This window comes from Miniopterus schreibersii (assembly GCF_964146895.1).
Source record: "Miniopterus schreibersii genome assembly, chromosome: 7".
Classification (NCBI taxonomy): Eukaryota; Metazoa; Chordata; class Mammalia; order Chiroptera; family Miniopteridae; genus Miniopterus; species Miniopterus schreibersii.
Genome location: NC_138108.1, coordinates 82,629,354 through 82,755,913, shown reverse-complemented (window position 1 = coordinate 82,755,913; position 126,560 = coordinate 82,629,354). Strand labels below are relative to the sequence as shown.

Here is a 126,560-nt window from a genome sequence, read left to right as displayed (position 1 = left end):
CTCCGGCCGCCGGTGCGGCGCTGCCCGGGGAGGCCTGGGCCGGCCGCGGGCCGGGCGGGAGGTGCGGCCGCGGCGCGGGCAGCTGCGCCCCGCAGGGACTTTGCCACGGGGCGGGGCGGCCCCTCTGCGCGGGACCGCGAGGAAGGCGCCGCGGAGGCGAGCACGGGCCTGCTTCCCGGGGCCTCCTGCTGCTGGGCCCGGGTCTCGGGCCGGTCTCCTCGAACCTGCACGTTTCTTTATTCCACGTCAATTACCTGGTTACTCAGTTTAGCTGCAGAACACGTCGAGAGGGTGGCTCCCCTGGGTGGGCCTCTTGTCTGCACACTTGCTCGGCTCATGCCGAAGGCTGTGTGCGCAGCAGCTGCTATCGCAGGACTCTGCTTAGGGCCAGTCAGCTTGGGCAGCATGTGTGTCAGCCTATTAATTCTCAAAATGACACTGTATTATTTTTTTTATCTGCCTCATTAGACTTAATTTACAGGCAATAAAATTCACAATTTTGGGTATATAATTTGATGAATTTTGACAAAAGTATATAGTCTTACAATCACAGTGTTCATGGCATGGAACATTCCCTTCAGGGAAGTTCCTGTCTGCCCCTCTGTGGATAACTCTCTGCCTTTGGCCGCTGGCAAGCACTGACCACCCTAGGCCTATCTTTTCTAGACTTTCATGCATATAGAATCATATAACAAGTAGACTTTTATCTGGCTTTTCAAATTCACTCCTGTTACCATTAGTTTGTTACTTTCTTTGCTAACCAGTTGATATTTCGGTTGTTTCCAGTTTGGGGCTCTTACGAAAAAAAGCAGCTATGACCATGTGTGTATAAGTCTTTGTGTGGGTATGTTTTCATTTCTCTCGAGGCAATACCTAGGAGTGGAACTGCCAGCTCATGAAATAGGTGTTATCATCTCCATTTTATAGATGAGGGATTGAAACTCGGGGAGGTTAAGCAGCTTGCCTGAGTTCACACAGCTTGGCAGAAATTCAAAGCCAAGTCTGACCTTTTTGCCAGGCGGTCGCCCATAGGAGATGGGTATTTTGGGAGGTAAGCCCTTCCTTGGTCGGTGATTACTGTGGTGCTGTGTACATGGGCTGTGTTCAGTGGTATTCAGGTTGTGGCCTACATTAGCAGGCCGACGCCGAGCACAGGCTGCTGAGCACAGCATGTCGCAGGACATGGGCACCCTCTGAGGGCAGTTCAGCAGGTGACTTCTGGAAGCCTAAGCAGCAGGGCTGTAAGGTTTTTGTTTCATTTTGTAAAGGTGGTGTTTGCCAGGTTTCTCCACTCATGATTAGTTCTTTTTCCCTTCATGATTAGTTCTTTGAGAGCATAGCGTTTGAAATTAAGTATCCGGTTCCCAGTCAAGCTCTCACCCACTGGCCTTCCTGTTCAATGTAAATTTCCCAGCTCCACCATTTTACATGTGTCAATTGGCGTTCTTCCTTTAGGGAGAGCTTCCTCTTTATCAGTGTGCCCCGTGGGCTATCTTATTACATGGGATATCCATATTATTACATGGGATAGCCATCACAGCTTTAATATTCAGTGAGTTCCAGATTTGGCCAGAAGCAGTCTCCCTAGGCTGACATCTGTATCCCTTTAACACACTTCCGTGATTTTCAGAGCACTTCCTTACTCTAAGGTGTAAGATGCTCCAGGCTCTTGTACTTCAGCAGCTCTGGTCCCTTTTACTGGAGAATGGAATTCAGAAACCAAGATTGGGCCCCTAGACGTACTCCTTGTTCCTGGGATATGTCCTGGCTTCTAAGGCTCCTTCAAGATATAGGAGTTTAAAGCAGAAGGTTAAGTGAAAGGTGGGGCCATGAGATAGGACTTGTGAGCGAATCTCAGCAAAATCAGTTTGAAGATTGTAGAGAACTTATAGTGCCAGGTTGACTGGGTAGGGGCACCTAGGCCAGGCCAACCACGCAGTGCAGTTTCTTTGCTCAGAAATATCTTTACAAATTTCACAAATTCATAAACCTCCTGGGGATCATCAATGTAAGAATGTCCAAACCTGTAGATAATTTTTGAGTTTGTTTGAACCAAACTGGGGACAGATGCCAGAAAGCAAGGCCTCAAATGCTCCAGAGAGTAACAGTTTTCTATCTTTTTTTATGCATTTGAAATTAGAGAGACCTACCTGGAGGTGGAAGAAGGCAAGGCAACGATTGGGTTACAGGATAGTTAAGATTATGGGCTCTCATGGGGGTAGTTTTCCTTATTTCAAAGGTGTGCTAACCTAGATGCACAAGAACAATGGACAGGACTGGCTTAAAACCTTTCACTAAAGGAGTTATATGCTTGGGGCATGACTACTCACCATGACCTGCCCAGTTAGGAATTTATAATCACAGCACCCTGTGAAGTTACTTTCCATAAACCCCCCCTTTTTTTTTCATCCACAGGGGTAACATCTTTCAGCCCTTCTTGCTTTGGTAGCAATTACTTCCAGGGCAGAGGATGGGAGACTGGTTCTCAAGGATAGTGGTGGAGGGCCAGGGAGAGTAGGGGCAGATGTGGGAGGGGAAGGGTGGTCTCAGGGGCTCCAGAAGGTAGAGTGTGTCTCCCATAGCAACAGAAAATTGCATGGATTTTTCCCAGAACAGATCCTGTACTGTGTTTAAGGCTGACTGGCTGGCTGGTTAATGGGAGCCTGAACATCGGAGGGAATGCCAGGAATTAAAGGTAGTGACTCATAATGAGGGGCCACAAGTTCAGAGTTGGTTTCCCTGAAAATAACTGTGCCTTCTAGTCATGTGTGGGCTCCCTCCCTTCTGAAGGGCCTCCTGGCTTTGTATTCTACTGGAGCGGGGGCAGTGCTGGGCCTCCTGTGGCAGCAGGTGGGGACAAGTGCTGTGTGTTTCTAATGGTTTCACATGCCTCACCCACTGGTGTCCACCACAGTCCTAGGGCAGCATTCCTTTTTCTGTCTTCCAGACAAAGATACTGAGGAGAGTGAGGTGGAGGAGGGCAGGCACCAGTCTCTGCCACTCTCGCATTGTTGGTGCAGCCTGGCTAGAGCGCTGGGCAGGCCACAGCAGGGCCTGGGCTGCTTGAAGGGAGAGGGAGTCCCATTCTCTGAGACTGGCCTGAGCAGCTTGAGCAGTCTGTAGGGGCTGAGGGGTCAGTGGCATTGCTCCCTCACAGGATACTGAACCCTGCTCTGCTCAGCTTCAGCCAGGCTGACCTATGATGAAGAAAGGACACCAATCCGTGTGACTTGACTTACAGGAACCACAGTGAAAGGTGCCATCTCACATCCAGTTGAGAGGTAAGATGAGTCATAAGTATGAAAGTGACTTAACTGCTCACCCTTCTCTGCTGGTGTTGACCCTTGATGGCGTACTGAGGGGGTTTAGGCACATGCAACTAGCTCTAGAGGGGGATGGGAGGGCTTGGAGTGAATAAAACCAGTGGTTTCAAGAAAGGCAAGGCTGAACCTGGACGGGAGAGCCCCAAGTACTCAGAGGGCAGCTGGAGGGGCCAGACAGGAAGTGGTGCCCTGGGGCCTTAGGTGGTCAGGAAGGAGCTGTGGGACCTGGCATCAGGGAGAGAACTCTGAGACTTCAGGCACTTGGAGGGCCAGACAGGTGGACTTCCTTCAGGGCTGCTCCACTAGGTGTCCCAGGGGCCTGGTGACAGCCACCCAACCTTTCTCTGCCACTTTTTCCTCATATGCAAATGAAAATAATTCTGCTGACCTACATTTCAGGATGTTTGTGAAAACTAACTAATAAAACATGGTAAATTAAAGAGAGTGGAGAATAGGCAGAGAGAGAAGGAAAAGGAGGAACAGGAAGAGAATAAACAGACAATATAACAGGAGAAAAACAAGACGCAGAAGTCAGAAGTGAGAGGTTCACCAGCAGGGTGATGTGCAGTAGGGAGACCACCAGGAGGAACCAAGCTAACAGCCAACTTCTAAAAAAACCGGTTGTTAAAAAATATATTGTTAACAATTTGATGTTCTAAAAGCACATCTCTTAGTATAAAGTCTTAGAATGCACTACCTTATATAACCCCTATGCTTTAAGTGCCTTCAAGCCCTTTTTCACAATAGGAAGTTCTCCCCCAACGATAATCCATAATATTCCTTCTGCACTGTATCATGACAGCGAGAAAAAGTAGCTAACACTGAGACAACCATTAAGGAAGGTGAAAGGGACCATCATTGTCTGTATGAGTTTCACTTCTCAGATTTAAGTTAGCATCAGTGTCTCAGGTGGTCATTCTTATTTTGCCTTAAACACTAAGGGAAAAAGAAAATCTCTCCATTGCATTCCCCAGCAGCCAGAAGCTGTCATTAACTCTATATCTGTTTTATGAACATCTTTAATAAACAAAATTAGAATAAAGTTAAAGTTCTAAGAATATATATCAAATATTCAAATTTGTTTGTATGTATAAGAGAAAATAAAGTGAAACTACTTATGCTGTGTAAGTGAAAAACTGGGATACAGAATTGCAGTTACAGGATGATCACAGCTACCTAAAAATACCTAAAAAATGTATCTAAAAATAAAACATCAGCACAATAAAGATCTATGCATAGAGAAAAGTTTGGGTAGAAACAGAGCTACAGCAGGAATGAGAAGTTTTTTCCTTATGTTTTCCACACATTCTATTATTAATATGTATAACATAATGTAAAATATGTAACAAACATAATTTTAAAATACATGGACTGGCAACTGAGAAAAGAATTAGAGATGATCGAGATCATAGAAAATTCAAGAATAATAATTCTCTGTTAGAAATCTTGTCATAGGCCTCTTCCCACATTCAGAATGCTTCCTGGGCAATTTCAAACAGCAGAAACCCCTGATATGACTTTTCTTTGGTTGTAGAAGCACTTTTTATCAGGGGATTTACCTTACTAATGGTTTGGTTTTTGAAACAGTAAAGTGACTTTCCACTCAACTTTTCTGGGGATTAAAATAATAATCACAGACTTGCCACAGATCATTTATACAGCACTCTGTCCACCTAAGGGGTCTCGTTCTGGTTCCCCACTTCCTGCCTCTCTATGTGCTTCCCAGGGCAGTCACCATCCATCACTCATCTCCCTTGTAACCTAGCCTCGGTTTCTATCTAGTCATGCCTGGTAGTGTGCCGCCCCAGGGGCAAACTTCCTGTAGGCTGAACCACCATGGGAATGCTGACTCCTTTTCAGGCACAGGCATGGGCTCCAGCTCCAGCCAAGAAAATGCTAGTAGGTTCAGCTACCACTGACAGAGATCTACTTCTCTCTCATGTGAAAGTATGGAGGGGCAGCTTTCTCATAGAAGTGCTGGCAGAGACCATTGTTCCTTTTCTGAGCCCTCCATCCACAGGGCCGGCAGGCAGGTGCCATATCTGAGTCTCCATCAACCTACCTGGCTAACACTGTTTGCCCCATCTTGGTAATTCCCTGAGGCCCTGCCTACCCAACTTTCAGGCCCATACAAGCCATTTTCAGTGTCTTTTCCATACAAATGGCCAGTTTAGCTCATGCTTTGAACTTTCCTAAAATATTTCAAACAAGCAGCATCTGGCATCTGCATACCCCCTATCTCTTGCTAAGTGGCCATGGAACAGCACTAGTAGCAGCTGGCCTTGGTTTTAAGCTTGGCCTTCCCAGGCACATCCAAGCCCAACACAAGTAGCAGCCATCTGCAGATTACTTTGTAGCTCATGCAGCGTGGCCCTGGGCAGAGCACTGGCAGTAGCTGACCTTGGCCTGACCTCCCAGGAGGCCCCAGAGCCAGTGTACCCTTTGGACAGCTACAGACCACACTGAAACACCCCCCAACTACCTCCACAGGTGACACACTCAAGGTGTAGACTTGTCAGGTACATGAGCCATGCTGAAGTGAGTTCTCCATGGGGTAAGCCCCTGACAGCAGATTCTCCACTGTGGTTATTTCAGGCCTCACAGCTGATTGGCCTGGGGGTAAATTCTTTCCATTGACATGCCAACAGCAATTAAGGCTCAACTTGAACAGGAGGGTGCACACAGCCCACATAAGGAGTGCACATAGAGTTCCCAGCTCAGGTGACCAGGAGGCTGTACCACTGGACTCTACAGGACACCTACTACATCAGGCCACTCTCCTACATCAGGGAGATGTAGCAGCTCTATGTAATACATAGAAACAAACACAGGGAGGCAGTCAAAATGAGAAGACAAAGAAACAAGTCCCAGATGAGAGAACAGAACAAAACTCCAGAAAAAGAACTAAGCAAAATGGAGACAAGCAATCTACCATATGCAGAGTTCAAAACACTGGTTATAAGGATGCTTAATGAACTTAGGGGAAGAGTATAGAAACAGTGAGAATTTCAACAAAGAGATTGAAAACATAAAAATGGAGATAAAAAACAAAAAAGAACCAGTCAGAAATGAAGAATACACTATCTGAAATGAAGCATACATTACATAGAATAAACAGTACAGTAGATAAATCAGAGGACCAAATGAGCATTTTGGAAGATAAGGAAGCAGAATACACCGAATCAGAACAGAAAAAAGAAAAAAAGTCCCCCCCGAAATGAGGACAGAGTAAGGAGCCTCTGGGACAACTTCAAGAGTGCCAACATTTGCATCTTGGGGGTGCCTGAAGGAGAAGAGAGAGAGCAAAAAGTGGAAATCTATGTGAAAAATAATGACCAAAAATTTCCCTAACGTGGTAAGTAGACATGCAAGTCCAGGAAGAACAGAGTCCCAAACAAGAACAATCCAAAAAGGTCCACACCCAGACATATCATAATTAAAATGCCAAAGGTTAAAGACAAAGAGAGAATCTTAAAAGCAGCAAGAGAAAAGCAGTTATTTACCTATGATGAGCTCCCATAAGACTGTCAGTTGATTTCTCACAGAAACTTTGCAGGCCAGAAGGGATTGGCACAAAATATTGAAACTAATGAAAAGCAAGGACCTACAACTGAGATTATTCTCCCCAGCACAGCTATCATTTAGAATCAAAGGACAGATAAAGAGCTTTCCAGACAAGAAAAAGGTAAAGAAGTTCATTACCACCAAACCAGTATTACAAGAAATGTTAAAGGATCTTCTTTTAGAAGAAGTAGAAAAAGATTAAAACTATGAAAAATAAAATGGCAATAAATACGTATCTATCAACAACTTTTTAAAGTGCAAATGGATTAAATGGTCCAATCAATGGATGTATGGTGGCTGAAGGGATAACAAACCAAGACCCTTACATATACTGTCTACAAGAGACCCACTTCAGATAGAAAGACACACACAGACTGAAAGTAAAGGGATGGAAAAAGATATTTCATGAAAATGGAAGAAGGGGAAAAAAAGCTGAGGTAGCAATACCTCTACCAGACAAAACAGAGTTTAAAAGAAAGGCTATAACAACAGACAAAGAAGGACCCAGCAATTCCACATCTGGGTAATTTTCCAAAGAAACCTAAAACACTAAATTGAAAAAACATCCATCCATATGTTTATTGCAGCATTATTTACAGTTGCCAAGAATGAAAGCAACCTAAGTGCCCATCAATAGATGATGGATGAAGAGGTGGGGCACGCATGCAATGGACTATGCCGCAGCCATAAAGAAGGATGAAGTGTTGCCTCTGCAGTGACACGGATGGACCCAGCGGGTGTTGTGCTGAGTGAAAGAAGTCAGACAAAGACGGAGATGATTTCCCTTACATGTGGAATCTTTTTAAAAAAACAAAATAAATGAACAAGCAGAACAGAAACAACTCACAGAAACGGACTCAAATGTTCAGAGATACAGAGAACATTTTGACAGTTGCCAGAAGGGGTGTTGGGGGAGGATGGGTGAAAAAGTTGAAGGGATTAGTAAGTACAAATTGGTAGTTACGGAATAGTCATGGGGATATGAAGTACAGCATATGGAACATATAGTCAGTAATATTGTAATAACTCTGTATGGTGTCAGATGGGTACTAGATTTATCAGGGTGATAACTTTGTAAGTTATATAAATGTCTAATCATGGGGTTGTACACCTGAAATTAATATAATATTGTACGTTGACTATAATTAAAAATAAAAATATTCTGAAAAAGAACTATTAAGGTCATCAAAAACAAGGCAGGCCCTGGCTGGTGTGGCCAAGTGGTTAGAGTATCAGCCTGTGCACTAGAGGGTCGTGGGTTGAATTCCAGTCAAGGGCAGGCGCCTCGGTTGCAGGCTCGATCCCTGGCCCCTTGTCAGGGCTCATGCAGGAGGCAACCGATCAATGTGTCTCTCTCACATTGATGTTTTTCTCTCTCTCTTCCTTCCACTCTCTCTAAAAGGGAATGGAAAAAAATACCCTCTCAATTGAGGATTTAAACAAAACAAAACAAAAACACAGAGAAAAACACAAGGAAGTCTACCCTGGATGGGTAGCTCGGTTGGATAGAGCATGATCCCAATACGCCAAGGCTGCAGGTTTAATCTCTGGTCAGGGCACATACAAGAAGCAACCAATGAATTCATAAGTAAGTGGAACAACAAATCTATGTTTTTCTCTTTCTCTCTCTAAAAATCAATAAATAAAAAAATTAAAAACAACAACAAAAACCAAGGGAATTCATAGCCAAGAGAAGCCTAAGGAGACATGATGACTAAATGTAATGTGATCTCATGGATGGGATTCTGAAACAGAAAAAGGACATTCGGTTAAAACTAAGAAAATTTAAATAAAGAATGGACTTTAGTTAATGATAATGTATCAATATTGGTTCCCTAATTGTGACAAATGTACCATGCTAATGTAAGATGTTAATAATAGGGAAACTAGGTATGAGGTATATGGGAACTCTCTGTACTATCTTCTCAATTTTTTTATAAATCTAGAACTGTTCTAAAATTAAAAGTTTGGGAGAGGGAGAGGGAGAGAAGGAGAATGAGTGAATCCTTACCCTCTTTCCTGTGTAGGAGGCCATAGTGCTTGGAGCTGAGGTTGTCATCTTCTGACTGCAGAGATGACAATCCACAACCCTAATAGGCTTTAAAGCCATGTATTGGATTTTTGTTATTTGAGAAAATAAAGTTCACTGTTTAAGCTGTTTGGGGCCAGGTATCTTATTCCTTGCAGCTGAATGCATCACAACCAACACTCCTTACATCACTTTCCAGGCCAGTATGGTTGTGTGGACCTTCATCTCTTAACCAAGCTCTTTAGCCTGCTCCAACACCCCCTTCTTCCTAGTCTGGTTGCTGTCTTCCTTCTCTGGCTTCACCTCCTGCCTGCATCTCTCCCAATACCTGGAGGCTGGCAACGCTTGTCATTTCCAGGACAGGGCATGTTCTCTCCCACTTCCAAGCTTGTGCACACTTGATTCCCTCTTCCTGCAATGTCCACTCCTCCATCCTTATTTCTCCCAGCAAATATCTACTCTGATTCAAGTTTCAGCTTACCATGTATGGGAGGCAGAATTCTCATGTCTCAGGAGATCCTTGCCCACTGCTGAACATAGCCTGCATAACTGTGGTACTGTAAATATAATAAATTGTACTAAACAATTACATTATGTTGTGCAACAGAGTTGTACAGGTTATCTGGGTGGGCCTGATTTAATCATACAAACTCTTTAAAAGCAAAGAGTAGTCCTGCCTGGTGTTGTCCAGTGGTAGAGTGTTGGCCCATGCTCCAAAGGGTCTAGGGTTCAGTTCATTAAGGGCATGTACCTGGGTTGTAGGTTCGATCTCCAGCTCTGGTCAGGGTGAGTGCCAGAGGTAACCAACCAATGTGTCTCTCTCACATTGATGTTTCTCTCTCTCTCCCCCCACCTCCCTTTCACTGTCTCTAAAAATCAATGGAAAAAATATCCTCAGGGAAGGATTAACAACAACAAAATAAAAATAAAAGCAGAGTATTCTCTGGCTGGTAGCAAAAAAGAAAGTCAGAGATTCAGTGTGAGGGGGATTTAAAGTACAAGAAATTGTCTGTTGCTGGCTTTGAAGATGGTGGGCTCTAAAAGTCAACTGCTGACTGACCACAAGAAAATGGGGACCTCAACCCTCCAACCACAAGGAAATGAATTCTGCCAACCAGAAGAATTAGGCTGGAAGCAGATCTTTCCCAGGGCCTCCAGATGAGAACTGAGACCAGCTGACATCTTGATTTCAGCCTTATGATACCAAATGGAGACCTCAACCATGATGCCATGCAAAGTTCTAACCTACAGAACTATGAGCTAACAAATAGGTGTTGTTTTAAGCCACGAAGTCTGTGGCAGTCTGTTATACAGCAATAGAGAACAAATTCAGCTGCTTCTCTGAAGTCTTCCCTCTTTTCCCAGGCAACCCTGTGACATCTTCCTTCCTACTTCTATGGCACCTCATACATATCCCTGCTGCAAGGCAAGTCGCTAGGCCTTATAATGATCCATTTATCAGTCTACTCTCCTCACAAATTCTGAGCTCCTGGGAGGTAATAGAGACTATCACTATATCACTGCAATCCCAGGCACAGAGCAGGAATGTAAAAAATATTTGTTGATTGAAAGTTTCATTAAGAAACAAACATCTCAAGATCATTAATTTGTAATCATATATACTAAAACAACCAAGAATGCTGGAGATTTACTGTCTAACGAGAGGAAAAGTCACCCATGTAAAAAGGGAATAAAAAAAGAGAATATTTTAAATGTACATATGGGGTGTTTCTAAGGAACCAGGAGTGAATGAAGTCCCTAGGTGTGGTAGGTAAGGGAAGGAGTGAGCAGAGGTATGAGAAAAAAATCCATTTCTAGATTACTTAATAAACAAGTAATTATCGAATGCCTGCTATGTGGGTCAGGCCAGGAACTGTGCAAAACAAGGTAGAAGTTTAATTTAAACCCTACTGAGGATGTTGAGATCCTCCTTTCTGTGGCATTCCAGGCTTAGAGTTTCAGAACCCAAGGGAATCTTAAAGACCTTCATTTTATGTGTACATAACTTTAAAATTTCTCCACTTTAAAAAAAAAAAATTTATTGGTTTCAGAGAGAGGAATGGAGAGGGTGAAACATCAATGATGAGTCATTGACAGGCTGCCTGCCCTGAGCCGGAACACCAGGCATACGCCCGGACCAGGAATCAAACCTCCATCTCCTGGGTCACATAGGTCGGTGCTCGACTGCTGAGCCACGCCCACTGGGCAAATCCTTCCTTTTTAAACAAGTGGGCTCAATCTGATTTTCTATTTAGCTATTTTTGAGGTCCTCCAGCATCAGTATCTGCCCTTCTTTGTGTTGCTTGCCTAATTCATTGGCTCGGTCTGACAGTCATCTAGGCCGCTTTCAGGCTTTCACCGGGACAAACACCCCTCAATGAACGTCTCTGTTCCCTTCCTTTGACACCTCTGCTAATGCGTCTGTAGTAAAAGTTCCAGGAAGGAGCCCCGGCCAGGTAGCTCCCTCGGCTAGGGCTTTGCTCAGCTCCCGGGGGCCAGGGCACAGACCAGAAGCATCCAGTGAACGCATAAATAAGTGGAACAACAAATCTTTCTTTCTCTCTCCCTTCCTCTTTCTCTAAAGTCAATCAAAATATTTTTTTAAATTCCCGGAAGGAGACGCAGATGTCCTGACGTTCCTCGACGGGGCTCGGGGTGCTGGCGCCGCTCCCGGCCGGGCCCCCCTCACCTCCGCCGCTGGCCTGCAGCCGTGGGCAACAGGCAGGACGGGGTGGGACGCCCCTGGAAGGCCAGGGGTATTTTCGGAAGGGAGACCGTGGAGGGAGAGGTGCTTTTTGGATCGGAGAAGATGAGGTCAGGCCGTGGGCGCCGGCCGAGGGCCGAGGAAGGACGCCGTGAGATTCCGCTCGAGCGCCGCCGCCAGCTCTGGGGCGGCGGCCACGCCGCGCTCGGGACCAGGTCCCCTCGGTCCCCTGCGCAGAGGGGACGGACGGAGCCGCGCGGATCAGGCCCGGCTCCAGGGGCGTGGCTTACGGTTAAGCGACAGGCCGACGAGTTTCTAAGTCCTTCAGGAAAAAACTCTGATACGAGATCCAAAAATTAAGAGGCGGGGGTTCTTCGCGGGCAAACGGCCTGCCAGCCCTCGCGACGCCGCCCGCGGCCCCCAACGCCGCCGGCCGCCCACGCGGGACGCTTTTCGGGACCCGCTTCGAAGCCTGAGCGCTCTGCAACCCGCAGGCGCGGGCGGCCGGCGGCGCGTGCGCGTGCGCGCTCGGGCGGAAAAGGCTGCTGGGAGCGGCCTCGGAGCGCCGGGCCGGGCCTCCCGCCCCCGCGGCGCGCGCGGAGGCAGCGGGCGTGCGCACTCGGGCGGGAGGCGGGCTGCGCGCGCCCGAGCAAGCCGGTCGTGACGTGGGCCGCGCTACGCCCGACGTCACGGGCCCGTGTGTAGTGGCGGCGGGGCTGCCCTCCGCGGCGGCGCAGGCTAGGGCGGTGTGGCCGCTGAGTGCGGCGTCGGAGTCGCCCGGCTCGCGCGGCGACGACGAGGACGACGACCCGGAGGCGCCGCAGCCCCGGCCGAGCAGTCGGCACTGCCCCCTCCTCCGGCGTCTGGCGGCGCCCGGCCCGCGGCTTCCTTCTTTCCTGCCCAGCTCCCCGCGGGCCCGAGGGGCGAAGAGCGGCCCCGATCCCCCGCGCCCGCCGCCCGGCTTGGCCGGACTCCATGTGAAGGAGGGACGCGTCCGGCCCCCCGGCCCGCGCCCGACTCCGCGCGCCCCTCGGGCCCCCGGGCCGGCGGCCTCCCCCGACCGGGGGGCGGGGTGACAGGCCGCGCGGGGCGGAGGGGCGGGTGAAGAGGCCGGCGGAGGCCACTCTTCGGGCCTGCGGGTCCCCACGTCCCGCGGCGCGGCCGGTACGTGCCTGGGGGTGGGGGTGGGGCGCGCGCACGCGAGGGGCGGCTGGGTTTGGGGTGTTGGGCACGTCCTCTGCGGGGTCCCTGGGCGGCGGCGATCTCACCTGGGGGAGCGGGGGGTGCGGGTCTGGCGCCGCCCGGCGCGGGCCCTGCCCGGCTGCCCGCACGGCCGCTGCGCGCCGGGGCTGTCGCGGGTCTGTCTCCCGGTCGCCTCAGCCCAGCGAGGGTCGTGTTTCCCATTTCACGGATGACAGGTTGAGGCACAGGCCCAGGAAGTTGACCGAGGTCATGCAGCTGGTGATCTGGGAAGCCTTGGTTCGAATATGATGACTTTTCTGTTGAACTGTATTTCTGCGTCTTGCAAAAATAAATATTTAAGGAAAATAAGACTAGCTGGAGAGTTTAGTTTCTTCCCGGGAGTAAATTCGTAATATGTAGGTAGACGTAGTTTATTTGCCCCCGTCGTAGACTGGAGTGTTTTGCCGCAGCCTCGCCCAGTCATTTCTTGGCCTGAGTCAAAGCGACCGAGCCCTGGCGGCGCGGCGCGGGGTCCCCGGGCGCCGAGGGTCGCGGGGTCCCCGGGCGCCGAGGGTCGCGGGCTCGTTTCCGGCCGGGCTCGGCGGGGCGCGGGGTGCTTCTCCCCGTCGGGCGCGGGTGGGAGGCAACCAGTGGATGTTTCATGTTTCTCTTTCACGTCGATGTCTGTCTCCCTGTCTTCCTCCCTCTCCCTCCCTCTCTCTCTAAAATCAATAAAAAACATATCCTCGGATGAGTATTAAAAAAGATTATTATTTTTAAAGGTTGGTACCAGCACCTTTATCTTTTTTGCAATAGGACTGAAGAGAAAAAAGTTCCCCTCTTACCAAAAGGAAGAAATATAGTTGGTAAAACTGCATATTTCTTGAAAAGTTACAATTTTAGTTGTGCATTTTATTCTTGATGCATACAGGGAACTTGTAGTTGGGTTATGTGCTTGATATTTCCTTATTGCAAAATTTGTTGCTGGATTATGTGGCAATGGCAACACTCTTGGTAATTTTTGTAGTCTTATGCAATATTTCTGAGTGTCAAAAATGTATAGAATATTGCAGAAAGTTACATTTTAATGGTGTGATTTCCCCCCCTCATTTGTGTAGCCACTAATCAGTGTTTATAAGCTACCTACCAATTCTCATTTTAGCATTGGCCTGTATTATTTCTTTGGTTATGGTTAGTGAAAAAGTAAAGAGCCTTTATGTTTCTTTTTACAGAAGAAAGTGTTGATAAATTTCTTTGAGTAGTTGCTTTATGCATAGTTGCAAATGTTAAAGAACTCTATTAATGCACAGTTACAGTACTGTATAATTTCCTCTAGTCTATTACCAGGTTTAAGAAAATTTGTAGTTGAATGGAATATCCAGTTACAGAGTTAACATGTGGATGGTTCACAGACTGACTTGTCGTTTGGTTAAAATAGAAGCCTGTTGAGCCTTGTTGAATTATGTTGAATACGATACCATTAAAGAATGGTTTTCTGGTCAAGTTCTCCATGTGTCTCTTTTGAGAACTAGCAGTTAAAGGCTTATCTCAAATAATTGGATTACATTGCAGACTCAATCTTTTAAGCAGTGTTTTAGGTGGAGCTTTCATTCCTAGTTAACCTTTGCTACCAAAGGGGTAAACTGTATTTAACAGATGCTAAAAATGAAGTCATATTTGGTTCTTGACAGTTCCCACAGCTTTGGTTTTAGGTTTTTTTCTTCTTCCCTTTGTAAAAGGGGTGCTCTCTAGCCCCCGCCCCCCCCTTTATTATGAAACTATTTGAGTCATACAGAAAATTGGTAATAGTGAACATCCATATGATGACCTTCTAGATTCAATATTTGTTGCCATCTTTTTGTGTTTGCTTTATCTATAAATAAATGTATATTATTTTTGGCTGAACTGTTTGAAACTAAGCTATAGACATCATGATACTTTATGCCTCAATATGTCAGCATGCATCTTCAAAAATAAGGACATTTTCTTATATATACAAAATACCCTTATTTTTATTTTTTTATTATTTTTATCATTTATTTATTTATTTATTTTTTAATACCCTTATTTTTAATTTTCTTAGTTAATATTATTGATAATTAGTTAATAGTTTCTTATTGCTAATTCCTTAATGTAATCTAATATTCATCCATATTTAAGTACCTCCATTTGTACTGAAAGGTCTACTATGACTTTTTACACCCAATCCCATCAAACCAGGATTCCAATAAAGGTTTATTCACTGCATTTGGTTGTTAAATCTCTGATCACTTCTAATCTAGAACAGCCTCACACTTTTAAAATATGAGTTTTTAAAGTGATCAAGCGTGTTGAATGAAATGAGTCACACTCTTGATTTGTCTGACACCCCTCCCCCCTTCCTGGTATCATTTAGAGTGTTCCTCTATTCCCCCTTTTATTAGCTGACTGTAATCTAGGTTTAAAGGGTTGATTAGTTTCAAATTAAATATTTTTGGCAAAAATAATTACTAAGTGATGCTGTGTCCTTCATATTGCTTCCCATCAGGAGACATATACTACCAAGTCCTGTTATTTGTAATGCTGAGTTTGATCACTTGGCTATGGGGGTAAAGTAGTTTTTCTCCACTGTGGTTAGCACATAATCTGTGGCATGATAAATTAGCACTGTAGTGCTAGCCTCTTCTCCAATAATCTTTCACCTAAGAGTTGTAGCATCTATTGCTCATCCTTGTAAAGCTAACTTTTATTTATTTATTTATTTATTTATTTATTTATTTATTTATTTATTTACTTATTTTTTAAAAATATATCTTTATTGATTTCAGAGAGAGGAAGGGAGAGGGAGAGAGAGATAGAAACATCAGTGATGAGAGAGAGTCATTGATCGGCTGCCTCCTGCATGCCTCCCACCGGGATTGAGCTGGAAACTTGGGCATGTGCCCTGACCAGGAATCAAACCCAGATCTCCTGGATCATAAGTGGATGCTCAACTGCTTAGCCACCACAACCAGGCAAGCTAACTTTTGAAATTTCAGTGTTAACAATCGTTTGTTGGTCTGTAGATAGAAACAAAATGATTTTGTAAAATATCCAGTGCTGCTATATGTATTAAGCAGATTCTGATTTTGTGGATTTTTAATTATGAATTTAAGTTGTCTCCTATTATGCATAAATAAATAAAAAGGCTTACTTGAGGAAAATGGGAAAAATTCAATGCTGTTTTTTTCCCTGCATTCTCCTCACTTGGAGTGTGTTTCTTTTAAGTTTTCCTTAGCCAGTATTTGTTGCACAGAAATTAGCAGAAATATAATAAAGGAAGAGTGGATTTACTAAAAACCACTTTGAGAAAACTGTCCATTTTCTGGTGTAATGGAAGGAGCACTGGATTAAGAGTTAGAAGATCTTAATTGTCCTAATTCTACCACTGTGTGAAGTTCAAGAATTGTAAGTTTTTTTAATTTTTATTTATTTTTTTATTTTTTAAAAAAATATATCTTTATTGATTTCAGAGAGAGGAAAGGAGAGGGAGAAAGAGAGATAGAAACATCAATGATGAGAGAGTCATTGATCAAGCCCGCAACCGGGCATGTGCCCTGACTGGGAATCGAACCCTGATCGCCTGGATCCTAGGTCGATGCTCAACTGCTGAGCCACGTCCGGCCGGGCTATAAGTTTTTTTTAATGTCACTCTGTTCTCATTTTATAATGTTAGTAAACATTATCAGAATTATCATTATCATTATTTCTGATAATGAAGCGTGTTGATTACATTTAGAGGTGAACCTCATTTTAATTAAGCCAGATAGACACAAATCAAATACATTTAATATAAAGTTGAATTTATTTCCCAACTCATCAACTGACATTTGGTAGGTGATTGTTTTAAAAGAAGAGTTCATAATAGGATTTACTTAACTAGCACATTGTCTCATTAATAACATTTAATTAATGAAACACATCTTTTGTAAATCAGGATGGACTGTATATGTGGAAACAGAAAACCTTTTTCTTATCCTCAAGTGTTGTGTGAGGTATATCTCTATATCTATATACACACATAGTTGTAAGAAATGTGTCTGTATAACTTGTCTTTTGTCTGGGATATCCCTGAGATTTGTTGACTTCATTTCTCATGGTGGTTAAAATGACCTGATTTCTTTGTAACATCTCAAATTGTTGCCTTTATTGTTACTTCACTCTTAGATTGTTTCTTAATTTTTTGGTTATATTTTGTCTCCCCAGTTGACAGGAGGATAGGAATAGAATCTTTGGAGTCCCTCCTGTAACTAGCAGGTTGCCTTTCCCAAATGTGCTCAAGAGTGTTTTGTTTGGGATTCATAGTACCATAAATTTAAAAAGCACAGTGTGGTTTGTAAACTTTGGAAGTTATTTCTAATGGTATTTTTTCTCCCATTTGTGCAAGTAGTCATTTAGTGTGGACTTTAATAATTAATAATGACAAACCAGAAGAATAGTTTAAGGTGTGATTTTTATCTGTCTTTTTTTTTTTATAATATATCTTTATTGATTTCAGAGAGAGGAAATGAGAGGGAGAGAGAGAGATAGAAACATCAATGATGAGTCATTGATTGGCTGCCTCCTGCACACCCCCAACTGGGGATCGAGCCCGCAACCTGGGCATGTGCCCTGACCCGGAATCGAACCCTGATCGCCTGGATCCTAGGTGGACGCTCAACCACTGAGCCACACCCGGCCGGGCTATCTATCTTTTTTTGATAATTCCCGTATTACCCTGATGGCCACTGCCTCAGCCACATGCTCCTAGAGCCCTGCGCTGGTACTAACCAAATTGTACTACCATCATCTTTGTGTCTCCACTAGGAAGTTAGCTCTTCAAGGACAGAGGCCGTGTGTTCTTGATTAGGTTCCCTAACACCTAGAACAGTGCTTGGAGCCAAATGTTTATCAAATAGAGAATTGATAAACAGAAGAGACCATCCTTTACAGTGTTTCAAGATGCTTTTTTAAAACCCTCACTAGAGGATATTTTTTCCATTGCTTTTCAGAGTGGAAGGGGGAGAGAGAGAGGAACATTGATGTGAGACACATCAATTGGTTGCCTCCTGACCAGGGCCAGGGATCGTGCCTGCAACTGAGGTACTTGCCCTTGGCAGGTAGTAGTGAATTGAGCACCGTTCAGTCTGTGGGCCGACGCTCTAACCACAAGCAAGCTGGCTGGGGCTGTTCCAAGATTCTTAAAAGGTGATGCTGATTTGTAAATCACTGACGATTTACAAAAGTATTTGTTTGTTTCTTTAATTTATTGGTTTTCTTTGTTCTCTCCCAGTATTATTCATTTTATTTAGCAAACTTAAAACAATTTCTGCATTCTAGGCACTGCTTTAAGCACTACTTTAAAGATATTTATTTAATCCTTATTAGCAACCCAATGAATTATTACTTAATTCATTGTTACTATTATTATACCCATATTACAGATGAGGGAACTGAAACACAGAGACAGTAAGTATCTTGCCCATGTTCACACTTGTGTGTGATGGAGCTGCGACTTGAATGCAGGCAGCCTGGCTCCAGAATCTGCTCTGAACAGCTGTACCATGCTGTCTCTGCTTCATCAGGGCAACCAGAAGCTTAGAGTTGCTTTACCAAAGTACAATTACCCTTCATGGAGTACCTACAGTGTGCTCCTGCGGGGAGAGCACTTTCAGAAGGCCTTGAAGACAAGCAACAGTTGAACTAAGGTAACTAAATTACCAAACACATTAACTGATTGTGATTGTTCTGTTGAAAACACACATTAAGTGCAGAAACGGTAAGGAAGAAAATAAAAGTAGTAAACACTTAAAAGTGTGAACTTGGGAGTTAGATCTGAATGTGAGCCCAGCTCTGCTGTTTAACCTCTCTCAGCCTCACTTTCCCATCTGTAAAACAGAGATAATAGTACCTAATGCATAGGTTTCTATGAGGTTTAAATGAGATAATATGGTTAGTATGTGCCTAACATGATAAGAGTTCAAAAAACATTATCAGTTATTGTGGAAATCTCCTGTAGTCTCCACAGGTGTAAACCAAAATTAATTCTAGACTGTAATGAAAATAAGCATTTATTTGAACAAAAGGAGCTGGAGCCTAGGATACAGATTCAGGTAGCAGCCTGAATGGTGTTCCACTGAGACAAGGGGAGGCCGCCTTTTATAGTGAAAGTTCCCTCCCAGGTTCTCAATTAGGTCTGTTTTATGTAAATGAGGTACCAGATTGTGCAGTTCTGATCGGATGGGACAGGTCTCAGTCCACTGGTAGAAAGATGTAAACAGTGAGCATCTTGTGGGAAGCCGATGGCTCATCTGAGGTTCTTTCCATTACAGTAAGTGAGAAGCCCCTGTCAGCAAATGGCCACTAGGCTCTTATTATTCATAAAATGTGGCTCCTCTGTGGACCACCGAGAGCTCATCCCAGCAGATAAATTCCTTCTCAGGGTTCACATCAAGTGAATCTTCTTGGGGTCCATATTTCCCCCTTTCTGTAGAAACTTGTTGGTAAATAGTGTTGATAATCGATCATGTTTTTCTTAGGTGTGTGTTGTTCCATGTTGGCACTGGAGTGGTTTGGCTACCGCTATTGGTTTATCTAGTCCCTCGGTGGTATTCCTGAGGTTGGGCTAACGCCAATTGAGCAACTAGGGCCACTTACCTTTAAGAGGTTCATCAGGTACCTGTTAAACCTGGAAGGTTTATGAGACAGATTTTGCCATGAGGCATTGAATTAGTGAGGCATTAGCAACGTTGTCCTGTAAATCTCTGGAATAAACAGTATAAAAGGAGTTGAAAAATAGATTCAGGCATTAATTCTGCAAACATTGGGTAAATCAAGAGCAGTTGGCAAAAGACAGTTATACTTACCAGTCTAGTTAGCCTGTATCTTTTTCCCCCCCTCCCAAGAGGAAGGGAAAGAGAGAGAGGTGAGAGAGATACATTGCCTCTTGACTGAATCTGCAACCTAGCCATGTGCCCTTACTCTGAATGGAACCCACAACCTTTTTGGTGCAGGGGACGACACTCCAACCAACTGAGCCCCTGGCCGGGGCTAGCCTGTGTCTTCTCGACCCAGATACATATTCAAGCAGTTTATTGACAGCAGAGGAAGAGTTCAGGTCATTCTAAATTCAAGGAGGTAGCGACTTGGTGTATCACTTCTGTTCTTGGTGCAGCCACCAACCTGAGTCTTTATAGGGAGTTTTAGACCTCTGGTTATGCAGAACAACAGCTTGACAATGAGCTACATTAAACACACTAAAACCATGGGAGTAGGACACTTTGCAATCTAGGCTTTAAAAAAGCCCTGAGCCCAGTTGGGAGCCAACGGAAAAATAAGCCCTAACCTAACTCGTCGCAAAAGTGGAATGTCCCTTAAGAGATTTTATGAGTGTAAGAAGGTTGGTTGTTTTTAATTCTACCTGGAAAGAGATATTTGACCAGGTACGGCATTGGGCTTTGAGCAAATAATCTAAGGCAACTCTGTGTGGAGGACTAGGGCCAGGAGGTGTGAAGGTCTTTGAGCTCTGAGGGCTCCAGCAGCTGAGCGGGCTGTTCTGTTACTGTTCTGCTCAGGTTTTACATCACTGTATCTAATTGAGCTGTGCCAAGGCCAGTTCATGAGCCCACAGTTCTAAGGAAGTGACTGCTCCCATGTTAATCTCAAAATCAACCTGCCATCTTGGAATGATCGAGATTCAGCTACATCTGAGAAGAGTTAAAAGGAATGGGACTGATGGAAATTGGAGCTAAAAAAACCTAGTCTTTTTTTTTAAACCTTGTCTTACGTGCTTTGAATTGATGGTATTTAAAATTATACAACTGGATTTTTTTTTTTTTTTTATATACAACTGGATTTATTAACTAGTGTCGGAATTAAGAAGTACTAACATCCACAGAAGCACAAGAATCATACTCAAATTTACAGAGAGACATAATAATCAGTTTACCACACAGCTGGCTGTTTGTGAAAGAGTAATGGTTAATAAAATAAAATACTTACGAACATAGTACTAATGTATGTCAGATTATATCAGTTACATAAACAGCTCAAATTTATAAGGGTAAAGACCCATACTTTCAGAGACAGGAAGGGAGCAATTCAATTTCTCTATCATTTTTATCCATTCTCATAAATCTGGTATTAGTTTCATTGCAATGTTTAGGCTAAGGTAGGCCAAAGGATCCAGTGAATCGAATTTTCTAGGTTCCAGAATAATTCTGTTACCTGAAGCTATGTCTCTGGTTGAAACATTTCTGGATCAGAAATTAAGAAGTTAAGACCAACGGCCAGTGAAGACAGACTCTTTCCTAATTGTCAGATAACAGTTTGGTCTTTTCTATCAAGTTAAAATTTCTTAGTAAATAGCACCAGGCCTCATTTCTTTCCTTTATTTAAAAAGGAAATTTTTCTCTCTTTATGCCTCAAAAAAACACCGATTAATCATATGCACACTTTAACTTCAATAATACAATTTATGGACTCATAAATTTTAAAAATTACATTAAATGTTATCCATACTGACAGGTTTTTAAAAACATGTTAGGCTTATTCTATCTGACATTATTAAGATGCATTTTAGTTTGAAATATTGGCATGAGGTGTAGAAGACAAGGAACTCACAAGGGAAGTAATCTTCAAATACTGAAACTGTTCAATACAGTCCTGAGAGTGAAGTAAGAAAAGTTATTTTCTTGCCCGCCCGGGCATGGCTCAGTGGTTGAGCATTGACCTAGGATCCAGGAGATCAAGGTTCGATTCCCTGTCAGGGCACATGCCGGGGTTGTGGGCTGGATCCCCAGTAGGGGGTGTGCAGGAGGCAGCCGATCAATGACTGTCTCATCATTGATGTTTCTCTCTCCCCTCCCTTTCTCTCTCTGAAATCAATAAAGATTTTTTTTTTTTTAAAAAAGAAAAAGGTATTTTCTAAGATGGCAGACTGACTACTATTGAGATTACTACTTCTATCTGAAAGAAATTTTCTTATATTTGAAACTACTTTTTAGTTTAAAGTATTGGGAAAAAAGACAGTACACGTTCTAAAATTTTCATGGAGATTCTATGTAACAGTTTATTTTAGTTGTCGATTTTATCTTACCATGTTGCTCTAAATCACCTCAGTTGAAATACAGGTATTTTCTACTTGAATAACTGATCAAGTATCAGTACATGAGTTAAGTTTTTTTCCAACAAGATAAAAGGAATGATTCACATTAAAAATGATGTGCCTTTCATAGACTAGCAGCACTTTGTCCTTCCAGGACATACAAATTTGGTTTCATTGACTCGTCAGAAACAAAGGAAAATGCATATGATTCCAAAACAGCACCTTGTACAAGGGAAATGCAAAGATAAGCTATTTAAAATAAGTCACAGGGTGTCAATTAAGGCAGGTTCATACATTCCCCAATCTAGTCTTACATGCTTTCTGAGAATGATTTTAAAAGGGACAGTTGGTGTTTACCGAAGGAAATAGATCTCAGGTTAAGCAATACCAGGGGAAGGGCTTTAGGCCAAGGCAGATTCAAGGATTTAACAAGTTTTGCCAGTTGAGCTTTGACTATCTCTTGGGTTGTTCTACAAAGCCAGAGGATGGGATAGTAAGCACAACCGAATGCCGCAGTGTGGGCCAACTTTTGCATACTGGTGTAGCATTGGTCTTATAAAGTGGCCTCCAAACTCCTGTGGGGCTCTGGAGGGGTTTTTCAAGCAGGGAATATGCTTTTTTGAGGTATTTTAGTAACTGCTGCAGCTGTGGCCCTTCAACACATGGATGTTTCTACCCAATGAGAATACAAGCAAATCATCACCAGTACCTTGGCCTTGAGACGGGCAACTGGATTAAAATCCACTTTCCAAACCTCAAGCAAGCCATTCGTTTCATTTGCCCTTTTTGTAAAGAGATTCCCTTACTTCAGCTACCCATTTAATTGTTAACAAAGACTTTACAAACAATTACAGAAATTTAAATGGTTAGAAGCAAAATTTAGCTCTTTTAAAATTAAGGTTTGCCTAATAAAAGACTTGATGACTCAGAGCAAAGGACATAATTTTAGTAAGATATAAAACCTCTTTTTAATAGTTTTTTATTAAGAGCATACTAATAGTACAGGAAAACATTGTCATTTTAACACAGAGAAAGAATCAAACTCTAAGTTTGCATCAGTTTTTGTTATTTAAATTTACTTACATTCATTTTAATCATATTTTGCTTCACCACACTTAAACTTTCTTTCTCAAGGTTTCCTTTCCTGCCTCGCCAGGCAGCTCAGTCGGTTAGGGGGTCGTCCTCATGCACCAAGGTAACAGGTTTGATCCCGTCAGGCACATAAAAAAATCAACCAATGATGCCTCAGTAAGTGGAACAACAAACCTCTCTCTCTTCCCTCCCTTTCCTCCCTTTCTAAAAAAAAAAAAAAAATCAATAAAGAAAAGATTTTTTCCCCCCACACACCTTACAGCTCTTGTCCCCTTTAGTTTGTCTCTTCTTACTCATTTACAAATAACCAATGTAATTAGGGTAAACTGTTTTCTTTTAATTCTTCAAAAATGCATTTCCATGCCTTATACCTTCTTTTACTGAAAACATATGTATATTTTAATATGTTTTTATTAATTTCAGAGAGAAAGAGAGGGAGAGAGAGAGAAAAACATCAATGATGAGAGAGAGCCATCAATTGGTTGCCTCTTGCAAGCCGCCTACTAGGGATCGAGCCCGCGACCCGGGCATGTACCCTGACTGGGAATCAAACTCTGACCTCCTTGGTTCATAGGTCAATGCTGAACCAAGAGAGTAAAGGGGAACCAGAAGGCAAGAGAGGAACTCTTTGTTTGGGGGTTTTACCTTTCCAAGATTTTGTGTGCTTGCAGTGGCTCCACTCTCTTAGCCAATCCATTGTTCCCAGGCTAGAGTGACAGGCAAGCACCTTCCCTATGTCACCGCAACTTCAGTGCCCATGTGCCCATCTCCCCCTTTGTTTGATTCCTTCTCCCAGTGATCTGTAGGGAATGGACCAGTGGTTCCCTGAGGAGCATGAAGTTGTAGCTTCCTGGTAAGCTGCCCAGATGACTGTTTATAATGTCTGGGTGGACTCCCCTCTGCTCTCTTCATACTATTAATATTAATAAACTAGCTAATTATGACAATAACCAATCCAAATTATGTTTCTCACAGATGGACTAAGTTAATGTTTTGCTTAGATGATCGAAGCTTGGCATGCTATAAGAATTTCTTTAAAGCTGTTTTAAAAATCAGTTTGTAATCAATCATAGAATACATTCTATTGTCTGTGAGAGGTTTGAGATCCTTTCTTTTAAGGGTGGTCCTTAAGGTGGACCTACTGACAAACACAAACAAAAAGAAATAGAGAGAAACAAGATGGCAGCGTAGGTAACAGCTGCATTCGCTGCCTCCCGCCACCACATCAAAATTACAACTAAAATACAGAACCACCATCACTCAGAGCCTCCTGAAATCCGGCTGAACAGAAGCCCCACAACCAGGGAGCTGAAGGAGCACCAAGAGTGGTAGGAGGGGAGACGCTGCCGCGGGCCCACACATGGTGCTGTGGGTAAACCGGGAGGGAATCTCGGCGGTGGGGGTTTCCCGGAGGAGGGAGGGGTCCCAGCCCCACAGCAGGCCCCCAGCCCAGGGCTCCAGGGCCAGGAAGAGAAGTCCCCACAACTCTGGGCTGTGAAACCAGCGGGGACTGTCTGTGAGGGTTGGAGAGGCTGCAGGAGCCCCAGCAGCTCCTCTTAAAGGGCCCGTGCATGGACTCACTCAGACGCGCTCCCTCTGAGCCCCAGTGCCCGGCAGCAGCCTGAAAGGACCTGGGACACTTCGGGGGGAGGAACCAACCTGCCTGAAATTGGGGCAAGAGGTGGAGGGGTGGCTTTCTCCCAGGCAAAAGAGCTGGCAGAGGCCATTGCTCCTTGATGAGTCCTCCCCACACACAGCTGGCAGGCAGGCACCATATTTGAATCGCCAACACCTGGCTCACACCTTTCGCCTCGCCCCATGATTCCCGGAGGCCCCGCCCCTCCCTACTTGGAAGCTCATCCAAGCCATTTCCAGGGGCTTTTCTCTGCAAGTGGCCTCTTGAGCCTTATGCTTAGGACTTCCCTAAAATCTCTCAAGCAGCAGTGGGCCCCATATGGCTCGATAAGTGGCCCCAGGCCTGGCACTAGCTGAAGCCTGCATTGGCTCATAGCTTGGCCTCTCCTGGACACCTCCAAGCCCAGCAGAAGTAGCAGCCATCTACAGTTTGCTGTGTAGCTCATCCTGGGTTGCCCTGGGCAAGGCACAGGCAGAGGCTGACTTTGGAGTTCCCAGAGACAGTGCACCTGGTGGTCAGACTCGACCACGCTGGATTACAACCCTACCACATCCACAAGTGACACACTCAAGGGATGCAGTTGGTGACCACCAAAACTCCACTAAAGTAAATCCTGCTCCATAGGAGTGTCTCCAGCACAGCAACTCTCTGGCTATAGTTGCAGCTGGTCCTCACAGCTGATTGGCCTGGGGGTCAGATCCTCCCAGTGACACCAGCAGCAACCAAGGCTCAACTACAACAGGACAGTGCGCACAGCCCACATGGGAGCACCTAGAAGGCCCAGCTCAGGTGACTGGGGAGGCTTAGCCACTGGACCCTACAGGACACCTACTACACAAAGCCACTCTACAAATTCCAGGAGACATAGCAGCTCTACCTAATACATAGAAACAAACACCTGGAAGCAACCAAAGTGCAGAGGCAAAGAAACATGTCACAAAGGAAAGAACAGAAGAAATCTCTAGAAGAGGAACTAAATGAAATAGATCCAAGCAAGCTCACAGTTACAGAGTTCAGAATAGTGGTTATAAGGATGCTCAAGGATATTAGTAAGAGTATGATGAAAATAATTGAGAAAATCGATGACATAATAAAGAACCAATTTGAAATGAAGGCTACACGAACTGAAATGAATAATTTACAGGAGATCAACAGAGTAGATCTGTTGCTGAGAATCAAATCAGCAATTTGGAATATGAAGAAACAAACACCCAACCAGAAGAGCAAAAAGAAAAAAGAATCCAGAAATATGAAGATAGCATAAGGAGCCTCTGGACAACTTCAGGAGGCCCAACATTCATATTACTGGGGTGCCAGAAGGAGAGGAAAGAGAGCAAGAAATTAAAAACCTATTTGAAAAAATAATGACAGAAAACTTCCCCTACCTGGGGAAAGAAATAGACTTACAAGTCCAGGAAGCATCCCAAACAAGAGGAACCCAAAGAGGCCCACAGCAAGACACATCATAATTAAAATGCCAAAGGTTAAAGACAAAGAGAGAATCTTAAAAGCAGCAAGAGAAAAGCAGTTAATTACCTACAAGGGAGCACCCATATGACTGTCAGCTGATTTCTCAACAGAAACTTTGCAGGCCAGAAGGGAGTGGCAAGAAATATTCAAAGTGATGAAAAACATGGAACTACAACCAAGATTACTCTACCCAGCAAAGCTGTCATTTAGAATTGAAGGTCAGATAAAGAACTTCTCAGACAAGGAAAAGCTAAAGGAGTTCATCACCACCAGACAAGCACTACAGGAAATGTTGAAGGGTCTTCTTTAATAAGAAGCTAATGAACAAAAGAATTTCATGAACTAAGTAGATCCAGAGACATTGACACATGTGACAGATGATCATATTTCAGAGGGAAGAGGGAAGGGGGATGGAGAGTGGGAAGAGATTAACCAAAGAAGTTATATGCACATGTGCATAACCCATGGACACAGACAATAATGGGGTGAAGGCCTGTGGAGGGCGTGGGAGCGAGGTGGAGGGGGTCAGTTGGGGGGAAAATAGGACACCTGTAATACTTGCAACAATAAAGATAAATTTATAAAAAAAATAGAAAGCTAATTTGCACATTAAAGTTAGAAAGTTCAGGCTGGAAGGAGACTGGTTTTTAAAGGAGCAGATTTTCCTGGAGCCGTGCTGTGCCTGAGCACAAGGTGTCTACTGCCACATGTCCTGAGACAAAGAAGGTAGTGCGGTGGGGGGAGGAGAGGAAGCCTCAGGTGCCATTTTTGCTTCTTTTGATTGTTCATGTGCCTTAGAGTCCTGAATACAATTGGAAGCCTCTAGGTGTACCGTTAAGATAGCTATACCATTCAGTTTTATTTTATAGCTGCAGTTTTCTAACTTAGCTTTGAGAAAAACAAGCTTGGGGAGGTCTAAAGTTTCCCATAATGGCCAGTTTCACTGTAAATCCCAGTAATTCTTGTCCAAAGACCTAGCCAGTTACAATTTAACATGGGTTACCCATTTGCACTCCCTAATGCAGGCGTCCCCTCGAGTGCACTGTAAGCAGCGTGCATGTCCTCATAAACTTTATGCATCGGGCTGAGTCTGAGCCTTATGGATGAGATCTCCCACTGTGGACCAAGCCCAAAATTGGATGAAGGCTCCCTTCCTTGGTCAGAATATCCTTATGGACTAAGCCCTTACCTGAATGAAGGGTCCCTCCCCTGTAGACAAGTGGAGATGGAAAAACCAAAACCCAAATCTCTGACTTGAAGACAAGAGAACTGGAAATCTTGAATCCGAATCTCCCACTCAGATGAATGGAATCTGGCAAACAGAAAAAGAAATAAGAAAATGTTCAAATAAAGGCCAAAATCTTGAGCAAGAGGGTTGTTTGGATCCAGGAGGACTTGCTACCAATCGCTAGGACTGCTGGAGGAGCCCTTAGAGAACAGTGGTCTCTTGCCAGTACCTTGCATAAGTCCATGATGGCACTAGGACTGGAGCACAGTCAGTCTGGATCCCACCACGGCCACTATTACTGTAAACCAAAATTAATCTTCTATTGTAATGAAGGATAAAAACACTTGAGCAAAAGGAGCTGCAGCCAGGGGACGCAGATTCAGGTAGCAACCTAAATTGTGTTCCATTGAGACAAAGGGGAGGCCACTTTTTTCCCCTGGGGTTCCCTGCAGATAAGGGATGGGGGCCTCCTCTAGTATTAATAGTCTTTATCAAGCATCCACACAGAAACATGTAGATTTGTGTTGGGAACTTAGGAATTTGAGCTATCAGGCCAATAATTTCTCCTCTAGAATACACATACCTGGGTTGTGGGTTTAAGCCCAGATTGGAGTGCATACGGGAGGCAACTGATGGATGTTTTTCTCTCACTTTGATGTTTCTCTTCCTTCCTCCCTCTCTCTCTAAAAATAACGAAAACATATCCTCAGGTAAGGATTTTAAAATAAATAAGCTTATGTCGTGGTGAACGTTAAGCAGTTTATCAGAAGACTGTATAGAGAGAATGGAGAAAGTTGGTTAATTTGCCAAATTGGTTTAAGGAGGTTGGATAAGGGAAAATACTGTTTTCTTGCCTTCTGTTTTTGAGTATGTGGGTGTGTGTATTAAACAGGTATTTAAATGCAGGAGTCAGCTACCTGTTCATAATATCTCAGTTTTATTTCAGCTCCTTCAGTTTCTTGTGTGTGTACCTTTGTTTTTTCTTTGTGTTCTGGTTCCTTGGCAATGTGTGTCGTTTTTAGATTAGATCTCCATTCTCCATCCTTCTTGTGTGTCATTGTCTCTTAATATTTTCATCTCTTTGCTGTGTTACTTTGCATTCTAGGAGAGCTTCTTGGGTTTGACCTCCATAGTCACATGGACAGTTGTGTTCTTTATGCCTCTAGTATGCATTAGGAATATTTTCATCTTGTGAGTATTTTAATTCTGCAGTTGAGTATTGTCTTGGCAGTCCTTGATCTCGCCCATCTCTTTTTCCTCTCAACCTTGTTTTGCATCTTGGATTGGTGTCTCTTTCAGCTTTCCATTTTTGTTTCATAAAGGCATGTCTTCTGCATTGAAGATATCACACAACTTTCTGTAAACCTCAAACTATCTTGGAAGGAAGACGTAATATCTGTCTATTATGTGCCAGAAACGTCACACATTAGCTTCACAGCAACTATGGTAGATCATATATATTATCTTAATTTTACAGGTGAGGAAACTGAAGCTCAGAGATGTTAAGGCTCTTGTTCAGGCCCTGGCTGGTGTGGCTTAGTTGGTTGAGTGTTGTCCCATGCACCAAAAGGTCACTGGTTTGATTCCAGGTCAGGGCACATGCCCGGGTTGGGAGTGTGCAGGAGGCGGCCGATGGATGTTGCTATCTCACATAGATGCTTCTCTCTCCCTCTCCCTTCCTCTCTCTCTAAAATCAATAAAAACTTTTTTTTAAAGACTCTTGCTCAAAGTCACATAGTAGAGTTTGGGATTTTGTCTGGCTCTTCTAGTTAGAGCAGGTGTTCTGTACATGCTCTTATTCCATGCAGCCTTCTCCATGGGCATGCGTGCACTGGAATCTGATTTAAAAACACACTCAAAGTCAGATATTTTCACTGCTCATCCATTATAATGACTAAGTCAAAGGGTTCTGATAAATACTCGGGTAAACCTGAATGATTTCTTTTTTTGTATTATGTACACTTCTCAGTGGGGTTAGAATAAGCTGAGAATACATTTAAAATGAATGGTATGGAAAGTGTCTTTTTTCCTGATATCGAGGGAAAGTAGTACGGGAGAGTTTAATGTACTTCAGAGAATTGACTTTTTTTTTTTTTAATGAACAGAATGAGCATTAGGAATTTTCAGTGTGATTTTAACTTAAGTTTCAGACTATATCATTTCTGAACAGGCTTTGAACAATACTCCCCAAATCTCAATGGCTTAAAACCACAAAGGTTGATTTCTTTTGTTCATTCTGTGTTCATTGAAGATCAATTTGGTGGTTTCCACTCAGTATTGTCATATTTACTTTAGGTCCCACTTTGGATCCTCACTTTGGGACCTCACTTGGGACCTCACTTGGGAGCAGCCATTATCTGGAACAACTGATTGCCAGGTGTAAAGAAAAAAAATTTTTTTATATTGCACTGAATGCTTCTCACACTTTGGGTCACCAAATACGTGTGTGTGTGGCTTTCCACACACAAATTCTTCAATACCAGATGGGTGTGGCACAGTTTAAATTCTTACACTGTCTACCTGGAGATAGTGTCAGATCACACAAGTTAAGTCTTACGAGACTTCTAAGGCCAGGTAATTGGAAACTCCCATCACCCCTTCTCCGGTTTGATTAATTTACTAGAATGGCTCACAGATTTCAGGAAACACTTAATAGATTTCCAGTCTGTCATAAAAGGGTGTAACTGAGGAACTGCCAGGTGGAAGAGATGCATAGGGCAGGACATGGGGAAAGTGGGGAGTGGAGCTTCCATGTTCTGTCTAAGTGAGCTCCTCTTTCAGCACCTCCAGTTGTCTGCCAGCCCAGAAGGTCTCTAAACCTATCCTGTTGGGTTAAAAACCCTCATTGAGCCCTGCTGGTGTGGCTCAGTTGGTTGGAGTGTCCTCCCAAACACCAAAAGGTTGTGGGTTTGATCCCTGGTCGGGGCAAGTATGGGAGGCAATCAATCCGTGTTTCTCACATTGATGTTCTCTCTCTCTCTCCCTCCCTCTCTTTCTCCCTCCTTTCTCTCCTTTCCCTTCCTCTCTCTCTAAAAAAATAAAAATAAAACAACCCCTGAAATGGAGGCTTTATTACCGAGGCATGACTGATTCCATCATCACCCGTTAGCACCCAAACTTAATTTCCAGTCTCTCTCCTTCCCAGAGGCCAGGGAATGGGGTTCTAGCCATCTAATTACCTGGTTGGTTCCCCTGGCTACCAGCCTCCATCTCTAGGTGCTTGTCAGTAGTCATCTCATTAATATAAACTCAAGTGTGGTCTGAAGGGATTTGTTTTGAATATCAAGACACCTATGTGTTGTTACTGCTTAGGAAACTTTAAGGATTTTAGAAGCTCTGTGCCAGACACGGGGACAAAGACCAAATGTCTCTCACAAGGCACAGGGAGGGGAAGAGTAGAATGTCACAGCGCTTCATGGCTTTGATTTTACCTGGAAGAAACATTCACTACACTCGCCACCACGTGTATTGGCCAAAGGAAGTCTGTTGTCTGTATCTGAGTTAAATGGGTGGGGAGGTTCAACATATCCTTGTGCTCAGAAGGAGAAAACACGGGTGTCAGGGATGCTAACCCATCCAGTTGAAAATCCATGTGTAACTTGACCCTCAAAACTTAGTTGTCCCTCAGAATCTGCAGGGGATTGGTTGCAGTACCCCCCTTGGATACCAAAACGGAGATGCTTAAGTGCCCCCATATAAAATGGCTTAGAACAGTGCACACAGCTGGCCTTCTGCATCTGCAGACTGAAAACAGTACAGGGGTTTATTGAGAAGATACCTGTAAGTGGACCTGCACTTTTCAGACTCGTGTCATTCAAGGGCCAGCTGTATATGTGAACAGCCCTACCACAGTGGCAATGCTGTGGAAAAGATTTTCAGAATTATTTTTGAAAACTAATAGGAGACAGCGACAAAAGTGCGAGTTGATACTGATTATTATTTTTTTTAATGCTCACCTGATGATATTTTTTCCATTGCGTTTCAGAGAGTGGAAGGGAGAGAGAGGCAGAAACATCGATGTGAGAGAGACACATCGATTGCCTCCCACATGTGCCCCGACTGGGACCAGGGATTGAGCCTGCAACCCAGGTTTGTGCCCTTGGCCAGAATTGAACCCGAGACCCTTCATTCCGCAGGTTGATGGTCTAACCGCTGAGCCAAACTGGCTAGGGCAATACTGATTATTTTTTATAAGCCTTTGGGAACAGATATGCAGTCCAAGATAAAGTCAGTTTTTTTGTGTTTGTTTTAATATATCTTTATTGATTTCAGAGAGAGGAAGGGAGAGGCAGAGAGGAAGAGAAAAATCAGTGAGAGAGAGTCATTGATCTGCTGCCTCCTGCGTGCCCTCTGCTGGGGATCGAGCCCACAACCTGGACTTGTGCCTTGACTGGGAATCTAACCTCGATCTCCTGGATCCTAAGCTGATGTTCAACTGCTGAGCCACGCCACCAGCTGGACTAAAGTCAGTTTTTAATTGTTTCTGTGCTATTATTAAATGTTACCAAGTTGTATTTTATTTTAGATTTGTGACTTAAAGATACTTCATTATCATTGTTTGATAAGTTTGTGATTACTCTAACTTTGGCCAACTTGGCTACTTTTTAATGGTATTTGTGGAGTTTTAATCCAAAATATTTTGTTGGTTTTAATATAAGGAAATCAGACCAGTGCCCTCTGATTCAGTTTAAGGAGAGATTTATATGGTGGCTTTAATGTATTTTTAAATCAGTTTAGGTGTTTTTAAGTAGCCTGTTGACTCCTTTTTAAAATTAATAATTGCATTGCGTACTATGACTTACAATGTTTAAGAACAGTGTGTCATACAATATTTACAAAACATCTATCTAGCTCAGACACTGTAAGGAAACAAACAAAGGAGAAGGTACCCGTAGTGTTGATAAAAATTTGCTTTGAGAGAGTGCAGTGCTAACCAGCCAGTCTGTGAGCAGTGCGTGGTTGCATTCTAATGACTTCACTCACAGACCACCAGGTCCCTGCCTATATAAATCCTGCCCATGACTTGAGAAAGGGTAGATTAGTTATGTGCTCTGAGGTCATGTAATGTTTATTAATCAGCATCAGAAAGTTATGTCCCATAGTCATGGACTGTTAGAGCCTTAGGGTTGGAAGGTTTTTCTCAGGGATGTCCCGAGGGTTTTCTTACCTAGAGTTTTCCTGAAGTGAGTACCACAAACTGTATTCCATTCTGTTTGTTGAACACTGATGGTAGGTAGGAAGCCTGAGTTCAGTCTTAAATCTGCCATTAATTAGAAATAGACTGTGACAGAGTGACTTTAACATTTCTAAATTTGAAAAGTTGCCGTAGGTGATTTCTTTTTTATTTTTTATTTTATATCTTTATTGATTTCAGAGAGAGGAAAGGAGAGGGAGAGAGAGAGACAGAAACATCAATGATGAGAGAGTCACTGATTGAGCCCACAACCTGGGCATGTGCCCTGACCGGGAATCGAACCCTGATCGCCTGAATCCTAGGTCGACTCTCAACCGCTGAGCCACGCCCGGCCGGGCGGTGATTTCTTAAAGACCTGTCTAGCCTGTGATTCCATGAGACCCACCACTTAATAGAAAATAATAGAGTCAAAAGAGATTTAATTTTTCTTGCTTGGGAAGTTGTTAAAATGACAGTAGTCCAGGGAGGATTTGTGATAGAGCAGCATTAGGAAGATAAATAGCTTGGTTTAAATGCAATTAAATTGTCAGGATGAGACCTCTTACTTAATTAAAGGTATTTTATAACCAGATACCTTGCACTGAATTGTGTTTGACATATAGTAGGCTGTCAGTAAGTACTTGTTCAAAGAGTGAATAACTTTAGTACTGATGTGAGAGAAATCAGAATCACCTGTGGGATAGTTCAGGGATAAAATCCAGGATAGTAAGTATTGAGCTTTGGAAAATACAGAGAAGAACTGAGTTATTCTCAGGATATGAAAGGGGACCCAAGCTCACCGGCATGGCTCAGTGGTTGAGCGTCAACCTATGAACCAGGAGGTCACGGTTTGATTCCTGGTCAGGGCATATGCCCAAGTTGTGATCCCCAGTTGGGGCAGCTGATCAATGACTCATCATTGATGTTTCTATCTCTTTCCCTCTCTCCCTTCCTCTCTCTGAAATCAATAAAGACATATAAAAAAAAAAAAAGAAAGAAAAGAGACCCAAGGTTAATGAAATATGGTTTTTGAAATACTTTAGCCAAAAAGAGAGGGAATATCTTTCTGGAAAAGAAAAGAAATTACTGGAAAAATTGTACCCGCAGTCTTTAATGCCCACTAGAAATTTTAAAATGATCTAGGAATATACTTGGATAGGCCACAATGGTTGCATTAAAAAGAAGCCTCCCTGCTTCCCAATGAAAAACACATTTGGGATAAAACACATATTAACACATATTTTTTTCCTCGGAATCTTCCGGTTCCTTGTTTTCTTTTTCTCCACCTTCACACCTCTCACAAGTGCGTAGAAGTAGGCTGTGTTCCTAGCTTACTTCATTCTAGTTAGTAAGTTGGTATTGCCATTGGCTCATCTGATCCCCACCCTAGTGTTTTTTTGTTTTAATTTAAATCTTGCTTTTTTGCAAATGGGAAGGCCAAGTAGGGAGACACGGCTTCTTTAGAACGCGGGATACTTCAGCCTGTTTGGAAGCAAGATGGGTAGTGCAGAACTGGTCAAGTAAGGCTTAACTGGAGGCTGAAAGGGCCTAGTTCTTAGATTTGGTTATATGGAAAGATCTCAGAAGGGAAAGCTGCAGAGATTTCTTGGTCAGCAGATTTGGAGAAGGCTTGAGTGGTTGCATTAGTTAGGGTTCATTCAGGGAAGCTGAACTGCTATGATATGAAGTAAGGGATTTATGAAAGGGGTCAAGCCTTACACACTTATGGAAGAAATTTGGAAATTGGAGTCTGTAAAGGGGCGGTGTCAGGTCAGTCCCTCATCATCCTTCCCAAAGCAGGGGTGCATGGGTTAAGTCCGAGTTTGCAGGTGAATCTGAGAAGCCAGGTGTGCCCAGCTGTTGGATTTGGGACCATGCAGAAGAGCTGGTGGAAAGCTCATGGAAAGCTATTGCCTCTGCATAGTTCCTCTTCTATGGTCTCCTGCCAGGGTTTGGTGGTGGGCCTGAGGGTGCTATTTGGCCAGCAGGGTTGGCCAAAGAGCTGCATGTAGAGCAGGGGAGAGCAGAGACTGTGAACTCTGACAGCTCTGCCTCTGTCTAGCCATGACCTTTAGGTAGTAATTTCTTTTTTTGCCAAGTGTGACCTCAAATCATATGGGAAGAGGATTCTGGGAAATGTAGTTTGAACTTACCCAAGTTGAGTACTGTGTAAACTGCCACAGCATATAAAGATTGGATGGGGGATCGCTGTGGGGGATGTGGTAGTTGTGGAGTCAACAGTGATATTTTATAGAGCTAGGGTCATCCTACTGTGAGAAAGCAAGCTCTTTAAATTCTCCAAGCTTTTTCCCTCCTGTGTGAAGTGGGGAGATAATATCTACCTTATGGGATTGTTATGAGGATTAAACAAAATGTTTGTAAAGCATTTAGCAGAGTGCCAACACTGTGAAAACTATCATAAATATTAGCTTTTATTATAGTAGTAATTGTAGTAGTAATGAGAAGGGATTGAGAAATAGGGTGTACTTTGAAAGGGAAGGGGACCAGTGGAGGGAAGAGAGATGGATAGAGATAAGATAAAGTAGAAGATACAGTTTCTATATTTGAGAACTTGTAGTCTAGCTGCAGAGAACACATGTAAACATATAGAATAGTTAGTGAAGCTATTATATGAGTAATATCCTTTAAGAAAGATGACGCCATGAAGAATGGAGAGAGCAGGAGCTGTCACTCCAGTGTGGTTGAGGTTAGGTGGTAATAATATATGAAGCACCCAGCACATGGACAGTCCACAGAGGATATTATTTTCCACTTCTTTCATTTTAGAGGAAAAGCTGACCATGTAGGGGGATAGGGAAGGCATAAGCTGGGTCCATAAAAGGGTTTGGACACGTAGAAAAAGGGAGGAAGCATTTCAGACAGAGCAGAGATAGAAGGTGGTATCAGCAAGGCATGCAGCTCTCCACTGGCACAGCTCAATACCGGTTGACACCTACTCTTTGCTTTTGGTAATCTATTTGTAATTTTTAGAGATTGTCTGTTTGCTCCTGCTTGGACCCACCTCTGGACCCTCAGTCAGTTGTGGCCTAGGGTGTGGGACCATACTTGGCTAACCCGGTGACACTTGGTAATCAGATGGGGGGTTGGAGGAGGTGGTGGTGGTGGAGGGACACGGACGGGCTTCCAGAAGAAGGCGAGTATGGGAGAATAGCTCAATCACTCATGTTGTCACAGTTGTTCTGTGCTACAATCTTACCTTGTTCCTTCCACTTCCCCAGTTAAGCATTTTATTCTTGTTTTAAACAGTTAGTACTTGTTGAGGTTACCATGTTCACCATCTGCTTGCTGGCTTTTGTTTTCTTGGAATCACTTCCCTTCTTTTTGAAGTATATTTTTTTGGAAGTTCCTCAGCTAAGTATCTGTTGGAGATAACTTAAGATTTCTGTTGGAAATCTCTTGTTCTTGACTATTTTAGTTATGTATGAAATCTAGATTGGTGGTTATTTTTCCCTCAGAATTTTGAAGATAATATTTTACTCTGTTTTCTGCCATATAATCAGACATAAAAGGCTATATGGATGTTTTATTAGTAATGATTTTTTTATTGTGGTTAGAGACTATATAATTGGTTTTTGAATGGAAGTATTTATATTGGTTTTCTTTTTTCTTACTATTTTAATTTTAAAATTTCACTTTCAATAACTAATCAGTTATTGAAAATCTTAGCCAAAGGGAATCAGTAAAATAAGCCTTTAAGAAATTTATAATCTAGTTGTAGTTGTTCATGTGCAAATTGGGACATATGGTTTGCCCTCCATATGTGCAAAAAAATTATGTAGCTTGATTGAGATAATTGACATAAAATGCACATTTAAAGTTTGTAATTTGGTAAATTTTGACATGTATATACCAGTGAAATAATCCCTTTATCAAGATAGTAAACATTCACTACCTCAAATAGTTCTTTATGCTCTTTGTAATCCCATCACTATATTGCCTTTATCTCTTGTCCCTAGGCAACAATGATAAAGCTGCTATGCACATTTGTGTACAAGTATTTGTGTAGACACATGCACTTATTTTTCTTGTGTAAATACCTAGGAGTGTAATGGGTGGGTCATAAGAAATTGCCAAACTATTTTCTAAAGTGGTTTTACCATTTGACATTCTTACCAGCAGTGTGAATATTTTAGCTGCATAATATCCTTGCCAACACTTCAGATGGCCATTCTTTTGGAATCTCATTGTGTGCTTTTCTTTCGCTGCTGCTTTCCCACAGTGAAAAGCAGAGAATTTTACTTTATTTTTTTGAACAGTTTCAGTTTTACAGAAGAATCGGGTATAACGTACAGAGTTCCCACATACCCTCGTACCCCATCATACTTTCTTTTATTATTAACATCTTGCAGTTGATGAGCCTATATTGATACATTATTATTAACTATAACTAAAGTCTGCAGTTTACATTAGGGTTCACTCTTTGGGTTGAACAGCTTATGGGTCTTGACAAATGTATAATGACATGTTTCTCCCATTAATGTAGCATCATACAGAAGAGTTTCCTTGCCCCAAAAATCTCCTGTGCCCACCTATTCATCCCTCCCTCCCTTGGTCCCCTGGCACCCACTGATCTTTTTACTGTCTTTATAGTTTTACCTTTTATAGAATATACTTGGAATCATATAATATATAGCTTTTGTAGATTGGCTTCTTTAACTTAGAAATATGCATGTAAGGTTCTTTCATGTCTTTTTGTGGCTTGATAGCTCAGTGTTGTTGTTTTTATCACTGAGTAATATTGCATTGTCTGAATGGTTTGTTTACCCATTCCCCTATTGAAGGACATCTTGCTTGCTTCCAAGTTTTGGCAATTACGGATACAGCTGCTAAACATCTGTGTGCAGGTTTTTGTGTGAGCATGAGTTTTCAAATCATGATACCATAACATTTGGGTGAATAACCAAGGAACATGATAGTTGGATTGTATGGTAAGAGTATGCTTATTTTTTTTAAAGAAACTGCTGGATGTTTTTCAAAGTAATTGTAACATTTGACATTCTCAACAGCAGTGTATGAGCATTTTAGTTGCATAGCATCCTTAGTGACCTTCGGATGGCCAATCTTTTGGAATCTCATTGTGATTTTGATGTGCATTTCCATAGTGAGCAATGATGATGAGCTTCTTCATGTGTTTATTTGCCATCACATCTTTTTCTTTTTGGTGAAATGTATGCCTGAATCTTCTGCCCTTTTCTTTATTAGGTTGTTTGTATTTTTTAATTGGGTTGTAAGAGTATTTTACATATTCTAGATACAAATTCTTTGTTAAATATATGTTTTGTACGTATTTTCTCCTAGTCTGTGGCTGGTATTTTTATTTTCCTCATAGTGTGTTTTGAAGACTAAGTCACTAATTTTGATGAAGTTGAATGCATTTTTTTTAAAAAAAATTTAGTCCGGCCGGGCGTGGCTCAGCAGTTGAGCATCGACCTAGGATCCAGGTGATCAGGGTTCAATTCCTCGTCAGGGCACATGCCCGAGTTGCGGGCTAGGCAGCCGATCAATGACTCTCTCATCATTGATGTTTCTGTCTCTCTCTCTCCCCCTCCTTTCCTTTCTCTGAAATCAATAAAAAGATATGTTTTTAAAAAAAAATTTATACCATTGCTCTTCAGAAGACACTAAGAAAATGAAATCTTTGCCAAGCTCAGAGACACCAAGTTTTTTTTCTAGTAGTTTTATAGTTTTAGTTTTTATATTCAGATCTATGATGTAGTCTGAGTTAACTTTTGTATGTTATGAAGTAAGGACTGAGGTATCCAGTTGTTCTGCAACCATTTATAGAAAATATTTTTCTTTCCCCATAACTCTAGCACCTTGTCATTGAGCTATATACCATATGACCCACCAATTGCAGTGTATAATTCAGTGTTTTTTAGTAATATTTACAGAGTTATGCAACCATCACTGCAGTCATGAACATTTTAGAACATTTTCATTATACCAAAAAGATGCTTTGACCCCTTTGGCCATCAGTCCTCAATCTTCCCATCTCTTTCCCTCCTCCCCCACCTCCTATCCATCTATCTTCCCAGCCTTGGGACACCCCTAGTTTACTTTCAGTGACTTTGCGTATTTGCCTATGCTGGACATTTTACATAAATAAAATTATATAATATGTGGTCTTTTATGACTGGTTCCTTTCACTTTGTATTTTTTGTTGTCCGTTCCTTTTTATGGCAAAATAATATTCCATTTTGTGGATAAACCACGTTTGTTTATCCATTCATCAGTTGGTGGACATTTGGGTTGTTTCCACTTTTTGGCCATTATGAAAAATGCTGCTATGGACATTTGTGTACAGGTTTTTATGTGGACATATGTATTCAATTCTCTTGGGTGGTAGAATTACTGGGCCATATAGTAACTCCATTTAACCTTTTACAGAACTGCCAGACTGTTTTCCAAAGGGGCTCTATCCATTTTACATTTCTGCCAGAAGTGTGTAAAGGTTCTGATTTCTTTATACCCTTGTTAACACATGTGGATTTTTTGTCGTTTTTTGTTTGTTTTTGTAATAACCATACCAGTGTATATGAAGTGGTATCTCATTGTGTTTTTGATTTGAATTTCCCTGCTAACTAGTGATGTTGAGCATATTTTCATGCATTTCATGTATTTTAAGAAATACCTATTCATATCCTTGGCACATAAAAAATGAGTTATCTTTTTATTATTGAGTTGTAAGAATTATTTATATATTTTATATATAAGTTCCTTATTATATGTGTGCTTTGCAAAATTTTTCTCTTATTCTGTGGATTTTCTTTTTTTTAAAAAAATCGTTTATGCCTGGCCAGAGTAGTTCAGTTGGTTGAGTGTTGCACCGAAAGGTTGCTGGTTTGATTCCTGGTCAGGGCACATACGTGGGTTGCAGGTTTGATCCCCCGTTGCGGCATGTATGGAGGGCTGCCAATTGATATTTCTCTCACATTGATCTTTTCTCTCTCTCTCTTCCTCTCTCTCAGTAAGTAAGCCTGTCCTTGGGTGAGGATTAATATTTTTTTAAAACTTAAAAAATAAAATAAGAATTATAAAATAATTGTTTATTTTTAGGTGTTCCAGAGGAGAATTATGAGTTTCCAAATTGTCTACATTTTCAGTAAGAGAAGTTTATATAGAATTTTATGCCAATTTTAATCAAATACTTAACTCTACTTTATAAGTTTAAATCTTATCAGTAGGTTAGAAAAGGATTTTCTTTTTTTTTTAAATCCTTCCCCAAGGATATGTTTTTATTGATTTTAAAGCGGGGGGGGGGGGGGGGAGAAACATCATTCAGTTACCATGCCTCCCTTATGTGGCCCAGTCAGAGATTGAACCCAAAACCTTTTGGTGTATGGGACAATGCTCCAACCAACTGAACCACTTGGCCAGGTATACTATATTCTATTTTGTCTATTAGTGTAGCCATTCCTGATTATCTTTTGGCACTGTTTGCATGGTATATCCTTTTCCATTCTTTTACTTTAAGACTGTTTTGTCTTTGAATCTAAAATGTTTCTGTTGTAGATAGTATACAGTTAGACTATGTTTTTAAAAATCTATTCTGTTAACGTCTGGCTTTTAACTGGTTTGTTCATCCATTTATATGTAATGTAATTACACATAAGGTAGGATTACATCTGCCATTTTATATTTGTGTTTTATGTGTATTGTGTCTTTTTGTTCCTCATTTTTTTATTATTGCTGTCTTTTGTGTTAGATATTTTTAGTGTGCTATTTTAATTCTCATTTCTTTTACTATTTTTTTAAATTTATTTTTTAATGGTTTACATTGGGATTAAAATTAATATCTCAACTAAAACAATGTAGTTTGAGTTAATATCAACTTAATTACAGTGGTATACAAACATTTTTCTTTTGTAAAACTTCATCTCTCACCTTTCCTGTGTGCTGTTATTGTTGTACAAATTATATCTTTATATATTGTGTGCCCCAACTGCACATGATTATTGCTTTATGCATTTTCTTTAAATTTGTGTATTAGTTTCCTGTTGCTGCTTGTGTAGAAGAGTTAATATAGCAAGCCTCACTGCTTATCTTAGAATGAACTACTTATGAGGTCCATCCTTGGCTGACATATGAGAACTTGGATTTCAGAAGGGTTCCCACCTTGCCTAACTGATAAGAATGGCTTACTGTACCTAAGTTGCTTATGAACAATATAGTTTATGCTGAACACCTGCTTTTATCCTGGGAATCTGAAATTTTGGTATGTGCTAGGTAGAGGTTGTCTATCTGAGCAGTGCCTAATATTGTTGAATCCTGTGAAATCCCTCTAGCAATTCATTGAAACTGGGGCGGTCTTGAATACTCCCTACGTGTAGGTGTAACAGATTCCCACAGATTTGGTGGCTTAAAACAACTTAAGCTCACTATGTTACAGTTTTGGAAGTAAGAAGTCGGAAATGAGTTTCACTGGGTTAAAATCAAAGTGTCAGCATTGCTGTGTTCCTTCTGAAGGTTCTAGAGGAGAATCCATTTTCCACTTTCTAGAAGCTTCCTGCATTCATCTACTCATGGCCACCCCATTCCGCCTGCAAAGCTAACAATGTCTAGTCAAGCCTTTCTCATGCAGCATTACTCTGACACTCACTTTCTTGCTTGTTCCTGTGATTTATAAGGACAGCCATGATTATGTGGGATCCAACCAAATAATCCAGGATAACCTTCCCATCTAAAGTTTCTTAACTTATCATATTTTTAAAGTCCCTTTTCTTACGTAAATTGATAAGCAGAGATTCTAGGAATTGGGGCATGGACATCTTTGGGGTGGACTGGTTTTGTACCTACCACAGTCAGGAGAAATGAAGAGTTAGAAACAAAAGGTATGCTTATTCCGTCTTTTATTTATACTTATATAATTATCCTTACTGGTGTTCTTTTTGCCTGTGGATTGGATTTCCTCTCTAGTATCCTTTCATTTCAGCCAGAAGGACTTCTGTATTTCTTGTATGGCAGGTCTGATTGTAATGACTTCTTTGTGCTTGTTTATCTTGGAATGTCTTAATATTGACTTCAGTTTTGCAGGATGATTTTGCTGGATATAGAATTCTTGATTGACAGTCTTTTAGCATTTCAAATGTCACTCTCTTGCCTTCTGGTCTCCTAGGTTACCAGTTAGAAATCAGGTGAGCATCTCTTGTACATGATGATTTTCTTCTCTGTTGCTGCTCTTAAGATTCTTTGTCTTTCAACAGTTTGATGATGGCGTTTCTAGGTTTGGACCGCTTTGATTTTTTCCTGCTTCGAGTTTTTTGAGCTTCTGGAATGTACACATAGGTTTTCATCATATTTGGGAAATTTTTGGCTATTATTTCTTAAAATATTCTTTCTGCTCCCCCTTTCTTCCTCCTCTCCTTCTGGGATTCCTATTATGCATTTGTTGGTGTGCTTGATGGTTTCAGTTATTGTACTTTTCAACTCCAAAATTTCTATCTGGTTCCTTTTTTAATAAATTTTGTTTCTTTATTGATGTTCTGTTTGATGAGACATTCTCATACATCCTTAGTGCCTTGTGCATGGCTTCCTTAGTTCTTTGAACATATTTAAAATAGTTGATTTAATGTCTTTGTTTTGTTAGTCTAACCGCTAACGTAGGCTTCCTGAGGGTCAGCTTCTGTTGATTTCTTTTTTTCCTGTATATGGAACCATGCTGTCCTTGTATGTCTCATGATTTTCTTAAACACTGGACATTTTAAATATAGTGTGCCACCTCTGGAAATCAGATTCTCCTCCCTCCACAATTTTTTCGTTTGTTTGTTTATTCTTATTTATTCATTTAGTGACTTTTAAAAACTAATTTTTTAAAGTCTGAATTCTTTGTTGTGTGTGGCAACTAAAGACTGCTCAGTTAGTTTCTTAGATGCCTGGAACCAGTAAGTTTCACAATCTTTTTTGAGAGGTTCTCTGTATGAGGCTGGCCTTCAGCATTCTTCTGGGCATTTACAACTCCACTTTAGTCTTTACTTACTGCTGCATAGAGCCTCAAGGTTAGTCAGAGGTGAAAGCCTTAGGGCTTTCTTAGGCCTTTCTTCAGTATGCAACAACCTTGGTGGACATTTGTGTGACTTCTAGGTTCCCAGGAATCTGTTGGAGCGTCTCAAAGCTTTCTGTTGACATCTCATTCCACAGCTTTTCTAAAATTTTTTTTTCTTAACCTATTGTTTTGCCCCCAACTGTTTTCTCCTTCCTCAGACAGTTGAAATAATGCAATAATTGCCTGATTGGTTTTAACAAACACCCTAAACTTTTTGCACTGAAAGAGCTTTGAGTCAGGTTAAATATAAGACAGCCTTTCAAATGGGGTCTTCCATCCAACCACTAGATAGGTCAAATAATGACAATTTTGGGAGAATCGGACTTTGAAGGCATTCCTGCCACATTCCGTCCTATCCTATGGCTTCCAGGCTGCTCATTTTCATGGTGATTGAGAGCTGTTGGTTTACATTGCTACTTTGGAGCTGGGAGTAGAAGGCAGGGAGATAGAAATAGGGAGGGTCAGAACACCATAAGGCTCTCTCTACTTAAATTTCTATTTATTTATTTATTTATTTATTTATTTATTTATTTATCTACCTACCTATCTATTTAAATTTTTATTTATTGATGAGAGAGATCGATTTGTTGTTTCACTCATTTATGCATTCATTGGTTGCTTGTATGTGCCCTGACCAAGGAACTGAACCCGGAACCTTGGTGCATCGGGACGACGCTCACAACAAACAGCCAGGGCAGTCGCTCTTTTTATTGAGATGCTTAAATGCTGCCTAGATTGCTGCAAGCCTTTGATTAATGTCAGAGTTCTGAAAAAGTTGATCCTGACAATATTTCCTTTTATGGAAGATAATTTTTGTAAGTCTTTACTGTTTTTGTTGATGTCCTCCCTTTTGTCTCTAAACATGACCCTTTTTACTCATCTTCATATCTACCATTGTGTTGTAGGAATTTGAGTTTAATAGATTATCTCTTAAGGTTTTTGACTCTCAAAAACTTTGGTTCTTGTTTTTAGCTTAGATAGCCAGGGGCCTAATACAAAATTAATATGAAGTAATAATATTGGGTTTTTTTGTTCATTCTCAATAATTGAGTGTCTGGGGAAAATAAAGGACCTGTCTTCAGCAAAATGTATAAAGTATTAATATTGTATGTTTCTCATTAGTGTTTTTTATACTGATATTTTTTGAGTGTGTGTCTGCCTCTTCTGTTTTTTCTTATTATTAATGTTTGTTTTTTACCTCCTAAGGCAGTAAAGAATGCTGATGGGAGAACCATTTCCCTAATTTTCAGATTGTTGAGCTGGTTGCCATGATGGGTAAGTTCAAACTAAAAGAATTTTTATCTATAATTAAAGGGTAAAATAGGAGAGAAAATTTTTTCCTGTGTGCGTGATAAACTTGTAGTAACTATGGAAAACAATACGGAGGCTTCTCTTGGTAACCATGAGTACAGTGCCATCACATGGTCCAAATTCTCCACTTTTGTCAGCTTCAAATTGGGTACCCTTTTACTGAACTATCAACTTTTCATTTTGGTTGCTCTGACTTGCAGTTTGAGCTGTGTATTAATCAAATTGATTTCTACTATACTTCTCAAATAATACTGCACTATACTAAGCAACAAAACAAAGAACAGTCATTGCTTAAAAACATATACCAAAGTAGTCCTAGAAAAACATGAATATTTTAGTGTGAGTCACAGATATTTGAATTTTTTATTGAGGATGTTCTCCTATAATTATTTTTAAGTATAAGGTATCTAATTAAACATGTCTAATAAAAGATTTTACTTGAAATTATTTCCCAAATATATTCTGGTTTTTCCCCAAATATATTCAATGTCCTTTCATCATGTGTCAGAAACCCACTGCTGCTTCTGTGTGACTGTTGGTCAGACTGTGGAACCCTCTGGACATCCTTACTGCCATGCCTGTTGGATCAACTCATGGTCTTTACAACATTTATAACCTGTCTCATCTGTCTAGTACCTATGACTACCACAGAGATTCTTAATTGAGTAAAACAGTCTGAGAATTGTTAGAATAGTGCTCGTGGTGTATCTCAGCTCATGCTTTGCTTGATCTTTTGTGGATTTGTTAGTTTACATCTTGTTTGCTTCTTTAAAGTAAGTTTCCTATTGGATATTTATTTACCCTATGATTCTTCTTCAAGCCAGTAAAGAAGAAAGTCAGTTAAGTTGCTCTTTATTAGTATGTCACTTCTTTGAGAAGTTACTTTTATTCAAATGGTCCTCTTTATTTTTGTATACATATGATAGAAAACGGTACTCTTTTTTTTTTTTTTAAACAAGGAAATTCATATATGTAAATGTGATAGATTTAATTCAAAGCCTTCCCAGGCATTTGCTTATTTTTGTATTGTGAACGTGAAAATACCTAAATTCTAGTGTTTAAGTTTTTTCTAATGAAGAAAATAATTAAAACATAGATATGTTTAAGTATTAGAATCCCCCTCACCCAGTGCAGAATTAAAAATCTTACCTTTCTCAAGAAGGTTATGTCAGATAATTTTATTCCAGTTGAGATCATTCTCAGCTAATTTTTTTTTAAGGGAAGATTTATTTTTATCAATAAATGACATAGTCTGGCTTGGACCCATGGACAATACACATTTTGTGATTATATTATACCCTTTGGTTCAGTTACTCTTGGGCTAAGCTAACATTTTGATGAAATTTTATTTTACAAAGGTTACTTATAAAATTCTTCTAAACGTGGAATTTATTAGTAAAACCCTTGGAGTCATTAATTTTCATTTTAATATGCAAATAGTTTCACTACAAAACAGAATATATGAGTGTTAATACATTAGAGAAGTCAGTATTTGTGTGTTTGAAAGACTGATGAAACCATTGAATCGCCACATTCTTTTAAATGATTTTTCATGACAAGATAAAGCATGTGTGAATTATTACTATTCTGGAACATAAATTATTACCAAAATGGTTACATTTTAAAATGTAAACTGTAAACTCCCTAAATTCCTTATTTCCCAATTATTTATTATTATTATTAGTGGAATTGATTTACTAGTGAAAATCAATTACGTTGTCCCTGAAGTTTTCCAGAGAGCATATAATTGGCATTACTAGGAGGCTCATGCTTATAGTCTTAGGAAGAAATCTTTGCTATATTTGGAAAAAATTAAAAGTTTATGGTTCATGATTCTTTCACTCAGTTTTAAGGGCTTAGTATTTTTTTCCTTAGGAATGGATTTTTCTTGTACCGTTCCTTTCTGAATTGTTCCTGGCTGAGATTATGAGAGAGTCTTAAACATGTGTGGTCTAATTGACCTTGTTGGGGAGAAGGCCAGGAAAGCACCTTACAGAGTCAATAGGACGTCTAACGGGAGAAGAGCTCTGAAAGGAACTCTGTACTTTGAGCATAAATGCCAAGTAATGATGATATTTATAGAAAGTTATTTCCCCCCACTTGTTTTAATTAAGATTTTAGATGTCTTGTGATGTTTGTTTAGGTGTCATAGAAAAGAAGAACTTGTCATACTTGTCATAACAGGGCTGTTTTGACCTATATTCTAGGATGTTACATCACTAGAAGAATCAGAATTACTTTGTTTTGCCTGTAAATGTCTTGTGTGGACACCTGGTAGCATGCTAGTGCTTGTGTCCAGTGCTATTTTAATGTTACTGCCTTCAGTTTTTAAATAATTAAAATTTTATTTCACCAAAATAACAGAAGCATAGGCATTGAAAATGTTCTAGATGCATTTTTGCATTAAATTTCATTATTAATTTTGTGTTTGATGTCAGTAGTAAATACATATTGAAATTATAATTCTGAGTATGTTATTTTAAAAATATCTAGATGATCAGCAAGCTTTGAACTCAATCATGCAAGATTTGGCTGTTCTTCATAAGGCCAGTCGACCAGCATTATCCTTACAGGAAACCAGAAAAACAAAATCTTTATCACCAAAAAAGCAGGTATTTGTTTCAATAATATTTTTAAAAAGTTATATTGTTGTTCTGTGAATTATTTTTCTTGAATATCCTGATCTTATAGAGGTTTGCTTAAAGTATTCATGTTTTAATACTTTTCAATCAAATATTTTGTTACATATTTTAAAAATAAGGGTGTGTTTAAAAAAAAAAAAAAGATAGCGTTGCATTTAATGTGGTAACTGCTCTCTGACGCTATTTCATCCATTCTTAAAGTACTTCACATAAGCAAATTGTTTTCATTTAAAGTAACCTATTCTCTTTGTCTACAAAGAGGATCATTTTGATTCTTACAGGATTTAGCAAATGTCTGATACCCATGATGCTGTCACTTACAGATCTTGGTGGTCTTTCCTGCTGAGCCCAGATTCAGCCACCTAATTCTCAACTTGGCTCCTTGGCAGACCCTATCAATTGATTGGAGTTATATTGAAATGAAACCTCCTTCCCCCTCTGCTCTGTTTTAAATGAGTGACTAAGAAAAAAGTGATTTAGAAATTCTAGAAATTTTATCTGATTTCTGAAATGATTTATCATTTCATTATAGAATGATGTCCGAGTCAAATTTGAACATAGAGGAGAAAAAAGGTAAGAAAAGAAACATTACATTTCAGATTATTGATTTAAATGATTTAAATACATGTTCTAGTTAAAGCCATTAGAGAGAGGTTTTTTCTATAACTTAATGAAGGCTCATGGCTTACAAATTGAGATGGAATAGTCCTTGGTAGTGTGTAATATGTATTTAGATTTAAGGTAGAAGCTGTCAAAATTCATGCCAAACATTAGAAAGGATAAATGTTTTTATTTTGCGATATTAGGAAGTAAATAAGATTACATAATACAGCCATTGAATATTACCATTTCCTTTTTTTTTTGCTTATCATAATCATGTCATTATCTTCCTATCATAAATCTCCCTATCATAATTATACTATACAGAATTATGCATGTGGACTTACCATTCACAATTCTGATTATACTCAAGGTACCTCAATCATATGGCATGTACTTAATTAGTAATATTGAGGGAAATGGGTTGGAATGGTGGCTGTAAATTATTTAGCAGAGGTGTAAGCCTAGTCTTGTTCCAGGTATCTGTATCTCAGTACAGTAGTGGAGGTGGGTGGTGATGGTTAACAACAGAATTATTAACAAGACTAATAGGAGCTGGAGAATATGGGATTTCATGTTTGTTATTCATATCTCATTAAATTAATTTAATGAAAGATCTATTTATTTTTAGGACTTTCAAAAGGCTCATACATCATATGACCTGAGATGTAAAAATGTTTTACACAGAGATATGGTTTAAAAAATTGGGACATACCAGATACACCATACAACTGTTGTCCATTCTACTTGTTTTCTATTTACAATTCTTTTATGGATATTTTCACAGTTTTGTTTTTTCCATTCATGGAACATTATTTATTGAGTGCTTACTATCTGCTGGGCCATGAAGGGATAAAGTCAATGACACAAATGGCCCCTCCTCTTACAGAGCTTACAGGCCAGCATAGACATCGCCAAGCTTAGGTGCATGGTCCCCAGGGACAGCACAGGCCACTGTGTTGTGACATAGGAAGAAAATACTAGAATTAAAAAATTTTAATCCTTTAAAAATATTTATATTTATATTTAAAATATTTATATTTAAAAGTTGATAAGGTTACAGAAATAAAAATTTGAATCCCCAAAGGATGACTTTTGTTCTTGTTAACAGTTTTGGTCCATTCCGTTGTGTGGGTGTCATGCAGTTAAGTTTAATTATTTTCTTCAGTGAACATTTTACATTTCTGTTTAATATTCATATAACAGTTTTAGTGCAAATTAGAAACTGCAGAAGATTTTAAGAATTTCCTTTTTATAATTTTTATTAAGATAGAACAGACTTCAAGTTTTTGAACTTAGTGTTGAGAATTAGTGCACTTGATCAAAAATAAGCCTTTGTAGTGTTCACATAAAGTGAATGCTTACATTTTTACTTAATTTTAATTTCTCTATCCAAGAGATAACTGTTGAAGTATATTGTTTAACTATGCCTAAGAAAATAAAATATTTTAAAATTCTGTTTATACAGAATCCTTCAGTTCCCCAGACCAGTTAAACTGGAAGATCTGAGGTCTAAAGCTAAAGTTGCCTTTGGACAGTCTATGGAGCTACATTATACCAATAATGAGGTAAACGAGAAGTTTAACTTTAAGTAGTTCTTATTTTGGAAAGTAGTGTGTTCATTTCAGAGACTGTTTTAGGACTGCTGTGATTTTATTCAGGGATTGATAAGGATATGGTGTGTTAGAGGAATGATAGAGCACAATTAAATTTATAAATTTAACAAATTAAAATGGGTTTTTTTCCATTGTCAAAAATATTAAAAGGTTCTACTGTGAAAATAATTCAATGAGAATCTATTTAAGGAGGAAATATATATATATTACTGAGACGGCTGCTTATTTATGTTATATTTTTACTCTGTGTACTTTATTGATAAAATGTCTTTCCTCATACTCTGTCCTTGGCTACGGAGATAATAGAGCTTTGGTACTGAGATAGTTTAGTTAAACTTACAGGATTATTTTCACGCTGGTTAAGACATGATTAGATCATGCTTATGTTTGGGAGTGAGTACGTGATCATAAGGGCTGCTGTGGCTGGCACTGAGGAGCTCTCTGTTCTGGGGAAACCCCTTTTGAAACTTCTGTAAAATTTGGATTGGATTCGATGATCTCTGGAGATTCTTTCAGATCCTATGAGGAGATCTCAAGATCTTGAGGTCTTAAAATTTTCAGGGACAACGTAGTTAACTGGTTAATTTTTACTGTGATTTGTTGTTGTTGCTTTACTCATCCCCTCAGAAAATACTTGTTGAATTGCCAGGTATAATGCTATGAGTTAGGAATTATAGCTCCTTATGGAATTTATAGACTTGTAGTAGAAGCAGATAGTTAGTAAATGAGCTGTTTAAATATATTTAGTTCTTTGAAGGAAATGCATAAAGTATTGTGATCAAGAATAAAGGCAAGGGCAGCAGGTACTCTTTTTAGGTAGTACTGAGGGAGAACTGACTGAGGTGCTGCTAATGTCTAATTACTGAGAACTGAAGCACGAAAAGCCAACCCTGCAAAGTGTTTGAAGGAAAGAGCATTCTTGGTAGTGAAAGCAGCTTGAGAGCAGCGTGGAGGTCCTAACATGGAAAAGACTTCCATGTTTCAGGAACAGAAAGGGGACCAGTGGGAATGGAGTGACAGTGGAAAGCTTAGTAAAAATTAGTTTTAGAAAACATGAAATTGCTTTGCAAATGTTAAAGCATTATGCAAATAAATTTCAAATGAATTGTTAAAGCAGAAGAATATACTAATATAAGTGTGTCTAAAGAAACACAACTGAAAATGGAAAATATTTTGATAAAAAATCCATTTCCAAAGAAGTAAGATACCTGAACAAAGTGATGAGTGCTGTAATATTTTAATACCTTAAAATTTTATTTTTCAAATACTTTTTGGCTTTAATAGCCATGAACCCCTTGTTGCCTCGCCCTGTCTTGGCACTTATTATTTCTGTTTGTGCTGGCCTGATTTCCAACTGCCAGTCCCTGAGACCCTGTTGGCTTTTCAGGGGTATGGTTAAAGGGCCTATGCTGAAGTACATACCAAGGATAGGGTGGGAGATGGGGATGGATAGGCTCCACTTGCCCATAGTGATAACTTGCTGAAAAATACACCCTTTATGGATCTCCTTCTCTTCCCCGCCTTCCCCACTTCCCTACCAGTGTTTCTTAGTGTGTCTTCCCATATAAACAGTCTTGAACTTGAATCTTTATGTCATGGTATGATTCTAGGGGAACCCAGATGCATCTTTGTTTTGGTTTGGTCTAAAACTGTGTCATAGAAAATTTTCAGATGTCAAGTACATTAAGACTACAATGTTGTCTTGATCTAACAGGCAAGTAGAGCTATCAAGAAAAATGATGGTGTTAGTTTGACATCATTTTTTTTCATACTGTACCCCTGTCCTGTTCCTAGAATCATGTTTCTTTTCTGAGTTCTTCCGATTTGTTTATATAATTTTTGTAGGATTTTCTTGAGGACTGACATCAAGCTAATTGATCTGTTGTTTTAGGAACCCTCTTCCATTTTCTAAAAATAGGAAAACTTCTCCATTTTCAGTTTTTTTCTTTCCCTCATACTTTCTGAAGGATTCCTGGGAATGGTTCTGCCATTATATATGGGTGGCCTTGGGCAGGAATATGGTAAAAGAGGCATTAGGATGAGAGATCATGTTGTTTAAAGTTTCTTGGACTGAGAGATTCTGTGAGGATCTGTGATTCTATGAATTAACCATGTCATAATTTACATCATGATCAACTCAATGCATGCTGTTGAACATTGGGGTGCTAGGAAAGAACTTTCAAGGGATGTTAGTTTTGTGGGCCTGTGGACAAGCAGAAAACTCATTTATACTGCTTGTTATTCCAGTTCTATAAATATTTTTTTCTAGTGTAATATAAATTTTTTCCAAAAGAACCGTTATTCTATTGACTTCTAGCTTGCCAGAACCGAAACAACCAGTAAATTTAAGCCAGAATTGATTGGATTTGTTCGTTGGGCTCCTGTTTATGTAAAAAGTGTCAGGTGTGTATGTGTCTGTGTGTGTTGTCATGGGGGATAGATATGAGGGCGTGAAGGGAAAGTAAGTGGATTTTCTGCCCTGGCCCGGTGACTTAGTTGCTTGGAGAGTTGACCCGTCCTGTCCACCAAAAGGTTTTCACATCAGTGTTTCTGTCTGTCTGTCTGTCTCTCTCCCCGCCTCTCTCTAAAAGTCAATAAAAACATATCCTGTCCTAGGGTGAGGATTAAAAGGGGCGGGAAAAAAAGAAAGTACAGGAAGTGGATTTTTAAGATTGGTTCCATTTTAGATGGATAGAGGAGGAAAACTTTTATGGACTATTTTCATGTTTCACTATGTAAAGTCAGGAAGATAATTTACTTCTTTCAAATTTAGGTTCTATTTAGTGAATTTTTGAATTCAATTTTTAGTTTCCTTTTCAGAAGGGTTTTGTATTAACACACAAGTGATTTATCAGTAATATGCCAGAGGGAAATCGATTTCATGAATGAGGCTAGAATGAATTCATGAAGCAGGAAAACATTGTGTGATTTATTTAGTATAATTTAGACAAGTGTAGGGACCTGTAAAACGTATAACAGGTGACCTTAGAACACACAAGGGACCACATGAGAACCACGTTCCTAGTAGCGTGGGCTCCCGGCACCTCTCCAGAACATCCGTATTTCCCATTGTTTGCAAACGGAGAAGAGCAAAACACTTAACATTTTGTTACTGTGATTTAAACTAGTATTTTTCCCCAAGGCAACAATATCTTGTAGAAGTAAGTATTCCAATTATAATTAAATGTGTAGTAAAAGCAAATATTCAGCTTTTCCCTTTAAATGAAAAATTGGTAAAACAACCTTCATCATTTCTTTAAAATGTTTTCTAGTGCTTAAAGTATAATAAAAAAGAATATTAAAGATAGGAACAAGATGTACAGTACGGTTCATAATTGACAGGATAATGACAAGAATTTAATCAAGTACATCAGGCTTGTTCTAGGGTACCAAACAGTTAATATTTTTTTGTTATTAGAAAAAATTCTCATAGAGAAAAAAGGGTCTGATGAGTTGATAAGTTGTAATGTATAAAATTAGCTACCTGCAGAAATTGGAAATATAATTTCCAGCACAGATTAAGTGACCGTAAGCAGATTGTGTGATGGAATTCTTTCTCATTAGTCCTCCCTTAACAGGGTAGGCAGGTTCTGTGACTTTAAATGAAACAACTTATAATGAAACCATTTTCACCGTAGACTAATTGATATAAACACTAGTTAGGTTCCTATACATGAGGACCTGCTGTATTTGTGTCTGGCAGTGTTCTTAAGACAAGGAATTTTTTCATAAGGAAATCGTACAGAATGAGTGCACGCCGGGTCAGCTCGCGGGTTTGGGTGCCGCTGGAGCTTTCACCCTTTGATACTTACTGAACAGCATGTAGCAAGTGCTTGCTCTTCTCTGTGCTCCCGGTTAATTGTGTGTGTGTGGCGGGGGAGGGGGGGTTGGTAGGGCGTCCTTGTCTTCAAGGAATTTACACTGTAAAGGACCCAAAACTAACTAGGTCTTTACATTTGAATGGCTTATATACTGTGCTAATTAGAGCAGGCTAAATGTGGGATACGGTCACTTGTTTTTATTGTCCTTCTTTTAATGAAATTGGATATACTTTGAAGGTTGTTGAAAGAATCGTCTTATGCTACTAAGTTTCTTTTTTTAAAAAAGAAAAAGGTATTTTGATTTTGTTTAATTGTATGAATCATGCTTGGTCTCATATACCCCCAGGCGCTTTTGTCCTTTGTAACGTCTGATCCACTTGGGGAACAATGAAAGCAGGTTTCCACATCAGGATTCACTGTGGGCCGCTGACTGACTTCGCTTCTATTTGTTTAGAGTAGTGGTCAAGTCACCAGGGTTAGGGATATGAGTCCCTCCAGTGCAGCTGCACAGATGCTCATTGTGTTTGGTATGTTGATAAGCACATCCAGTGAGAATGCAAATCCATGATACTATTAAAAAACACACAACAACTAAAAGTTTCATCAGTGCAGACAAAAGATAATAGTACCCTTTATTTTATGTAGTTTTCGTGTGCACTCTTTAATGCTGTTTTGGAGTGAAGATACTATAGCTTAAGTTTAGCAATATTATGGAAATATCCTAGATAATTAATTTTTAAATGTGTTGAAAAATTTAATGATTCAAAAAGCAAAAAAAGTGTTTATATTTATTCTGTTATTTTAGTGCTGGTAGAATTGGAAGAACAAAACAATCTGGATACATGTATTCATTCAGAATTCCATTATACTGACAAATCAAAGAGGCAGGTATTTGAGAGTTATAAGTTACAATTCCATAGTGACAGAGATGGTCCTGGAAGGACTGAACCTTGGGAGATGTCTGCATGATTCCTAATTTTCCTTTTTGTTTAGTTGGTAATTCCACTAACTACTCAAGATGACTTGGACAAGGCCGTGGAACTGCTGGACCGCAGTATTCATATGAAGAGCCTCAAAATACTACTTGTAATAAACGGAAGTGCACAGGTATGAGTTGGGTTTTTTCAGCAAGGACTATAGGGTTTATGCCTGTAAAAGTCAACATATGAAACATGGTTATAGTCTATTATTATTGATATATTTTCAGTATGATTAAATGAAAATTTACACATTGTAACTGCTATAGTTTAAATCCTTACTCCTCAAAACTATATAGCCAAAATTACAAGTGTAATATACTGTACATATGAAACTAGCAGAAACTAAGAACTTGGAAAGACTTATGTTAAAATTTCCAAGAGTGGATTTGATCAGACGCACAAACAATGTAGAATCTCTAGGATGTTTTTAGTAGGGAAGAGGATTTTGTTAAAGCCTTAGAGGGGAAGAGTAGCATTAACCCTCCTTTTTCCTCTGTAGGCTACTAATTTAGAACCATTGCCATCACTAGATCATTCGGATAACACAGTATTCGAAGCAGAGAGGAAAAAACGGCTTTCTGTACTAGGTAAGAAAGCTAGTGTCTGAATCGTGAATGGGCGACTTCTCAGTTTTTTCTCTATCCTTTTATGTAACCTACACATAACTCTGATAAGTAGCAGCCTATCTCTGTGTTCTCTGTAGTTTATCTCAGTTAACTATGTTCTAGATCTGATGTTTCTTTTTTCTTTTTCTCACCATACTGTTCTCTCTGTAGTATCTGATATTCTTTTTTTTTTTTTTTTTTTTTTAAAAAGTCTTTATTGATTTCAGAGAGAGAAAGGGAGAGGGGGAGAGGGAGAGAGAGAGAGAAACATCAGTGATGAGAGTGATTGATCGGCTGCCTTCTGCACACCCCCTGCTGGGGATCAATCCCGAACCCGGGCATGTGCCCTGACCAGGAATCAAACCACAGTTTCCTGGATCCTAGGTAGATGCTCAATTGCTGAGCCACATCAGCGGGGAGTATCTGATATTTCTTGAAAAATTACCTCAAGTATCAGGATTGGCAGTCTCCAACTTACACACTCTTTCTTTATATCCCCCCAACATTTTAATGTTGAACAGATTCAAATTACTCAAGACATTTTACCTGTACAAATAAACTGCAGGGAAAAAATGAAAAGAAGTATTTTAATATATTAAAATGAATGGATGGTCCGTCTGGAGTAGCTCAGTTGGTAGAGCGTTGTCCCCTGCACTGAAAGGTTGCTAATTCAATTCCCAGTCAGGGCACATACCTGGGTTTCAGGTTTGGTCCCCAGTAGGGGAGCATACTGAAGGCAACTGATGGATGTTTCTCTCTCACGTTGATGTTTCTTTTCCCCATCCCCCTCTCTAAGCATGACCTCAGGTGATGATTAAAGAAATAAAATTAATGGATGGAATAAGTTCGTAAGTTGCCTTTCTTTGAAGTTTAGTTAATGCCAAGAGTGTTATCAAAATAGTTTCCAGATTATGCTTTATTAGTATTCAGTTTTTATTTCTCATTAATAATATATTGTTATAATTAAGCTTATGGTGCAAAGAGAAATGGAAACTATGCCTTTTTTTTTTTTTTAAAGGAGCCTGTGAGAGGGGCATGGGTTGGGCAGAGGTGCTCTGAACTGCCCGGTCTTCAGTTTGTTTAAAACACTGATAATCTACACTTTTATATTGTAAGAGCATTATATTGCTCAAAAACCATGGGTATAAATGTTTTTGACAGATTGGGGGATGAATCTGTCATTAAAGATAGCACAAAAACATGTGAGGGGACTGAAGGGAGGGGACAGAAGAGGAGGCAAACAGATGAATGAAAGGGGAGGAGGCAGGAGAGGTGACAGAGGAGAGATGTGGTTGAGAGTCTGGGGCTGGTAACAGGGAGGATTGTTAATAACAAAAGAAGATTAAATTAGCATGTGAACCACCAAAAATATTAGTTATTTATCTTCTGCTTTGGTCCCCAGAGACAACTATTTTATGACTATTTCCTTCTGAGTATCCATCTTACAGAAGTCCTACTTTTGTTTTCAGAAATGCTGAAAATGTGAGCAACAGAGAAAATAACATGAGTAAAATAAAAATTGCTCATCTGCATTTGGAAATATTTTTATATAATTTAAAATTTTGGTGAAAGAACATTAGGGATACCTGAATTCCAGTTCCAGCTCTCTAATTAACCTGAGATCATTAATTTTGTCCACATCTTTAAATCATGGGATTGTTGTAGCAATAAATTGAGAGAGCACCTTTAAAGTACATTTTGCTTTTCAAACTAGAAAGCACGACCATTAGTAATTATACATTTCTTTCTTTTAATTGATTTTAGAGAGAGGAAGGGAGAGAGAAAGAAACATCGATATGAGAGAAACATCGATTAGTTGCCTCCCGTACATGTCCCGACCAGGGATTGAACCCACAACCTGGGTATGTGCCCTGACCGGTAACTGAACCCATCACCTTATGGTGCACGGGACGACACTCCAACCAACTGAGCTACTCTGGCCAGGGCAAAAATTGCCAATTTATTTTAGTTGCATTAGACAGAACAGGCTAATACACAAGTAAGCTGACGTTTTAAATTCATTTTGAATTAAAATTGTACTGAATATCTCACTCGTGTTCTGCTAATAAACATTCTTGTTTGGCTTCACTGCCAGTATAAGAAGAAACCGGACATTGTAAAGTACTAACCTCTTTAAACTCAGAATGGCTTTGATAGATATGAGCATTCTGTTTCTTCCTTGTTCACTAACAGTTATTCCCTTGAACAATTTTCATAAAAGATAGCTAGAGGGAAAACTTCCATTGGGAGGGAGCCTACGCTGGTGTGGAGGTCGTGACCAAGTGTGCGTTGGCACACCCATTGTGAGGAGCAGAAGGGAAGAGAAATGGGTTAGTAAGTAAGGAGATGAAGACACTTCATAGTCTTTTTTTCTTCCCTGTCTCCTTTTAGTAACTGGTATATTAATCTTCTTTTATAATCAAGGGTATAAGGAGGGAATAAAAATATTAGGACAGTGTGATCACAGTTGTTACAAAGCCTAAATCAACCCCTGGCTTAGAGTTGAGTCCGTACTCATTTTAGTCACGTGTAGGAAATGATCTCCTTTGTTCACATTTCTTGGTAATTTTATTCTCTTTTCCCTACTTCATCACTAACAAGTACTGCCGTATACTTAACTATCACCCCTTTACATAAGGCAAAGCCCTTTTTTTGTTTTAAATCTGATCAGAGCTTTTAATGCTCATAGAACTTTCCCATATGTTTTTTGTAGTTGAATTTCAAAAAATTAGAAGCAAAGGAGAGGAGCTGTGTTAATAAACATAACATTATTTCTGTACAACCAGATAAAAAAAGTGGATTATTGTCAGGAAGAAATTAGGTGATTAATTAGGTGAACTATATTCTCCAATTTTCTAAACTATGAAGAAATGTACATTTCAGGAACATGGCTTGCCACACAGAAAAAAATGCCTGGTTTTAAGTACCGAAGGATAAAATTCAGGACTCCAAATTGAAAGCACTCTAATATGGACTAAGTGGTTAAGAAAAGTCAACTCACTTTAGGTTTGTAAAGACGACAGAGAGGGAATGGAAAGAAAGTTTTGGAGCCAAGTGTGCATAGCATGTGTTCATTATGAATAATTTTATAATCACAATCCTCGTGCAGCAAAGAGATTCAGTCCCATGTTTACAGGTGAGGAAACAGGTTTCTGGAGACTGGATAACTTTCCCAAAGACATATAGCTGGTGAATAACTAGAACTGGGATTTAAACGTAGGTCTGACTCTAAAGCCTGTATTCTTTCCACTGCATCATGACACCTTCCATAAATTACATTGAGGGGTAACACCTGGCACAAGTGACCTCTGAGAGTTCAGAAGCAGCGGCATTCATTTAGAAATCTGTCTTGTGTTATCAACCCCACAGTGCAGTAATCAGCAGCCAGAAGAATGTACCACTTAATAAGTGTAAATGAATATTACATTGGGGTAATAATTATAGTAGGGTGGGTGTTTAGAAAGGTATAAAAATATTTGCAGTTTCACAGACATGAATGTTTTGATAAGTTTTAATAAAAACTGGGTTTCAGTTGCTAAAATTATTGGTACTATAGTCCAGAAATTCTGTGTATAATTAAAACAAAAATGGATTCCATGCTGATCTTTATAAAATCATATACTTTTCTTCTTTGAGGTCCCACTAGTAGAGATCAAAGCTCCCCTCCCCCAGGATACATTCCAGATGAATTACATCAGGTTGCCCGGAATGGGTCATTCACCAGTATCAACAGTGAAGGAGAGTTTATTCCAGAGAGCATGGACCAAGTAAGCAAAAGTTGGATGTGGTTTTTCATTTTATTTAAAGGGATCTTGTCAAGATCAGTGTAGTTTGGCAGATACTTGTGTGTGTGTGTGTGTATTGTGTGAGAGAGTGTGTGTGTGTGTGTGTTTACATCTCTTCTCCAACCCCATATCTTCCTTCAGTGAACAAAATAGTAAAAAATGTAGGAAAGTGCCCACTAATTTATGTGTGCCGTGTGCATTCATGCATAAAGAAAGCTGGGATAAGGCAGGTTATTTTATATTGCCCATCCATAAATAAATGCATGCATTTGTAACCCTGGGGTTAATATTTAGATTTTTAAATTAATATTTGAAAGATGTAATAAAACAACAAATATTTAACTTTGTGAAGGTGAGGTTTATCAATTTCTAAAACATTTAAAAATGTTAGTAAGTGCTCACTCCAGCAGCATGTATGCTGTACATGAAACCACACAGAGAAGATTAGAATGGCCCTCGCACGGGTATGATGTGCAGATTCCTGAAGCGTTCCATATTTTTGTGGAATCTAATGAACAAAATAAACAAACGAAATAGAAAAAAGTTATTAAAAGTTTTGTAGTATTGAAGTATTTCCATGGAGTTCCTGTTGTTCCTTAGCCTTACATTGGCTGCTTACAATTGCAGTCTCATTTTCTAGTAATGTGGCAGTCAGCGGTCTCATTTGGGTGGGGCCTTTGTTCCGTTTACACTAAGCAAAATTATGTGAAATTTAAAGCTTTTATGTATTTAGTCCATAGAGAAACAATATTTTTCTCTTAGAAAATTTTGAAGTAGCCCACCTATAAGGGACAACTACATCTTAAGCATTTAAAAATTAGTAGGGCAGGGGTGACCTCTGTTGGGTATGGGGTTTCTTTTTTGAGTACTGACAGTGTTCTGAGATTGTCATGAAGGTTGCACAACTCTCAATATACTAAAAACCATTACACTTTAAATGAGTGAATTTTATGTTACATGATTTATATCTCAATAAAGCTATTTTTTTTTAAAAACTAACTTCTGGTTATATTATATCAAATGGTGGAACTCTATATATTTTTCTAGATGCTGGACCCATTACTTTTAAGCAGTCCTGAAAATTCTGGCTCAGGAAGTTGTCCCTCACTTGATAGTCCTTTGGATGGGTAATGTTGATTGTAGTTTTTGTTTTTTAACATATGTGGGTAAATATGCGCATACGTATGTGTGTATTATATGTATAATACACACACACAATATGTTGAGTTATCAATGCTTTTTTGCTGCATTTAGAGGAATGTAATTGATACTTGTCTATACTTATGGCAAATGGATTATTTTATAGTTTGGAGAAATCCCTTAACCTCATGGGGCTCAGTATGATTATTAGTTAAAACTGATACTTCATTATAATATTTTGAGTATTCCTGCTTGCCAAAATTGTATTTTGAAGCTAAATGCAAATTTAGAATTTATGTAAATTTACTTTTAAAACTGTGTTTGCAAAACTATCAGACTTTTTATTAATGTTTTGGAGATTTTGTGAGTTGTTACACCTTTTCAGGATTATGTTCATTCTGGCACCAAATTATAAATAACTTAACATTCTTGGTAGCTGTGGCCCAGTCTGTTGGTTGTGATTTAGAATTTAAGTACTCTTGTTTTGTGAAATAACTGTACAGGAATATAAGGCAGGTAAAGTTGCAACTGAATTTTTTATTCCAAGTGCTCCCTCTCTCCTGGTCTCAATTAGGACACACAGAGTCAGTATCTGTATTAAAATCTTTACCTATTTAATCTCTAGGATTGCTTTGTGAAAGCAGATTGTAAAAATATAACTAATATTGTATGGGAATAGACATTTACTTTTCTGTTACCTGTGTCTTTGTGTCTATGTCAAGATGGCCATATAAAACATTTAAGAAATTCAGGGAAATAATAATGTGAAAGATATGTACTTGATGAGTTAGAAATTATCTCCTATTTTATAGATGTGGAAACAGTCTCAGAAAGGGGATTTGCCAAGGTTAGAACAGCTAGTTAAGTGGCAGAGCTAGGATGAAAGACAGGAATTCCCAAACACCTGCAATTCCAAAGCATATCATTCTTACCACTATACTCAGTGGGTTCATTTTTTTTTTTTTTTAATATATCTTTATTGATTTCAGAGAGAGGAAGGGAGAGGGAGAGAGAGAGAGAGAAACATCATTGATGAGAGAGTCATTGATTGGCTGCCTCCTGCATGTCTCCTACTGGGGACTGAGCCTCAAACCTGGGCCTGTGCGCTGACTGGGAATCGAACTGAGATCTCCTAGTTCATAGGTCGACACTCAACTGCTGAGCCATGCTGGCCAGGCCCCAGTGGGTTCATTTTTAAAGCCAGGCTTTTTGCCTGCATGTACCAAATAAGAGTTTAAGAAGAAACTTCTCTTTTTTCAGTTAATGTTAACATTTCAGAGTGAGCTCCTTTTTATGTATATATGGTTTTCACACATACGTACAGATATTGATGTTGCATACAGTTTTTATAATGTCTTATTTACATTCTCTCAATTTAATGTGACTTTTTCTACTTTTAGAGAGAGCTATCCAAAATCACGAATGCCTAGGGCACAGAGCTACCCAGATAATCACCAGGAATTTTCAGGTCAGATTATCCACATTCTAAATGTTTAATGTGTATGTCATTGAATAATGTTTTAGGTGGCAGGGAGAGGGGAATTTTTTTTAGTCAAATAAAAATGTGTGAATGTGGTTTTCATTATTTGAAAGAAATATTTGGCTTTTTGAATAACACAAGTTTTTATGTGTCTTAGTAGACTATGATAACCCTATCTTTGAGAAATTTGGGAAAGGAGGAACGTATCCAAGGAGGTATCATGTTTCATATCACCATCAAGACTATAATGATGGTAAGTTGCTGGCAATCAGACCACAAGAACAGTTCGTGAAAATTCTCAAAAATAATAAATATAAAAATAAAAATTTCATATTTAAGTAATACTATTAGAAATAAACTTGTTTCTCATTTAGTTTTCTGCCTAAAAATTTTTTTAAAACATTGGGTCATAACCAAAATTATAATAACACCTTAGCTTTTTGCCAACTTACTTCATAATATTTATCTTTCCTTTAGAAGAAAAGGAATAATTAAAAATGATATTATTCAGAAAGTTACTCCTTCATAAAATTCATATTTGTGTGGCCCTTTTAAGGAAAAAATATTGCTACCTATAAACTTTCCAATTTTGGTTTATATTTTAAATCATGATTAGAAATGAGACTAAGGTGTATTTTTTCTACTTTTTAATCCCAAAATGAGGGAGTTCTGTTCTATGATTTTATGAATGTGTGTGTGTTAACATAAGAGATTATTTGAATTTCTATTCAGATCCTGTTTTGTTTTTTTCCTACTTTTCATTTCTGCTTTCACCTTTTTTCCCCCTTGTGTTTTCATTATTGACTCATTTACTATTAACAAGGATTTTTCCTTGAACTCTTTAAAAAATGGTAATTTTAGGTTTAAAACATATGATCAAATAATTGTTGCTGTTTCAGTTTCTTAGCCTAGTCACAGGATAGATTTCTGTTCCTTACATTACAAATTTTAAAAACATTCAATTGCAACATATTAATAAAAGTTTTAAGGTGATTATATTTTTGTTGTGTAGGTCGGAAAACTTTTCCAAGAGCTAGAAGAACCCAGGGGACCAGCTTCCGGTCTCCTGTCAGTTTCAGTCCTACTGACCACTCCTTAAGCACTAGTAGTGGAAGCAGTATCTTTACCCCAGAGTACGATGATAGTCGGATGAGAAGAAGGGGAAGTGACATAGATAATCCCACTTTGACTGTAATGGACATCAGCCCACCCAGCCGCTGTAAGTAGTAGCCATTGGCATCGTGAAATGTATAACAACCTGTACAGACATTTGATTTTTTAAAATATATTTTTATTGATTTCAGAGAGAGGAAGGGAGAGGGAGAGAGAGAGAAACATCAGTGATGAGAGAGTCCTTGATCAGCTGCCTCCTGCACGCCCCCTACTGGGGATCGAGCCCACAACCCCGGGCATGTGCCCTGACCTGGAATTGAACCGTGATCTCCTGGATCCTAGGTTGATGCTCAACCGCTGAGCCCTGCCGGCCGGCCAAAGTGGTATTTCTAAAGGTGACTGGAATGCCAGGTGTAAGCCCGGCATCCCTGCTGGCTGGCTTCAGGTGATTCCGTCCCTTTCTGCTGGGAAAATTGCTGTCAGTCCGTCATCCATCCATTCACTTCTAACCTCTTGGTTGAGGTCTGGCACCGAGGCTTCACACACCCTCTGAGATACAGTCTGATAGGGAGAATGGTGTCTGCAGCAGTAATCACAGTGTAGCATTTAATCTGGATCTTAATTGTGAGTAAGGATTCACAGTGAGAAGGTGACATGCAAGAGGCCATGGCATAATCTGAAGGTGGGAATAGTTTATTTTTGGCCAAAGGGGAGGACATCTTACTTGGAGGAGTACAAATAGGACTAGAATGGTGACTTAAGGCCAGATTGTGAAGTATTTGGACTTTATCACGTAAGTAATGAATACAGAGATTCGTGCCCGAAGAGTGCAGTGATATTTGCATTCTCTGAATTCCTCCCTTTTGTGCTAGTGTTGTCATATTTTACTTTTGCTTCTATGCCCTCACACTGCGTTGCTGCTGTTTTTGCCTTAGATAGCTGCCTTTTAAAGGATTAAAAATAAGAGAAGAATGTCTTTTATATATCCTTCAGTTTATTTCTGTAGATCTTTATGTAGATCCAAGATTCTGTCAGAGATCAAATCTCTTCTGCCTGAATAATTACTTTAACCTTTCTTCTAATATAAGTCTGCTGGTAATTTTTTCACCTTTTGTTTGTTTGTAAAAGGCCTTTATTTCTCCTTTATTTTTGAAAGGATTTATTTCTGGGTGTAGAATTCTGGGCAAATTTTTTTTATTTTAGCACTTTAAAGCTATCTCTCTGTTGTTTTTGGCTTTTATACTGTTCTGTAATTTTTATCTTTGTTCCTCTGCCTATAGTTTGCTTTTTTCCCCTCTGGCAGTTTTTAAGATTATCTCTTGTTAGAATTAGAGTGTTGCTCTTTCCAGCTTTCTACATCATAGGCAGATGGAAAACTAGCTATAATAAAGATAGGAAATAGTCTATCTTACAATCAGTGGTATCTTAGATTGAGTAAAAGATACTATTACATTTGTAACCAAGAAAGAAAATAATGTCATTGGAAAAAATGAGGTATGGGATTATGGACCTTGTTTGGGTTTAAAATTCTTAGAAAATGGACTAAAGAGAAAAATTTTCAAAGGTGATGATTGTGCCCTGGCCAGTGTGGCTAAGTGGCTGAGCATCGTCCCGCAGAGCGAGAGCGTGCTGGCTGGACTCCCTGTCAGGGCACAGCCCAGGTTTCAGGCTCGATCCCCCCCCCAAAAATAAATAAAAAACATGTCTTAAAAAACCAAAACCATGATGATCATTATAAATGTGGATGATCATGGTTTTCCCCTGCACTCAAGCAAATTCAATTAAGAATATTACCCATGCAGCGTGCTTACTTACTCCTTAACCATTCCTGTGCTATCTAGCTCTTCTATTTTAAGAAAGTGTTCTTTTTTAGCACCTCGTGCTCCAATCAACTGGAGATTGGGCAAACTGCTTGGCCAGGGGGCCTTTGGCAGGGTCTACCTCTGTTACGATGTCGATACAGGAAGAGAGTTGGCTGTTAAGCAAGTTCAGTTTGACCCGGATAGACCTGAGACCAGCAAGGTAAGAATCACTGCACACAGAAAACATTTTTAATAAAATAAGTATAACACATGATAGGATTTTTTTTTTCCTTAATACACATTATGTGCAAAACAGATAATTAGATATGCTTATCTACTTTGTACTGTGGATTTTCCTCTTAATGCTCAGTTATATTCTCACTCTGATTTAGTATAGCTTTAGCATACCTTCAAGGACTGTTATGAAAGTTATTGTTTAGAGACTTAAAAATGTTTATTCCTTAGGAAGTAAAACTTTCAGAATTAAATCACCTTGATGGTCAATGAAATTCAAATTTTTTACTTTTACTAACAATGCTGTGTAGACTTAACAGTGAGTTCTGTCTTTCAGGAAGTAAATGCACTTGAGTGTGAAATTCAGTTGTTGAAAAATTTGCTGCATGAACGAATTGTTCAGTATTATGGCTGTTTGAGGGATCCCCAGGAAAAAACACTTTCCATATTTATGGAATATATGCCAGGGGTAAGTTAGTGTGTCCTTTGAAAATAGACATGTTTTATTTAAAGGTTTAGTTGAGGAAGGAAGAACAATAAAACTTTGATTATAAAATGTTATACCTAGTTAATGAAATTTTGGAAGAGTTTTAAATAATTAGTAATATAATTTTATTTTCTGTCTTCATCTATCTTTGTATTTTTTAACTCACTTTTTAAATGCTGATATATACTAAAATAGGTTTCAAACATCATCACAGTTCATCCTGCGATTTCTCTAAGAGCCTTAAAAATATTCATAATAACTGCTTTGTCCAAACCAGGATCCCATTCAGGACCCAGTGCATTTAGCGCTATGCCCCTTACTCCTCTTTTAACCTAGAGCAGTTTTTATATGACATAGATTTGACATCCTTATTTTCTGTAAACTCCAAGTTAGATCTAAAGTCTAAATTAGACTAAAATTCAGCATTTTTGTTAGAATGCATCATAGATGATGCTGTGTACTTTATGTTGCATCCTGTTGGGAGATACACAGTTTTGGGTTATTCATTATTAGTGATGCTAAGATTAACAGTGAGATTAGGGTGCTTGACACCCTGATTCTTCCATTGTCAAGTTTTGTTTTTCCCTGAAGACCAGAAAGTAATGAGTTAGAGAGTGGCATACAGTTCCTTTCCAGCTGTCACCTAATGTTTTTAACACGGATTGATAGTCGTCACCTCAGTAAATGATTTTATTAGGAGCTACAAAGTGTGACTTGCAAAGTCTGTCATTCCTTCTATGTTATTTTATAATATGTAGAGTACATTCTAATACTAATGACTTTCAAGATGGTGGTATATTTACTTATTTCAAAGGACATGCATTTCGCCCTGGCTGGTTTGGCTCAATAGTTAGAGTGTCAGGCCGTGGACTGAAAAGTCTCTGGTTCGATTCCTTGTCAAGAGCATGTACCTCGGTTGCAGGTTCAGTCCCCTGCCTCAGTTGAGGCACGTGCAGGAGGCAACTAATCAATGTGTCTCTCTCACATGTCTGTCTGTCTGTCTGTCTGTCTCTCCTTCCCTCCCTCCCTCTCTCTCCCTCCTTCTCTCTCCCTCCCTCTCTCCCTCTCCCTCCCCCTCCCTCTCCCTCCCTCTTCCCCCTTTCCCCCTTCCACTCTCTGAAAAGCAATGGAAAAAATATCGTCAGGTGAGGATTATAAATAAATAAGTAAATAAATAAAATAAAAAGACATGCATTTCCATAATTTAATAGGCTGTACATGATTTATGGGTCTTTAAGGGAATAGCTTATTAGAATTATATGTAGAATGTACAAAGTTGCAGGGTAAGCTTATGGATCTTAAAACTGGACCAGCATGTGATAGTAATGGTTTTAACGTACTCAGTCTCACAAGAGCAACAGCAAACTTTTTGTTTCTGTCATCGTGAATTATTAACTGTTTATAGTGATACCATTGTTAGTCATTATTGCTACTTTTATTTTCATAGATTCTGTTGGCAATGTAAATGAGTTCTTAAAAAAAAATCTCCGCTTGGAAAACAAACTGGTGGGATGTATTAAAGGTCATAAAAATATTTAAGCCTTTTGACCTGGTAATCTCACAGCAATGTATTCTACAGAAGTAACCCAAAAGAAGGAAAAAGCTGCATACATTTATTTTAGTATTACCTGTGATGGGAAAAAAAGGAAATTCATTGCTCATGGTGGAAGTAAATTATGATGGCATTGTCCAAGAGAATATATGTTAAAAATTAAAATTGTGAAGGCTATGCAGCAAAGTTGGAGAAAGTAATTACATAAGAGCAGAAGAGAAGAAAATGCTTTTTTTAAAAAGTTCTTAGTGATTTTTAGAGGGAGAGTAAGGGAGAGGTAGAGATAGAAACATCAATGAGAGAGAAACCTCTGTCAGCTGCCTCCTGCACGCCCCTACTGGGGTTGGAGCCCTCAACCCAGTCATGTGCCCCGACTGGGAATCGAACCAGTGAACCAGTGACCTGTTGGTTCATGGGTTGATGTGCAACCACTGAGCCATACTGGCTGGGCATAAAATGGTTTTTAATAATGATTATGATGTATATGTCTATATTTTAAATATATCTTTATTGATTTCAGAGAGAGGAAAGGGGAGAGAGAGAGAGAGACATCAATGATGAGAGAGTCATTGATCGAGCCCACAACCCAGGCATGTGCCCTGACCGGGAATCGAACCCCGATCGCCTGGATCCTAGGTCAACACTCAACCACTGAGCCACACCTGGCTGGGCAATTATGATACTTTAAAAGTATCTGTATTTGGACAAGGACAGAGAAACTTAGAAAAATGAAAATGTGTTATGTTGGGATTGTGATTTTTATTTTTATTTTTAGATATATCTTACTGATTTCAGAGAGAAGGGAGAGGGAGAGAGATAGAAACACCAATGATGAGAGAGTGATTGATTGGCTGCCTCCTGCACGCCCCCCAGTGGGGATGAAGCCCATAGCCTGGGCATGTGTCCTGACTGGGAATGGAACCTTGATCTCCTGGATCATGGGTTGATGCTCAACCACTGAGCCCCACTGGCTGGGCTGTTTTTCTCTTTTATTTAGGTTTTCATCACTGAACTATTTCATCACATAAATATTTAAATTAATATAGAAAATAATTATGAATAACTGTGATTAGAGACCCAGATTGTTGAAGATAAAATTAATAAAACAGTTAATTGGTTAGAACTGATTTATATCACAGATGGAAATGGGTAATCTTTATATAGTTAGCAACCTTAGGACTAAACTAGAACTATTCAGGAAGAGTGTTAGATCATATTTCTCATTAGCTACACTTGGTTTTGTAAAAGTAGCTATCTCTTCAAAGTATGGGCTGCCATTCCTTGAATTTGAAAAGTACGTTACCAAATTGGTTGTAGTTCATTGACAATCTAAATGAATTGCACGTATGGCAAGCCCATGGCGTGTTTGGGCTGGACGTACATGTTGCTAGACTTTCCTGAACCTCCAGGTTTGTGAATGATGCTATATGATTTATCTCATTAAATTAAGTATGCTGGATTCAAGATTTGCCAAAATTATCATTCTGTTCTTCAGTTTTCTCAAACGTAGCGTTCCATTCCTTGGTTTATCTACAACTACTTTCAGTCTAGAATGATAACTTTATTTTATTTTCAGTACCTGGACTAGCAGTTGATTTATCTGGTATTTTCACACATTCACACACACACACACACACACACACACTCTCACACTTTTTTAGCTTTCACAGTGCTTCCCAAGCCATTCCAGTTGTTTATACTGAAGAAGGTAACATTTTTATGGCACACATAGGTAAAAGGATGACACCAATGGATCTTGTTAGTGCCCTCAGCCACTGGCCCAGCTGCCTGAGGGTTTAAAGGATCCATAAGTCCCTCACTCATTTGCAACCTACAAGTATTTGGGGACTTAGTGTTTGGAAAGCTCAATACTAGCCAGGTTATTTTGTGTATTACTTCAAGTAAAGGCACAGTAAGTAGACTAAAGAAACAAGCCACACTTACTGATAGATGTGGGGCTTGGCTGGGTTCACTCATTGCCTGAGGCTTTCCTTGAGTTTGCAGCCATGGCCAGCAGAACTGCCTCTGTCTGCCCCTTCAGGGATAGCTCGTGAACAGTGGATGCAGCAGAGGGTTAAACATGTAACATCCAAGGATCTATCTACATTTATGTGATGAAGTACATACATTATCAAAATTCAAGGAAAGGCAGAAACATTTGAATATATTCTTTGTTTAAAGAAAAGATTTGTCCCTCAGGAAGCACTTACCTTCCATCTTTTAAAGTGGTTTATTGTTCACCAGATTTGCACATCGGAATCAGTAGGGCCGCTTTTGTGAAACTCAAGTGCCTCTCACTGCGACTGATTCAGCATTCTGAGAGGTGGCACCATCCTGCCTTAAAAACACTTAGGAAAATTTGAAATTTCTCTTTAATATATTTTCTCACGTTTTGAGCTAGAATGTTGAGTATATAAAGGAAAACCTTAAAAGCCTCATGTGTTGCCCTGGCCAGTGGGCTCATTGGTTAGTGTTGGTCTGCAGGTTTGATTCCCCGTCAAGGGCACATACCTGGGTTGCAGGCTCGATCCCCTGGTCGGGGCACCTGTGGGAGGCAAACAATTGATGTGCTTCTCACATCAATGTTTCTCTCCCCCCACCCCCACCTCCCTGCCACTCTCTCTAAAGACCAATGGGAAAAATATCCTCAGGCAAGGCTTAAAAAACCCCCAAAACCCTCACGTGTTTGGATTATCTCATCATACTCATTTTTTCTCCAGAGAAATAAATGAGCAGATATCAATAAAACACTTTTAAAAATAGAAGAAGAGCCCTGCCGGGCGTGGCTCAGCGGTTGAGCATCGACCTAAGATCCAAGCAATCGGGATTCAATTCCCGGTCAGGGCACATGCCCGGTTGCGGGCTTGATCAATGACTCTCTCATCATTGATGTTTCTGTCTCTCTCCCTCTCCTTTCCTCTCTCTGAAATCAATAAAGATATATTTAAAAAATAATAATAAAAATAGAAGAAGAAAAAATAATTAAGTAGGACATATAGGAGAACAAATAGGAAAAACAAAAATATAACCTGGGCAAAAACGATACAGAAGTACTAAGGAATCTTTAAAGCACAGCTGTGAGGGATAGGAGACAGTAGAACCAGCACAGCCATGGAAACACGGGTCGAGAACCGTCTTGAAGGCCTCCTGTAGCTGGGACCACGCTCTCCCACAGCCCAGTCAGGGAGCAGGTGGGGTGTATGGGGTGAGGTGGCCGATGTGCTCTTGCTGAGAATCCTGTGCTCTCCAACTAAAGCTTCCCACTGATAAGCTAGGATTCTTCTAAAAATAGAGATTTAATACAGTGGTTTTCATTTCAAACCCTACCATAGTTTTCTTTTGTTTTCTTTTAGGGTTCAATTAAGGACCAATTAAAAGCATATGGAGCTCTTACTGAGAATGTGACTAGGAAATACACCCGTCAGATTCTGGAGGGTGTCCATTATTTGCACAGTAATATGATTGTTCATAGAGATATCAAAGGTAGGTAATGAGGTATTTTTTATTTTAAGTACACAGTTCTTTTGTGTGTGAATATGAATGAAACGAGTAATATGGTTAAGAAATGTAACATTTAAATTAATACATCTGCCTTGAAAATACCATAGGAAACAGTTCTGCTTTCTCATGGACTCAGTCAGTATTCCAGCTTGTCCTGATGTTCACGTCTCCACAGTGGGCAGCTCCCCTGTGAGATTCACAGATCAGTCAGGTTCAAGTGATCATAAAAACTGAGACCGTGTTTCATGTATGGAGCACAGGCTTAGAGTGTAATGGCTAAGAGAGAGCTCTGACACTAGATGGCCTTGTTCTTGGCTTTATCTGTCATTAATCCCGTTCCTCGCACAAGACACAGAGTCCCTCTCTGCCTCCGTTCTTGTAGTCAACAAGGATGCTGATAATGCCCAACTCATGGGATTCTCATAAGGATTAAATGAGTTAATCCATATGATATACTTAAAATAGTGTCTGGCATGTAGAAAGCATTCAGAGAGCCATGGTGACAGTGTACTTTATGTCGAGATCATATTTCATTAAAGCCCTTGGAGTGGGTGTTATTACCTGGGGAGAAAGTAAGAGGGAGAAAGAGAGCCTAAAACTGAGCTGTGGTGAACTTCACCGCAGTTAAGCTTACTTTTTAAAACTCAGCTGTTTTCAGGGATCAGGTATGTAAGGTAAATGCATGAAGTGAGACAGAGGTGAGTGGTGATGTGTAAAATTTGAGGGTGCTTAAAATCCTGTACTGCAAAGCATACCTGGAGGTTTGAGTCTATAAAAACTGAAGTTTGGTTCCATAAATATTGGGTTGTGACCCCAAATTAAACGATGACTCCATTCAGTCAACTGATAACAATAATAAATATACACATATAAAAATAATAAAATACATTTTTATTGGTCTTCCTGAGGGCTCTTACGAGCTGCCAGGTATTGACAGCCTTCCTGTGGTGACCACATCTGAACATGGCCATGTTTAGGCTGAAGAGACACCTCTGACCAGTGTCTGATAATGTGGTAGAATCTGCTGCAGGTGCCGAGCCAGATCCTGTGCACGAGAGGAGCTACTAGTGAGCCAGAGAATGAGGAGGCTCGTGATTAAAAGAAATAGGAGCCTGTCTTTCATTTCAAGACCCACCCAGCTTAGGCAGACCTCAGTTGTCAAGTACAAAAGCTGATAGCTTAAGGAAGCACATAGGGAAATTATTCTATAAGGAATGATCTCTGTTCAAGCCAGTCTCTCTTTAGTAATCATGCTGAGACAAGGTAAAGGAACCAAGGGGAGCTATTGCCACGTGGACCTTGCCAGAAGGAGTGACGAACCATATTGGTAAAATGAGGAGGTTAGAAACAAGCTGATTTAAAATCATTATAGGGCAAATATATTGACAGGAGAAAAGGTATAAAATTAGATGGGCAAATGGTCACAAGTTTGTAAAATAAAAGTATAACCTAGAAGAAAAATTTTCATATGATTAACAGTGGTTATTTCCAAATGGCAGGGTGAGTGATAATTGTTTTCTTTGGCATAGTTTTTACTTTTTCTCTATTTCGCAAATTTTATGAGAAATTTTTACATTGTAAGGGAAAAAGAAAGATAGTTGATGGCTTTTAAGTTTAAACCTGTGAGTTTATGGGTTTATGAAACAGGCTAACAACTAATTGATCCTTATTGCTAAGGAATGAACTCATTTCACAGCAGATTCCTTTATTCTGCCTTTCTTTTACTAATTACACCATTGAGGACCACACAGTGGATGAAACGAAACTTGTCTTTATAGAAGTATTTTGACTAACAAATGAAGAAGGAATGATGGAATAGTGCCAATTTACAGCCGCTAATGAATTAGTAGGTATAAGCATTAAACATGAACAGCTGCTGACACCTAAAACAGAGACAGTTGAGCATGACATACTTCCTATCACTTGGACTACATTATCATATCTATGAAGTAGTTTTGCAAAAAAAAGGAGAAAAGAATCTGAGTCTGATCAAGCCTCTAGATTCAGCTACCAAATTTTAGAATTATAGAACGTATCTATCAGACAGATGAACATGTTAAATATGATGCCTTGGGATGGAGTCAGCAAAACCTAGACAGTGGGAAAGCTACAGGCAAACAACTTAGATTCCTCATAAATTGCAAAGGAAAAAGACTAGAGGGAGCTTTCGATTGGGAAAGACTTAAAAGATATATTGAGTCTCAGTGTATGGAACTTCCTTGGCTTCTGATTTTTACAAAACTGTAAAAACCACTGAGTATATATTTAACATTATTAAGGAGTTGTTATCCATCCTGTTAGGTGTAATAAGAGTCATTATCTTTTAAAGCTATGTATTGAATTGTTGATCGTGATGTCTTGAATTTGTTTCAAATAATATAAGATGGGAGAGGGAGTGGCTGGCAGCACAGTTGGGGAAGATTTCCAGATGGTTGTTGGGGTTTGGAGATGGGTATGTATACTATTCTGATTTTGTGTGTGTTTGAAAAATCTCCTTAATAGTTTGCTTTTAAGGTATCCAAAATAAGTTTTGAAAACTTAGGAGTCTATATTGGGAACATGACTACACGTTTTCTACCCAGCCCTTTGTATGGATGGGCATTGATTCAACCTTGGTGATTACTCCTCAGAGATAGCTCTCCCTGTCTGTGATCTGCCTGGGACTGTGCCTGCCCAGCTTGTAGCTAGTAAAATCTGGCTTGTTTGTTGTCCTTCCCCTGGTTAAATATTTTAGAGATAGTGGCTTTATGACCGAGCCCTCTTTACATGATGCAGAGTGAGATGTTCAACAGGGTAGACAGTGCTGTTCTACAGAATCACCTGTATGTGTCTCACTTGGGCTTCTGGCATGCAGAGAATGCATCCTATCCCCCCTGCAGAGAGGCTGTGGAGAGCCCCATCCACTAGGCTGGGCATTTGCTGGGAGAACACAAAGACAAGTACAGAAGCTCACAGTGGGAATGCACAGGATACATTCTCTCCTGTCCAAATGTAGCTTTCCTCCACTATTCACTGTCCTTAGAGGCCATTAAAAAAAAAGAATAAGAGAATAAGGATTTTTAAAAATATAAAACATGGTTAAGCCCTGGCCAGTGTGGCTCAATTTGTTGAGCGTCATTCCATACACTGAAAGGTCACCGGTTCGATTCCTGGTCAGGGCACATGCCCAGGTTGTGGGTTCGATCTCCAGTCAGGGTGTGTATGGGATCAGTGTTTCTCTCTCCCTCTCTCTCAAAAATCAATAAAAAAAATATTTACAAGGCCTTTCATCATTTCCCCTCACTCAAAAAAATACATAGTTAAGGTTACAGGAGACTTAAAAATAACAAAGTAGCCCTGGCCGCTGTGGCTCAGTTGAGTGTCATCCCATGCACCACAGGGTTGCTGGTTCAGTTCTAGGTCAGGGCACATGCTTGGGTTGCAGACCTGGGGGGCCTGCAGGAGGCAGCTGATCCATGTTCCACTCTCACATTGATGTTTCTATCTCTCTCTCCCTCTCCTTTCCTCTCTCTGAAATCAATAAAGATATATTTTTAAAAATTAAAAAATAAACCTGTGGTGACCCCCCCAAAAAAGATTATACACAGATAGCTTTATTTTCAAGAAAGAAAAATAAGTAAAATGGATATAATATTAATGAATTTATCTCATTTTCTATGGACAAGTAAAATGAAAATGATCATAGGGAATTTGCTAAAAGGATGTGTTTATTTACACATAAAAAAATACTTATCAATGAGTTAAGACCAAAGTAAGCTCTATTTTAATGCAGGACTGCCCATGTATTATAAGAATCATATATTAGACTTGAAGGAATAAATTAAAAAATTAGATAAATTGCTTATTTAAAAACAGGTAGTTTATAGAAAAAGCTAAAAATGAGAATAGAAATAATTTACATAAGATAGAAACAAGACTTATAATCCCAGAAAAGAAGATTGAGTTTTAAAATGACAAATAAAGGGGAAAATAGAAAATAAAAAATAAATGAACTGAGCATCTGAATCATGGTCTCTGATATCATTAAAAGTAACCAGGCTCCTTGGAGAGATGTCTGACTCTAGGACTTGAGCAGGAAATATACAGGTAGAACCTGGAGCATCTAATAATGCCTGAAAGTAAGAAGATGCTAAAACCACCCCCAAACCAAAAACAGACAAGAACACAATGATGGGGTTGTGACAAAGGAACACAGGAGCCAGTGGAAAGAGTTCGCAATGGCCAAAGCTGGAACAGTGTGAGCAAAAAAAAGTCACATTGGTTTATACCCCAAAGTATAAAATAAATATCCATGTGTTCATACTGATGCAAACAAATGGTCGAATAAATAAATGAGAGAGAGAAGACAAATCTCTTGTGCAGAATAATTCCAAATAATTGATGTATCTACTCAGCCTGGAGTGTTAACTCCTGCCTCCTTCGCTGTGGGCTGCGCACGGTGAGCCCTTCACAGAGTGTAGTGGGGGGGAGGGGGGAAGACACTTAACAGTGGAGAATTCAACAAATTACCTCAAGCCAGGCAGTCAGTCTATTTATAATAAACTAAGTTTGTTATAAAAGTAAATGAAATTTTAAAACAGAAAGCTCTAAGAGAGCTTAGAAAAGATTTAAAATATATAGAAATTGAGAAGTAAAATTAATATAAAGCAAAACCCAATACTTAGAAAAACTATAAAATGTCAGGTAACTAACATTATGTTATATAGCAGGAGAAAAACATGCTAGAAGTTTTGATTATGAGGGTGCCTCAGGAACATTTTTCTTCTCGGGGAAATAAGCTTCAGCCACGAGCCTCTTGCTCTGTGACAGAGAAACCAGGCCCAAGAGCTCGCCGTTGCTTTCCATCCTGCTCTGGGCCCTTTCCCTTTCTCTTTCCCCCTCCCCTCCCTCCGCATCAGTGCTTTTCAATGGGAGAACCTTCCTCTTAGGTTTTAAAGCACACGCTTGACTAAAAATTTAGAATTTGTCTTGTAAATCCTGAATGCGCACTGTGTGACTGGCATTGCAACAGGTACTGTTTGGAAGATGAAAGTCAGCCCTTTTGGAGACACATTCAAAAGTCTGCTAAGTTTAATTCTCTGCTGCTGCTCTTTTATATTACATTCCAAACTGGCAATAAAGATAATGAAATAAGGATGTTTCTTATTTTTAGGTGCAAATATTCTGCGAGATTCAACTGGCAACGTCAAACTAGGAGATTTTGGGGCCAGCAAACGGCTTCAAACCATCTGTCTTTCGGGGACAGGAATGAAGTCTGTCACAGGCACGCCCTACTGGATGAGCCCGGAAGTGATCAGTGGAGAAGGCTATGGCAGGAAAGCAGACATCTGGTAGGCTAGATGCGGGGTTTGCCTGAAACACCTGCCTCACTTATTTCCACCAGGATGGAAATTACTGAGCCAGATTTCAATTAGCTTTTGTACTTTTGAAATAGGATGTCAGGATTACAAGGATGAATATTTTAATATGCCTCTTGGAAACGTAATTATTGACTAAACAGACTTCTTGAACCCGTCTTCGTTTCTTTATGAAGGATTTTATCTTAAGCAATTTCAACATCAGAAAACTATTTTTCATTTCCCTGAAGAACTTTAAAAGTAATTAATTTTATTGTTAGTCTCTTATAATTCAGTTATTCTTTAATTGCTTAGTCATTTTAAGCTAGAACATAAAATGGCCATTTCCTACTTCCTGTCAGAAAAGTTTTTAATAGATGCTCATTTTAGGCACCTAAAAGCAAACAAAGGATTTTTAATATTTGTATTTATAAAATAAAGGCCAAAAAATTATACTTAATGTCAGTTTAGAGAATTATATAAAGCAAAAATTACAAAACGAGTAATGCTTTATGCTTAACCATTGAGTCAGTCCTTAAATTGTGGCTTATTTTCATTGATTTTTATGTTTAAATTATGTTATATATATTTATAACCTTTTGATGAAACTAAACTTGAAATCGAGTCATACATGCATATGGACTTCACTCCGTTTCTCATTTTGTAGTTAACTGTCTCTTTCGTGACGGCATCATTTGTGTGACGTAATTGAAATCTCTCTCTAGGAGCGTGGGCTGCACTGTGGTAGAAATGCTGACCGAAAAACCGCCTTGGGCAGAGTATGAAGCAATGGCTGCCATCTTTAAAATCGCCACTCAGCCAACAAACCCAAAGCTGCCACCGCACGTCTCGGACTACACTCGCGATTTCCTCAAACGGATCTTTATAGAGGCCAAACTGAGACCTTCAGCGGGTGAACTCCTAAGGCACGTGTTTGTGCACTGTCATTAGCAGCTAGCATCCTCTCCTGTGCCTCTGCCTGGCTCCCATCGGTTCAGTCACCTTCTCTCTGACTGCACTTTTCTTTTTTATAAAAAAGAGATGGGGGAGAAAAAAAGACAAGAGGGAAAGTGTTTCTCTTGATTCTTGGTTAAATTTGTTTAATAATAGTAACCTAAATTTTTTATATTTAATCTTTTTTTCCCCTTACAAGAACTTGAAACTTTTTTTTTTTAATTTTTATAATGTACTGATGTGGTTCAGAGATTGTAAAGCACTTTAGTACAGGGCCACTCTTTCTCGTACAACAGATCATTTGGAATACCTAGAGACTGTAGTCTTCCTCTGTGTCACTGACAGACTGGTGGTGATGGAGAGACCTGGAAAACAAGAAGAGAATGATATGTACTTTGTAGTTTTTAATGATAGTATTTAAAATAGATTCTCATTTGTGGGTTTGAGCCCTAAACTTGAGTTTAGAGTGGGTACACAACTTAAAGAATATAGGTTCCTTCTTATATCTGTATTCTTTAGATTCCAACCTCTGTATACCAAGCTTTTTGCTCAGTAGGAATCTTGACAGAAAAAATGAATTTCCAGGAGGTATGTTTATTTGTTAATCCTAACCAGTGTAATAAGCAAATACACTATAAAAGGTCCATGTTAGTGGAGTCTATAAACCTTGTGGGATAGCTTTCTGTTTTAAAAAAAAGATACTATTTTATTTTAAAACAGATATGGGAAGTCAATGAGCAAATCCAAATTAAACGACAAAAGGAGGTTGCTTTAATTAAATGTGTGAGCAGTAGAAGAGACCACGTTTGCCAATCAACAGAAATAATGAAAAACAGAACTAAGTGTTGTTTAGTGTATTTTAAACTGTGTTCTTTACGTGAGGGAAAAAGTCCAAAATTAAGAGAATGGAGAAATAATCAAAATAATGTATATCTTCCTATTTCTAGCTCCTGATTCCCCATAGGTAACATTTCTTAGGAACTAAGAGTTTAACCTTAGTTAAACTTAGAGTGTCCATGAAGCTAGTGTCATGAGATAAAACCCTTGTTCTTGTGATCACAGAATACTAAAGCACCTCAAAAAACAGAAAAACAGTGGTTCTCAGGGTGGGGTAGGGCTAAGTTTCTCTTGGCATTTGGCAGTGCCTGGAGAGGGTTTTGGTTGTCACAACTTAGGTGGATGCTAGTGGCATCTGGTGAGTGGAGGTCAGGGGTGCTGCTAAACAAACCACAGTGTGTAAGGCCAGCACCTCCTGCCCACAAAGAGCATCCTGCTCGAAGTGTCAGAGTGCCAAAGTTAAGAAGCCCTGTGGTAAAGATCAACTTCTGTTACAAACTGATAACAGCCCTTGACAAAGCAGGTTCCTTACAAAAAGTAACCTTCAGAGAGAAAGTGATGTAATGCAGGATGCGTGTCTCACAAGAGCAGACGCCACTGCTTCAAGTCGGGCGAGTGATCTCAGCACATTAGCAGTCCGTCCTTACCAGCTGCACAGTGCACCCAAGTCAGGAGCTCCCGTTTTAGAAGCAAAATGAATTTAAACAGAGCTTATTGAACTCAGCTGCCTGTATATATTCTTTCCTCAATCAGTTTATAGTTGTGGGAGAAGAAAAGCATATCAAGACAAGTGTTAACTACTTTATAGGAAGGTTGAAACTGCCAGGTATTTCTAGTGTTATGTGTACACCAAGAGGAAGGACGGTGACTGGGGAATTCCACTGTATCTCATGGAGTTGTGCTGCTGAAAAATATGAATGATATCAGCAATGTGGCCGCTTGTAATATTTTTCAGTATATTGCAGCAAGTGCTAAGTACTTTATTTTTAAAGGTCTAGAAAACAGTAGTCCTCCTGGAGGCCCTCAATGTGATGCCTTTAATGGGGGACTCAGGTATTTTATTTTCTGCTAAAAAGTATGATCTTTAGGGACTCAGCTGTTTGTATCAAGGCTCCCATCTGCCATTCCCTGTAGGAAATTTGGGATTTCACCGGCTAGCCTGAGAAGAAGTCAGAGCACAAAGGTCCCCCCACATCCTATAATCAAAGGCAGTGCCTCACCAGGAAGAATATAAGTCTGTGGTCCCTTGCCTGAAAAATCAGTGGTCAAATCCTGTGCTGTAAACCTAGTCCCCAAGGATATGGATCTGTTATTTTCTTATCTTTTCTAAGTGAAGGCATCTCTTCTACTTGAGCAAGATCATAGTATCTGGACCAATGGGCTTTTCCTCTGTTTCTTTGTCTTGTGTGTTTGTGATTTGCTCCTGGCTCATTTTTGATCTGTCAGGGTAGCCAGAGGTGCAGAGCATGAGACAAACGGTCTTTAGGGAGAGATCTTGGGAGACTGAAACCCAAAGCAAAACTCTCTGCTTTTTTTCAGTCTCTCTTTTATTTTTAAATGCTCTAGAAAGTAAGTCACCTGAAAAGAAACTACTGCTTAGACACTGCTGCAGGAGACCTTTGTTTTATAGGAAAATATTATTAGCTATGGGAAAATACTGTTCTGTATGTAAAGACTTAAAAATAGACTGGTAGTTTACAGAGTTATTATATAAAATGTGATGTGAATTTATTTTAAACAAGTTGTAAAGGTACCAAAACCACAAGAAAAGTTAATATATATAAAAGCTACTAGAACAAAAAAGCTGGAAGTGGGATGAGGTGTGGAAGACAAAAGTAAATGTAAGAAAGAAGACTTTGAAACAGAACACCGTTATTTGGGGCAGTTAGATATAACACTCCACCTTTTTCTCTCTCTCTAATGTATGGATCAACAAATGAAATTTGAACTTTTTAAAATGACTCTAAATGTATTTTGTTTTTTAAATGCACAACTGATTCTTCTATACTGTCACGTTCCTTTGCTGAGGCTTGAAGTGGTCAGACTGCTGGCTTGTGCCTTCACAATGCGTTCTGCGTGGACCGCGGCCGACTTTGGTGCTGGAGAAGATTCGCTGGCAGTCTTACCTGTGCTTTTCAGGAAGTACCTTTCTACTTAGGCCTTGAGAGAGTCAGAATGGCATGACATAGGTTGGGCCCAAAACAAGATCTTTTACATTGCAAACAAAGTGTGCTGAATAAAAGGCTTGAAAAATACGACTGATGGACATTTTGATCGTATTTCTTTAAAATGTGTTTAAAAATATACAGACTGAAATTTTCAGTATGAATATCTTGAAAAATCTTCCATTTTCTCATTTACAAAACATGTCTCTAACCTGAAAAAATGGTTAAGGACTGTTGCCTTAGAAAGTTTTCAAAGACATCATCAGCCCTACATATTTACATGGAATTGGGATGCACAGGCTGAACTACAAAAAATTAAAACTCATTTTAGAGTAACTTGAATTGGCTTTCTCTTCAGAGTCTTTATCTCATTTTCAGTAGAAACTACATGAAAAGTGAAATTACTTGTTTAGGGTAACTTTCGGCTGCTCTACCTCTTACCTGTCAGATCTGGTCGGTGGTGTTTCTGAGGTGGAGTTGTGATAAGGTGCATGAGGTCATTAAGAAAATCAGATCTGAATAGTTTATAGGCATGACCAGGCTTGGGTTCAGAAGCCAAGATGTTGCCACATGCACACTCCTTGGTCTACTGCACAGTTCTGAGCCAGGGTTTCATCTGGAGGCCAGGGACCAATAGCTTGCATATAAAATCACCTGATGTCAATCAGTTATAGTAATCTATCAATTTTTAAAAATAGGGTGAATCTTTTTTATTTGTTTATTCAATAATTATGGCTTATTGTGTCAGGTACTAAATTAACTTACAGAGGCCACTGTCTAAGGAGGAAACATGGCAAACAAGACCCCAAGTGAAAGTTCAGCAATGATGTTCTAAATTCTTACTATTTTTTGTGATGTACGGAGATAGCAATTTTGGATAATTATTAGTGTTATAAACTAAAATATCATTAACAACGTGGATTAAAAGTATTCCCAAATCAGAGAGACCTCCCTTGGCCAAGCAGCCTCTCTCTCTTGGGACACCCTCTTATAAAACCCAGCCTCTGCTCAAACAGTTCCAGCAGTGGAGGGCATTTATTCCACAACATGGTGGTTTTTCCTTGTTTCTTTTAAAGAAAAAAATACTTTATTTTGGTCTAAATTGTTAAAATACCTAAAACATTTGCTGGAAATTGAATTCTGTCAACAGTGTTATTTATGCTAAGATCAGGACAGTTTCTTGAGACCTTACTGTTTTCTGTTAAGTTTGACTTTTGTTACAAATGTAATGTTCATATTTATTTGAATTTTAAGATTGGTTAAAGGTTAATGAAAGGCAATTTAATTGTTAATTTTTGGTAGTGCCTTTTACTCTGTATGCCTTAATTTTATTTTATATCAGTAATTCACATTATCCATGGAATTGAAGTTTCCCCCCAAAATCAGTAGTTTCAAGAGTTGATTTGGCCTTAGACTGTGTATTGGCCCTTAAATATTTCTTAATGCCTGTTTCCTCCTCCTACCCTTTTCTACCTCTTTTTTCAAATGTTAGAAGACAAACATTAGCATTAGTCTGTGATAGACAGACTGCAGTGTCCCCGTGAACTGAGATACGGAGAGAGGTGTTCTCATTCTAAAGAGACACACAGTAAACTCTTTTCCAGGCGGGTTACTTGATTTTCAATCACATTGACACTGCCCAGATTCTCGGTATATCATGGTTCAGTTACAATTATCAGCAGAGGTAGAATGGCTGTTTGGCCCTAAAGAGGTTGTTTAAATGGTTTACAAATGTTAAGGCAATGAGACTTAGGGCAATGAGCAAGAAATCCAGGGGTAGCGAATTCTCTGTAACATTGTGACGAGAACTCTTACTTTTCTGTGAAGTGTGTGTGTATGTGTGCGTGTGTGTGTGCGCGCGCGCGCACGCAGTGGAGCAGGGATGGGAAGAGAGGAAAGGAATGAATGTTCAGTTAGATTAGCTTCTGTTCTTGGAGGAACAACTCCAGTGTGTATGACCTGCTGATGGTGAGTGAGTGTATTTGTCCTCGGGTAGGAATGCCAGCACATTTTCCACAAGTAACTAGTGCAAGTGATTGTTTAATAAGGTATTTATTGTAAGTTGCCAAGCTGTTGGTTGCTAAAAATAGATTAAAAATGAATTTGTATGTGTGTGAATAGCTTATATATAATCCTTAGATAGGAAGTAATTGATCTTGCGTGTTCTTCATGAAATCTTTGGGACAGAAATTCTGCCAGACATTGTCAAAACAAGTTTCCTTAGCTTGTGAAACGTCCAAAAGGAAATTTCCTTACACCTCTTTGGTTGCCTGGGGAGCACATGCTGTGAAGCCCCTGCTCCCACTTCACAGTGGTCTTCAGCTTTGCTTGACTTCCGCCTGAGTTGTGGACAGGATGCCATGGTAGGTGTGGGGAGTGCCAGAGCCAGCCGTTTCCTGCTCGCGCCTCAGCGCTGTAAATGTCAGGAGCCCTCGAGAGTCTGGAGGGCCTTCTCAGTGATGGTGAGAGTGGACATGATCTGGTTTCAGGAGGTTGAGGGAGGAGTCCTCGCTACCGTAAAGAAAAGAATGCATCTTATCTGTTTCCTGCATGCAGTCTTTTATGTAATTTTTCATGTTTTTCATACTTCTGCATTTTAATTGACAGTAATGTATTTGTTAATCACAGCAAAGGCATTACATCGGTGAGTCCTGTTACTTCCTGTGCCTCATCACTGTTGTTTGCATTCACAATTGGTGTTATCAGAATCGCTTTAAACCAAAGCTTTTATATTCCTCGCACACATTGCCAAAATGATTCACACTGTTACTTCTGCCCACCTTTAAGCTAATAGGATAAAACTGATCAAGTAGATACTAGTAGAATTTGTATCTGATCTATCCTTCAGGTAAAAGGAGAGGTGCTCCGTGTTTGCATTTAGACATGCAGAATTGACTTCAGCTATTACAGAACTGCATAGACGTTACAAGCCTGAGCTATACACGTGCCAGTATTGTTAACATCAGCGACCATGGACACTGACTCATGATGCCTCAGATTGGAAGTGTGCTTTCTTCTAGTGTCTTAACATTTAGGAACTTATGATTGACTTGAGGGGCATTTCAGGAAAGCTGTGAAGAAAAGTAAATTATAGGCATTTTGGAGCCTAAGGAGGAGTCTGCATCCCAATATGCATGCAGAATTTGTCCACAGTAAGGATATCTGAGTCTCTTCATGACAGTTGAAAACAGTAAAGTTTGTGACTATACTGAACAGCACTTTTATGCTCATTATTATTTTTTTAGAATTTTGTTTTTTAACTAGTGGTGATTTTAGCATTAGCATTACTTGGTGGGGAGAGATAAGTAACAAAATTACATCATAAACTCTAGTAGGTACTTAGACTCCAAACCATTTGGACATATTCTAATTTTTCCAAAGACTTTTTCCCACCTGGAATATGGAGGGAAGACCAGTGGAAACACTGAGCTAAAAAGATTAACGGGCAAAAGAATGGGCTTGTGGGCCAAACCCCTGCAATATACCCTGTTCAAGCAAAATGTGATGTCTGAGGGTAAGAATACTTCTTTAAAAACAAATGATTGTTTCTAATACAATGTTAATTAGTAAAGGTTTACATTTTTTCTATTGCTGTTGGTTTTAAAATTTGCTGCATTCAGAAATATTACAAAAGTTAATACCAGAAATACTTTTAATGTTGGACATCTCTTACATTTCACATGGTTCTTTTTATTCAAATACCATTGTAAATAAAAGTAAACTTGGATAAATTTGAGAATAGACTTTAATTGTTGCAAACTATGATTATCAATTTGTAAATTACCTTTTGACCTAATGTACATTTTTTAATATAGCCATTAAATTTTTTTTATTTAACCTATTAGTTTCTGTCTGTAAACATTTTTAATCTCAGTTGAATGCTGGGCAGTTTATAATTATGTACAAAGGTGTTTTTTCCCTATCAGGGTTGACTTTTGCACATTTTTGGAAGTGTTTAATTTGTACACTGATGTACTGCTTTGCCCAGTACTTGCTGGTGTGTGTGAGCATCGTAATGTGTGCACTGAACTACTGCCCCCGCCTCTGCGTTTGAGCTTCTCTCAAGATGTAGCCGTCATAGCTGCACTGCTGTTACAGACTTAAATGGACCTTACTTCTTTTACAAAGTATTCTTATCTATGGTCCTGTCTTTGTTGAAGAACTCAGGAGTTCAACATCACTTTCTGATTTTATATGTATTTTAAAATCCATGGCTAAGTTGAAAGTCTGCTTGTAACTCTGTATCAAGGGATGTGTGTGGAGATGTCTCTGTCTGTAGGCACATTTATATATTACAGTAACTTCTTATTTTCATTTTATTTCTACATTTTTACAAACTTGTTTTATATAAGGATACTGTTTAGTTAGAATTAAATATATATAAAAGCTTTCTGAGAGATTATTTACTATATGAATATATTTTCAGCTGGCTGATCAAAAATATTTTTTAAATTTTGTTTTTAACCATTCAAAATATGTTTGTATTTCCAGACTTAGACACAACTTTACTTAGATATCATTAAAATACTCTTGCAGGGAATAGCATTGAATTTTTTGAGAATTCTCTGAAATGCAAGTTAAGAGGAAAAATAAGTTTTAAACAGTAGCAAAACACACTGCCCACTAAAATGGCCTTTGAATTCTCAGAGCTATGAAAAAAATGCGAGAAACTAAATTGTCTTGAAGATGCCAAGATTTTTCTATCTCCAGTTTCTTTGGCTGGTCCTACTGTTGTTTTTGACTGTTTCCTTTATTCTACCCTAAAGATTTCAACTTTTAGTTTTTTTCTTACTGGGCAAGGTCAGACTTCGTTCATGATTCTCTGCAATTGACTATAAATTGGTTTAGAAATGTCCAAACATACATTGAGTGTCTTTATACTGTACTGCGTATGTTAAGTAACTGGCAGAAAAACTAAATTTGCAATATGACAATGTTATTGTACTTAAGGAAATCCCTTTTTTTAATATGCGGTACCACGTAAAATTACTTGTGTTAGGAGTAAAGTCCCTGTTGAAGCTGAGCGTCACTAAGCGTGTTACGTTGCAAGGAGCCAGTGTGAGTAAGGCCTCCCGGGAACCAGGTACAGTGGGTGTGCCACATTTCATGCGTGGTTTGACTCTGTGTTCACTGAAAGTCGTGCTTGTAAAAATGTATAAAATTTTTGAGTTTTACAGATTTTATGTATTTGTTTTTCTTGCTGGTAAATAGCTTTTAAAAAATCTAATGTGAAAGAAACCATGTTTATATTTTGTTAGCGGTCAATGACTCTGTTTATATGGAAATTTGTATATTGTTGGCACACGTCTTTGTTTAGATTTATCATGCATGAAGGCCTGCAATAATTAGCACAATGAAAATGGCTTTTTTTTTTTTTTTAACGTTAGTTCATTTGAAAGATTGTGGTGCAAAGGGTTACTCCGAGAAACCTGGAGTATGGACTATAAATGATGGCACTTTGAGTGTTAATAAAGCTGATATTTATTTCCACTGTGACTGGTTTGTCCCGATCTGTTCTTGGACATACTGTGTTCCCAGCTGCCCATCCTGTGCCTGAGTCTGTCACGTTTTAGGAGACCAAGCACAGACTAACCTAGAAACATTGCAACCACATCTTTCCAGGATATAAATCTGTAATGTCCTACCCAACATGCTCTGGCGTATGTTTTCTCTGGACACTTGACTACTCAAATCAGAAATTAGCAGTGATTAAGAGCAGCATAAAGCGAAATAAGCGAGGCAGAGAAAGACAGACATCACATGATCTCAAATGTGGAATCTAAAGAACTTAATAAACTGATGAACAGAATAGATTCAATGACATGGAAACAGAGATCAGACTGACGAATGTCAGAGGGAGGGAGGAGGGCGGGTGGGGGGAGGGGGAGAGAGTAACCAAAGAATTTATATGCATCTATGCACAACCCAAGGACACGGACGATGGTGGGGAGACGGACTGGGGAGGGGGATGGGACCGGGTGGAATGGGGAGAAAAAGGGGTATCTGTAATGTTTTAAACAAAAATTTTAAAAAGCAGCATAAGCAAAGCCCTGCCTTCGAATCCGACGGGTTGTTCGTAGCTTCACGACCAAACAGCAGTGCAAGGGCACAGGACTCTTTATAACCGCTCCTAAGCTCTCAACTGAACTTCTCTCTTAAAAACAAGGTACATTTTTTAAAATAGCACGAACAAAGCCTACTTAGTCAAGGTGTAAGGAATGGGTGTTCCCACAGTATTGGATGTCATTTAAATCAATACTTCCCTCTAGAGGGCAACTTAGCAATGCAAGTCAAAAGCCTCAGAGTCTTGTATATTTTCTGACCCAGCAACTTTGTATCTAGGAATTCTGTGGTAAGATAATGTGCTAAAATACAGCTATAAAATCCCCAAATTGAGGCCTTGTCCAAGAATGGTGGCGTATGACTTCAGAAATTTGTCTCGGCTCTGGAGGCTGGAAGTTTGAAATGTTGCACAGCCAGGCCTCCTGTTGAAGGGCAGGAAATCTTCCCCTGCTGTTCCCTAGCTCCTGGTAGCCCTGGGCTCTCCTTGGCTCGAGGTAGCAACTGCAGTCTCTGCCTTCTGTCTCCCAGGCTGTTCTCCCTCTGTGTGCGTTTCCCATTTTTATAAGGACACCAGTCCTATTGGATTAGGGCCCACCCTGAGGACCTCATTTTAACTTGATTACCTCTAAAAGCCCTGTTTCCAAATAATGTCATTCTGAAGAACTGGAGGTTAGGACATCAAAATACGTTTTTCGAGGGAACACAAACCCATTATAGTCTGTTCTGTGGCCCCTAAAAATTCATACTCTAACCACATGCAAAATACACTCACCCCATCCTACCATATCTGTCTTAATCATTCCAGTATCCATGCTAAGTCCAATATTTCATCTAAACATCAACTCAAATCTCCACCATCTAAATCATTCATATCAATTATGGGTTAGGCTTGGTGTATGATTTCATGCTGGAGCAAAAGTCTTTTTCCTCTGTGAACCTATCAAACCAGACTACTTACCTGCTTTCAAGGGGGACAGATGGAAGACAGACATTTCTGTTTTAGAAGGGAGAGATCTAAAGGGAAAAAGGCCTGGGTCCCGAGCAAGGCTGAAACCTAGCAGCCAGCAGACTTCATTCCACTTTAAGACGAGGAAAATCCTCATTGGCTCCATGCTGTGTCCTCAGGAGCCCACCGGAGTGGTGATATTGCTCCCTCATAACCAAGGAGATGTCTCAAAGTCGTTGGGCCTGCACCCTGTGCCTGTGCCTTCCCAGCCCATGGTGGCAGCAGCCCTGCTGGCCTCTGAACTGCCTTCAAGTCACTGTTCCCTTTTTAATAAAAAAAAAATTTTTTTTAAATGTATTTTTATTGATTTCAGAGAGAGGAAGGGAGAGGGAGAGAGAGATAGAAACATCAATGATGAGAGAGTCATTGATCGGCTGCCTCCTGCACACCCTCGACTGGGGATGGAGCCCGTAACCCGGGCCTGTGCCCTGATGGGGAATCGAACCCCGATCTCCTGGATCCTAGGCTGATGCTCAACCGCTGAGCCCTGCCGGGCCAGACACTGTTCCCTTTTCTTGAAGTAGAGCATGTTAGCAGCCGAAGAGCTCTCTCGGGCCCTTTCCTGCCCACAGAATTCCAGAAGTCTGGCAGCCCTCCTTCATTTAGTTCCATCTCTGTGCCCTTCCAAGTTGGCAGGGTTGCTGGGAAACAGTCAATTGCACCCATAAATTACAAGCCTGATCTCTTTAGCAACTAGCCGCCCAGCCGCACACCCTGGTGTTCTCTCCAGAGCATACTTTCTCATTATTTGTAGCATGATTACGATAAGAATTTCCAAAATCTTCAAATTCTGGTTCCTTTTTGCTTAACAACACTTCTTTCTTCCATTTATCTCTTTCTCACATGTGATTATTAGTAGGAGAAACCAGGCTAAGCCTTCAACTTGTGCTTCGAAGTTTTTTCAGCTAAATAACCAATTTCATCACAAGTTCTTTCCACCCAACAGAACAGTTTAGCTAAGTTCTCTGCCACTTTATAACAAGGGCAACTTTTCCTCTAGTTTCCAGTAACAGCTCTCATGCCTGCCTGAGCGCTCAGCAGAATCACCTTTAATACCCATGTTTCTAGCAACAGTCTCTTAAGGCAACCTAGGCTTTTCTGATTTATCATGCATCTCAAAATTCGTCCAGTCTCTACCCATTACCCAGTTTCTAAGCCACTCCACCACGTTTTTAGATATTTGTTACAGCAGTACCTCATTTTCATTTAACAAAATCTGTGCGAGCGTTCTCCAGAGAGGCAGTGTTTTTGAGTTGCACTCCAGAGGCAGCATTTTTGTTTTCCTTGGGAAACTTGTCTTTGCTCGTAAGGCCTTCAACTGATTGGATGAGGCTCACCCACGTTACTGAGGGTATTCTGCTTTACTTAAGAGTCTGCTGATTGTAAATGTTAATTATATCTAAAAAATACCTTAATAGTAGCCTCACAATTGGTGTTTGACAAAACATCGGAATACCATAGTCTAGCCAAGTTGACCATCACAGGAATTAAGCAAATAAATTGTAGGAAATCCATATAATGGAACTCTTACATTATTGATTAAAAGAGAGCAAGTTGGCCCAGCTGGTGTTGCTCAGTGTTGAGCATCAACCTATGAATCAGGAGGTCACAGTTCAATTCCCTGTCAGGGCACATGCCCAAGTTTTGGGCTTGATCCTCAGTAGGGGGCATGCAAAAGGCAGCAGATCAATGACTCTCTCTCACGGATGTTTCTCTCTCTCTCTCTCTCTCTCTCTCTCTCTCTCTCTCCCTCCTCTCTTTGAAATCAATGAAAAAATATTAAAAGACAGAGAGAGCAAGTTACCTGAGATGTATACTATGATCCCACTTTTGTTTAAAAATAGAAAAATATTGGGGTGTCACTCAAGTGGTTGGTGGAGTCATAAGTGATTATTATTTTTGCTTATCTGTAATTTTATGATAAATGTGGATGTTTTGCTTATTACAAAATATTTTCTTTTTCTCGGCTTTGTTGAGAGAGAATTGACCTATAACACTGTGCGAGCTCGAGGTGCGGAGCATGTTGCTGTGATTACGACCACGGCATCATCCTTCATGCCAGCTGCCACTTCTGTGATGAGAACAGTGAGATGCACTCTCTTAGCAACTTTCAAGTATAATACAGGATATTGACTATCATCACCCTCCTGTGCATTAGGTCCCAGGGCTCACTCATCTTTAAAATGGAAGTTTTACTCTTTCACCAGCAACTCATTCCCCCCGCAGACGCAGGTGACCGCCACGCCGCTGTTCCTGTGAATTCAGGCTCCGTGTGGACGTCACACGTCAGTGGTATCACCTACGACTCGTCCTTCGCCGCCTGACTTGTGTCGCTTAGGGCGACGCCCCCAGGCCCATTCATGTTGTCACAGATAACAGGGCGTCCGCCTTTCTCTGGCAGACGCCCGTTCGCGGGCGCGTGCTGCGGGCAGTGGCTAACGCTGCGGGAGACGCGCGTGCAGCCCTCGCGTCAGCCTCCTGGCTCCGTTACGCCGGCGGCATGCCCGGGGGCAGCCCTGGGCCGCGTGCTGGCCCGTCCGTCCGTCCGTCCCCAGGCCGCGCCGCAGTGCCCGGCCCGCCGCAGTGCCCGGCCCCGAGGCCGCAGTGCCCGGCCCCCGCCGCAGCGCCCGGCCCCGAGACCGCAGCGCCCGGCCCCGAGGCCGCAGTGCCCGGCCCCCGCAGTGCCCGCCCCCGAGGCCGCAGTGCCCGGCCCCGAGGCCGCAGTGCCCGGCCCCGAGACCGCAGCGCCCGGCCCCGAGGCCGCAGTGCCCGGCCCCCGCAGTGCCCGCCCCCGCCGCAGTGCCCGGCCCCCGCAGTGCCCGCCCCCGCCGCAGTGCCCGCCCCCGCCGCAGTGCCCGCCCCCGCCGCAGTGCCCGGCCCCCGCAGTGCCCGCCCCCGCCGCAGTGCCCGCCCCCCCCGCAGTGCCCGGCCCCCCCGCAGTGCCCGGCCCCCGCCGCAGTGCCCGGCCCCCGCAGTGCCCGCCCCCGCCGCAGTGCCCGGCCCCCGCAGTGCCCGCCCCCGCCGCAGTGCCCGCCCCCGCCGCAGTGCCCGGCCCCCGCAGTGCCCGCCCCCGCCGCAGTGCCCGGCCCCCGCAGTGCCCGCCCCCGCCGCAGTGCCCGGCCCGCCGCAGTGCCCGCCCCCGCCGCAGTGCCCGGCCCCCGCAGTGCCCGGCCCCCGCAGTGCCCGCCCCCGCCGCAGTGCCCGGCCCCCGCCGCAGTGCCCGCCCCCGCCGCAGTGCCCGGCCCCCGCAGTGCCCGGCCCGCCGCAGTGCCCGGCCCCCGCAGTGCCCGGCCCCCGCCGCAGTGCCCGCCCCCGCCGCAGTGCCCGGCCCCCGCAGTGCCCGGCTTGCCTCTCCTCTCCCGCCAGCGCCGGGGCTGCTTGTCTCCGATGCCGCGCGGACGGGCGCGAGGCGGCCCTCGGCGTGGCTTGATTTGCACTCCCCATGATTCCTGACGCTGAGCATCTTCTCGTGCACCTGCTGGCCGTTTGTATTTCATCTTTGGAAACAAGTATATTCAGTTCCACTGCCCAGTTTTTGGTTTGGTTGTTTTTTGTATTAAGTTGTATGAGTTTTAATATATTTTGGATATTAATCCCTTATCGGCACATGATTTGCAGATATTTTCCCCCGTTCTGTAGATTGTCTTTTCATTCAGTTGATTTTTTTGTGCAGAACCTTTAATTTTCATGTAGTCCCACATTTATTTTTTGCCTTCGTTGCTTGTGCTTTCGTTGTCATATCCGAAAAACATCACAAAGACCAATGTCAAGGAGTCTTTCTCCTGTATCTCCTTTTAGGAGTTACATGCTTTCAGGTCTCATATTCGAGTCTTCAGTCTGCTGAGCTAACTTTAGTGAGGGGTGTGAGATAGGGGTCCAGCTCCGTTCTTCTGCATGTGGTTACGCAGTTTCCTAACACGTTTACTGACGAGACTTTTCCCCATTGAGCAGTCTTGTCAAATACTAGTTCACAAGGTATTTTCTTAATCAGGAGAATGTTCCTTCAGTCACTCTTCCTCATCTCCTTCAGGAAAATTGGCCAGGTTTGTCAGCAAAGGCTTTAAAGGGACGTGTGTCTGGCCCCGGCAGGCGGCTCCGTCGGTGGCAGCAGCGGCCCGACGCCGAAGGGTTGTGGGTTCGGTTGCGGGCACCGGCAGGCCCCTCAGTCGCAATCCGACGTCTCCCTCCGGGCGCTTCCCTCTCGCTCTCCTGGCCACTCTCCGGAAAGCAATGGAAAAACAAACAGACAAAAAACGTATCCCTGGGTGAGGATTAAGAATATTTTTTAGAGAGGACAGATGTTGAACCTTCATTTCTCAGAGCTCGCTTTTACGAAAACAACCCAAGATGCAGTTAAAGATTTATACCCATTGATACTCATCACAGGGCTACTTATAACAGGGTAAAGTGGAGCAGCCCCAATGCCCTTAAGTCAGGGCTTGGTAAATGAGATGCAAGCTGCCATGGAACGGAAAATCAGTCATTAAACATTCATTGTAATGAGGGGTGAGCAAAGCTGATGTTGAGGAAAAAACAGTGTGTATGTCCCAGTAAAATCTTCACGGTGTAAAAACACACAGGGAAAAAAGCCTGGAAGAAAAGAAGCCAAAAGATAGCTAGAGGTGATTTAAACAGCCTTCGCTGTGCTTTTCTTTGTTTTCCAAGACTTGCATGACATGTGTTACTTCATTTAGAGAAAATATTAACATGCAAAAGCCAGTTTTAAAGGTTTGGCTCCTCCACTTCTTGAGTAAGTGAAATGTATGTGGAGCAGGGACCAACAAACCAATTCACTGAAGGCCATTTACTGAGAACTGGTGCAAGTCCTGCGGCTGACTCTCAGTCTTTAATTTGCTCAGCCGATAGCAGCATCTAAAACACTCAACAGTTCCTCACCCTGGAATACAATGAGTGGAAGGCAGGCCTTCCAGGACTCCTGATTCTCCTGTCCCCCTGTCCCCAGCTGGCCTTGCCTCACGCCCCTCACCTTCCAGCCTCTTCACTGGTGCGTTCTCAGACCTTTCCTCGGCCCACCTTCATTCCCGAGGGAACCTCTGTTAGTTCCACAGCTGCAATATCATAGCTATGTTGACAGTTCCCAAACTTACATTTCTAGGCCCCAGAACTTCAGACTCATATCCAATTCCTTTCTTGACATGTCATTTAATTGTCTAACAGGCCCTACTAGTGTGGCCTGAATTGCACCCTCCCCACGTCATTTGCTGAAGCCCTAACCCCCAATGTGAGTGTATTTGGAAATAGCCTGTGAGGAGGTGATAAAAGTTAAATTAGGTAAGAAGGGTGGGGCCCTAATCCAACAAAGCTGACGCCCTTATGTGAAAAGAAAGGGACAGCAGAGAGCTTGCTCTTTCCCCAACTCCTACATGAGGATAGTGAGGAGGTCAGAAGTCATCTGTAGCCGGGAAGAGAGCAAGACCTTGAACATGTACTTCCAGTCCCTAGAACTTTGAGAAAATAAACTTCTGTTGTTTAAATCACACAGTCTGTGGTATTTTGTTATTAGACTGGAGGACACCAATACAGCTACTCACGTTCAATTATGTCTGCCCTTCAAATTTGTACCTTTCCTAAGGTACATCATTTTTGCAGTTTCTCAGGCCAAAAATCTTATCCTTTACTCCTCTCTCTCACTTTCTATATCTAGTCAGCCAGCAAATCCAGCTCTGTCTTCAAAATGTATTCAGAAAGGAACTACTCCCTGTTCATGGTAAAGCCAGTGATTTCTTTTAAAATCAACTTTAAAAAATGTTCAATTACAGTTGGCACTCAGTATATTAGTTTCAGGTGTGCAGCATACTGGTTAGACACAAATTATGAAGTGATCCCCCCATCAGGCTTGCACCCACTGACACCACATATAGTTATTACACTATTATTCACTACATTCATTATGGTGTACTTCACACCCTCATGAATCTGAAACTGCCGATCTGCACTTCCTAATCCCCGCACCATTTTCACCCAGTCCTCAGCCACTCTCCCCTCTGACAACCATCAATTTGTTCTGTGTGTCTCTGAATTTGTTTCTGGTTTTGAAAATTTATCTTTATTGTTGAAAGTATTACAGATATCCCCCCCCCACTGGCCCCCTCCACCCCATACCTACCCCACCCCCGGCCTTCACCACACAATATTGTCTGTGTCCATGGTATGCATGTAATTTCTTTAGTTAATCTCTCCCCACCCACCCTTTCCCTTTGAGATTCCTCAGGCTGTTCCATGCTTCTATGTCTCTAGATCTATTTTGTTCATCAGTTTATTTTGTTCACTGAATTCCACATATAAGTGAGATCATGTAATACTTGCCTTTCTTGACTTATTTTGCTTAGCATAATACTCTCTAGGTCCCTCCATGCTGTCTCAAAGGGTAAGAGATCATACTTTTTTACAGCTGCATAGTATTCCATGGGGTAAATGTACCACAGCTTTTTATCCACTCATCTACTGATGGGCACTTGGGCTGTTTCTAAATCTTAGCTATTGTAAATTGTGCTGCTAGGAACATCGGGGTGCATAGATTCTTTCTGATGAATGTTTCAGGATTCTTAGGATATATTCCTAGAAGTGGGATCACTTAGTCAAATGGCAGCTCCATTTTTAGTTTTTGATGAAACTCCACACTGTTTTCCACAGTGGCTGCCCCAGTCTGCATTCCCACCAGCAGTGCACCAGGTTCCCCTGTCCCCACACCCTCACCAGCACATGTCGTTTGTTGATTTGTTGATGGTAGCCATTCTGACAGGTGTGAGGTGACACCTCACTGTGGTTTTAATTTGCATCTCTGATGATTAGAGACTTTGAGCATTTTTTCATGTCTCTTGGCCAACTATATGTCCAGTTTGGAGAAGTGTCTATTCAGGTCCTCTGTCCATTTTTTAATTGGGTTGTTTGCCTTCCTTTTGTTAGGTTGTATGAGTTTCTTATATATTTTGGATATTAACTCTTTATCAGATATGTCATTGGCAAATACGTTCTCCCATATAGCGGGCTCCCTTTTCGTTTTCGTTGATTTCTTTTGCTATACAGAAGCTTTTTATTTTGATGTAGTCCCATTTGTTTGTTTTCTTGTTACTCTTGCCCTAGGAGATGTATCGGCAAATATACTGTTATGAGAGATGTCTGAGATTTTGCTGCCTATGGTTTCTTCTAGGGTTTTTATAGTTTTACTATTTACATTTAAGTCTTTTATCCATTTTGAGTTTATTCTTATGCATGGTGCAAGTTGGTGGTCTACTTTAATCTTTTTGCATGTACCTGCCCAATTTTCCCAGCACCATTTATTGAAGAGACTGTCTTTACTCCATTGTATGCCCTTACCTCCTTTGTCAAATATTGAGCATAATGGCTTGGGTCAATTTCTATGTTCTCTGTTCTGTTCCACTGATCTATGTCTGTTCTTGTGCCAGTACCAAGTTGTTTTGATTACAGTGGCTTTGTAATATCACTTGATACCTGGTATTGTGATCCCTCCAACTTTGTTCTTCTTTCTCAAGATTGCTGTGGCCATTCTGGGTCTTTTTTAGTTCCATACACATTTTTGGAATGTTTTTTCTAGGTCTGTGAAATATGCTGTTGGTAATTTAATAGGGATTGCATTGCATTTATAGACTGCTTTGGGTAGTATGGACAATTTAATGGATGTTAATTCTTCCAACCTATGAACACGGTATATTCTTCCACTTGTTTATATCTTCCTCTACCTCTTTGCAGTGTCCTATAGTTTTCTGAGTACAGGACTTTTACTTCCTTGGTTAAGTTTCTTCCTAAGTATCTTAATTTTTTGTTGCAATGGTAAATGATACTGATTTTTTAGTTTCTTTCTGAGAATTCATTATTGGTGTATAAAAATGCCATCTATTTTGGGGTGTTAATTTTGTATCTTGCTACCTTGCTGAATTCATTTATTAAATCTAGTAGCTTTTTGGTGGAGTCTTTAGGATTTTCTATGTACAATATCATGTCATTTGCAAATAATTATAATTTTCCTTCCTCCTTTCCAATTTGGATACCTTTTATGTTTTCTTCCCGTCTAATGGCTATGGCGAGCACTTCCAGTACTATGTTGAATAAGAGGGTGAAAGTGGACACCCCTGTCTTGTTCCTGTTCTTAGGGGAAATGGTTTTAGTTTTTGTCCACTGAGTATGATGTTGGCTGTAGGTCTGTCATATTTGGCCTTTATTATGTTGAGGTGTGATCCCTCTATTCCCATTTTGCTGAGAGTTTTTATCTAAAACGGCTGTTGGATTTTGTCAAATGCTTTTCCTGCATCAATTGACATGATCATGTGATTCTTGTCTTTCAATTTATGTGATGCATCACATGTATTGTTTGTTTTTTGGATTCCACATATAAGTAAAATCACATGGTATCTGTTTTTCTCTGACTTATTTCACTTAGCATATCGTTAGGTCCATCCATATTATCATAAACGGTAAGATGTCATTATTTTTGTGAGTAATATTTCATTGTGTACTTGTACCACATCTTTATCCGTCTTTTGATTAAAGCATTTAGTACATTTACACTCGACATAATTATTGATAGGTATGTAGTTATTGCCATTTTATTGTTTTCTGATTATCTGTAGGAGTTTGTAATCAGATCACCCTGTGAACTTCCTTTTCCTCACTGGACTTGTCAGATTCATTACAGAGCGCCATTTTGGTCCATACTCTGAACTGCCAAACCTGTTGTGGACCTTGAGAAAGAAGATACCTACTAGACAGGGCTTCTGGCGATCAACTGAGCTCAATTTAATAAAACAAAACACTAAGAACCGAGCAGTCATTTCTACACAGGGGCTTCTCCCGCAGGCCCCGCTTCAGGGGAAGCCCGCGCTGAGGCCCCGCCCCCGCCCCGCCGCGGGCCGCCGCGTCCTGGGCGCCCGGAGTCCAGCTTCACCCAGCGGGGCTGGGCCTCCCGACGCGCGGGGCAGCGCCTCCGGGCGGTCACACGGAGGACTTGGGGCTGTCCGGGGACGACGGCCGGGCGGGCCGGAAAGCGGATTCGCCTCGTGAAAGCGCCGGGCTCGGCAGGCGCGCCCTTCCCCCGGGCGCGGAGGCTGTCTCCCCCGCAGCTCAGGCTGCAGACGGCCACGGAGCCCGCAGAGCCCGCCCCGCAGAGCCCGCCCCGCAGCGCCCGCCCCGCAGCCCCCGCCCCGCAGCGCCCGCCCCGCAGCCCCGCCCGGCCGCAGCTGCGCTGTTCGGCGCCGTTTCCTTTCCCGCGGCCCCCGCGCTGCGGGCTGGGCGCGCCCCTCCTCCCCCGCTCACGCGGGACGGGCGCGCCGTCTTCAGCTCCTCCGCCCAGTGGCCCCACCTGGGAGGCGGCTCCCGGGGCCGCCGCGCCGGCCGGCCGCTGGGCCCCGCTCGACTGCGCCGCCCCGGCTCCCCCTGCACCAGAGCGCCGGCCACCCGCCCGCACCCCGGCGCTCAGGCGGCGCGGAGGCACCGCCGGAAGACGGGACGAGGCCCCCTCCCCGCGGCCCTGCGGCGGGACTTCCTGTGCAGTCGCCGAAAGCTTCCGGGGTGAACCGGAAGTGCCGCGAGCAGCCGGCGGGAGGCCGCGCGAGTCTCTGTCTGTGCGCCATGGGCAAGCGGGACCGGGCTGACCGCGGTGCGCGAGCGGCCGGCGGGGCGGTCGAACCCGGGCCCGGCGGGGGCGGTCCTGGGCGGGTGGGCAGAGCCCGGGGGCGCCGCCGCGGACCCCTCGCCGCGCCCCCCTCGCGGCGGGAGCGCGCGGGCCGCGGGGCCGGGCGGGCGGGGGGCGCTCGGGCCGGCTCACGGCTGTGCTCGCCCTGCAGACAAGAAGAAGGCCAAGAAGCGGCACTGCGAGGACGATGAGGAGGAGGAGGACGACGGCCCCGGGGGCGACCCGCAGGAGGCGGTGCCCTCGGCCGCGGGGAAGCAGGTGGACGAGGCCAGCGCGAGGCTGGACGAGTACGGCGCCAAGGACTACCGGCCGCAGATGCCGCTGAAGGACGACCACCTCTCGCGGCCGCTCTGGGTGGTGAGCGCGCTCGGGCGGGGCGGCCGGGGCCGGGGCCGCGGCGGGGGGCGGCCGGGGGCGGGGGCGGCCGGGGGCGGGGGCGGCCGGGGGCGGGGGCGGCCGGGGGCGGGGGCGGCCGGGGGCGGAGCCGCGGCGGGGGCGGCCGGGGGCGGGGGCGGCCGGGGGCGGGGGCGGCCGGGGCCGGAGCCGCGGCGGGGGGCAGCCGGGGGCGGGGGCGGCCGGGGGCGGGGGCGGCCGGGGCCGGAGCGCCCGTGCCCGCTGGACCGGGCTTCCTTCATCTCTAAGCCCTCCTGTCGCCCCGCTTTGCAGCTCTACCACAGATTCGGGAATACTTTTATCTACCGAATAAATGATGTTTGCTAGTGACATTTTAATTCCTCACTTGTAAAAGTTAATGGAAAACATATTTGCTAGGCGGCTTTTTTGCTCAAGGTGAAGTAATGTTGTATTTTTGGATTCTCGCCAAAAGGTAACTTGAGAGTAGCTAGTAAGGTGAGTTTTCCTGTGAAGAATAATAGGAGGCAGCTACTATTTTGTAAACTCTTCTGTTCTCGCCACTCCTTGTATCTGATCAAAGGCCCACAGTTGTCTGGAGTGCTGACAAAAATATCCCTGGTGTTGGTAGGTTAAAGATCACTTTTTGGACCGCTTATCTTTTATAGATAATGATACGGAAAAGAGTCTAATAGTCTTTGAAACTCATTAGTTTTCTTGTCTGTGTCCTGTTGGTGTTTCTCAGGCTCCTGATGGCCACATTTTCTTAGAAGCCTTCTCTCCAGTTTACAAGTATGCTCAAGACTTCCTGGTGGCTATTGCGGAGCCAGTGTGCCGACCAACCCACGTGCACGAGTACAAGCTGACTGCCTACTCCTTGTATGCAGCTGTCAGTGTTGGGCTGCAAACCAGTGATATCACTGAGTACCTCAGGAAGCTTAGCAAGACGGGAGTCCCCGATGGAATTACTCAGTTCATTAAGGCAAGTGGGGGCAAAGGCTGGCACTTTGCCCTCCTTCATGTAGTAATAGTGGGGACAGGTGCGACATATTGTTACTGTGGCAACAATCAAGAAAATGCCATTCAGCCCTTGCCAGGTGGCTCAGTTTGTTGAGCATTGTTCCATGTACCAAAAGGTTGTGGGTTCGATTCCCAGTCAGGGCACATACCTAGGCTGCAGATTTGATCTCTGGTTGGGGTGCATGTGGGAGGCAACCAGTGGATGTTTCTCGCTTGCTTGCTCACTCGCTCTCGCTCTGTTTCTCTCTCTTTCTTCCTCTCGTCCCCTCTTTCTAAAATCAATAAAACCATAGCCTCAGGTGAGGATTAAAAAAGAAAAGAAAGAATGTTACTCAGATCTAGTGTGGGGAGCAAAACAACTGATTACTCCAGCAACTACTCCTTTGGGGCCAGCATGTGTTCTTGCTGAGGCCACACTTCCCACGAGTGGGTATGCATACTGGCCAGGGTTATTTAGGAATGCAGCCCAAAGTTAGTGGTGTATGGACTGAATTGTGCACCCTCCAAAATTAATATCTTGAAGCCCTAACCACTAATGCGGTGTATTTGGAGTAAGGAAGTAATTAAGGTTAAATGAGGTCATAAGAGTGTCCTTATAAGAAGAGACATCAGAAGACTTGTGTGCTCTCTTTCTCTCTCTTTGCATGTACACAAGGAGAGGTTATGTAAGCACACAGCAAGAAAGTAGCCCTCTGCTATCCAGAAGAACATTCACTAGAAACGGAGTCACTGGCCCTTTTACTGTGGACTTCTAGAAATAAGTTTCTGTTGTTAAACCACCCAGTCTATGTTGTTCTACGTAACAGCTCACGTAGTCTAATACAGATGGGAACCTCCATCTAAGGTTGAATATCTGCACCAGACAATAGTCAACAAATTTTATTAGGGAAGTTGAAAAGGAACACAAATGGTGAAGTGGGTAGAGTTCCATGTGAAGGGTAGCTGAACATGCTTGGGTTTGTTCTGTGAGATATGTGAATGCCTTTCAGGAGAGATGGACAGTGGCTTTTGTTGCCCTCTGCTGATCTAAAGGAAGTTGGGTTCAGAGCCTAATCTGAGTGACAGAAGAGGAGTGCTGTAGGCCTCCAGTACAGTAATGCATCCGAGCTCCGAGAAGCTGGCAGGGACCCTGGGGAGAGTTCTCTTCTTGAATGATATGGAAGGCTGCCCAGGGAAAAGGGCTTGCACCTTGCTGGAATGAGCCCACATTAGCACCCTGCTGTACTAAGTCTTGGCTGGGAGCTGCCTGCAGGAATGTGGGTATTGGCAGAGTGCAGTGGTGGATCCAGAAGGGCAGCAGTGGAGGCAGGAGCAGCCCTGGGTTTGGGGTGGCTTTTCGTGGGCACCACATGGCCTCTGCTGCATTCCACCGTGGAGACTGCTGGGAACCTGGGAGGATGTGTGTTGTAGTCTCTGCCATAAGAGGCTTACATGTTAGTTGGGGGAATAGGGACATTGGTGAGGAGGCTAGGAGGCTTTGCATTTAATTTACACAGCAGACAATTACCGAGCACACTCACTGGCCAGCTTTGTGCTGGGAGCTGGAGTAATACTGATTTGGCAGGATGGACCTATGGATTAGAATGGGGCCCGTGGGAATGGAGAAGAAAGGGAAATAAAGGTTTTAAGCCATGTTCTATTACGCGATATGCATAAAAATTAGCCAGTCGAGAGGAAGGTTTTGCTTTCAAAAAGAAGAGGCTAATAGGAAAAGCTCGATTGAGGCAGCTCTGACCTGTTAGGGTTGCCATTGAGTTTTTCTGCACTAACAGGAGTTCTTCCCCTCAGTGGTAGGTGGTAGGACAAGCCCCATAGTGGATGTGTCTGAGTGCGCTGCATGCTGCTAACTTTGCCTGTTTGGTTTTCACTTCTTGCAGTTGTGTACTGTCAGTTATGGGAAAGTCAAGTTGGTCCTGAAGCACAACAGGTAAGGGATTCTGTGACTGATATGTCGAAGGCACTTCCACTAGCTACCACGTTCCCCCAAGCAGTGGAGGCAGGGCTGAGATACCAGCTTATTTATCTTCAAAGTATGGTTTTGCCCACAACCCTCATATGTTATATCATAGCCAGTAGCTCACAGCTCAGATTTGCAGAGGGTCATGGGGCAGTGAGGAAGTGGAGAGAGGCATCAGGCCACTGTCTCCAGACTGTAATTGTGCAGTAGAACCTTCTGAAAGGGGTGTGCTGGTCAGTGTGCACATGCTTCCTCGTAGGTACTTTGTTGAGAGCTCCCACCCCGATGTTATCCAGCATCTTCTCCAGGACCCAGTGATTCGGGAGTGCCGCCTGAGGAGCTCTGAGGGGGAGGTGACTGAGCTCATCACAGAGACCTTCACAAGCAGATCTGCTGTGCGTGAGCGTTTGGTTCCCCTGGGGCTGGGGCATTAGGATTGCAGCTCTCATGCTTCTAGTTCAGCATTTGCAACCCAGTGACCATGCAATTTTTTTTCAGCTTTAGGTCTTGCTTGGTAACATTGGGGTTAAATGTTGCAGGCAAATGTGGACCCTGTCTTTCTCTTACAGATTGCGAAGACTGCTGAGGGCAGTGGTGGGCCCTCCACCTCCCGGGTGGCAGATCCGCAGGGTAAATCTGACATCCCCACGGACCTGTTTGACTTTTATGAGCAGATGGACAGAGATGAAGAGGAGGAAGAGGAGACACAGACAGTGTCTTTTGAAGTCAAGCAGGTTAGCGACGAGCCCCCCCTGGCTCCTCCTCTCGGTGGTGTCCTCGGCTAGCCCGGCCCTGCACGGACTCTTTCTGTAGTCTGAGAGAGGAGGAATGCCCACCTCCTCCCTGCTGTCTGGGCTGCAGTGTCCACCCTCCTACTGGAGTTCGGTCTGCATGTCCCACTCCTCAGGCTGTGGTCAGCTTCACAGAGGAGTGGCGCAGAGGGGCGTTTCTGGTGGCTGGTTGGATTCATTTTGTCTGTCCTTCATTTGGGTTCCTTTTCCATGTTTTAGCCAAGCTGTTACTAAGCAAGATCTGAAGTTGCAAGAGTCTAGATAAACTGCTGTTCTTTTGACCACAAGGCCCTTAGGGTATGTGCTCCTCATGCACACACTTTGGAGTAAGGCTCTAAGTGCTTCATGTGCTCACTCCCCAGGAGATGATCGAGGAGCTTCAGAAACGCTGCATCCACCTCGAGTACCCGCTCTTGGCGGAATATGACTTCCGGAACGACTCTGTTAACCCTGACATCAACATTGACCTGAAGCCCACAGCTGTCCTTAGGCCGTATCAGGAGAAGAGCCTGCGGAAGATGTTTGGGAATGGGCGTGCACGTTCAGGGGTCATTGTGCTTCCTTGTGGTGAGTGGTACTAAATAGGAATATGCCCAGGCTGCCTCCCACTCCCTGTGTGCCTCTCTCTAAGTCACCCTTGGCCAGGGTACAGCCACAGTCAGGTGACTCCCTGATTTAGGACTCGACAGGTATTGGAGTGCTGCTGTGCACAGGGCCCTGGCCTCCACACGGGATGTAGTGGTGTGGAGACAGCACTCCTGATCTAGGGAGGTGGAGACAGGTGGTAAACAAGTCGCCTGTGCAGTGTTTGAATTTCAGGCAGTGTGGGGAAATAGCATTGTGAGGGTTGAGAGTGATGTGTGTGGGGGGGGGTCTTATTTTACTGGCTGGGGCTGGGTTCTTGTTCTTGCAGTTAGTTTGTGAGGTCTGTCTGTGTGGAGGCTCCCCAGCACAGAAACTGGGTTTGTTCCCGACCACTTGTTAAGGTGTGCACATCACAAGGGGCAGTGGCAGCCCCCTTGACTCCTGTCAGGTGTCGTTTGTCCCGAGTCATGCTAGCTCCTGGCTTCCTTCATGGCTAGCAATCACAACAGACTCACCCAGGGGAGGGACCTGTGCTTTCAGCTTGTCCTTTTTTTAAAGCTCCATGAGTTATTTGATGCCCATTCTTGGTAAAGAAGAATTGCTGTTTAAAGAAATAGCTTGATTTTTGTCTTGATCTTCAGATGGTAGACGGTAGTAAACGTGGAAGCTCCTGGATTTTCCCGTTCTCTGTCTTGACCAGCAGTGTCCATACTTGCTGCATTCCTGACTAGGCCCAGTTTGTTGTGTAGTCACAACAGCTCTTTTACTGCGTTCTCCTTGGAGGACATGTGCTGGGCACACTACCCTAGCAGCACTGCTTCCCCATGGCTTCGGGCAAGTTATGCCCTGGCTTTCTTTAGTTTTACTATGTTTAAAATGGCAATAATAGTGTCTCTTATCTCTGGTTTGTTTTGAGATTTCCTCATTTAAACAAGATATACGTAAAATGCTACAACAGGCACTGGCACTTGTTTTTACTTCTTACATTTCTGTGTAAACTAGGTATGTCTCCTTTTTATAAAGAAGAAAACAGAGGCTCCAGAGCAGTAAGTGCCTCACAATGTCAACTGTGAAGATCAGTAAAAATCATTTGCTTAGATTTTTGTGCTCTTGCGTCTGTCTCTGTCCTTCATTTCAGCCTGGTCTTGGGTTCCTTGTAGGTGCTGGGAAGTCCCTGGTTGGTGTGACAGCTGCCTGCACTGTCAGAAAGCGCTGCCTGGTGCTGGGCAATTCAGCTGTGTCTGTGGAGCAGTGGAAAGCCCAGTTCAAGATGTGGTCCACCATTGACGACAGCCAGATCTGCCGCTTTACCTCTGATGCCAAGGACAAGCCCATAGGCTGCTCCATTGCCATTAGCACCTACTCCATGCTGGGCCACACCACCAAAAGGTCCTGGGAGGCCGAGCGCGTCATGGAGTGGCTCAGAACTCAGGAGTGGGGCCTCATGATCCTGGATGAAGTCCACACCATACCAGGTAAGCAGGATGAGAGCTGGGCTGCCCACTCATTGCATGGATAGAAGTGGATTTCCAGCTGTGGGGTTGAGGGCGGGACTTACTGGGTAAAGCTTTAAATAAGTCATAAGCATGTGGGGGTGAAGGTGGGTGGATGGTGTCACACTCACAGCGACCTGAGTCGCTGGTCCAGAGGGTCCTTCAGAAAACGATACTCTTTCTTTTTCCATCTTACTGGTGCAGCTCAGCTTACCCTTAACCTGTATTTCCTATGGTCCTGCAAAAATGACTAGGAGCACTGAAAATCCTTGCAGTAGTGTTGTTTGGTCTGTTTGAAGACTGAAGTATTGTCCTTAATATGTTAGAGAAGCCCTATGTCTAGCATCGCAGGCAATCTGTTTTTAAGAACAGCTCTATTGATAGGATTTATATATCATAAAACCCTCTCATTATAAGTGTACAACTCAAGGTTTTTAGTAAATTTATGGAGTTGTGCAGCCATCACCGTGCTCCAGGTTTTGAACTCCTTCCTCATGCTCATCTGTAGCCAGTGTGGTCACTCAGCCCCACAGCCACTCATCTGCTTTCTGTCTCGGTGGCCTTGTCTTTCCTGGAAACATGAACAGAATCATCTGTCTCTTCCTGTGTCTTGCTTCCTTCACTAGGCTCAGTGGTCCATCCACATTGTAACATGTATTGATGGTGTGTCCTTTTATTGTTGAGTAGTATTCCAGGCAAACCTCTCTTTTTTAAAAAAAAATAAAATGTTTTCATTGATTTTTAGAGAAGAAAGGAGAGGGAGAAAGAGAGAGAAACATCAACAAGAGAGAAACATCATTTGGCTGCCTCCTGCATGCCTCCTGCTGGGGATTGAGAGCCAGCAACCTGGGCATGTGTCCTGACCAGGAATCCAACCAGTGACCTCTTGGTTCCTGGCTCCACACTCAACCACTGAGCAACATTGGCTGGGCCAGGCTAACCACTCTTGATAAAACAAATTAAGAGGAACTTGATAAATTTCATAGAGTATGATTAATGAAATGATATCAGGCATTTTCACATGGAGTATTCAAAATATTGTCAAAATTGCTCTAATGTCTGCTTTTTTCCTATATAGCGAGAATTCCTCAAGCACCTCTGGGTGCCTGATGATACCTAGATATTCACAGGAAGCCAGGTAGAGATCAGGGGTCTCTCAGGTAGAAGGAACAGGGGGCCAGTCCTGAGGCAGGAAGGTACTTGGCGTGGCCTGACAATAGCATGGTGGCCCTGTGACTAGAGGGGAATAGAGGAGAGCAGTCAAGTTGAGGTCGGAGAGGGGTGGGCAGGGTTGGGCCTCACGGGTCACAGTAAGGCTTATCCTCTTGAGTGGGTGGGAAGCCATTGGAGGGATTTGAGCAAAGGTGGCGTGATCTGACCAAGGCTAGGAAAGTGCCCCCCTAGCTGCTGTGCTGACAGTAGACTGAAGGAAGCAAGAATAGAAGTGGCTAATGGGTTAGGTTGTGGGATCCCAACGAGAGGCTTGACCCAGTCAGAATAAAGCTGATCTAATCTGGGTATGTTGTGAAGGTTAGGCTGACAGGCTAGATGTGGGAGCTGAGAGGAAGAGGAGTTGAGGCTGACTGTCAAGTCTGACTTGAACACTTGGAAGGATAGAGTGGACATTAATTGAGATGGGAAACTATAGAGGGAGCAGATGTCAGAGAGTGCGGATCAGGAGCTAGGCTTGAGATGTGTTAATTTGATTGCCTGTTAGACATTCAGGCAATGGTAAAAACATTAGAAAATAGAAAGTATGAATAGATGTTTCACCAAAGAGAATGTACAGATGCCCATAAGCATTTGAAAAGAAGTTCAGCATAATTAGCTCTCAGGGAAACACATACTAAAAGCACAGTGAGACACCACTGCACACCTATTAGAGTGGCTAAAATAAAAAACTCAAATACCCAGTACTGACAGCACAGAGCAGCTGCTGCTGCCACAGGTCCCCAGAGGGAGTGCAGAACGTGCAGCCACTGTGGAGAAACCTGGTATATTAGGAAGTTACTGTGTGGCTCAGCAGTGCCACCCTTGAGTGCCCCTCCTGGAGAAATGAAAGTGTAGGTTCATATAACACCTGTGTGTGGATGTTTATTCTAGCTCCAGTCCTGATATTCAGAACCTAGCAACAGTGACACGCCCACCTGTGAGCGATCTGAGAGGCAGACTCGTGCGTCTGTCCCGGACACTCCACTAGTGAAAAGGGACACTGTTGCTGCATGTGACACCCCGGCCGGATCACAGGCAGCCTGCTGAGCAGCTTGTCTCAGAGGTTCCACAGTGTGTGATGCCTTTGCTGGGACATCCTTGAAACCAAACTCTGTGACGAGGACAGATCAGTCATTGTGCCAGGGTGGGGTAGGAGAGGGTGTGACTTAGAGGGAGGGCACAAGGGGGCGTCTTTAGGTGATGGATTAATCTGTATCCTGATTATGGTGGTGGGTACACAAATCTATACATGTGTTAAAATTTTTAGAACTGATCTCCCCCCCGAGAATGGTCAGTTTTACTATATGATTACTTAAAAACTAACTGGATAGAACGAATTTGGAAGAGGGTGGGTATTTGGTCTGATTGGACCAAATTGATGATATAATCATATCACTTGAGGCTTAGGAAGGCTCAAGGCTTTTCTGCCTGAGAATATATTCAGTATGTTGCTGTCCTTCTGTAACATGTGTCCCAGGTTCCAGAGTGGGGCAGCCAGGCTCGGCATTGGCTCTGGAGCAGTGTGCCCACAGTTCACTCTTGCCTGTGTGTCTGTCTCTCTGGTGCTTCTCTGCATCCCCTTGTCTCTGGTTGGGTAGAAGAGTGAAACCAAACATCTCCAAAGAGTTTCGAGGTCAGGTTGACATCATAGTAGAGAGCAAATGTTAAATAAGGGAATTCTAGCAAATCAGCATAAGTTTCTTGACTGTTAAACATTTACCACGTTGGAGTAGGTAGAATGATAAATCTTTGAGAGTTATCTCAAAAAGTAAAAATTGCTGTGTTTTGTTTTATTTTTGCTTTTTGTTGATTTTCTTTTTTTTAAAAAAAATTTTTCTTTGTTGAAAGTATTACAGATGTCCCCTTTTTTTTCTCGCCATTGAATCCGCCCTATCCCCAGGCCTTCCCCATACTATTTTTTGTGTCCATGGGTTATGCATTTATGCATATAAGTTCTTTGATTAATCTCTCCCCACCCACTCCTTCATCCCTGCCTTCCCTCTGAGATCCCTCAGTCTGTTCCATGCTTCTATGTCTCTGGATCTATTTTGTTCATCAGTTTATTTTGTTCATTAGATTCCACATACGAGTGAGATCCTGTTACACTTGTCTTTCTCTGACTGGCTTATTTTGCTTAGCATAATACTCTCCAGTTCCCTCCATGCTGTCCCAAAGGGTAATAGATCCTTGTTTTTTTACAGCTGCATAGTATTCCATGGTGTTAATGTCACACAGCTTTTTTATCCACTCATCTACTGATGGGCACTTGGGCAGTTTCCAGGTCTTAGTTATTGTAAAATGCCCTGCTATGAACATAGGGGTGCATAAATTCTTTCTGATTGGTATATCGGGTTTCTTAGGATATATTCCTAGAAATGGGATTACAGGGCCAAATCGCAGTTTCATATTTAATTTTTTGAGGAAACTCCATACTGTTTTCCATGGTGGCTGCACCAGTCTGCATTCCCATCAGCAGTGTACCCCAGGGTTCCCTTTTCTCCACACCCTCACCAGCATTGTCATTTGTTGATTTGTCGATGGTAGCCATTCTGACAGGTCTCTCTATTTCTACTTATTACAGCAGTCCCTTTAACGTTTCTCGCAGTGCTGGTTTGATGGTGATAAACTTCTTTAGCCTGTTTTTGTCTAGGAAGCTCTTTATCTCACCATCTATTTTGAATGATAGCCTTGCTGGATAGAGTAGTCTTGGTTTCAGATCCTTCTTTTGCATTACCTTGAATACTTCATGCCATTCCCTTCTGGCTTGTAGAGTTTCTAATGAGAAGTCAACTGACAGCCTTGTGGGAGCTCCTTTGTAAGTAACAGATTGCTTTTCTCTTGCTGCCTTTAATATTCTCTCTTTGTCTTGAATTTTTGGCATTTTAATTATGATGTGTCTGGTCGTGGGTTTCTTTGGATTTTTCTTGCTTGGGACTCTTTGTGCCTTCTGAACTTGTGTGACTTTTTCCTTGACCAGGTTAGGGAAGTTTCCTGCCATTATTTCTTGAAACAAATTCTCTATCCCTTGCTTACTTTCTTCCCCTTCTGGTACTCTGGTAATGTGAATATTGGTACATTCATGTTATCCCACAACTCCATTAAACCGTCCTTCTGTTTTTTAATTGTGTTTTCATTTTGGATCTCTGATTGAGTGATTTTTTCTACCGTCTTCTAATTCACTGATCCGATCCTTAGCGTCCTCCAATCCGCTCTTTATTCCTTCTAGTGTATTATTTGTGCTGTGTCATCTTTCATGGTTTCCATTTTGTTTTTCATGCTGTTGAGCATCCTTGCAACCTGTATTCTAAATTCTATATTTGATAGATTGCTTATCTCAATTTCATTTAGCTCTTTTTCTGGAAACTTCTCTTGTTCTTACACTTGGGGCTTTTTTGTCTCCCCATTTTGGCTTCTTTGGGTTTGTTTCTACATAGTAAGTAGATCTGCTAGAACTCTTGGGCTTTTTGGAGCATCTCTGGTGCAGGTCAGTGTCAGACAATTGTGGCTGTCCATGAGTACCCTGTTTGGAGCTATCAGCAACCCATGGTTTGTGGTTCCCTCTGCTCAGGGTGGGTGAGTTTGGACAGAACCAAAATGCACACTACAGTCTGTTTTTCTAAGGCCTGGGTCCAGAAGCAGATCAGGCAAAGACTCAAAGCTCCCAGAGCTCCGCCTCTCCTGCAGGCTGATTGATCTTAGTCTCTTAATGATTGTTGTGTTCTTTTACAGATCTTCCAAAAGGAGCCCCATGAGTTCATTATATTAATAAGACATTCTTGTATATATTAAGTGCTTACTGCATGGGTGGCCCTGTGCCAATTTCATTATTTTCATGAGTATTTCTTGAGAATCCTTCAAGGAGCAGGCACTGTGCTTGGACTGGAGATAGAGTGGGAGGGACCAACAATCAAAGAATCAACCAATAAATGTCAAATAACTCTGAGATAATGTGCAGTGAAACAGGCCACAGACAAAAAGTATGTCCCTTGACTCCATTTATATGAAATTCAAACACGAGGCAGAGTCCTCTGATAATGAAGCCAGAGCTGGTGCCCTTGAGTGAGAGGATTAATGTTGGCAGGATGGGCCAGAGGGCAGGCTTTGGGCGCTGCAATCACTGAGATCTTGACTGGGTGGCTCTGCATGTGTGCCTGTGTAAAATTTTATCAGGCCTTGCATGTCATTGCATGTGAGTTCCCCCCTGTGGCAGTGCTGTGGCTGTATGAGAATGTCCACAGCTATGTGACTCGCAGCAGATGCCCTGGGAAGGCTTGCTTTGGGCCCCATTGCCCAGGCAGGTCTAGCTCGAGCTTCCCTGAAACAGGTAATCCCTGGGTCATACCTTTGCTGCCTCTTGGGGCCCACATTAGCTTGGTATCTCCATTGCCATGGCAACCATGTCCTGATGTGGGGAACCTGTTCTGAGGTCCTTGCTACTCTCCTGAGCTGGCAGAGTTTTGGAGGTTAACCCTGACCTTGGTTTTTGTTTGTTTTCCATGTGTGTGTAATCCACGTTAGGCCGCAGTATGTGAAACTCTAAGACCTGGCTGTTTCCTTGGGGTTAAACAGCCTTCTTTTATTTCATATTATGTTTTTGGTTTATGTTTTGGTGCAGTCTGACCTCTCATTCCTAAGAGTGTTATTGATGGCCTTACCTTTATTTGTGGTAAGATGAGCATTTTAACTTGAATACAGTTGACCCTTTGTACAACGCGGGGGTTAGAGGCAGTGGTCCTTGTGAATCAAAAATCTGTATAGCCTGGCTGATGTGGCTCAGTGGTTGAGCTTCGACCCCTGCACCAGGAGGTCACAGGTGTGATTCCTGGTCAGGGTACATGCCCGGGTTGTGGGCTCAATCCCCAGTAGGGGGTATGCAGGAGGCAGGCAGCCCATCAGTGTTTCTCTTTCATCATTGATGTTTCTGTCTCTCTCTCCCTCTCCCATCCTCTCTGAAGTCAATAAAAACATATTAAAAACAAAATTAAAAAAAACAAAAAAATCACAAATGGTGAATTGCTCCCTTGGTGGGGGAAAAAAAAAATTAAATAAAAATAGATGCTCCCAGGTCATTGTTTCTAAAAAAAAAACAAAACCAAAAAAAAACCTCTCTGTAACTTAAGTTGGTCCTCTGCATACGCGGATTCCCCACCTCAAATCAAAAGTACTGTTGACTCTTATGGACACATACAATTTAAACTTGTGTTGTTCAAGGGTCAACTATTAGAATTTTAAAAAGGTGAACCTATGGAAACCCATAAATTGGGTCTTTAAAAATCTCACACCCTTTTATGTGTTTTATTTAATTGGGTAAGTCAGAAAGAATTGCAACATTTAAAAGAATGGAAGACACAGGAAGTTGCTGTTTTACCAGCTAATTGGAGTAGGGAGAGTCCTGAGGCAGGTCAGGGTACCTGTAGTTCGTCGCCCCCTGTTCTCTCCTTGGTTTCTGGGAAGGTGATGGAAAGCCAAGCAGATCTGGCTCCTTTCGTTCCTCTGATCCCCAGGCACCCAACTACCTTCGTGGTAACCTTGGTGCAAGTCCCAGGGTGTCAGATCCCTTTGATAATTGGAGCTCAGTGGCATGTTAAGGGTTGTAACTCCCTTTTCAAATTGCCGCTGGTGCTTCTGCTTGACCGTCGTGTGGAAAATTCTGGACTTGCTAACATGGAGCTCCCTGTCGGCTTTTCCTTCTTGCTCTCCTGTCCATCCTTTTGAAGAGCTCTGGCAGTGTCAATTACACTGTGACCCAGAAACCCGTGCGAGTCCACCTAAGTCACAGGCCATTGTGAAGTCACAAGGCTGTATGTGGTACTTGAGCATTTACAAAAGTGACAGCGAACTGCCAATTGTTTCCCCAGCCAAGATGTTTCGACGGGTGCTCACCATTGTGCAGGCCCACTGCAAGCTGGGTTTGACCGCAACTCTCGTCCGGGAAGATGACAAAATTGTTGACTTAAATTTCCTGATTGGGCCCAAGCTCTATGAAGCTAATTGGATGGAACTGCAGAACAACGGCTACATCGCCAAAGTCCAGTGTGCTGAGGTAGCTGTTCCCTTCCTTGCACAGCCTCTGGGGAGAGGTGAATGGGTCAGGTAGATTCCTCTGGGAAGATACACAGGTCAGGACCTGAGCAAAGCGCTGCCACCTCATGCAGCCCTTCAGTCACCTGTGAGCTGTGTGGTGGGTCTGCCACTTCACAGACAGGGCACACGGGGCATGGTAAAGTGAGAGTGCTAATCCAGACTGGGAGGGACCCCCTTCACTGGGGTGGTCCTGCACCAGTAGTCGTCCAGGCCACCACTGATGCCAAAGCCTATTGGTATTGATGCCCCTAGAAGGCACCTGTGGCCTTGATCATTTTATTTCTAAGAATATGTTTTCCCAATATTATTCTGTCATGAATACCCGCACAGGTATATGTTAAAAATATATCTTGAAAGATAAGTCTTCTCAGAAGGAACAGTAACGAATTCTTTCTGGCACCTAAAAGTGACTGTCGCTCAATGGTTAGAGCAGAGTGGCCTTTGTCATGAAGGGTGGAAAGGGGCCTGCTGGGTAAAGGTGAGTGTGAGGACTGTGTGCAGGTAGACTTGCTCTGTTGAGAAGTTTCCTTTCCTTTAGTTGTGTCTTTGTAATAACCACCCATCTTATGAGACAGAGTTGCCAGAACCTTGGAGGCCCTGACCCTCTCCAGTTGCATCTCCCCTCCCCCTGCCTACGACAGAGGACCACTGTCTTAGGGCTATTTTACCTCCTATATGTAATCTCCTGAACATAGGTGGTTTCGTCTTACCTTTTAAAAAGTCTCTATATATCTAAAAATAGAAACAGGTTATTATACTTGAATGATTTCTGTCATTTGCTCTATTTTTATTCCTTGCGTAATGCATTATTTTTTGATGATGAATGTAGCTGTAGTTCACCCCTTGGAATTGCTCTGTAGTATCCATTATACAAATAAACTACAATTCCACATATAATGGAATATTATAGAGCCGTAAAAAAGAAAATTTTTTTCCAGTGTTGACAGACAGTTGAGTTGCTAAGTTTTTAAAGTTTTTGACAGCTTTGTCAAAGTTTAGTTTACATTCTGTAACATTGACCTGTTGTACGTAAATGCTGTGATTTATAGTTTCTGTGGTTTTAGTTAATGTAAAGAGCTCCGTAGTTATCCCCACAATCTAGTGTTAGGACATTTCCGTTCCCCCAAAGTTCCCTTGTGAACATTTGCAGTCAGTCACTGTCTACTCCCGCCCTAGCTAGCCACTGATTTCTTTACTGTTGCTATAAATTTGAGCTTATTTATGACAACATTGCTGTAAATGTTTTTGTGCTCATTTCCTGGGGCCCTTGTGTCAGAGTTTTCTAAAGCACTGGACTGTGACACTATAGTAGGTGATGACATCACTCTGGCAGGCCATGGTCAGGATAGAGAAGAATCTACCAGAATGTATAATATGTATTGAGGGTACATACTGTTTCGTAAAGTTGTGTTTGTGTGTGGGAATGTTTACTTTGTGAGGTAACAATCCAAGTTTGAAGGCAGTGCTCTGGCAGAGACACTGGCAGCGGCTCTGCCGGGCGGAAGGCCCTGGGCAGGGTCCCTGTCACACGAGGCAGACTGTTCCTGAGTGAGCGTATAGGCAGCACCGTCGAGGGCACGGGAGGTTGCTCCACCTCCTCCACTGACGCGATTGCTGTTGTGTCACAGGTGTGGTGCCCGATGTCACCTGAGTTTTATAGGGAGTATGTGGCTATCAAAACCAAGAAACGGATCTTGCTGTACACAATGAACCCCAACAAGTTCAGAGCTTGCCAGTTCCTGATCAAGTTTCATGAAAGGAGGAACGACAAGATTATTGTCTTTGCCGATAACGTGTTTGCCCTGAAGGAGTATGCCATTCGGCTGAACAAGTGAGTAGAAAAGTTGAAGGTCCCTCTTAAGCCAGTTTATCTTTCCTTTGTGAGAGTGCAGAGGCACCAGTTCTTTCTTGAAGCTTTCAGGAACTTCTAGGATCCAGAGGTCTGGTTCTGTGGCCCCAGTCCCAGGAACCAGGCAAGACAGAGGAGCAGGTAGTTGGAGTCAGAGGTTAGAGTGTATAGAAAAAGGAGCTTGGTCACTCTGAGCCCAGGGAACAGGCACTGAAGTCATGCAGCTTTGGAGCTGGGCTCCAAAGATGGGGCACATTGGGAGTTTCAGGCCGAGTGAGCACTGCGGGTTGTGATGAGGTTGGACTGTATGGGCCAGGGACCAGGGAGGCAAGGCAGACTGGGCCAGCATCCCAAGTACGGCCTGCCATTGAGAAAGCTTCTTAGGAAACACCAGAGTCCTCACGAACCTACAGCCCCACACACATGCCTGTGTTTAAGCCTGGCTGTTGTAAATGCCCTGTAAGGAGGAAGAGGACTGTGCTCCTGCGGCAGTGATGCAGGACGTTGCATGCTTGTGAGTGTAGCAGAAGGTAAGGCCCTTCTGCAGACAGGCCTCATTCTGTTTGAGGGGTGGTGTGCATGCAGACCAACTTCTGTTTAGCAAGTGCGGTTTAATCCTCACCTTAGCCATGCAAAGTCATTGCGTTGTTCCCGTTTATTATAGATGACTATGCTGAGACACAGAAAGATTAAGCTTCTTAAATATCTAAAATTGGCCCTGGCCAATTTGACTGAGTGGTTAGAGTGTTGGCCCGCAGACTGAAGCGTCCCAGGTTCGATTCCGGCTAAGGGCATGTACCTCTCTGTTGCAGGCTCAGTCCCAGTCGGGGTGCAGGCGGGTGGCAAACAATCGATGTGTCTCTCTCACATTGATGTTTCTCTCCCTCTCTCTCTCTCTCTCTGTTTCTGAAAAGCAATGGAAGAAATATCCTCTGGTTAGGATTAAAAAAAAAAAAAAAATCTAAACTTGTACCTTTTTTTAATTTAGAAAATATTTATTTTTAAATATATTTTTGTTGATTTCAGAGTGAGAAAAGGAAAGGGAGAGAGGGAGAGAGGGAGGGAGGGAGAGAGAGAAGCATCAGTGATGAGTCATTGATTGGCTGCCTCCCACATGCCCCTGCTGGGGATGGAGCCCGCAACCCGGGCATGTGCCCTGACCGGGAATTGAACCCTGATTGCCTGGATCCTAGGTCGATCTTCAACTGCTGAGCCATGCCCGGCCGAGCAGAAAAGATTTTACTTTTCATCAGGGTAACATAGATCGTTGTGAAAAACCGCAGCTCCTGTGTTGGTGTTCCCACCCACAATTCTTGTTCCCTAAAGGCAACCACTTCAGTTTTTTCCTCTATCTCCCTTCATGTTTCTGAGTAATAATTTATATAGCAATTTCTTGATTACTAACTGTAGAAGTTGCCTGTTAACTTCCTAATAAGGGAGTTTAGGATTTAGCACTCTTGCATAAACTGCCCCTGCCCCCATCCTCCCAGTATGTTTGGGGTTAAGTTAGTATTCAGCATTACATTATTTTGACTGTATATGTATTATTCAAGCCATCAGTGTCCTATGATTACATTATTTTTTGTAAAATTTGTATTTTCTGGAGTTAGTAATTACCTTGTCATTGATTTTGCTTGTTTTTTTAATACACTTAATTACTCCTCTTTAGACCCTTCCTGCAACCATAAACTCCCTCTCAGGAGGGTCAGACACTTCAGTTCTTTTCAAATTTCTTTCCCTTGGTGGGGTCCCTACCAGCATGTCATCTCTCCAGGCCTAGAGGTGCTGCTCGGTTCTCCTCTGGGGGCTTCCCTCTGACATTGTCCTGTTGTTCCCTGTGCCTCTTCCCTGTGTTGGAGCCCCCCTTTCTCTTATCTCAAGCCTCTTTCTTGGTTACTTGTTTTGAAGGAGCATATACTCCAGTAGAGTCCTGAGAGAAGGGTTGTAGGAAGAAAATTATTTAGGACTTTTCTTGCAAATGTATATATTCAGCCTTATACTTGATGAGCAGTTTGGCTGGGCCTCCGAGTGTGAGAGGCAAGGCTGTTTTGCTGGGGCTCCCAGTGTGGCTGCCGGGAAGCCTGGTGCCCTCCTGATTCCTCTCTGTACAGCGTCTGCTGTAGTCATCCATGGCCTCCTTTCAGGAAGCTTTTAGGATCTTTTTTTGAGATTTCAGAACAGTATGTCTAGTGTGTTCATTTTCTTTCATTGTGATGGGCAGTCTTTAGACCCTTTTTTTGTTAATCCTCACCTGAGGCTATTTTTCCTATTGATTTTTAGGGAGTGGGGGGGGAGGAGAGAAGGACAGAGAGAGAGGAACATTGATGTAAGGGATACACATCAGTTGCCTCCTGCACGAGCCCCGACTGGGTCTGGGGATTGAACCTGCAACCCAGGTATGTACCCTTGACTGGGAATTGAACCCATGAACCTTTGGCGCTTGGGCCTATGCTCTAACCACTAAGCCACACCAGCCAGGGCCATTAGACTCTTAATATGAAAACTCATGTTTCAGTTTTGAGAATTTTTTTTTTTTACTTTGTTAACTCACCTTCTCTGTTGTTTTTCTGTTTTGTTTTTTTTGAATTCCTGCTGGTAGGATGTTAGGTCTTTGAACAGGTTCTCTAGCTTCTCCAGTTTTCTTCTATTTTTTTTTCCTTTGCCAACCCTTTTGTTGAGGTGTTTGATAATTTTCAAGAGTTCTTTATTGCTAACTGTTCCAGTTTCATGCATAGTGTCTTCTCTGGGGGTGTTAGAGCTTTTAAATTTTCGTCTGTTTCCTATACTGTCTCTCTTTTCTTCAAGTTTTATTGTTTTGATTGTTTCACCTCTTCTTCAGATCCCTTCTGATGTTTGGGAATCTTTAGTTGTATTTTCTTGTTTACGAGTCAGTCATTAGAAAGCTGATTGCTCTTTCCGTATTACTTAGCCTTGCTTAGCCTTGCTTAGCCGACCTGTGGACCTCACTGTGGTGTGATCGGGCAGACACCTAGTGATTCGTCAAGAGATTGCAAAATGCCAGTATCTCTAGGTCTTTTTTCTTGGGCAGGACGGTTTCTCCGAAGAGGAACCTTCTGGTCTGCTGGCTTCCAGCATGTGGCGGGGAGGGAGAGGGGGTTCCCTCATTCTCCACTTTCAGCCTCGCCTCTGCTCTCAGCTCTGACTGAGGTTCCTGAGTGCAGAGCCTCCTGTGCATCCAGAAGCTAAATCCAGGTTTCTGCCTGGTAGGAGGAGGCACACCTGGCTGCTGGGATTGGGGCCTCACCCTGCTCCTCATACAGATACTCTGCCAGTCCTCTCTGCTGTCCTGTCCCACCACCCACCTTCTGAGGCATCTGGTGATTGATTCCTGAGCGCTGCTGTGTTCTGTGCAGAAGAGGGCTTGTTTGTACTGGCTTTCCCTCCTGCAGCTTGGCCATCTGCTTCCTCTAGCCACTAGGTCAGTTACCATGCCTGCAGCCATCTGAGTGTCAAGTGTTGACTGCCACAATGTTGTTCACTCTGTTCTTCTGCTCTCTTTGCCCTTGTGGGTTTGTCTTTTTAATCCTGTTCTGTCACATTGGTGTCAGTTTGAGAGGGGCAACAAGGCAGTGCACCTGTTTACTGTGTCGTATTTAACAGCTGTCTTTCTCTCCTCCAACCCTTACTCCCCATTTCAATGCTTCATCTAGAGCCTTCTTTAAGTGTCCTGCGCCACACCTACATTCGAGCACACCTGAGGCTTGCCGTTTGGCTGTAGCCTCCTGAGCACTTACCTGGTCAGGGACACACATTTGCACAGCACTGGAGTCTGAGCCCGTCTGGCACAGTGGAGAGCAGCAGGTCACGGCTCTCTTACAGACACTGGAAAGACAGAACTTTTCCCTTCCCCTTCCCCTTCCCCTTCCCCTTCCCCTTCCCCTTCCCCTTCCCCTTCCCCTTCCCCTTCCCCTTCCCCTTCCCCTTCCCCTTCCCCTTCCCCTTTTCCCCCCTCCCCTCCCCTCCCCTCCCCTCCCCTCCCCTCCCCTCCCCTCCCCTCCCCTCCCCTCCCCTCCCCTCCCCTCCCCTCCCCTCCCCTCCCCTCCCCTCCCCTCCCCTCCCCTCCCCTCCCCTCCCCCCTCCCTTTCCTTTTCACACCTCTGGCCTTTAAGAGTATGAAGTGCTTTCGTTTGCCTTGTTTTCTTGCTTTAACATAATCCTATCGATCCTGGGCATATGCTCCATTCTGTAGCTTAGGACTGATGTAGGGGTGGGGGGTCCCCAAGCTTCTGGCTCATCCAACCTTAATAACAAAGGTACAAGTGTCACTCAGGTACTTTGCAGGAGAGACTGTTGGGTTGTTTGGTATGTGAGGAAGTGGGAAGGGCATTAACTTTGGAGTCTGCTGTGCTGGGTCTGAGCCCCAGCAACTCTTCCTCTTAGCTGTGCCCCCTTGGGAGTGTTGTTCACCTCAGCTCCTCTCACTCTTTGCCACAGGCGCTTGCCACCACCTGCCTCAGGATTCTTGTGCCTGGCATCTGACAGGTGCTCAGCTTATGTTAGGGGCTCTTTTGCAGGTTGATTCCCTTACGTTTCATTTCCTGTGTGTGGGAATCTTCAGAAACAGAGGGTTCACCATCATGCAAGTAGTTTTTTACAATGGGGAAGGAGAAAAAGAACCACATAAAAACCTGGTATCGAGAGAGAGGCTGTTCTGAATGAAGATGGAGTTTTCCAAGCTTTTCTACAGCATGACATAAATAGGCAATAACAAGATTTGTGTGGTGCCCTGAACACTCTTGTATGACAGGCTTGCAGTGGTTGGGGTGACCAGAGGCCATCCACTTGGGTGTCCATCTGTCCCAGGCCCTCCCAGCTTCACCATGGGCAGAGTTTTGCTATCTCAGGTACACCTGTCACCAGTTTGTAGCACAGGGTTGGGAAGCGTTGTGTGGAGGGTCAAAAATAGTGCTTTCTGAGTCCTCCATAGGCACTGCCCCTGGGGTAGCGAGTGGCCTGAGTGGTGGAATGTTTATGCTTGGATTCAGTCTCCTCGGACTCCGTTCCTCATGCGTAAATGGGGAACATGAAACGTGTCTTTACATTTCTGAGGACTATTGATAGGGATGGGTTGATTTTTTTCAACATGGCATCTAGCTCTGTGTTTGGTATGGGTGGGACCTATATATCTGGAAGTTGTCCATGTCATCACCAGCATCATCATCACTGTTATTCCTGACCCCAGGAAAGCTACAGAAACTGGGTAATTCCACAAACGGCAGAGAAATGGCATTGCCAGGTGCCCAGAGGTGATGGATGACCAGTGGGGCCGTCAGATAGGGTTGTGCCCTTTGACTGAGAGGTGGGAGTTAAATAGAAAGGTTTTGAATTTAGTGTTATAGGAGGTGAGTGGGGAAAGCCTGGACGGGGCTCTTTGCTCCTTTCTACCCCTTTCTTGGAGAATGTCTTTGTCATTAGGAAAGACTTGTTTCCAAACTTCAGTTTGCAAATAGCAGTGTTTCCTTTGCCGCCCCCATTGAGCTTCATGAAATCCAGGGGATTCTCTTTGTATAGACAGGAAGCTTTGAGCTAGAGATCTTAGTCCAAAAGCAAAGAAAAAAGCGAAGGAGGTAATCCCAGGGAGAGGTGACTGTGAACCTCAGCTCGGTGGTTAAGGGATTGAGTATGTGTGTTTTGGAAGGGGGGAGGGTATATTGCCACTTACTTTTATGTGTCTCCTGCTGATATTCTTGCATGGAGGGTCTTCCTGGGAGAGAGCACTGTGCAGGAGCTCCTTTTCCCTCTCAGCGTGCTTCCAGGATAATGGAGGAGTGCTTTTGTGGTTTTCCTAATGCAGTTTTGTTCTTCTCTAGACCCTATATCTATGGTCCTACTTCCCAGGGAGAGAGGATGCAGATTCTCCAGAATTTCAAGCACAATCCCAAAATCAACACCATCTTCATATCCAAGGTCTGTGTGGCATGTGAGGCGGTGGTGAGATCCCAGCAATCCCAAGGCCTGAGGGACACTGGGTGAAAGCTGGGCAGTGAATTGGTGTTGAAGGAACATCATGTGCCAGTTTTCATTTCCATGTGTCTGGGCAGGGGAGAAGTAGATTTAGAGCTGTGTATCACACATAATCTGTAAAGTCTTTTGCTTGACAAAAGTTTTTCCCACCTCTTTTTGGGATGCAGGAATTTTAAGTTATGTTTTCTTTATAAAAGGGAAAAAAGTTCATCACCTATTCTGGCAAAAGTAGGCATTTGGATGAGATCCTCTTTGTGGAGTAGAGATTCCTGCAGGGCTCGGGCAGCTTTGGTCCTGGTTCCTGCCACACCTTGGTGAATGTAAACACAACACACACTCATGGAGGCCTGGCCTGGTGACGGCTTTAATTTACAGACAGAAGCTATGGCCCAACTGTTTAGGTCAGGTTAGAATAGACCCACAGCCCAAAAGAAATGAGATTTACCTATAAAGTGATCTTGCCTGGGTCTGTAAGCACCAAACTTTGATATCTGCCGGGAATCTAGGTGGTTGGAGCCCCCATACTGAGACAGCTGTCCTGAGTCAGAATCCAGCCCTGTGAAGGCAGTGGCACCCATAAAGTCACGTGTCTGAATGTGCTGCTGGTCTCAGTGGCCTCCATTTAAGAGTGTGGGTGGTTATGCACACTTATTTCTATAGCCAAAAATAAGAAGAATCACAGAGTTTCTGTGGATTGGGCCCTCTTGTCTTTGGGCCTTAGCAGCCCACTCTGGCAATCGCTGAGGTGGATGGTGGTGACTGGGGGCCCTAGGGCTTCTTAAGGACAGCTCTCAGGAGAATCCTCACTAGGTTCTAGAGGCCGGCCAGCACCCTGGAGGACCCTGGCACAGAGAGAGGAAGATGGTGATTGTTTTTCTCAATTATCTGTAGAGTTTATTTAAACTTGAGACCAGTTGGTTTTTTTTTCTCTTTTTGCCTTATATTAAAAAACCTTCCCACACACATGGCTGCTTCATTTCTGTAGGTGGGAGACACATCATTTGATCTGCCAGAAGCAAATGTTCTCATTCAGATCTCATCTCACGGTGGCTCCCGGCGGCAGGAGGCCCAGAGGCTGGGGCGAGTGCTCCGAGCCAAGAAAGGTAAAGGTGGTCTTTCCCCTCTGCTCTGGGAGGTCTCCTTTTGAACCACGTCCAATAGGAAGAGGGCAGGGTCAAGCTGCTTGTGCGTGTGTGGTGGTGAGCTTGTGCTCCTGGGCCAGGTGTACTCTGAGGAAGGGAGTCCCAAAGCGAGGACCAAGGTCTCCTTGGCTCTTGTTATTTGTCATGTATTGGGGGTGAATGTACTGTTTTCTATGACAGCTGCTTGGGTCTCACACAGATATCCTCTACATTGAGCTCTTACATTGGTAGATAGTAAGAGGAGCTTAGGACAGCAGTGCTTAATGATGTAGACACAGAATGGAGGAAGCAGAGCCGGGGCCACCAGTGGATGTGTAAGAGCTGGAAGTTGTCCCCTGAACATCAAGTCGAGAGTAAGGGGAGGGCCTGAGGAGCAGCTTGAGCAGCCACAGGTGGATACCTCCCTCATAACCTGTGAATTGTGGTGCCAATCACGGGCATCAGAAGCTCAGTGAACGTGGGTGTTGGCCATAATTTTTTGGATATGACTCCTAAAGCATCACGCAAAAATAAATAAATAGCTGGCCGGTGTAGGTCAGTGGTTAGAGTGTTGGCCCCTGCACTGAAGGGTTACGGGTTCAATTCCTGGTCAAGGGCATATACTTGGCTCGCAGGTTCGATCCCTGGCCATGGTTGGGGTGCATGCAGGAGGCAACCAATTGATGTGTCTCCTTCACATTGGTGTTTCTCCTCCCCTTGCCCCCCTTCCATTCTCTCTAAAAATTAATGGAAAAAATCTAGTGAGGATTAACAAAAAATATATAAAATAACCAGTTGGAATTAATCAAACTAAAAAGCTTCTGCACAGTAAAAGAAGTGATCAGCAAAATTAAAGGCAACCTGTGGAATTGGAAAACGTATTTGCAAATTATATCTAATAAGGGGTGAATATGAAGACCTCATACAACTCAATAGCAAAACACCCAAATAATTCCATTAAAAAATGGACAAAGGACCTGAATGGACATTTTTCCAAAGAAGATATACAAATGGCCAACAGGTACATAAAAGGATGCTCAACATTACTAATCATCAGAGAAATGCAAATCAAAACCACAATGCCTGTTAGAATGGCTGTCATCAAAGACAGGAGGTAAATGGTGGCAAGGATGTGAACAAAAGGGCAGCCCTTGTGCCTACTGCTGGTGGGATTGTAAATTGTTATGGCCACTATGGAAAACAGTATGAAGATTCCTGAAAAACTAAAGGTGGAAATGCTATAGCGTCCAGCAATTCCACTTCTGGGTATTTTTCTGACAATTGAGATCAGTAGGTAAGAAAACTACGCCCTCATGTTAACTGCAGCATTGTTTACAGTAGTCAAGGCACAGTGACGATGGAAGTGCTTTGACAGGTGAACGTATACAGAGAATGTGGTATATATGTACATTAGAAGAGTGTGCAGTTATAAAACAGGAAATCCTACATGTGCAACCATGGATGGACCTTGAGGGCATTATGCTAAGTGAAGTAAGTCAGAGAAAGACATGTACGGCATGATCTCACTTGTATGTGAAATACACAAAAACCCCAAACCAAAGTCATAGAACAAGTTCACATTTGTGATTACCAGAGTTGGGGTAGGGGTGGGGACACTGGATGAAGGTTTTCAAAAGGGGCAAACTTCTAGTTATAAGGTAAATAGTACTGGGGGTGTAGTGTACAATACGATGACTATAGTTGTAAAGAAATCATATAAACTAGTCACTTTAAAATGATGCCGAGTTGCCATCTTAGAGGAACTGCCTTGCTGGTCTTACACCTCAAGCCTCTGTGATGTTAAAACAGGGCAAAACAACCTGTGGACTGGGCCTTGGGCAACCTTGTGTCCCAAAGAACTGCTTGCAGAGGTAACAAGAGAGCAGATATGATGACTCCCAGAGTGAAAATTAAAAGCATTATTTAGAACTAACATCACTAGATTATCTTCTCTGCACCAATAGAAATGCCTTCCTTCTGCTGATGTGATCGTTCCCCTTTCCATTCTCATAAACACCCCTTGCCTTGGTCTCCTGATCAGAACACTATTTGGGATTCTGCCTGAACCAGTGCTTCCCAAATCGCTATTCTTATTCATTTAAAATAAATACTTGTTGCCTCTCACTTTGGCCTTTTATTTTTTATTTATTTTTATTTTTTAATTTTGATTCATTCACACTAGATGGCTATTGTGTTGGCTCTTGTCTTTTTTTTTTTTTTTTAAGTCTTTTATTGATTTTTTTAGAGAGAGGAAGGAAGGGAGAGGGAAAGAGAGAGAAGGGAAACTTCGATCGGCTATCTCTTGTATATGCCTCAGTGAGATCGAACCTGCAACAGGGTATGTGCCCTGACCAGGAATCAAACCCTCCACCTTTTGGTGTACAGGATGACGCTCCAACCAACTGAGCCACACCAGCCAGGGCTGGCCTTTTATTTTTAGATTAACATAGTTAACACTGCTGTATGGTTTTTTTGAACGTTGATAAAGGTAAACCCTAAAAGTTCTCATCCCAAGAGAAAAAGACTTTTTTTTTTGGTATCAGTATAAAATGGTGGATGTTAACTAAATTTATTGTGGTAATTGTTTCACAATATATGTAAGTCAAATCATGCTGTGTACCTTAAACTTACACAGTCTGTATGTCAGTTTTATCTCAATAAAACTGAAAGGAAAAAAAACAAAACTATTTGATATAGATATCTGGCCCCTTTCTTTGCATCTCTGAGCTCTTGTAAGACTAGGAAACAATTGAATTCAGAAACAGTATACAGCATAAATGTTCAGATTCTCCTGAAAGATCAGATTTTATAGGCTACAATATTTTCTGTTTTAGTTTCTGTGCTAATTCTTCTGTTCTAGGTTTTCTCACTGAGCAGCTTTACTGAGATATATTTCACATATCATACAATTGGTCTGTTTCAAGTGTACAATTCAGTGCTGTTTAGTATATTTATGAGTTGCATAATTATCACCACAGTCTATGTTTAGAATATTTTCATCACCCCCAAAAGAAATCCTTACTCATTAGCACTAATTCCTTATTTCCCCTTATCTCCCAACCCCCAACCGAGGCAACCACTAATCTCCATTTGTCTCTCTTAATGTGCCTATTCTGGACATTTCTTGTACGTGGAATCAAGTGGTTGAATTAAAAGCTGGTTGAGTTCACTCTTGGCTTTGAAATCAGTTTCAGAATAAGGCAACGCAGAATAGTAAGATGACAGTGTCCAGGTTCTTACAGCCCTGGATTTGAAACCTGTCTGCCACTTAGTAGCTTTGCGTCACTCTCACAGCTATCTGCTTTTCTCTATCGTCTCTGCTCCTGAGGGATTAGGGCCTCATTGTGGTATTTATTTCCTCCTGTCCAGACTGCACTGGTTTACATATCGGCTTGCCACAGGCAAAAAATAGCAATCCCAACCACCTACCCTTTAAACAAAAATATACTTAGTACTTTCAATGAAAGGACAATTGCTCTACCCAGAATACCACATGCATCAGCAAAGTTAGATTCCAGTTTGGCAGATGGTCTGAATCTCATCGAACACCCCTCTTTTCTTACCTCTCCCTTGTGATTGTTGAAAGGCTAGACCAAGTTCCTGGACTTGAGCCCTGCAGGGAACTTGAAGACTGAAGCTTTCGAGGATCCCCTGTATTTGTAGTTCCTGATCCCCGAAACTCCCCCAAATGGCTTTCTTTATGATCATTTTATAATTTCTCCAGACAGTGAAGTCACAATTAGATGGTATCTGGTTACTTATTCAGTGGCCACTCTAAGAATTAAGTTTGCCAAGTGCTGTCAAGTTGGGAAGAGGTGGATTTGTTAACTAGTACCAGACTTTGGGCTGTGGGAAGAGTCAGATTGGGCACAGTTTTGATTGGTGTCAAATGTTGGCAGGGGAATTGAGACTAGTATCTTCTAAAGAATAAAGAGAACTAGAGGAAGGAACGTGAGCATTCTATGACTGTCTTTAATTTAGCATAATGTTTTCAGAAGGGCTGCCCACATTGCAGCATATGTTAAACTTAGCTCTTTATTGCTGAATAATAATATTTCATTGTATGGACACACCACTTTTTTTTGACCTATCACATTTTATTCATTCATCTGATAAATGGATATTTGGGTTGTTTCTACTTTTTGGCTCTTAGAGTATGCTACTGTGAAATTTATGTGCAAGTTTTGTGTGGATATATATTTTCAGTTCTCTTGGCTGTATATGTAGGAGAGAAATTCTTGGGTCATTTAGTAATTATATAAACATTTTAATAAGCCACCAGACTGTTTCCAGAGTGACTGTACCATTTATGTTCTCACTAGCAATGTACGAGGGTTCGAACTTCTTCACATCCTTGACAACCACTGTAATAGTCTTTTTAAAATTTTAGCTGTACTAGTGTGTGCCAGGGAATATCTCATTGTGACTTTGACTTGCGTTTCCTGATGACTAGTGACGCTGAGCACCTTTTCAGCTGTGTGTCGGCCATTGGCACATCCTCTGTAGAGAAACGATATGCAGATCTTTGACCCTTTTTGTAATTGGGTTGTCTTTTCATTATTCAGTTGTAATAATTATTTATATAACCTAGATACAAGTCCTTTATCAGATATGTGCTTTGTAAATATTTCCCCCCATTCTATGGGTTTTCTCAATTTTTTTGACATTGTTCTTTGAAGCACGGGAGCTATTAATTTTGATGAAGTCCCCATGTAAAATCAGGGCAGTCACCCTGACTGCAAAGCTCCCTCACTGCATTAGTTGCTTTTGAGCCCTGGACCCTTAATTCCCACATTCTCACAGCCAGTGTTGTTTTTTTTCCTGCCCTCTCCCCAGGGATGGTTGCAGAAGAGTACAATGCTTTCTTCTACTCGCTGGTATCCCAGGACACACAGGAAATGGCTTATTCAACCAAGCGGCAGAGGTTCTTGGTTGATCAGGGTTATAGCTTTAAGGTATGTTTCCAGTTGGTCTCTGGTCAGAGAAGGACCACAGCTTTTTTTGTGCTCAGGCCTCCAATAGAAGTGGGGCACTGGTAGTACCAGTGTGGGATGGGGCTACTCAGGCAGGCGCCGGGCACTGGGAGGCTGGAGTCCTGCTGCAGACTCCCTTTGTGTTCGCAGGAATTGCAGGAGCTGTGAGGGAAAGTGCTGTGCAGGGCCTCCTCCTGCTCCCACCTTCCCACAGCAGATGATTAGAGAACTGGGCCTCTGAAGCAAGAGGCTGGAATCTTTGCTACTAACATTTCGCAGTTGTGCAAAGAATGCAGGTGTTGGTGGGGAAATGAGCAAGGCTAACAGGATTTGAGGTGCCAAGAAACTGGCCCTAAGTATGTTAGTCTGAGCCCCTGGGGTTGCTTTCTTAAGGGCCACTCCCTCCAGGTGGCTGGAACAGCTCTTCCCATAGCCAGCTGGTGAGTCAGCCTCAGTGAGCCTCACAGACATGAGCGCCATCCAATATACTACAAGTCAGGGATTTGAATAACGCGAAATTTGAAAGCTATGGCTTTCATTTGCTGAGGAATTTCTTTCCCACTGAGACAAATAGTAAGTTTACATCAGGATTTAGTGTTCCAAAGGGTTTTTGTTTGTGGGATTGGGGGGGGAGATGCTGGAAGCGGGACTAAGGGGCCTCGCTGGGACTTGGTGTGCAGGCTCCTGGGGTCTTAACTGAGAAAGACGATGGGCTGTCTTACACAGACCCTGTTACTGACCTTCGATGAAAGGGTAGGGTTAGCCAGCACCTCCTCCCTTAGGCAGAGGCAGGGACACTGCAGGATGTTTCACACTTGCCAGGATTCCTGCTTGTCTGTAAGTGATGGTTAAACTGCTGCATCTTGCTAGCAGATTTCTCGAGTTTTCTTAACCTCCCTGGTCTTGCAGTCCCTGATTATGCTCTGTACTGAAGTGACTCCTAAAGCCAGTCTCTGGGCTGCCCAAAGGAGCTCCTCTGTAGCCACCTACTCCACTGGGCCTGAGGGAGGGACGTGATCAGAGCAAGTGAACCCAGGAGGTGGTGATGGGAAAGGGCCAAGGGCCAGGAGACGGAGGGGAGTTCATTTTCTTTTCTTTTTTTTGAATTAACTTCATGTTGCTTTAATAAGCATTTTTAGAGGAGGCATAGTGTAAAGTGCGCTTTGAATGAAATGGAGGTGATTTCACAGATGGGAATGATGAGACATGTAAATATGGCAGTAGAGTTTGAGGAGTTGGTCACTTAGTGACCTCTACAGTGTTCCACACACCCAGACATTTCATACTGGGCTCTTGACACATGGGGTGCTAAGACCGCCTATGGCAAGTCATGACCAGCAGGCTCTGGAAAGTTCTCTGGCACAGGGTTGTTTTGTGGAATGACCTCTCTGCTTTGCCTGCTGGTTTTGGCTTGGCAGGTGATCACAAAGCTTGCCGGCATGGAAGAGGAGGAGTTGGCATTTTCGTCGAAAGAAGAACAGCAGCAGCTCTTACAGAAAGTCCTGGCAGCTTCTGACCTGGACGCTGAGGAAGAGGTAGTGGCAGGAGAATTTGGCTCCAAATCCAGCCAGGTGAGTGGGGGGGTGAGGCTCCAGTTGTCTGTTCTCCCAGGAGACTGAGTTTTTAGACACGTGCGCATGTGCCTGCAATTTTCTGAAAACATGCAGAGAATAGAATAGTGACAATCTGTTATCCTGTTGGTGTGTATCCTTCCTTCTGTATGTGCTGCATTCATGGCTGAGCCCACTGTGGCTGGACTTGGTCTCTTGCTGTGTTTACACAACAGTCTGGTGTGAGCATTTGTTAGTATTTCTGTGTTGCAGCCCAGGAAGGCAAACGTGACCACAGGCTCTCATGAAAAGGAGTGCGACTGGCCTGGGACCTCCACTCTTGGCCTTGGGCAGTCCCTTTATTGTGGGTTTCCTCCTTGTCACCACACCAAGCCTTCCAGACTAAAGACAAGTCTGAGGACCCAACTCATACTTTAGTTTCAGTACTTATTTTGAAAAAAAATCAGGTTTTTTTGGGAAAATACTCGACTTTTTATTCTACAAATACTTATTGAATGCCTATTAGTGAAACTATCATTGTGGATAATTCTTATTCAGGCCCCGCAAGGAGAGAGGTATAGTTTGGTGCTTTTAAAACTAAGTTGGTATTAGAGCCAAAAGGTGAGCAATGGCTGGAACAAGGAAAGGGAGAAGTAGCGTCACCTGGGGGTGCTGCCCTCCCTGCAGCCCGAGACTTTTCTCCCCTCAGACCTGGGGCCTGTGGGCTGGATCTCCGGGACTCTGTATGGAAGCCCCTGGGAGCTCCCTGCCTCTGACTGTCCCAGGCCCCACTGCACCTGGGCCCTGTGGTTGGGCTCTCAAAGGCACTACCTGGTGTCTGTCCGTATACTGGGCTGTCGTCTGTTCCATGGCGGAGGCCGGACTCTGGGGAAACCTGGGACTGGAGTGGTGCCTGTTCACACCACACGTCTAGGCAGATGTGCTGCCCTTTGAACAGATGACTTCACTGAGGTACGAGCATTTGTATTTGCCCAACGTCACCCATGACACGTAGACCAGATTCCAGTCCAGGACTGCTGCTTTCCACTTGCTGCAAAGCCTTAGGCTGGAGGCTCAGGAAATCCTGAGGGACTTCTGCCCTCACTGTTAAAAATTCTCTTCAGAAATTGTTAAGAGAGGCAGGGCAGCATTAGGATTAAGTACAGGGAGTCTGCAGCCAGACTGCCTGTGTTCAGGTCGTATCTCTTCAAAAGCTGAATGATCTTGTACAAGGTACTTATCCTCTGTGCTTCAGTTTCCTCATCTGTAAAATGGGGGTTATAATGGCTGTGAGCATTCAGTAAGTTAATACGTGTAAACACCTGTATCCATACTTGAGAGGTCCATGCCTGAGGCATATAAGAGGTTGGTAAATGTTATTTTAAGAATAATACAAGTTATTAAACTTACTATAAATGCTATACAAGCAGTCTGTCCCCTGGAAACTAACAGTGGCTGGGCCCTGCAGGTGTCTCGGCGCTTTGGCACGATGAGCTCCATGTCCGGGGCAGATGACACTGTGTACATGGAGTACCACTCTGCGCGGAGCAAGGCTGCCTCCAAGCACGTGCACCCACTTTTCAAGCGCTTCCGGAAATGACTCCCTGGGGCCGTGGATGAAGCACGTCCTCCTCCATCATTGGCCAGACTGGTGTTGATTTTAATACCTGTGACGGTTGAAGAAAATGCATCAGGAAGTCAATTCTGTCTCCATGGGTTAGTCCAAGGTTTAAAAAGCAGGGAGACTTTATTCTTTTCGGTCTTTTTAGACCACCTTTCAAACTTGCTGGGGAGTGGTAGTTCCTGTATATAAAACTTTGTAATACTTAAGGTGAATTTATCTTACTGTTCTCTTGAATAAACAGACCATTCAGCCACTCATTGTTAAAGATGTCCTTGTTCCTGTCATAGGCACGGTCATGTCTGGGTGACAACCCTCCATCAAGGCCACCCTTTGTGGCGGGCAGAGGGGTGAGATGGGGCCCATTCCCAGGGAGCTACTGGGGTGGTGAGAAGACACTGGCTACTTGGTGTTGAAGTGTTGACAGGAAAGGCCCTGATTGCAGTGTGCAGGACTGCCTGCTCTTGTGGAGCTCTGGTGGATTCCACAGAGAGCACCCACAGGTAGGTCCTCAAGTTCCCCATGGCCATAACCCCTTAGGAAGCACAGTGCACTTAGCTCCTGAGGGCTGAGCTCGGGAGGGACCTCTTAGTCTCCCCCAGATGCATCTCCCAGACTTCTGGAGGTAGAGGTTCCTCTTCTAATAGCAGCTTAGTACCTATGAGCCTCTGGTACTTAGTTCCTTTATTCTGAAAAAAATG

At 42.2% G+C, this 126,560-nt stretch overlaps 2 protein-coding genes across 5 annotated transcripts; both read left to right on the top strand.

The window, feature by feature from the left end:
* The first annotated feature begins 12,697 nt into the window (after positions 1-12,697).
* MAP3K2 (mitogen-activated protein kinase kinase kinase 2) lies at positions 12,698-78,611 on the top strand. 4 transcript variants are annotated; one of them, XM_081143051.1, is made up of 17 exons: positions 12,698-12,784; positions 43,774-43,842; positions 46,372-46,490; positions 47,053-47,093; positions 48,589-48,688; positions 53,551-53,664; positions 54,037-54,124; positions 57,779-57,909; positions 58,975-59,054; positions 60,468-60,535; positions 60,705-60,800; positions 61,560-61,766; positions 63,534-63,682; positions 64,034-64,165; positions 69,089-69,218; positions 74,389-74,566; positions 75,298-78,611. In XM_081143051.1, the coding sequence occupies exons 2-17, from the start codon at positions 43,836-43,838 to the stop codon at positions 75,521-75,523; spliced, it is 1,866 nt and encodes a 621-aa protein (XP_080999177.1). In that variant the 5' UTR covers positions 12,698-12,784; positions 43,774-43,835; the 3' UTR covers positions 75,524-78,611. The 4 variants fall into 4 exon arrangements, with proteins under 4 accessions (XP_080999177.1, XP_080999180.1, XP_080999179.1 ...); XM_081143054.1 differs by having other exon boundaries at positions 60,708-60,800; positions 75,298-78,317; XM_081143053.1 differs by having other exon boundaries at positions 12,743-12,784; positions 43,778-43,842.
* A 16,412-nt stretch (positions 78,612-95,023) lies between these two features.
* ERCC3 (ERCC excision repair 3, TFIIH core complex helicase subunit) lies at positions 95,024-126,116 on the top strand. Its single transcript, XM_081141975.1, has 15 exons — positions 95,024-95,231; positions 95,419-95,624; positions 96,364-96,600; positions 98,516-98,565; positions 98,855-98,990; positions 99,165-99,329; positions 99,749-99,953; positions 101,132-101,446; positions 108,535-108,719; positions 110,389-110,591; positions 116,441-116,537; positions 117,580-117,697; positions 122,552-122,670; positions 124,107-124,259; positions 125,707-126,116. The coding sequence occupies exons 1-15, from the start codon at positions 95,204-95,206 to the stop codon at positions 125,836-125,838; spliced, it is 2,349 nt and encodes a 782-aa protein (XP_080998101.1). The 5' UTR covers positions 95,024-95,203; the 3' UTR covers positions 125,839-126,116.
* Positions 126,117-126,560: the final 444 nt, after the last annotated feature.

What these genes read in the sequence shown, in the direction of transcription:
- MAP3K2 (XM_081143051.1), top strand. An exon ending in TACATTATACCAATAATGAG is followed by an intron (nt 48,689 to 53,550) that starts GTAAACGAGAAG and finishes CTTTTTGTTTAG; the next exon opens with TTGGTAATTCCACTAACTAC. An exon ending in TAATCACCAGGAATTTTCAG is followed by an intron (nt 60,536 to 60,704) that starts GTCAGATTATCC and finishes TATGTGTCTTAG; the next exon opens with TAGACTATGATAACCCTATC.
- ERCC3 (XM_081141975.1), top strand. Translation starts at nt 95,204, where the DNA reads ATGGGCAAGCGGGACCGGGCTGACCGCG. An exon ending in GCGGGACCGGGCTGACCGCG is followed by an intron (nt 95,232 to 95,418) that starts GTGCGCGAGCGG and finishes CTCGCCCTGCAG; the next exon opens with ACAAGAAGAAGGCCAAGAAG. An exon ending in CCAAAGTCCAGTGTGCTGAG is followed by an intron (nt 108,720 to 110,388) that starts GTAGCTGTTCCC and finishes GTTGTGTCACAG; the next exon opens with GTGTGGTGCCCGATGTCACC.